The 121,896-nt window shown below is 40.7% G+C and overlaps 1 protein-coding gene across 4 annotated transcripts; it reads right to left on the reverse strand.

The window, feature by feature from the left end:
• Positions 1-61,228: 61,228 nt before the first annotated feature.
• Positions 61,229-118,658, reverse strand: LOC127416671 (suppressor of tumorigenicity 7 protein homolog). Of its 4 annotated transcripts, none has more exons than XM_051656149.1 (16): positions 118,514-118,658; positions 108,705-108,935; positions 105,857-105,939; positions 105,010-105,169; positions 102,712-102,766; positions 102,406-102,521; positions 102,220-102,295; positions 100,555-100,709; positions 82,850-82,947; positions 82,481-82,595; positions 68,551-68,623; positions 66,577-66,679; positions 66,329-66,479; positions 65,839-65,931; positions 63,005-63,147; positions 61,229-61,525 (listed from the first exon to the last, which is right to left on the reverse strand). In XM_051656149.1, the coding sequence occupies exons 2-16, from the start codon at positions 108,724-108,726 to the stop codon at positions 61,430-61,432; spliced, it is 1,539 nt and encodes a 512-aa protein (XP_051512109.1). In that variant the 5' UTR covers positions 108,727-108,935; positions 118,514-118,658; the 3' UTR covers positions 61,229-61,429. The 4 variants fall into 4 exon arrangements, with proteins under 4 accessions (XP_051512109.1, XP_051512110.1, XP_051512108.1 ...); XM_051656150.1 differs by having other exon boundaries at positions 63,005-63,144; positions 108,705-108,964; positions 118,514-118,608; XM_051656148.1 differs by having other exon boundaries at positions 108,705-108,964; positions 118,514-118,608.
• Positions 118,659-121,896: the final 3,238 nt, after the last annotated feature.

Here is a 121,896-nt window from a genome sequence, read left to right on the forward strand (position 1 = left end):
GGTTTTACAGCCCCTACTTCATTGTACCGAAAAAAGGCAGTGGGTTGCAGCCAATCTTGGACCTGCGAGTACTGAACAGGGCTTTACACAGACTCCCGTTTAAGATGCTGATGCAAAAATGCATTCTAGCAAGCGTCCGGCATCAAGATTGGTTCGCGGCGGTAGACCTGAAGGATGCGTACTTCCACGTCTCGATTCTACCTCGACACAGACCCTTCCTGCAGTTTGCATTCGAGGGTCAGGCGTATCAGTACAAGGTCCTCCCTTTCGGCCTGTCCTTGTCCCCTCACATCCTCACGAAGGTCGCAGAGGCAGCCCTTTCCCCAATAAGGGAAGTGGGAATTCAAATCCCAACTATCTCGACGATTGGCTAATCCTAGCTCACTCTCGGGATGTGTTGTGTGCACACAGGGATCTGATGCTCTTGCATCTCAGCCGACTAGGGCTTCGGGTCAACTAGGAAAAGAGCAAGCTCCTCCCGGTTCAGAGCATCTCTTTTCTTGGCTTGGAGTTGGACTCAGTCTCATTGACAGCACGCCTCACAAACGAGCACGCACAGTCGGTGCTGACCTGTTTGAAGGCATTCAGACAGAAGACAGCAGTTCCACTGAAACTGTTTCAGAGGCTCCTGGGGCATATGGCATCCTCAGCAGTGGCCACTCCACTCGGGTTGATGCATATGAGACCGCTTCAGCACTGGCTTCAGACTCGTGTCCCGAGATGGGCATGGCACCGCGGGACACATCGCGTGGCCATCATGCCGATCTGTCACCGCCTCTTCAGCCCTTGGACCAACCTCACATTTCTATGGGCAGGCATTCCCCTAGAGCAGGTCTCCAGGTGCGTCGTGGTTACAACAGACACCTCCAGAACAGGCTGGGGCGCTCTATGCAACAGGCACGCAGCTGCTGGCTCATGGACGGGCCCGCGGCTGCTTTGGCACATTAACTGCCTCGAGTTGCTGGCAATTCTACTCACCCTGCGGAGGTTTCAGATGTTGATCCAGGGCAAGCAGGTGTTAGTTCGGACAGACAACACGGCAACAGTAGCATATGTCAACCGTCAAGGCGGTTTGCGCTCCCTTTGTATGTCACAACCTGCCTGCCGTCTCTTCCTCTGGAGTCAGCAGCACCTCAGGTCGCTGCGAGCCACTCACATCCCGGGCGACCTCAACACTGCAGTGGACGCACTGTCACGGCAGGTTACCCTCAGGGGAGAGTGGAGACTTAGGTGGTCTAGCTGATTTGGAGTCGATTCGGGCAGGCACAGGTAGACCTGTTCGCCTCCCAAGAATCCTCCCACTGCCCGCTCTGGTATGCCCTGACCGAGGCACCTCTCAGTGTAGACGCGCTGGCACACAGTGGATGGTAAGTCCTTAGGGAAGCACGACCTGATCATCAGGTTCCTGAGAGGTGCCAGGAGGTTGAATCCCTTCAGACCGCACCTCGTTCCCTCATGGGACCTCTCTGTAGTTCTTCAGGGTCTACGGAGAGCCCCCTTTGAGCCCTTGCAATCAGCTGAGCTTAAGGCACTCTCTTTGAAGACTGTCCTCTTGACTGCGCTCACTTTCCATCAAGAAGGTAGGAGACCTGCAAGCGTTCTCTGTCAGCGAAATGTGCCTGGAGTTCGGTCCGGGCTACTCTCACATGATCCTGAGACCCCGACCGGGCTATGTGCCCAAGGTTCCCATGACCCTTTTTAGGGACCAGGTGGTGAACCTGCAAGTGCTGCTCCAGGAGGAAGCAGACCCAGCCCTGTCGTTGCTGTGTCCGGTGCGTGCTTTACGCATCTATTTGGATTGCATGCAGAGCTTTAGAATCTCTGAGCAGCTCTTTGTCTGCTTTGGTGGACAGTGGAAAGGAAGTGCTGTCTCCAAGCAGAGGATCGCCCACTGGCTCATTGACGCCATTACAATGGCATATCACGCCCAGGACGTGCCACCCCGGCAGGGCTACGAGCCCATTCTACCAGGGGTGTAGTGGCCTCCTGGGCCTTGACCAGTGGTGCCTCTCTAACAGACATTTGCAGAGCAGCGGGCTGGGCAACACCCAACACCTTTGCGAGGTTCTACAACCTCCGGTTGGAACCGGTTTCCTCCCGTGTAGTGGCACGCACAAGCAGGTAAGTCCGAGACAGCTGGCCAGGTGTATCGCTTGCGCATAGTGCCTTTCACCTCCCCTGAGCTGAGGACGTGCGCTGTTGACTCCCAGTAGTGTTAACAAACTGTGTTCCCTAGATGATTTCCTCCGAGCCCTGTGGCAGATGAGTTTGCAGAGAAATTCATTGCTGGCTCAGTACAGGTGCTAACTAAGCCCTATACTGGGGTAGGTGCTCTGCATGTAGTGGTTCCCCGTAGGTAACCCCATGCGACGTATATCTTCTGCTAATTCATTTCCCTGTTGGTAAACTGCATCTTCCTTGGGCAGAGGCCCCTCTGCCCCAGTCACCATGCTTGTAGAAACTCCTCCCCTGTAGGGTAGGACCTACCATGGGACTTCTCCACATGACATACTTCCGACAAAGCTCGGCAAGACCATGTGACGTATTACCACTCAAAATACCCACCCTCTGGGCGGGGTGTGGTCTCTGCGGTGTCTTCCCCTTGGGAGTGACACCCCCCCGACTAGACCTGGTGGCCCCAGTCGGTTAATTCCTTTTTTTGGGGGGGGGAGGAAAAAAAGATGATAAGTGTCCACGACTGGGCTAGCCTGTCTCTATCTTTTGGGCAGTCGACTTGTCCCCAAAGGGCCATTCGACACTCATAGCAGCATTGGGGGAGGTTATGTTCACGTAACACAGTTCAGCCAGTTGCGGCGTTTCATATAGGGACCCCTAGTGTAACTACATCGACACAACGTCAAGTGAGTGACAGATAGGGAACGTCCTGGTTACTTGCGTAACTTCCGTTCCCTGATGGAGGGAATGAGACGTTGTGTCCCTCCTGCCACAATGCTGAACTACCCGCTGAAATGGCCAGGACCTTATCTCGGCTCCTCAGCACAAAACCTGAATGAATGGTTGCATACCAGCTCCTTTTATACCCGTGTGCCCGGGGGAGTGGTATGCAAATACCACTTGCCAATTTTCATTGGCCTTTTATCAAAGACCAGAGGTGTCTCGGGCTCCCAAGAGTGACCCCTAGTGTCACTACATTGACACAACGTGTCGTTCCCTCCATCAGGGAACGGAGGTTACGCAAGTAACCAGGATGATTCCCAGGTCTCAATTCTTTAGGTATTTACAGCTGCGCCACCTGCTTTGTACTGCTTTGTACTTTGTGCTTTGTTTGGGAGTAGCATACACCCCCCTAAAGCGGCAGATATTCTGGGAGTGGTGATTACTGCTTTTAGAAATGGTCATGAGGCATCAGTGTATTACTCCTTGCTAGTTCAGAGTCTGGGGGACGGAGCTTCAACTTCTCTCAAGAGATTATGTGAGAAAGATTTAAACTTGGTATTGGAGAAAGGAGTGTGGGCTAGGATTCTAAAAAATATCAAGTCTACATTTAGAGATGCAAGGGTGCACCTTATGCAATTTAAGATTTTACATCAATTCTATTGGACCCCCTCTGTATAGGCTTGGTCTCAAAGACACACCCACCTGCTGGCGTTGCCAGTCAGAAGATGAGGACACAACCCATGTTTTTTGGTGGTGTGTTAAGATCCAATAATTTTGGTAGAAGTTTCAGAGTTTTATGTGTGAGGTATTGGGCACTCAAATTTCATTTAGCCCCAGACTCTGTATTTTAGGAGATGGGGCAGTCTTTATCCCTTATCAATTTAAGGGATAAGCACATCAAAAATTGGGTCCTAGTCAGTGTTTTTATATATATATATATATATATATATATATATATATATATATATATATACACACAGTATATATATTATTTATTTTTTTATCTGCATGTGTACTCGGGTTTGGTCACAGGAATATTTGTTGGGGATTGGGAGGGGGAAGGGAAATAATGAGGTTTAAGGGGGATAATGGTTGACTCTGTACATTAATGTTTTGTTGTGTTATGTGTCATGCTTGAGGAGCAACCAATAAAAGTGTTAATTTGAACAAAATTTAACTTTTCCCTTTTTCTTTGTTTAGATTATTTTTATTACCATTTTTATTCTTTCTTCTTAACCTACCTTGGATAATAATAGGTCTGAAGCAGTGTTAATTTATAGAAAACTTATTGCTGTCTATCATTCCTATTATTACCTACAACCCCTCACTTTCCAGTTTTATTTTATTCACTTATTGGTTTTTATTTTATTTATCTTTCTCCATTTTTGTGAGCATTGAGGTGATCTGTCTCCCACAATGGATACCCACTTGAGTAAAGTCAACTTACCTCCATGCTCCATAATATAAGACTTCATCCACTTCACCACTGTGGATTTTTAAAGTGATAAAATCTCTCCAATTAAAATTCCCAATATTGCTATAAGCATAAAATCAAAACAATATTTGGTGGATTTTGTTCATTTAGTCTTTATTTTCATTTGTATTTTATTAATTTTGTCCTTTGGATACACACACCAAACGGACATTTTGAACAATACACTTATACAAATACAAATCTACAGCAAAGACAGTTAAACTTTTGTACAGCGCTGCTCCTCTTGTAAACAATGACGCACTTCCTGCCTCCTCCTCCACATGACGCGTGACCTTACCAACAAGCATACGTCATTCCTCTCATGAGCACGCATCACAGAGATGTACAGAAGTGAACATTTGTAGTTAAAAAGTATATAAGTATTGTTTTGTTTCTAAAAATAATCAATCGTTTGGGTTCAGCAGAACTTATTTGTCGACTGGAGTCATGTGGAATATTTTGATGCACCCTAAATATGCATTTTGGACCGTCAAAAAATGGAGTACATTCACTTACATTGTTTAAAGGAGGAGGCCTGAAATGAAATCCTAAAAATCTTAAATTCTGTTTTGATGAAGAAAGAAACTCAGAAACATCTTGGATGGCCTGAAGGTGAGTAAATTATAAGTACATTTTCATTTTTGGGTGAACTATTCCTTTAATGTCAAATCATTTACCAAATTTTGTGTGTTCTCACAAGTCGACTCTCAAGCAACCACTTTCTCATTGTGTTTATTAACACAATCCAAATTCCGGTATCCAAACCAGCCATGTCCGGAAATAAATTGCAGAGTGAAGCGCCAGGTAACCGTCACCTCCCGCGATTGTGCCTCCAAGGCATCTGTGGTAAGCAGTTCAACTGTACAACATAAAACGGGTGTATGGTGTCAATCCTGCCAGACTGAAAAGAAAAGAAACTTAATTACACTTCATTAGTTGCCTAAATTCACTGAAAACAACACTTAGCTGTTACTACACTTCATTTGTGTCTCCACACACTGAACCAATACCTGTATCACTACTCCTTAACCCTGTGCAGATCTGTGTCGGCTCTCCCTTGTCCTCCACGACATTGTTCCAACATGTCTCTGAAGATTGACCCCACAGCCCACTGGAAAGACTTGTAGGCTGGAGTGTCATGCTGGCAAAAATCCCTGGCCACAACTTCATAGGCCAGGTGAAACTGAGCAACCAGAATGCCACTTATCTGACATAGGAAGTAAATGACTTAAAGCTGCAGTCATTAAAGACCAAAAAGGAGTTAACACATGCCATGTGCCACATAGACCAGCTAGAAGATGAAGCCCAAGATCGACGCAAGGTGTCTGAACAACTGAAACAAATTTCAACAAGAGAAACTGAACAGATCCAAGAAGCCCTGCAAGCTGCCAAGCAGCAGGCGAAAGCGAGCAGCAGGCGAAATGCCACCTCCCGAGAGGAGAGTGTTAGATAAAACTCAACATTTTTCCTATTTTTAAACAGCATTCCTTCACACTTGATTAGGAATCACAACCAAGTATCAAGGAGGAAGGAACCAAATTAACTGATTAAACCCAATCGATACGACTTTACAATCAATTCACTTCAATCGAATCTAAATTACCCTTTACCGGCCCCGAACCGTATGGGATAATTAAAGATTACTCAAAAAATAAAAAGACCAATCTCAGAAAAGTCAAACTAGTACCACAACGCATAAGGAACTTTCTTAAAGAGAACCATTCTGTGAACACAGAACTCGGTAACTCTCCCCCACTCTCATTCTCCAAATGCAGAATCTAGTTTTTATATCAAAAATGGACAAATTCATCTTATACAAATGATTAGAATTGATGTAATCACTTGTAATCAAGTCATGTATCACTGTTATAACAGACAAATTTGAACATTATCATTTTTAATCTTGTTTTATTCATGTTGTATCACTAGTAAGGTAATCATTTATTTTAAGCACACGTGGTTTATTATTGTTGGGTTTCATTTTGCATGTCTCGAATGCTAATGAAGGTTTTTTCTGATATACCTTTATGTTATAATGATATTAAAATGCATGATTAAACATTGCCCTTTTTCGTGCGGGAAACCAACACAAAGACCCATTAATCATCTTGAGAAGGAGGGAAAGAGGTGACCATGCAACATAGCAAAAGACACTTCTGATTGGCTGAAAACACCTTTGGGGTGCGGCCAACCTCAAATCAACAAAAACTCCCCACCTCAAACAAACAGTGTTCTTTTCTTCGGGAAAATTCCAAAGTCCTGTTTTTCTCTTCTGAAAAGTTCCAGCAAGACGAGTTCTCACTTTAGCAATTTACAAACCTCAGATCGTTTGCTGAAAGTGCTGGTGTTTTATAATTAATTTCTTACCCGTTTGCAAATCGAGGCATACTAAATGAAGGATTGAAAGCTTTTAAGACAAGGTCTATAGGCTCGATAAAATTAATTTTTCTGTTAAAGATCAGTCCCATTTATTCTGTAAAATTGTATTCATTAACCTGTGTTCATGTTTGTCTATGTGTGTTAGTTTAGTTTTATGTTTAATCAATATAGATTAGTCAATAAAGGTTTGTTGGTATTCGAAGAGAAGTTGACTGTGGTATATTTTGATAAATAATTGGTCCCTTGAATCTAAAAGATCAAACATTCCACCCTCAAACAATATTTCAACTAACATTTTTTGTGATATTATTTGCAGTGAGCATGAGAATAATATTACTCTCAAGAGTTAACAGAAACGTTGCATCAACTCATCATGGGCTGCAGGTTGACCAGACTTAAACATTAATTATTTCAATATTTCCCAAACTAATCATAATTCCCTTCTTGAGCTAAATTCCTTGCAAATAAATTATGAGCAGATACAATGAGCCTGTTGTATTACATATTTAATGGTGGAGAATATTTAGTCAGATTTCTAATCTGATCATTGGTCATTTATCCTACATATATTGGTGGAGAATACAGACAACTAATTATTTATAATCCCCTACAGGAGTCCTGCTGCTGGATTCACTGGAGTGTCATGGACTGCAGCTGTGGGGATGTCCTACAGCTGCTGGGCCTTTTCAGTGGGGACTTGAGAGTGACTGATCAGAGGCTCCTGAAGATCATTGTTCTATAGGGTGATGTTCAGTAGATAATGAGAAAGGGCTATATCTGCAGCCAGCAGCCATATCACCCTGCAGCTCTAGATTGGTTGCCCACTGAACTAAGCAGGGTTGAGCCTGGTCAGTACCTGGATGGAAGACCTCCTGGGTAAAACTAAGGTTGCTGCAGGAAGAGGTGTTAGTGAGGACTGCTGGAGGTGCTCACCCTGTGATCTGTGTGGGTCCCTAACACCCCAATAAAGTGATGGGAACACTATACTGTAAAAAGCACCATTCTTCGGGTGAGATGTTAAACCAGGTCCTGACTCTCTGTGATCATAAAAAATCCCAGGGCACTTCTCGTAAAAGAGCAGGGGTGTAACCCCAGTGTCCTGGCCAAATTCCTCCCATTGGCCCTTATCTATCATGGCTTCCTAATAATCCCTATTCATGAATTGGCTCTATCACCCACCAATAGCTGGTGTGTGGTGAGCGTACTGGTGCACTATAGCTGCCGTTACATCATTCAGGTGGATGCTGCACACTGGTGGTGGCTGAAGAAAACCCCTTGTACACTATGTAAAGCACTTGGAGTTTAGCGTCAGAATAGTGCTATATAAGTGTAATGTTCATTCATTCATCTCACTAAGTTTTTGAGCCAAATGTCCAAATACACAAATGTGTGTTTTCTCTAGAAGTGTTTTTGTATGTTGGTTTAAAAGAGTTCAAAATGTATAACTTTTTAAAAATTAGAAAAAGTTTTTTGTGTTCTTTCCTCTAAACTAAAATACCAAAATCATTTTATTTTTAGCTGTTGGGTAAACAAATTAACACAATTAATCCACACTAGCATACATTCAGCAATATGAAGGGGAGACTATGTCAGTGCTTTAACTACCCTACTGGCTAGCAGATATTGCCTTGTGTGTGTGTGTGTGTGTGTGAATAAGTGGCATGGCGTGATAGTATACATTTCCCATACCATCAGCTACTGACCCAGTGTGGAAGTGACCGACTTGAAAGGGGAAATTTCTGGTTACAGCTGTAACGAATAGGAAGGAAAAGAGAGAAACCTCAATAATCACTCATGGTTAGAAAGTAGAACAATGGCACAAGCCATAACATGTAGTGATACATTGTCCAAAAATCATATCTTCTTTGTAGTGGGGGAAAGACAGAAACAGAAGAGTCACTGACCAACAAATGCCACTAGCCAACGAGGTAGTTAGAAATTAAATACATTGTTCTTCACATTGGAAAGAGTTTAAAAAATGACATAGTCATGAGAGCAACAGTTATTTCACAATGACACTAGCCAGCAGGGTAGTGAACATTGAAAAATCAACCCTCCTTTGTAGAAGAAAGACATCCTGGCAAAGGTGTTAGGAGAAGGCCAGCCTGCAGCCAGACAAATGACCTCCAAGGACACGCCCTCCGCCCACGCCCAGGAGGAGGCCATGCTCCTGGTAGAATGAGCCTTACACTGTACACCTTGCGAATCGTAGGTGAGCACAATGGCGTCAACAGCCCAGTGAGAAAGCCTTTGCTTGGAGACGGCCAAACCCTTTGATCGGCCTCTTAAGCAGACAAAGAGGTTATCTGTCAGCCAGAATTGGCTCACATGGTCAATACACATGCGTATCGCCCTCACAGGGCAGAGCATGTGCAGTCTCTGTGCCTCACCTGACTCAAACTGAGGAGAGAATGCTTGTAGGTAACAACCTGAGCCCTGAAGGAAGTGGACCTAAAGCTTGGGCACGTAGGCTTGAGAATTGCTTTTGACAACCTTCATTGAATGATGAAAGCTTAGGCTGGATTTATGTAGCAAGTTTACTGGTAAATTAAGAACAGCATTGACAACTTGCTTCCCATCTACATCCGGACATTTCATAGCATCCTTACTATGGAGACTTGTAGGGTCAAAATGCAATTAGTAAATCACAAAGAACATCAACCCAATGTTCTACATCCCCTTTCTTTAGTTGTATCCCTTATTGTGTTAAAACTGCCAGTTCAGCATATTTTAGAAAACTTATATAAAATAACCTCAACAATCCTATGTGTTTATTAAGTACTGTGGCTAAAGTGATCAGGAATAAAGCCGACAGAACCAGATAATCCATCACAGCACAATAGTAATTTCATGAATTTCTTTACTGATAAAATTGAAAACATCAGAACTAAAATTGGAGTTATGCAATCATCTGTCACAGCACCTCAGAAAACAGTGTCTCATAATTTTCCTCATGAACAACTTCAATCCTTCGCTGTGATAGTTCATGAATTGCTAACAAAATTTATCGAAACATCAAAAGCAACATGTATGTTAGATCCAATACCAACTAAGCTCTTAAAAGAGGTATTTCCTGTAATCTCAGAACCTCTACTTAATATTATTAACTCCTCGCTATTCTTAGGACATCTCCCAATAAACTTTAAAATTGGCAGTTATCAAACCACTTATTAAGAAGCCACAGCATGATCCTGGAAATTTGGCTAGTTATAGACTGATTTCAAATCTCCCATTTATGTTGAAAATACTAGAAAAGCTAGTGTCCTCCCAACTATGTTCATTTCTACAGAGAAATTCTATATATGAACAATTTCAGTCAGGATTTAGGCCCCATCACAGTACAGAAACTGCTCTTATCAGTTACAAATGACTTGCTCTTATCATCTGATCGTGGCTGCATTCCTCTTCTAGTGCTTTTAGATCTTAGTGCTGCCTTTGACACCATAGATCACGACATTCTCTTGGATATGCTTGAGAATTATGTTGACATTTGTGGACTTGCATTAGCATGGTTTAGGTCCTATTGAGCAGACCACTACCACCTTTTCTGTGTAAACTAGGAATTGTCAAATCAAATAAAAGTTAAGTATGGAATGCCACAGGAATCAATTTTAGGGCCTCTGCTTTTCTCCTTATATATGTTTCCCCTGGGAGATATTATTAGGAATTGTGGAATAAGTTTCCACTTGTGGACGTGAGGGCATGGTCGAGTGTTCATCTGGGGAGAGAGGAAGCGGTAAGGGTTTTCACCTGAGATGAATTGCTAATAATTGCTGTTTCTATGTTCGCAGTGAGAGATGGGAGAAATAAAAAGGAGCCAGACTTCAGAGTAAGAGAACCCAGTTGACAAGCTACGTGTGTGTTGGCCGCTTCCATAAAAGTACCTACTGAGTGATTTATCTGAAGCTACACAGTTGCGCATTCAAGCAAACGTGTATTGTATTATTAATATATTTACATTTGAATTGGATTCACCATCTCCCGCTTCCTCATTCCTTGAACCTGTTACACCACTTTTATGCTGATGATATCCAATTTTATATTTCTTACCTGATGAAATTTCACAATACTCCAAATTAGCAGAGTGTATCAATACAATCAAAGATTGTAGAAATTTCTGTCTACTCAATTCCGACAAAACAGAGGTATTAATTATTGGACCAAAAACCTCTTAAAATAAGCCGCTAAATATAATTTGACTCTGGATGGAAATACAGTTACATCGTTTTCTACAGCGAAGAACTTAGGTGTTATATTTGATACATCTGTCCCTTTGAAAATCTATTTTCCATTGTTTGTAGGACAGCATTCTTCCACCTCAGAAATATTGCTAAGTTATGACACATGCTCTCCGCTGATGCCAAAAAACTAATTAATGCGTTCATGACCTCAGTACAAGTGTCACGGATCCTTCTGACCCACCTACCAATTTCACTCAACCCTCTCACTCTCCTGAGTACTGATCACCCACACCTGCCTCCAATCATTGCATCAATCAACCTCTCTATCACCCAGTACTGTCACGTCAACACTTACCTGCTTGTAATTGTGTGTCAATAAATACCTGCTTTGGTTCAAACATCATCCTCAAGTCTGAATATACATTACAGAAGACCAGACCGACAAGAATCATGAACCCAGTAGGTCCGGATCCCATCCAGGAGCTGGTTGACACACTACGGCGTGCACTCACTCAACCTGCTAATCCCTCTGCTTCACCCGCTCCCAGCACTTCTGCAATTTCTTCACCGGTCTACTCCGCCAGTCCCGTGGTCAATCCAGCGCCCTTCTCAGGATCGGAGAAGGACTGCGGTGGTTTCCTACTCCAATGTTCGCTTGCCCTTGAGATGCAGCCACATCGATTCCCCACTGAACAGTTGAAGGTGGCCTACATCACCTCCTTGCTGTCTGGAAGAGCACTTCAGTGGGCCAATTCACTCTGGGAACAGAAAAGTCCAGTAATACTGTCTCTTGATAGCTTCGTTCAGCACTTTAAGTAGGTGTTTGGAAGTTCTGAGGGTGACACATCAGCTGTTGAACAGCTTCTCAGACTTCGTCAATGTCAGTCCTCTATTAATGACTATGCTCTAAAGTTCTGTAATCTGGCAGCATCTAGTGGCTGGAATGAGTCCGCTCTACTGACCACTTATTGCCATGGACTCGATCCCAAGCTGCGGCTGCATATCTCATCATACAACAACACCATGGGGCTGGAGCGCTTCATTTAATTCTCCATCAGAGTAGCCAACCGGCAATTTCATCTCGGATGCACTCTGTTACCAACTCCAGCTTCAAAAATGACCCTGCGAACACAAGCTTCAAGTCCACTCCATAATTGGCAAGCCCTTAGGAAGAGGTTTTATTCGTCACTGCATGGGTCCTGTATAACTCCCAAGTGGGATGGCTGCATAATGAAGACATCACCCTACTGGTTCTTGAGAATTCCACCGCAGACATAGTATTAGGGTGTCCCTGGCTTATACAACATTCTCCAGTCATCTCCTGGGTTTCTGGTGACGTCCTGAAATGGGGGCCTCAGTGTTTCCCTGCCTGCTTCCCAAACTGACTCACTCACAGACCCTGCATGCCCATCAGAAACTCTCTCCTCTCAATGTCAACACCACCACCATTGAGAGCCTTGCCTGTACAACCCCTCTGGAGATCCTTTCCTGTTATTCACACTTCCAGGACGTCTTCTGCCCTTTACGTGCCTCACAACTACCACCTCATTGACCATGGGACTGTGCGATAGACCTCCTCCCTGGTGAGCCAGTGCCACTTGGCAAAGTCTTCCCACTTTCCATTCCTGAGCAGAAGGCCATGGAGGATTATATCAAGGAGGCTCTCAGCCAAGGTTACATCCGACCTTCCACTTCCCCTGCTGCTTCGAGTTTCTCCATCATGGCTAAGAATGACGGAGGCCTACGCCCTTGTATTGATTACCGCTCCCTCAACAGGTTTACGGTTAAGTTCCGGTATCCACTTCCACTCGTCCCAGCTGCCTTGGAACTGTTGAGAGGAGCCACTGTTTTCACCAAGCTGGACCTTTGCAGCGCTTACAACCTCATTCGAATACGGAGGGGAGATGAGTGGAAGACAGCCTTCGTGACCCCTACAGGCCACTACGAGTACCGGATGATACCGTATGGCCTGGTCAATGCCCCCTCCGTGTTCCAAGGCTTCATGAATGAGGTGTTCCGTGAGTATCTCCAACGATTCGTCCTTGTCTACGTTGATGACATACTGGTGTACTCTCGGAACATAACTGACCATCGTCATCATGTAGCACTCGTGTTGGAAAAGCTGAGGGAATACCACCTGTACCTCAAGGCTGAGAAGTGTTCTTTCCACCAGACATCCCTCCAGTTCCTTGGCTACATCATCAGCCTGGAAGGCATTCGGATGTACGAGGGGAAGGTAACAGAGGTGCAATGCTGGCCCACTCCAACCACCATCAAGGAGCTCCAGTGATTCCTAGGATTTGCCAACTTCTACCGCCGTTTCATCATGAACTACAGTACCCTCACATCCCCGCTGACCTCTCTACTCCGATCCAAACCCAAATCTCTCTCCTGGACCTCCGAAGCTTCACACGCCTTCCAACTCCTGAAGGATGCCTTCACCTCTGCTCCACTCCTTGTAAACCCTGATCCGAATAAACCATTTATCATTGAGGTAGACGCCTCCACCAGTGGCGTAGGAGCAGTCTTGTCTCAGCAGCAGGGGAAACCACCGCTACTTCATCCATGAGCCTTCTTCTCCAGGAAACTCTCCCCGACGGAGCAGAACTATGACATCGGGAACCAAGAGCTGTTGGCAATTAAACTGGCCTTGGAGGAGTGGAGGCATTGGCTGGAGGGAGCGCAACATCCATTCCTGGTGCTCACAGACCATAAGAACCTCAAGTATCTCAGAGAGGCTCGTCGCTTAAACCCCCGGCAGGCAAGATGGGCCCTCTTCTTCACTCGCTTTAACTTTACCATCTCCTATCGTCCAGGTGACAAGAACTCCAAGGCAGATGCCCTTTCCCACCTTTACGCTCCAGAGGAAGGCTCCGAGGAACTGCATACCATTTTACCCCCACATGTCATAGTAAGTCCCATTCAATGGTCCTTGGACGATAGCATCCATGAAGCCTCCGCCACTGAACCAGCTCCGTCAGGATGCCCTACCAACAAGACCTATGTACCCTCCTCTCAACGTCTCACACTCATCGACTCCGTACACTCCTCCTTGGGCACTGGCCACCCTGGGACCAATAGGACCCTCTCGCTTATCCAGGACCGGTTCTGGTGGCCCCACATGGTTCGAGATGTCAGAAGGTTCATCCAAGGATGCCCAGAATGTTCTATATCCGGAACACCATGACAAATACCGGCTGGCAAATTCCTTCCGTTGCCTGTTCCTCGCCGACCCTGGTCACATCTAGGGGTTGACTATATCACTGACCTTCCTCCCTCTGAGGGTTATACCTGCGTGCTGGTAGCTATAGACCGTTTCTCCAAAGCCTGCAAACTGATCCCCCTCAAGGGTCTGCCCACCACTCTGGAGACCGCAGAGTACCTCTTCAACCACGTGTTTCGGAACTATGGGATCCCTGAAGACATCGTTTCCGACCGTGGTCCCCAGTTCATCTCCAGAGTCTGGAGAGCCTTCTTCTCTCTCTTGGGAGTGTCCATCAGCCTCTCATCTGGTTACCAATCACCTCTCTTCCCCTGGTCTGGCGAACCATCTGAAATTCCAGCAGTCGACCATTGGTTCAGAGAAAGCGAGAGGGTCTGGGACTTAGCTCACCACCACCTGCAACGGGCGGTGCACTGCCAGAGATTCCACACCGATGCCCAAAGATCTTCTCCTCCCACCTACCAACCTGGGCAGAAGGTATGGCTCTCCACAAGGGACATCAGGCTGCATCTCCCCTGCAAAAATCTAAGTCCCCGTTACATTGGTCCCTTCACAATCACCAGACAGATCAACCCAGTCACTTACCAGCTCCAACTCCCTCCCCAATATCGCATAAATCCCACCTTCCATGTCTCACTGTTAAAACCTTACCACCCCTCTCTCTCCTCACTCCTCAGAACCTGATCCTGTTGATGACCCCCCCAGCCTCTTGTCTTGGAGGACGGACCGATCTATGCAGTCCGAGACATTCTGGACTCCCGACGCCACAGGGGTCGTCTCGAATACTTCATAGATTGGGAAGGTTACGGTCCAGAAGAGAGATCTTGGATTCCTCGAGACGACATCCTGGACCCGACCCTACTCTCCAACTTCAAATCCAATCCTGAGTACTGATCACCCACACTTGCCTCCAATCATTGCATCAATCAAGCACTTCCCCAGCGCTATTCTAGCAGGTGCTCAGCGGGAAATTGCTTAATACAAAAATCAGGAAAGGCCACCACCTGTAGTTTCCTCGGGTAAGTGCCTCCTCCCATCCTTATCGGGACCAGGGAGAAGCTTTACCTAACTTGCTGGAAGATCATGACATGGTCAAACGCTCACTGCGAGGCACACAGCAACCTGCCCATGTCCGCTCCTCCGTATCTCGTGACATGCTTCAGCGCCTGCGGCATTTCGTATAGGAACCCCTGGTGTAACTACATTGACACAACATCAAGTGAGTGACAGACAGGGAACGTCTTGGTTACTGATGTAACCTCTGTTCCCTCTGCAGTACTTAAGTGACTTTCTACAATGTTGTTTATGATTGCAAAATTCTGGCCTGTTAACAGTACCTAGAATATCAAAATCCACAAAAGGAGGTAGATCCTTTTCCTATTTGGCTCCTAAGCTATGGAATAGTCTTCCTAACACTGTTTGGGACTCAGACACACTCTCTCAGTTTAAGTCTAAACAAAAACTAATCTATTTAGCTAGGCATACACCTAATTTATCCATCAGCTCATAATTAGGCTGCTTTAGTTAGGTCTGCCGAAACCAGAAACACTTCTCGTAATCTATAACTCTGCAATAAACTGAATGGCATCTACGCTAATATTATTCTATTTGTTTCCCTGTCTCAATCTCAGGATTCCTATTCAGAGATTACCAGAGCCGGCCGGATCCGGCTCCTATCCCAAGGTTACAAGAGCCGGCCGGTTCCAGCTCCATTCCTGTTCGGTGTCGGACTTCACTGCTACGTGTTGCTGAGTGATGACGACTAACTGCAGCCGGTGCCAGCCATACATCACTTCTACGATGTGTACTACTACGATGGACTTCAGAGGATGAACTGATGCCAACACCAACAGTAAAACATGATACTTCATATACCACTGCCTGAACCTTCGATTTAGGATGGACCTCACCGAACCTCACCGAAATGACCTGCCGGTTGAACTACGATGCACCTCACTTATCTCTGCCTGCATCACCTTGGTCTATTGATGGACTACACTCTTGAAAGGAATACATAGACTATCAATTAATTGCCAACAAAAGCCTTGATCAGCCAACTAACAATGGACAATGCATTTATGTGAACTTCTGCAGTTAGTTCAAGATGGACTTCGAAGACATTAGTCATTAATCTAACAGTTCAAACTAAATCTTTGTTTAAACAATGGCCCTTAAAACTTACTTTGTTTACTATTTGTAAACCATGACTTGCACTACGCACAAAAAATAATACTGGCATTTATTCATGCTGTTTATCCAGAGGGGAACTGGCCCCCACAGTGGGCCTGGTTTCTCCCAAGGTTATTTTTCTCCATTAACCAACATCTTATTGAGTTTTGTGTTCCTTGCCACAGTCATCTTAGGCATGCTTACTGGGGTTCTAAATACAATTATTATTTACTTATTTACTTTTTACACACTTTACAATCATATTTTAATAAAACTACACAACGATGACTCTAAGACTTTATAGATATTACAGTTTCGTTTTCTGTTAATGCATGATTTACTGTAAAGCTGCTTTGAAATGATGTGTGTTGTGAAAAGCGCTATGCAAATAAAAATAACTTGACTTATGTCAATATAATCATTACTTCATTACCCAAATATACTAAATCCCTTATAACCAGATATGATGTCTAAAGCCTTTAACTGTTACATTTTAGTAATAACATGAAATGCAGAATGCATAACCTAGAACGAACTGATAATCACTTCCAGGATACTACTAAAGTGTCACACACTCTTTATAAGTATTCTGAAACAGTCTCTGAACAGTTCACTGCATATACTTTGGGTTTGGTTTTGGGATCCTGCCTGATCTTGTCACACAGAGTCATATCTGTACTCCAGGAGTTACCTGTACCAGGGCTCTACGCTTATATTATTTAGGAGCACAGTTGTTGTACAGTTTTTTAAGAGATGTTAACGTTAATGTTCCACAATACAACATGCACAAAAAGGCATGAGAAAACAGAGCTCATCAATTATGACAAAATTCAGGTTATGAGTTATGACAAAGGAGTTCAAATTCTTATAAAGCAAATTTAATATTTTCAGTTAATTTCCGATTAACATTTTTTATTGATTCGTACATGTAATAAAGAAAAGCAAAACATATATACACTGAATCAATATTTAACCCCACTATTACCCCTCTCCAATCACCAACCCCACCCTGACCCTCAGTGAACATCCCTGTGGTCACATATAAATGTAAACACACACACACACACACATACAAAACAAAACAAAAAAACAGCCGACTTCCATGCCCTTAAAGTAATCTGTCTGCCTATCATAATACTGGTCAGGACCCAATTTTGTATGTGTTTATCTCCTATATTGATGAGCGCGCCATCGGCTAAATTACAGAGTCTGGGGCAAAATTAAATTTGAGTGCCCAATACGTCACACATAAAACTCTGAACCTTCAACCAAAATTATTGGATCTTAACACACCACCAAAAAATTTGGGTTGTGTGACTTCATCTTCTGATTGGCATCACCAGCAGGTGGGTGTGTCTTTAAGACCAAGCCTATACAATCTAGACGGGGTCCAACAGAATCTATGTAAAATCTTGAATTGCATAAGGCGCACCCTTGCATCTCTAGATACAGACTTGTCATTTTCAGAATCCTAGCCCACACTCCCTCCTAAGCACTAATCTCTTGATAGAAGTTAAAGCTCTGTCCCCCAGACTCTGAATTAGCAGGGAGTAATACACTGATGCCTCATGACCTTTTCCAAAAGCAGTAATCTCCACTCCCAGAGTATCTGCTGCTTTAGGGGGGTGTATGCTACTCCCAAATATAGTACAGATTAGGTGGCACAGCTGTAAATACCTAAAAAACTGAGATCTGGGAATCCCAAAATGTTGAACCAAATTTTCAAACGATCTCAACACTCCGCTCTCATATAGGTCACCGAGTGTAGTAACCCCCCTCACAATCCACTCTGACCAGCAGAAAGGGGACTTATTAATACATAATTTTGGGTTCAGCCAAATGCTCGAGGCAACATTTAAATAAATGTCCAAATTAAACACTCTGGACACTTATGTCCATACCGAGTGCAAATGCGAGATAACAGGGTGTAACTTAACTTCTCCGATTAGTTTGATAGAAAGGCTTTGCAATGGCAGAATGGGGCAAGAACTTCCTGTTCAGTACAAAACCAGGGAGGGGCTCTCTCAGGTGGACTTTTATATTTTTAAACATGGTTAATAATTTGTATTTAATAGTAATAAATTTTTAATTAGAATAAATCTGTCCGAGGCCTTTTGATTTTTTATTTGAACTTTAACTACAGGTTGGTGCTCCAGGTTGATACATGAGATATCTGCTTCTGTGAGAGTGCAGATGTCAGCTTCTCCTTTCCTCACCACAGGTGATAAAGTGGCACAAACAGTGGGATTATTATTTTAAAAATCTATCAAGCATCTCATATATGCTGTTCCAACTGTTTGCTCTGTAAGTAGAAGTCTCATCTGTTTAACATTCACTAACGAGCCGTCAGGTGTGCGCACACTTCCTGATGAGCGAGACACCGGCAATGTGCAACAGAAAATGAAAGAGTGCAAGAGGAGTAAAGATATTGGGAAGAAGCAGACAAAAAATATTTAGAAAATAAAAATATCACCCACGTCTCCCGAACCGCTGTCTCATCATTATTATCTGATGTTTTTTTCCCTTGTTGTACAAATTAGTGCGATAACGGGCACAAGCTCGTATTTCATGTTCTTTGTTGACATGTAATCACGAAATCAACTCTCCCGCTGCCATGCGTGCGAGTTTGTGAATTCATTTCAGGATCGTAGTTTCATTTGGAGACAAATGGTGTGTGGTTGATACATCCAGTCTGCGATCAGTTTTGTAGGATACACTTGGCTTTAGGATATGCACATGTTTCTAACATCTGTCTCTAGCGTGCACTGCACTGCCGCGTTCTCAGAATCGATTAATCGGAGAATAGATTTTTTTCTCCCACCCCTACTTCAATCGGGTCACTCGGATCGGTGCGCCTAAATATTTTTTCACAGTTGCACACAGTAATTTTCAGTCGCACTGTAGAGCCCTGTGTACTCCAATGTGGTGTGATAGATGATTTCGGTCTTGTTTGTTTGGACCAGTTACCTGATGATCTGCAAGGCTGTACTCACTATGTTGTTGTGGTGGTTCAGGAACTGGTAAGATGTGTCTACTATTTCGTCTGTATTATTTCCCTTCTGATCCCACTATGTAGGATCTTGGTCCTTTGCAAACATCTTTAACTATTCCCATTTGGTTACACCCTTGAGGGATTTGCAGTCTAACCACCTTTCCACAGGGGGCAAAGAGGCTTACTGGATCTGTCATAGCACCATTTCTGAATGCACCATTTCTGGGTAAGTTGATTTGCGATTTTAGTATGATTTTTTTCAGAAAGGGCCAGCTACTTTGTACTGATTGGGTGTGTTGTATGTGTTTGTCTTAACATGGTCCTTTCTGCTGATGATCAAAAGATACCATCACAAGGCATGTTTCTCAAGGTAAGCAAGTTAAGGAATATGTCGGCCCCATCCCTTTTTGATTTGTTCATAAATTATTTTGCACTGCGGACCACGCGTTCCACCAGCCAACATTGCGGATATTCTGGGCTGCTGTTCACAGAATCCCAGGCTTTTGCAAAGTTCTTGAATTGTTGACAGGAAAACTGAGTTCCATTGTCTGAAATCACTTTATGTGGGCTTCCATGCACTGAGAAGTATCTTTTTAGCTTTTTGATCACAGTGGTTAATGTCAGGTTGCGAAGAAGATCTATATCAAACCAGCCTGTGTAGCAGTAAACTAAACACAGATAATGTTGACATTTGTGAATTAGCGTTTATATGTATTGTTGACTGTCATGTTGTGTCATATGACTATGTTACCATGTGACTTGTGTGACCTAAGATGGCTCCAATGTTTGGTATGGCAATCAAGCACTGAGGAAGGTCACCTGTGATCGAAACGTTTGCTTACCTTCAGTAAACTTACACTCACTGAGCACTTTATTAGGAACACTATACAGATGCTGGTCCTCCTTTTGCTACAAGTCTCAGTTCTTCGTGGCATGGATTCCACAAGATGTTGGAAATATTCCTTTGAGATTCTGGTCCATGTTGACATGATTGCGTCACACAATTTCTGAAGATTTGTCAGCTGAACATTCATGCTGTGAATCTACCATTCTACCACATCCCAAAGATGTTCTATTGGATTCAGATCCGGTGACTGGGAAGGCCACTGAAGAATAGTGAATTAATTGTCATGTTCATGAAATCAGCTTCAGACAGCTTTTGCTTTGTGACATTGTGAATTATCATGCTAGAAGTAGCAAATAGAAGATAGATTAGAAGTAAACTGTGGCCATGAAGGGATGCAAATGGCCAGCAACAATCTTCAAATAGGCTGTGGCATTCAAGTGATGATTGATTGGTATTAACAGGCCCAAAGAGTGCCAATAAAACATCTTGGTTACTGATGTAACCTCTGTTCCCTGATGGAGGGAACGAGAAGTTGTGTCGATCTAGTGACACTAGGGGTTCAATCTTGAGAGCCCCAATCACCTTTGCTTAAAATAGAAAAGGCCAATAAAAATTGGTGAGTGGAATTTGCATGCCACTCTCCGCCCCGGACATACGGATATAAAAGGAGATGGTGTGCATCACTTATTCAGATTTATGCTGAGGAGCCGATAGAGAGTCCCGGCCATGTCAGCGGCCGGTTCAGCACCACGGCAGGAGGGACACAACGTCTCATTCCCTCCATCAGGGAACAGAGGTTACATCAGTAACCAAGACGTTCCCTGTCTGTCACTCACTCGACGTTGTGTCGATGTAGTGACACTAGGGGTTCCTATAGGAAACGGCACAGGTGCTGAACCATGTCACAAGGCATGGAAGAGTGGACATGGGCAAGCTGCTGCGTGCCTCACAGTGAGCGCTAAACCATGTCGTGACCTTCCAGCGAGTTAGGTAAGGCATCTCCCTAGTACCGTTAAGGGGGGAGAGGGCACTTACCCAAGTAGGCTACCGGCGGTGCCTTTCTTAATTTGCTGTTAAGCAATCTCACACCGAGCACTTTCTAGAATAGTGCTGGGAAGTGCTCTTCCCTCTCCAGGAAGGAGAGCACTACGGAGACCACATCCTGCCAGAGGGAGGTTAACATGTAGAGCATACCTCACATGGACTTACCCACAGGGAAGTACACATATGGAGTGATACCACAGGAGGACCCTATCTACAGAGAGGGTACACAGCACAGTGGCCAAGACAGAGAAAGCTCTGACGAGGGGAAACCCAGGTTTCACCTAAGGGGGAAACCGAACAGTGGAAACTCATCATACAGGATTACCAAAGGGGAATCACCATGCATGGAGCACTGAGCCCAAGCACACGGTCTCACCTGAAAAGGGCAATACCATGAGTACTGGGCCTGGTGGCGTTACTCCTCTGCCGAGTTTGTCACCGAACAGTGCTAAAGAATTAAAGAGATGTCCAGAGTTCACCGGTATGGGGAACTGTTGTGGACAAAAAGCGCACATTATCACCTTTGAAAAAAAAGGGAAAGTTGCAATGCAAGCGGTACACCCAACCGGCCGCCCGGTCTACCTGCTGTTACCGCGTAACGCTCGGGTCAAAACCGGGTCTATACGTAGGTTATAAAACCTCGCAAAGGTATTGGGCATAGCCCTACCCGCTGCTCTGCATATGTCTGCTAGAGAGGCCCCCCTTGCCAGTGCCCAGGAGGATGCAATGACTCTAGTGTAGTGCGCCCGGACTCCCAAGGGGCACGGCAAGTCCTGAGACTGGTATGCGAGAGAAATGGCATCCACAATCCAATGGGCCAACCTCTGCTTGGAGACAGCTTTCCCCTTCTGCTGTCCTCCAAAACAGACAAAGAGCTGCTCCGAGCATCTAAAGCTCTGCGTGCAGATGCGCAGGGCGCGAACTGGACACAGCAATGACAAGGTCAGGTCTTCCTCCTCTGAAGGGAGCACTTGCAGGTTCACCACCTGGTCCCGAAAAGGAGTGGTGGGAACTTTGGGTGAGTAACTGGGCCGGGGTCTCAAGATCATGCGAGAGTATTCCGGCCTGAACTCCAGGCATTCGCTGGTAACAGAGAGTGCCTGCAGGTCCCCCATCCTCTTGATGGAAGTGAGCGCCACCAGGACTGCCGTCTTCAGAGACAAAGTGCTGAGCTCGGCCTGCTCCAGGGGCTCAAATGGGGCTCTCTGTAGGGCAGGTAGGACCACAGAGAGATCCCAAGAGGGGATCAGGCGCTGTCTAGGAGGATTCAATCTCCTCGTGCCTTTGAGGAGCCTGTTGATCAGGTTGCGCTGTCGTGAGGGATTGCCGTCCAGTGTATCATGGTGAGCTGCTATGGCAGCCACGTACACTTTCAGGGTAGAGGGAGACTTCCTGAAGAAAAGACAGCACAGACCCGACGGCACATCTCTGTGAGTCTTCCCCATGGGAAGAACACCATTTAGCGAAAAGATGCCACTTCAAGGCATACAGCCACCTCGTAGAGGGGGCCCTGGCCTGAGTGATCGTGTCTACCACCGCTGGTGGAAGACCTGCTAGGTCTTCCGTGTCCCATCCAGGAGCCAGACATGGAGATTCCAGAGGTCCGGCCGCATGTGCTGGAGCGTGCCTTGCCCCTGAGTGAGAAGGTCCTGCCTCAGGGGAATGCGCCAGGAGGTGCTACTGTCAGGAGCATCAGATCTGAGAACCAAGTCCGGTTGGGCCAGTACGGTGCAAAGAACAGGACTTGCTGCTTGTCCTCCCTGACTTTGCACAGAATCTGTGCAATGAGTCTCACAGGAGGAAACGCATACTTGCGTAGCCCCCGAGGCCAGCTGTGTGCCAAGGCATCCGTGCCGAGGGGGGCCTCGGACAGGAAGTACCACAGGGGGCAGTGAGAGGAGTCTTGGGAGGCAAACAGGTTTACCTGTGCCTCCCCGAATCTCTCCCAAATCAGCTGGACTACGTGGGGGTGGAGACTCCGTTACCTGCCGTGAGAGCACATCCGCTGCACGGTTGAGGGCGCCCGGAAGGTGAGTGGCTCACAGAGACTTCAAGGTCTGCTGACTCCAAAGGAGGAGGCGGCGGGCGAGTTGCGACATGCGACGCGAGCATACGCCACCTTGGCTGTTTATGTACACTACGGTCACCGTGTTGTCGGTTCGGACCAACAAACGGCCAGAGCCTCCTCAGGGCCAGCGATACTGCCAGCAACTCTAAGCAATTGATGTGCCATTGGAGTCGGGGCCCCGTCCAGAGCCCCGACACTGCCTGCCCATTGCACACGGCACCCCAGCCCGAGTACGAGGCGTCCGTCCTGACCACAATGCGCATTGAGACCTGCTCTAAGGGAACACCTGCCCATAGAAATGCCAGGTCCGACCAAGGGCTGAAAGTCTGACAGCACTGTGGCGTGATGGTCACACACCGGGTGCCGTGGCGCCATGCCCACCTCGGGACTCGAGTCTGTAGCCAGTGCTGAAGCGGTCTCATTTGCATCAACTTGAGGGGGAGAACCGCCGCCGAGGATGCCATATGCCCCAGGAGCCTTTGAAATAGTTTCACTGGTGCTGTTACCTTCTGCCTGAAGGCCCCTCACAGTGGCTCAGCAGAAGCCCACCCTCCGATGCTCATCCTTGTCGCGAATTGTGAACGACACATTAAACCCGCCCTGAGGCAGACCGCCTGCATCGCTCGACAGCTTGTCCAGACAGAACAAGCATGCTGGGGGATGGGAGGTCCGTGGGGGCTGAGCCGGCGGAAATGCTCCCATGTCCACATCCAGATTGCCTGCGGTGCTTGCCGACCCGGCTAGCTGAACGTCAGCCCAGGACGGACAGGGTTGGGGAGCAGCCGTGGTGGCTCCTTGCTTCATGAAGAAGGAAGTGAGCCGTGACCGCAACGTTCTCATGGGCATGGGCCACATCCAGTAGCGTAAACTCGGAAGGATATCTTTAAAAAGATGGCAAGCATTTGCGCAAGCTCTTATAGAAGGAAATATACTCTTTCCTGCAGACTCATGCTGCCAAAGCGCCCAGGGGAAAAACAGCACTCAACCGTGTGAGGGTGACTGCTGATATGCGGCGTAAGAATCCAGCAGCGTAGCAAAGGGTGAGAGGACGAACACACAAGCATTTGGCTCTGAAGAACAAATCTGAATGAGTGATGCACTCTCCTTTTATACCCGTATGTCCGGGGCGGAGAGTGACATGCAAATTCCACTCGCCAATTTTCATTGGCCTTTTCTATTTTAAGCAAAGGTGATTGGGGCTCTCAAGATCGAACCCCTAGTGTCACTACATCGACACAACGTCGAGTGAGTGACAGACAGGGAACATTGACAACACAATTACACCACTGCCACCGGCCTGGACTTTTGACACAAGGCAGGTTAGGTCCATGGATTCATGCTGTTGGCACCAAATTCCAACCCTATGATCTGTGTTCCTCAAAAGAAATCGCGATTCATCAGACCAGGCTACGTTTTTCCAGTCTTCAACTGTCCAGGGCTGCGTTTCCCAAAAGCATCATAAGCCTAAGTAGATTGTAGAGACCATTGACGCTAATGGTCTCTAAAAGTTTTAACTTAACTTTTCTTTTTTTTTTTTTATATAAATATTGAGAAGAGTATGCTATGGATTAAATTGTGTCAATCCTCATTACCAAATGAGCATGTATAACATCAGTGAGGACACCTAAATTTCCTCCAAGGTAAAGCTAAGTACTTAACATTAATTAATATATGTATTGATTCAGATCTTAGTTAAGGTGATAGTAAATGAAGAGTTCACAGCCTCAAAATGAGTGTGTTTTGAGACATTATAAGCAGTTCTTTTCACTTACAACAGTGCTATGAGGTTTCACTTGAAAGTACCAAGTGATGCTTTTCTCTTTTTATGCGAAGGTGATGATCGTTTGCATCAGTTCTAATTAACAGTCTGCACAGTGTTCAGTCAAATTACTGTGTATTTCAAAAACTTATTTGACAAAAAACATCAGACATAAATATGTCAATTTTCATTCCAGCCCATGTAAGAATATTGTACATTCCATTTATGAGAATATTTTTCCAAAAACCATGCCATTCATGGCAATCTCCCATTCATTCCTATGGGTAGTTCTGCAGATCATGTCAGAGTGAGTGACCATAACGAAGGGGGGGTGGAGCTTAGCAAAGGGTCAATTGTACAGAGTGGTTATCTGAGTTACCGTAGTCTTTCTGTCGAACCAGTCTGGCCATTCTCCGTTGACCTCTCTCATCAACAAGGCATTTCCATCCGCAGAAATGCTGCACACTGGATGTTTCTGGCGCCATTCTAAGTAAACTCCAGAGACTGTTGTGCGTGAAAATCCCAGGAGGTCAGCAGTTACAGAAATACTCAAACAAGCCCGTTTGGCACCAATAATCATACCACGGTGGAAATCACTGAGATCACATTTTTTCCCATTCTTATGGTTGATGTGAACATTAACTGAAGCTCCTGACCAGTATCTGCATGATTTTATGCACTCTACTGCTGTCACATGATTGGCTGATTATGTAATCGCATGAATAAGTAGGTGTACAGGTGTTGTGAAACATTATTATTTTTGTATAATATACTTTAAGCTAGAAAATGCTGTATGACAGCAGCCCTATATTGTGCTTATGAGTTGAAATGGATGACCATTATGAGCTGAAATGGATGACCATTCTGTTTTTTAAGCAAAGACAATAATTCCTTGTTGTAACGAACATACTGCTGAAGCCCAATCATGTGACAACTTGTTTGCTCAAGGCAATATACAATATATACAATACATCCCTAACAAACATTTTGCTGAGTTCATATCACATGAGAAATCTACTGAGGTCAAATCACATGTAACTTGTTAACAAACAAGGAACTATACATAAGTACTGTATAACCTATATAAGCCTGCCATAAGTGTAAGGGGAGTTAGAAGACAAGGGAGCTTCTCCCCCCGGCCGGGTGGTATGAATAAAGCTGAGGAAAGGACTGCGCTGTGTCCTGTGTGTGTGTTTGGAACACCCTCACTCATGTGAATTCCAGATGGAGAATTTCCATGACAATTTGGCGACAAGAATAGGATGCCAACTCAGGTTCGCCCTGATCTATAACAGTAGGTAAAGCTGTGCAGCCAGGGACTGGGTCCCTGAGTCCGAGTTATACCCCAGTGTAGTCGAAGGGGTTTGTGGAGGTGGACACTAGTAACGTGTAGATCCTGGGGTTCCTGATATGGCATCCAGAGGACAAAAGAATTCTGACATGGGTGAGGACACTGTCCAGCAATAGGGAAAACTCGCATGACCTGACGAGCTACCAATGATGGTCCAGGACACATTGGTCGAATGACTGTCTGGGACAGTATAAGGTAAAAGTTGACTGGCTGTTTGGAACAGCAAAACTCAAGTTGCGGTCCGGGACTAGCATAGATTGAAATAATAATTATATGACTGGCTGTTTGGAACTGTAACGTTGTTGGCTGGAACTGCTGACAATGATGACGATGACGAGGACATGAAGATGAAGAACCCAAGTGCAGTTTATTTACAGAACGTGAACTCCAATAACCCTGACTACAAAACAAAACATGGACTTGACTTGACTTGACAAACACATACCATCACATACAATACTCCACAAATAGACAATGCAAACATGAGGGCTTAAATACAAGACATGGGAGAACATAAACCAATGAACAAACAGAACTGATAACAAGATAATTAAACAATAAACCAATGAAAACGTGACACATGAACATGGAGGGAAAACAGAAATCACATGATTAGGGAAACAGGAACACATGACATGAAACAGGAACTAGAATTTCAAAATAAAAGACATGAATCAACAGAATACACCTGACATATCCCCCCCACTAAGGGGTGGCTCCTGACACCCCAACACATAAACAAAACACATAATACATGACATAATTCAAAGTTCTGTAGGGAGCGGGGGGGGGGTGTCTTGAGGCGTGGGGCGTGGCGTGGCGAGAAAGGGCGAGGTGCATGGGACCAGGGCAAAGTCCGTGGGAGGTGAAGGCTCGAGGGGCGGAGCCATGGAATGTGGAGCCGTGAGAGGCTCGAGGGGCAGAGCCTTGGAACGTGGTGCCCGGAGAGTAGCCAAAGACTCGAAGGGCCAGGGTGGAGCCGATGGCAGGGAGGACCAAGGCAATGCTAGAGGCTCGGAGAGCCAAAGTGGAGCCAGGTAACCGACAGACCAAGGAGGAGCCAGAGGGACGAGGGACCCCGGCACAGCCGACAGGCTGAAGGACCGTAGTGGAGCTGAGGGAACGCCGAGCTGAGGCAATGTCGAGGGACCGACAGGCCAAAGTGAAGTCCAGGGCTCAGAGGGTCCAGGCGGGATCGGAGGGCCTAAAGTTCCCCTTGCCTGCTCAGGAGAACTAAAGGTGGGTATAAGGCTGGGAACCATCTCCAGGTCCCACTGCTCAGGTGTGGCTGTGACATGGCATGGAGCAGGCTGAAGCGTCGCTGTGACGTGGCATGGAGCAGGCTGAAGCGTCGCTGTGACGGGGCATGGAGCAGGCTGAAGCGTCACTGTGACGGGGCATGGAGCAGGCTGAGGCGTCGCTGTGACGTGGCATGGAGCAGGCTGAGGCGTCGCTGTGACGTGGCATGGAGCAGGCTGAGGCGTCGCTGTGACGTGGCATGGAGCAGGCTGAGGCGTCGCTGTGACGTGGCATGGAGCAGGCTGAGGCGTCGCTGTGACGTGGCATGGAGCAGGCTGAGGCGTCGCTGTGACGTGGCATGGAGCAGGCTGAGGCGTCGCTGTGACGTGGCATGGAGCAGGCTGAGGCGTCGCTGTGACGTGGCATGGAGCAGGCTGAGGCGTCGCTGTGACGTGGCATGGAGCAGGCTGAGGCGTCGCTGTGACGTGGCATGGAGCAGGCTGAGGCGTCGCTGTGACGTGGCATGGAGCAGGCTGAGGCATCGCTCTGGCTCGGCGGCGGCCATGCCGTGGAACTCTGGCTCGGGATCCGCCTCCCCCACAGTGAACGGGGAACCGATGAATCGAAGGGCGAGGTCGATATATTGAGCCAGGCTGAGGGAACTGCGATCGCCAGGCATCAAAAAAGAAATGGACTCATTTAGTCCAAATCTAAAACAACCCTTGAGGGCAACCTCATTGAAGTCTACCTGGCTGGCTAGACCGCAGAAGTCCTCAACATAGTCCTCCAGAGGACGATTCCCCTGACGTAAGCGCAGAAGTGAAACTGCTGGGTTCATGGTTGGTGGAGTATTCTGTATCGTTGTTGGCTGGAACTGCTGACAATGATGACGATGACGACGACATGAAGATGAAGAACCCAAGTGCAGTTTATTTACAGAACGTGAACTCCAATAACCCTGACTACAAAACAAAACATGAACATGGACTTGACTTGACTTGACTTGACTTGACTTGACTTGACTTGACTTGACAAACACATACCATCACATACAATACTCCACAAATAGACAATGCAAACATGAGGGCTTAAATACAAGACATGGGAGAACATAAACCAATGAACAAACAGAACTGATAACAAGATAATTAAACAATAAACCAATGAAAACGTGACACATGAACATGGAGGGAAAACAGAAATCACATGACTAGGGAAACAGGAACACATGACATGAAACAGGAGCTAGAATTTCAAAATAAAAGACATGAATCAACAGAATACACCTGACAGGAACAGCAAATCTCGAGTTGCAGTCTGGGACTAATAATAATAATTATATATAACATGTTGTGTGGGGTATGTGATTACTGGTTTTTTAAACTGAAGCTAAAATTCCTGGCAAGGATGGGTAAAAACAATAGTAAAAGTAAAAGAAATGAGTATGGAGGATGTGCTGAGCATGGAGATTGGACATGTACACAATTACAATTATGGGAAGAAAATGGGTTTCCAGAAAATGGTAGTTTTAGCCTGAACCAAATAGCAAAGTTTAAGAAACGTTTACAGGATGGTCATCTGACTCGACAATGGACTCGCCGAAGGATAAAGCTGAAGGAAAAAGCTGTGCACAGTCGGGGTTAGATTCCCTGAGAAACCTGAACCTTCCCTACAAAAGAGGGTGAGAAACGGAAGCCTGAGTACGCGCCATCCAAAGAACAAAACAAAAGGGGAAAACCCACAGACTCGGACAAAGGTGACCTTTCTGGTAAGAAAATTCCACTGTGATTCTCAATAGATGATCATTTTTATACTTGTTATTTAGTTGAGGAAAGACCAGGGTCGGAATAGCCGGTCTGGGACCGCAACAGAAATTCAGCTGTGATTCTCAATTAGGGAAATTTAAATCTTTAATTAAAGAAAGACCAATGCTGGAATAAAAGGAATTCTAAATAACTGATCAAATGATTTTAACCAACAGGTTACTAGGGCAGGTTTGGAACCGCAAAATAATCACCTAACTGCAGTAAAAAGAGAAAATGGGTTCGAATTAGAGCAAAAATAATGACAGCAATTGAGATCTAGACCTCTGTCCAGATATAAACGCTCCAAATTGTAAATACATGTTAACTAATTATGGACCAAGCAGCTGCGCTCAATTAGAGATCTGGGTAGCTGAATATGGTTTTCCAAAGGTTGGAAGCTTTAGCACAAGACAAATGAAATGATTAAAAGAGAAACTGATAGAAAAAGAAAAGGCAAATCCGGAAAAACAGCATCAATGACTAAGAAAGAACAGAAAAAGCATGAGTTATTTAAGGGTGATTTGAAAGCATTTTCTGATTGGTTAACTGAAACAAACCTGAGGGACAGAAAAATGCACCAGGGAGGGACAGGGCCCTCTAACAAAATCGCTCAGTGTCTAAAATATGTAGGTGACTCAGACCTGGACTCAACCCCCTTGGGACGACATCGGGACCAGTACGAGGACAAACATGATGGTCAACAGGCTGCGGGTGGAGAACCAGCGCAAGACCCAGTTCAACCGACAGCACACCAAGCGCCACCCCCCGAGTATGAAAAGCCACAGCTGTCCCCCTCCACCACCAGACACCACACAGCATACCTGACATTCGTGAACACTGGCCACCTGCAAGACGTAGCTGAGAAACTGTTGAACGAGAAAACACAGAAGAAAGAGAAAGTATGGCATTTATGTAGTCTCAAAACCTGTGCACATAAAAACCAGGCGTGTGCACATGATACGAGCGCACAGAACATTATCCGCAAGCGGAAAATCATCCTCGTGAAGGAGCTTTTCTGCTCTGCGAGCGCACAGAACAATATCTGCGAGCGGAAAACCATCCTTGTGAGGGAGCATTTCTGCTCCGCCTGCACCAATGCGGTCTCGTGAGCACAGGGCTGTGACGAGTGCTCGCTCGACCCTCTCTAATCTACGCGCTTGCAATTGCTCAACAACGCTGAAAAATGTATAACAAAATAAATAAAAATATTTAAGATTACACACAATTTCTAGGTCAAGTGGACTCAAACCTGGGGAATGATTCCCTGTGATTTTTTTTTTTAAATAAGTATGTAACATCTAAAGGGTCACTGCTTAAATTCCCTCTGCTTCTCTATCTATCCGAGTTAGTAATGACATCTGAAAATAATGCATGTTAAATTTATCCTTAGATCAGGTAGAAGTGGATCATCAATATAACACGTTACCCATTTTTTTAGTGTAAGCTGTAAAACATTCTGGTAAATGTAATTATTTAATTATTATTATTGCTCTCTGTTGTTTTACTCCAATATTGGTTATTATATCTGCAAAAACTCTGAACTTTATGTACAGTATACTGTATAGAGTATACGTGTGTTTGTGTGTGTGTGTGTGTGTGTATATAGCCTATTCTTGGTCAGACGTTCCTGGTAATATGCTGAACTCTGTCCCCCTCACTTCTGAAATTATTGCTACGCCCCTGCTGAAAAATAATTTGCATTGCACGTCTAGATGCTCCTTGACCTATTGTGAAACACCTTACTCTCACACCGCTACAAAACCCTACAAATATTTCAGAGTTCCACTCCTGTATTTACACCAGAGACTATTTAGCCCAAGATGGAGCACTTGTATTAAAATGATTGGGAGAGATTGGTACACCCAATATGGTGGATGTAGAAAATGAAGTCCCGCCTTACAGGTAAAAGAGCCATTCACCTTTTAGATACAGACATCGCCTGTCAGTCAACTCGAGAATGTGCATTAGCTGGAGCAACCTGAAAAATAACAATTTTAAAATGTTTGTGATCTGAGCTAAGTAAGCACAATTTATGAAACCATTGCTGTCAGATTTAACTGCTGATTTGAAATATGTTCTTTGATTGTAATCTTGAATGACCGTTTTGGAGATTTCTGTCTTTCACCATTCAAGTAGATAGAAGCTGTTTTTTTATTCCGCTTGTATCCATTGAAAATAGCTGCCCGGGAGCATTCCAAAGAGTGGTGCCGAGTGGACTGACTTGCCTTGAAAGGGAATTTATTTATATCTTTAAAGCTGAGGACGGGTTTTCTCTTTTGTGTTTTACACGGATTATTGCATCAATCTCAAACCCACTGCTCAACAACCACCACAACAACAACAAACAATTGCGCTAAGTCATGGCATCAGCACACGTTATTGCTACCTGCACTTCTTGCCACATTTTTATGATCGCTTCATCCGTAAGCAGTGAGGGATTTACATGTGATAAATGTAAGGAATTAGTCAGGCTAGTCACGTGATGCTATGCGAGTGTAGCTGCTTGGTGGCGAGCTCCACTTTACTTTGCTACAATTATCCTTTTAATCAACATTAACCGGTGAGAACTGAAATAGTTTTGAGTGTTAAACTGTGCTGGGAGTGTAAGATGTCAAAAAATTTGAAACCATCAGCCTGTGGGGACATTAAAAGGCACTTCAGTTTGCATGTGTTTGACGCCTTGTAGGATCATGATGGTGGGGGTCTGGTTGATAATGTTAGCAAGCCTCATGACATAGGTCAAGATATTGCGAACATTTATGCAGCATTAACCAATATCTCGATCGACATGGAGGGCCTTGCAGAAATGCGTTGTGTGACCACATCTAAACTAAACTTTCCACCCTGATTACAAGAATAGACGATGTTGAAAAGCGAGTCGAATTTCTGGAGTGAGCCAGAAGGAGCTACAGGCTAACCCGCCTGCCATCAAGGATGATATGGACCAGGTGTGGGGAAAAATAGAGGATATGAAAAATCAGAGCAGAAGTAATAATGTTCGTTTCATTGGAATCTCTGAGGGAAAGGAAGGTCAAGATATGATCAAGTTTTTGGAGGGGCTCATTCCAAATTTGATCAACACAGCAGGCTGCCAGCTCAAAATAGAGCACGTGCACAGAGTGCTCGGTCAGCTTCCCAAAACAGGTGACAGACCCCGATCTATCCTGGCAAGATTCTTGCGGTTGTCAGACAGAGACTTTGTTCTACAAGCGGTGAGGAATAAAGGCAAGTTGTTCTGGGAGGGCTGCAACATTATGGTTTTTCAGGACTTCGCCAGTGCTACACTAGCGAAACGGGACAGATTCAAAGAGAGTAAGAAATTTCTGCACGAGCAAAAGGTGAGCTTCGCATTGTTTTACACTGCTAAGCTGAGAATTGATGCCAAGGATGGACGCAAGACTTTCACATGCCCACAATAAACTATGGCTTTCATTAAATAAATGGTGTGAGTGGGTAACTTTGCCTGCACTTAATCAATAATATAGACTACACATCATACATTTTGCTGATGCAGTCTGAGAGGGTCTGTTATTCTTTTCTGAAAATGGTCAATATAATTTTGCCTTGGGTACACAATTTATCTTTGCATAATCTGGTCCTTGATCATAGTGATGCAAAAGTGTGTAGACCCTTCAGAGCAATGTTGACACTACAAAGGATGTGTAAAAATCTTGGTCTTACAGGCATTTGGAGACTTCTGAATCCATGTGTGAGGGATTATACCTTTTTTCATCAATTCATAAGATTAACTTTAGAATAGATATTTTTTTCATATATTTAAGTCACTCATTACTTTTGCCACTGATTGCTCAATTTGGAACATTTTAGTTTCAGGTTATGCTTTGGTGTGTTTTGATATGTTGCCACATATAGAAAAGAAAATTATATAGATGGTGCTTTAACACATTCCTTCAACAAATCCCTGAATTTCAACAAATGTTAAAGACAGAAGTCAGTATTTATGTAGAAACTAATTAGTCTTCAGTGTCCTCCATGGCATGGGAGGCACTTAAGGCCGGGCGGATCATACAGCATGCCTCATTCATTAAAAACATAAAAGCACAGGAATTCATAGAATTGGAAAAGAGTATTAAAAGTGCTGAAACTGAGCTGAAGCATTGAATGTCATCCTACGGTCTTAGAGAGCTGACTATGTACAACACTATTTTGTCACAGAAGGTAGAGTTGTGGTTATTCAGGGAAAGACAGACATACTTTGAGTCGGGAGACAAGGCTGAAAAACTTCTTGCCAGATACATAAAACAGAGTTTTCATCCACCATTCCTTCAGTGAACTCTTCTGGAAGCAAGATATTTACTTCTGCCACAGATATTAATAAGGCCTTTAAAGATTTCTATTTCGATCTTTATAGATCCACGTCTTCATCTACCGATAAGGATATTAGCAATTTCTTAGAGCCATTAGAACTTCCTAAATTGACAAATGTTAAAAAAACTCACTGGACTCAGATATTACTTTGGAGGAGCTTGTTGAGGTAATTAAAGCCTTGCCAACAGGTAAGGCACCAGGGCCAGATGGTTTTGCCGCAGAATATTTTACAACTTATGTCACAGAACTGGCTCCACTTATGTTAGAAGACTACACAGAGTCATTAAAGAAAGGTGAATTGCCACCAACCATGATGCAAGCCCTGATCAGTCTCATTCTTAAAAAAGATAAAGACCCAAATTAACGTAAAAGTTACCTTCCAATTCTGCTGATTCAGTTAGATGTAAAAATATTGTCTAAAATTATGGCTAATCGATTAAACAGAGTTATTACATCTCTTATACATGTAGATAAAGTGGGGTTTGTTCATGGTCATAGTTCTTCTGATAATATTAGACGTTTTATAAACATTATGTGGTCAGTAGCGAATGAGCAGACCCCGATTGCTGCTGTCACACAGAGAAGCAGATATTTTATAAAATATCTAAGTCTTTTATTTGGAATGGTAAACGACCTCGGTTACATTTCAGTAAGTTACATAGACCAATTAACAAAGGAGGTTTAACCAAAATTTTGTTTTGTTACTGTGTGTGGTGATGGGGGTGTGGTCGTGTGTCTGTCTGCGGGAGAGAGAGAGCAGTAAGGCTCATCACCTGGGTTGTCATTATATCTAACACCTGTTTCTTGTTGTAGTGATGGCGGAGGGAGACATAAAAAGGCGCACAAGGCGTAAGAGTTACAGAGAGAGACCAGAGAGACAGACTGTACCTGTGTGTGCTTGACAGAAGCCTTTACTCGTTTGTGTGTGTGACTACTTGGCTACTGAGTGCCTTTTTGTTTATGTTTTATGAACAACGCTGAAGGCTAATAAAAATACACATGTTGACAGTTCGCTGCCTGCTGACTCCTTCATTGCCCAGACAACAAACCTTCTACAGTGGTGCCGAAACCCGGAGTTTCTTGGAGGACAACGTCGTCATGGAGTCTTCACCCTTCACGAAGTTATGAAGTCCCTCACCAGCATCAAGCAAACACAACACCAGGCCCTCATGGAGTTACGCCTGCAGCAGGAGCAGCGTTTCCAACTCCTGCTCCAAGCTCAAGCGGAGGACCGATGGACCGAGCGGGGGCTGCAGCTGCGACCCCGGAGCCCACATCGCCGGTGACCCTCATCAAAATGGGGCCAGGTGATGATCCTGAGTTCTTCCTCAACCTCTTTGAGAAGACCGCTGAAGTGTGGAAGTGGCCTCCCGACCAGTGGGCAGCCCGCTTGTTACCGCTACTCTCCGGGGAAGCACAGCTAGCAGCCCAGCAACTTCCTGCTGCCAGCCTCCTCGAATATAAAGACCTGAAGAGGGCCATCGTGCAACGGGTTGGCCGTATTCCCAAACAGAGCCGCCATCGTTTCAGGTCCCTGAGGTGCAGGAAACATTCGCTTTTGCACAACAGCTCCAGGATGCCTGCTGGAAATGGTTGCTGGCTGAGGGAGCCCATGGCGCAGTGGAGATCATCGATCTGGTGATACTGGAGCAGTTAATCTCCCAGCTTCCACGAGGGATGGCAGAGTGGGTCCAGTGCCACCGCCCAGCATCACTGGAGGAGGCAGTCCAGCTGGCCGAGGACTACATGGCAGCATTTCCGGGATGCAGCGAACCAGATGCTCTTTCTTTGCCCCAATCTCACCATTTTTTCTTTTCTCTGTTCATTTGGTGATTGTTATATTTATTTTTTTCTCAAAAACAATTTTGTTTATATTGTATGTGTGTAACTCAGGCTCGACCATGACGATATTTGTTGAGGGTTTGAGATTGGGAGGGGGCTGTTGAATTAATGGGGGTTAAAAGGGGATAATAATCGATTCTGTTCATTTAAGTTGTGCTTTATTTTGTATTTGTATGTTGGGAATCAATAAAAAAAATTGTTAATCATAAAAAAGAAATCGGACATTAAAAGCAACAGCAATTACGTCCTGGGGTTGCTACTATTGATAAAGGCTATACTGGAAGATTCAATATCCAAAAAATGCCCAACAGAGCGGACTGGAACTAGCCTGAACCTTGTGTGAAAAAGGTCTATTAGGATGGTTTCTCATATATTCTGTGAGCGAAACCTGAGCAGCGCATTTTTGTTACAGCACCAGATCATGTGAGCGGAGCATGAGCGAACCGTTGTGCGGAGCGGTGATAATTCCACCTGAGCGAAGAGTGCCTTTTTTTTCACTCCGCTTGCTCAGACCGCTCAGCGCCACTCGCTCAACTCAGAATGTGCTTCGTGATATGCTGGTTTGGGAACCTGCAATATAAGCAATAGGACTGAGGGAGTTCAAACATTGTTTTAGTGAATCTGCAAACATTATAGCCTAAATAAATGCAAAGAATATATCAAAGTTAAGAACAAGGTAATCGAAATGGAGTGTGGAGAGACTGTGAGAGTTAATAAAGATTCCTTAATCTTATGCATTGCCAGAAAGCACAAGGATGTGCTACGTGAACTGCCAGTAGGCTACACTACCATTTGATTATAAATTAATAGATAAGTGGATTGCAAGGATTTGTTTTGCAATCATGTCAGTGCAGCTGCCAGCTAGATGCTGGCCCGGTTCTGCAGGGTTGCGAACATTAGAGCACCCTCAACTGAATATGTAAGCTTATTAATACTGTATATTGGCAAAGCATATTTCCTTGAATCCCGGCGAACGCACAAAAAAATTCCTGCATCAAAACCAATAAACATGAAGTGTCTTGCAGATCAGTGTGTCCTAATTTGCAAGCGCAGCATTCTGCTTTCATGCCTTCATTACAATTAAGCATTTGATTGGTAAAGATTTTCGCCCTCGCATAGAGAATTTCATAGTGGAATTATCTCACTAATCAACCGCCTGTTGCTTTCGATTTCTGCTTCGGGATAAAGTGGCACATAATGTCATGGTTACTGGTGTAACCTATGTTCCCTGATGGAGGGAACGAGATGTTGGTCTCGATGTAGTAACACTAGGGGTCACACTTGGGAGTCCAAGACACCTCTGGTCTTTGATAAAAGGCCAATGAAAATTGGCGAGTGGTATTTGCATGTCACTCCCCTGGACATACGGGTATAAAAGGAGCTGGTATGCAACCACTCATTCAGGTTTTATGCTGAGGAGCCGATATAAGGTCTGGCCATTTCAGCGGGTAGTTCAGCATTGTGGCAGGAGGGACACAACGTCTCGTTCCCTCCATCAGGGAACGGAGGTTACACCAGTAACCATGACGTTCCCTATCTGTCACTCACTCGACGTTGGTGTCGATGTAGTGACAATAGGGGTCCCTATACAAAACGCCACAAGGCTGAACTGTGTTACGTGAACTGGCGGTGTGTGGTGGGCAGGCTTGCTGTGTGCCTCATAGCACACCAGGTCGACACGTAACCTCCCCCAACACAGTTATGAGTGTCGAACGGCCCTTTTTGGGGACAAGTCGACTACCCAAAGATAGAGACAGTCTTAACCCAGTCGTGGCCTCTTTTCTCCTTCTCTTTTTCCACTCCCTAAAAAAGAAGGGGGATTATCCAACTGGGCCGCCAGGTCTAGTCGGGGGGTGTCCCTCCCAAGGGGAAGACTCCGCGGAGACCACACCTCGCCCAAAGAGAGGGGGGGATATTATACTTCACATGGTCTTTCCAACCATGTGGAGAGCCTTCAAGGTAGATCCTGCCTAATGGGGGAGGAGTTACTACAAACATGGAGACTGGGGCAGAGGGGCTCTGCCCAAGGAAGACGCAGTTTGCCAGCAGGGAAACAAACTAGCGGAAGATATATATCGCATGGGGTTAGCCTTACAGGGAATCACCACATGCGGAGCACCTACCCCAGAACAGGGCTCTTAGCACATGTACTGGGCCGGCAGCGAGTCTCTCCGAAAAATCGACTGCCACAGGGCTCGGAGGAAGTCAACCAGGGAACAAAGTCTGTGAACACTACTGGGAATTAATGGCGCACGTCTTCAGCTCCAAGAGAGGTGGAAGGCCCTATGTGCAAGCGATACACACATCTGGGCGGGCCAGTAGGGTGCTACCAGGACGACCTGCTCCTCGTCCTCCCTGACCTTGCTCACTGGGGGAAACGCATATTTGCAAATGCCAGGGGCCAGCTGTGTGCCAGCGCGTCTATGCCGAGGGGGGCCTCGGTGAGGGTGTACCAGAGCGGGCAGTGGGGAGGATTCTTGGGAGGCGAACAGGTGCACCCGTGCCTGTCGAATCGACTCCAAATCAGCTGGACCACCTGAAGGTGGAGTCTCCACTCTCCCCTGAGGGTAACCTGTTGTGACAGCGCGTCCGCTGTAGTGTTGAGGTTGCCCGGGATGTGAGTGGCTTGCAGCAACTTGAAGTGCTGCTGACTCCAGAGGAGGAGACGGTGGGCGAGTTGTGACATACGAGAGCGCAAACCACCTTGGCGGTTGACATATGCTACCGTTGTCGTGTTGTCTGTCTGAACTAACACGTACTTGCCCTGGATCAACGGCCGAAACCTCCGCAGGGTGAGCAGAATTGCCAACAACTCGAGGCAGTTGATGTGCCAATGCAGTCACGGACCCGTCCAGAGGCCGGCAGCTGCGTGCCCATTGCAAACAGCACCCCAGCCCATTTTGGAGGCATCTGTCGTGACCACGACATGCCTGGGGACCAGTTCTAGAGGAACACCTGCCCGTAGGAACAAGAGGTCGGTCCAAGGGCTGAAAAGACGGTGACAAACCAACGTAATGGCCCCGCGGTGTGTCCCATGGCACCATGGCCATCTCGGGACTCGAGTCTGGAGCCAGTGCTGAAGCAGCCTCATATGCATCAACCCGAGCAGGGTGGCCGCCGCCGAGGATGCCATATGCCCCAGGAGCCTCTGAAAATGTTTCAGTGGAACTGCTGTTCCCTTTTTGAACGCCTTCAAACAGGCCAGCACCGACTGGGCGTGCTCGTTCGTAAGGCACACCGTCAAAGAGACTGAGTCCAACTCCAAACCGAGAAAAGAGATGCTCTGAACCGGGAGGAGCTTGCTATTTTCCCAGTTGACCCGAAGCCCTAGTCGGCTGAGGTGTGAGAGCACCAGGTCCCTGTGTGCGCACAACACGTCTCGAGAGTGAGCTAGGATTAGCCAGTCATCCAGATAGTCGAGAACGCGAATGCCCACCTCCCTTAACGGCCTCTGCGGCCTTCGTAAAGATGCGAGGAGACAGGGACAGGCCGAAAGGGAGGACTTTGTACTGATACGCCTGACCCTCGGACGCGAACCGCAGGAAGGGTCTGTGTCGAGGAAGGATCGAGGCATGGAAGTACACATCCTTCAGGTCTACCGCCGCGAACCAATCTTGATGCCGGACGCTCGCCAGAATGTGTTTTTGCGTCAGCATCTTGAACGGGAGTCTGTGTAAAGCCTAATTCAGAACTCACAGGTCCAAGATTGGCCTCAACCCACCACCTTTTTTTCGGTACGATGAAGTAGGGGCTGAAAAACCCCTTCTTCATCTCGGCTGGAGGGACAGGTTCTATCGCGCCCTCCTGTAGGAGGGTAGCGATCTCCGCGCAAGGTAGCAGCGTTTTCGTCTTTCACCAAGGTGAAGTGGACACCACTGAACCTGGGCGGATGCCCGGCGAAGTGAATCGTGCAGCCGAGTCGGACGGTCCGGACCAACCCTCGCGACGGATTGGAAAGCGCAAGCCATGCGTCCAAGTTCCGCACAAGGGGGACCAAAGGGACAACGTCATCGGACGTACGAGCAGGTGGGGCCTCGCGGCGGGGCAGAGCTCGAGGTGCCACACCACGTCGTGGCCGTGCTGAGTCTAAGGACATCGAAGCACTTACCTGGCTCCTTGTGAGCGCCCCCAGAACAGCCTGGGACAGGGGAGGAAGAGGCCTGTCCTCGTGACCCATGGAGACTGTCACATCGGGGGTGGATTTGTGCCACAGCTGGACGCTCAGGGCGGGAGACCGTCGCTGGAGCGCCAAACCTGCCAAATAGAGTGGTGGACGGTGGTCGTGATGACGGCCGTACACACCGGATATGTAACCAATGAACAAGGAAACTGAGCTCTTAAGTACTGCAGCCACTTGGGCATGCAGCGCAATTAAATGCAAAAGGTAACAAAAAGATGGAGATCTGCTTACCAGCTCCAGAGCAGCGGGTTTTATTGTCCCTGGGTCGCCCGTCTCAAGGGCGCTTTGAAGCTTTCCACGGGTTCTGGGCGGCCGCGAGACAGGTGGCGTCTGCTTCCTGCGGTAGGCTCCACGCCGGGGCCGGGCCGAAGGGGCGGGCTGCGGCGGAGCCGGTGCAGTCACCGCAGGGGGACGCCCTTGGCGATGAGAAGACGGGGTGCGGGATCATGAACAGCGCCGGGACAGGATATGCCGGCTAGCATCCATCTACTGCTCTACCATCGAAAACTGCTGGGCAAAGTCCTCGACGGTGTCACCGAATAGGCCCGCCTGGGAAATGGGGGCAGCAAGGAATCATGTCTTGTCGGCCTCACCCATCTCGACCAGGTTGAGCCAAAGGTGGCGCTCCTGGACCACTAGTGTGGCCATCGTCCGCCCGAGAGACCGCGCCGTGACCTCCGTTGCTCAGAGAGCGAGGTCAGTCGCCGAGCGCAGTTCCTGCATCAATCCCGGGGTGGAACTACCCTCGTGCAGTTCCTTTAGCACCTTGGCAGACTTGTAGGAGAGCCATGGCGTGCAGGGCGGAGGCGGCTTGTCCAGCGGCACCGTAGGCCTTGGCCGTCAGAGACTACGTAAACCTACAGGCCTTGGACGGGGGCTTTGGGTACCTGCACCAGATGGCGGCACTCTGCGGGCATAGGTGCACCACGAGCGCCTTTATCCACCGGGGAATTGCCGAATAGCCCTTGGCCACCCCACCATCGAGGGCAGTGAGGGCGGGGAAACTGAAAAGATCAGGACCGGGCAGTAGAAAGTGCCTCCCGCGACCTTGTCAGCTCTTCATGCACTTCCGGGAAGAAAGGAACGGGGGCGGGGCGTGGCTTTGAGCGGCGCCGCGAGCCCAGGAACCAATCACCAAGCCACGAGGGTTCAGGGAAGATCAATGAGTTCCACTCTAGCCGACACTCGTGGCTGCCTGGGAAAGCATGTCGTCATCTCCACGTCAGCCTGTGACTGGGCAATCGTCCCCGAAGGGAGGAGCCCAGCTGAGGCTTCCGACTGGACGAGCCCGCTCTCCGATGCTGCGCTCGAGAGCTCATAACTTTCGCGGGCTCCGAATAAGAGGTCGAACTCGCTGTGAGACGATCCGGCGGACTCACCCGGAAGCCCGATCGTGGCAGACGAGCGTGCTGTGGAATGGGAGGTCCGCGGGGGGATACCCGGCAGAGGCGGTCCCATTGGGGTCCCCAAATCGCCCCCAGTGCTAGCTGCGCTGGCCTTATACCCGTGGGTAAAAGGACCGAGGCGGGAGCCTCTGGGGTGGCTCACTTTCTTACGAAGGCGAGCCGCGACCGCAACGTTACCATGGACCTATTCTCGCAATGAGAACATGACCATCCACGAATGCTGTCTCCGCGTGAGCAGTGCCCAGACAAAAAAGACAGTGATCGTGACCGTCAGAAGGTGAGAGATAACGAGCGCAACCAGGAATAACACACAATCGGAAAAGCATCTTTAAAAAGACACGTCTTTAAAAAGACGTTCCGTGTGTGCGCTCTTTTAGAGAAATATATACTCTTTTAGAGGGGAAAAATGCTCTTTCAGAAAATATACTCTCTAGTTTTTCTGCCGAAGCGCCCAGGGGCATTCTCTGCAGTGCACCAGTGCAGAGGAGGGAGAAGCCGCTGAAATGCGCCGTCAGATCCAGCAGAGGTGAATGAACAGTAGTATTCAGCTCAATGAGCATGACCATTCGGCTCCGAAGAGAAAATCTGAATGAGTGATTGCATACCAGCTCCTTTTATACCTGTATGTTCGGGGGAGTGGCATGCAAATACCACTCGCCAATTTTCATTGGCCTTTTATCAAAGACCAGAGGTGTCTTGGGCTCCCAAGAGTGACCCCTAGTGTCACTACATCGACACCAACGTCGAGTGAGTGACAGGGAACTGCTGGTCAGTTTCCCAAAGCCAAATCCACACCTTGATGATAAGTGAAACCATTCTAGATTAGTGGTTGTGGATAACATCTTCCAACATTGCTTGCTGCATTCATGCACAGAGAAAAAAGCAATAAATGATTGTACATTAGAAGAAAATAGTTATTAAATGATTTTTGGGATCATTAAACATGATTTCATGTAATATATACAGTATATTGGACAAAATCCCACTTTATGCAGGATATTTTTTATTTGTTAAATCCATGGTTAAACCCTGCTGTACATATAAAGAGCGCATGCACAACACATGATCTTTTGACACATATAAAGTCCAGATTCACTTTATGCTGCTTTAAAAATATAAAAGAAAAACAAAGGGGGCACATGGTGTCTATTAATATAATAAATATTATATAATTAACCACAGTCTTTTAGATTGCATCCAATTTGTACATATAACATTGTAGGGAATATTAATCAAGCTACAATATTGAAAAAGAGAAAAACATTCACTGCTCTTTTCTGGATAGCTTAATACGCCCATTAAAACTGCTTACAAAATTAGGATGAAAAACTGCTCATTTTAATTTACAGACCTAAAGTCTGATAGCATTAAATCAGTAACCTGTTAATGTATCAAATCTACAGTAGCCTAATAATCATTCCATGGAGACATCTGAAGAACAATTATGAATTTCACTTTTACTTGTATTTCCTGGTACCAGTCCATGTTTTCATTATTGCTACAACATGTCTGAGAGGTGAGCAGGTTGAGAATCCATTTGCAGAGGTTTATTGAAAGAGTAATCCAAGCAGACAGATTGATATGTAAGAAAATGATCAAAATCAATGTACGTAGCATAATCACTTAAACCGTGAGAGCAGTCTGATATGCAAACAAGTCCAAACATGTTGCAAGATACCGAGTTAGAATCCAGGCATTGGTCTAATAAAACGTGAAGGCAGTCAAACAGGCAAACAAATCCAAAACACAAATCCAATTACATGGGTCGAAAGAAACAGACTAGGAAATCCAAAAACCAAACAAGACCAACCGTAAGATGAACGCTCGTTAAGGCAGTGAAATAACTGGCAATACTTTGCAACTTGATGTTACAAACACACCCTTTATACAGAAAAGACAGGAAGTAAGGCAAGTTCAATATTCTGGTGACAGCACCCTCTGGTGGTTGGATGAGTGATCCATAGACTGAGATGTGACAGAATCCCCCCCTCTAGGAAAACCTCAAGGTATTCCTCTTCTAGGTGGACGATCGGGATGGTCATGGTGGTAGTCCCTGATGAAAGAGAGATCGAGAATATCTATGGCTGCAACACAAGATCAAGATAAAACATCTGACTGCATCATCTCCTTGAGTCTAGAATCTCCTTGACCAGGTAGGCTGGGGATCCAAGTTTTGAAACACTTGACCAAAATGCTTCTCATGATCTTAAAAATCTTTTGATCTTAAGGTGTATGCTTAAATGTTTGAAATTAGTTTTGTAGACAAAACTATAATTGTGCCACCATATTAATTTATTTCATTATAAATCTAAAATTTAATTTAAAAAAAAGTTTTTGAAATTGATGACTTGGACCAAATAATAAAGAAAAGCAGCCAATAAGTGCCCAGCATATAAATGGGAACTCCTTCAATACTGTTTAAAAAGCATCCCAGGGTGATACCTCAAGAAGTTGGTTGAGAAAATGTCAAGAGTACATTTCTGAAAATTCTAGGCAAAGGGTGACTACTTTGAAGATGCTAAAATATAACACAGTTTTGATTTATTTTGGATTTTGTTTAGTCACAACATAATTCCCATAGTTCCATTTATGTTATTCCATAGTTTTAATGACTTCATTATTATTCTAAAATGTGAAAACAAATTATAATAAAGAATAAGTGTTTCAAAACTTTTGACAGGTAACGTAGGTCTCTCGTCAATAACCAGACCATCTGACCAGGTTGGTAGTCAGGTTGTGGACGTCTCCTTCAGTTGGCTTGTAGCCTCTGTTTTCTGACAGCTTGTTGCAGCCTTACATGAGCACTCTTCCATACCCTCTTGCTTCTGACCCAATCATCCACAACTGGCACCTCAGAAGGTTCCCCTGACCATGGAAACAATGGTGGTTGATATCCCAGGACACATTGGTACGGGGTTATTCCTGTAGATGAGTGTATGAGGGAATTCTTTGCATACTTAACCATGGAAGGAATTGACTCCATAAATGATGTTCTCTGCTGCTGTAAGAACGCTGAAAGTGACTAACCTCTTGGTTCACTCTTTCTACCTGACCATTAGCCTGAGGGTGATATCCAGAAGTGAGGCTGACACTGATATTGAGTTGTGTGCAAAAGGCTCGCCAGACTCTGGAAATGAACTGGGGTCCTCTGTCAGAGACTATGTCATCTGGCAATCCATATATCCTGAATACCTGGTTAAAAAGGGCTTCAGCTGTCTCCATGGCAGTGGGTAACCTCTTCATAGGGATTAATATGCAGGATTTGGAAAAGCAATCAACAGTAACCAATACAGCAGTGTAACCATTAGAGATTGGAAGATCAGTGATGAAGTCAACTGAGATATGTGACCATGGCCTCTGTGGAATTGGAAGAGGTTCGAGGAGTCCTGCAGGAAGTTGCCTGGGGCTTTTAGACTGAGCACAGACATGGCAACTATTTACATAGCTAGTTATGTCCTCCACAAAAATGAGTTTCTCACTAAAGCACTTGTTCTTTGAATTCCTGGATGTCCTGAAATTAATGATGTGTGTACCCAGTGGAACATACTGTTTACCGGTTGGGCAATTTGGTGGTGAAGTCTCATGTTGCTGGGCATGCTGAATCTCATCCATAATTTCCTAACATACTGGGGCTATGATAATCGATGATGAAAGGATAAGTTCTGGCTTTGGGATACATGGTGAATTATCACAATCTATAGAATTCTATCTACCTGGACTGTAAGTGATGGTGAAGTTGAATCTTGTGAAGAACAAGGCCCAACATGCTTGTCTAGGGTTTAATCGCTTGGCCTCCCTAATGTACTCAAGGTTTTTATGGTCTGTGATTACTTGGAAAGGATGAAGTGCTCCCTCAAGCCAATGTCTCCACTCCTCCAATGTTGCCTTCATGGATAGAGGTTCCTTGTTGCCTACATGGTAATTACTCTCGGCCAAAGTAAGGATGCAATTTAGCAGGTGACCCATAACACTGGGAGAGTACAGCTCCAATTCCACAATCTGAGGCATCAACTTCAACAATAAATGGAGTGTTAAGATCTGGGTGTTTAAGAATGGGTGCTGAAGTAAAGCTCATCTTGAGTTTCACAAATGCCTGTAGTACCAACTCTGACCATGCCAGTTTTTCGGGCTTAATATTTTAATATTTTTCCCCTTAATAAGGAAGTGAGTGGGGCTGCATTGATATGAAAGCCTCGAAAGAAGCACTGATGAAAGTTGGGGAAGCCCAAGAAACGCTGTAGTTCCTTGATTGAAGTAGGCACTGGCCAATCCTTGACTGCCTGGAACTTCGTTTTATCCATCTCCACACCCTGCTCACTAATTAGATACCCTAGGAAAGAGGTGGTGTTTGTGTGAAATTCACATTTTTCTGCTTTGAATTACAGCTTGTGTTCCAGTAGAGGAAGTAGAACATTCCTTATGTGTTCAACATGTTCTTTCTCAGACTTGGAGTAAATCAAGATATCATCATTGTAGACTATGACATACTGATTGAACATGTCTTTGAAAACCTCATTAATAAAGGACTGGAAGACCCAGGGGGCATTAGCTAATCTGTAGGGCATAAACAGATACTCATAGTGCCCCCTAGTGGTGAGGAATGTAATCTTCCACTCATCTCCTTCTTTAATCCTGTCTAAATTGTATGCACTGTGTAGGTCACATTTTGTGAAAACCTTGGTTTCCCGTAATTGCTCTAGAGCAGATGGTACCAATGGAAGTGGGTAACGATATTTCACAGTCACAGCATTAAGACCTCTATAGTCAATGCATGGTCTTAAACCTCCATTTTCTTTTCAACAAAAAAGAACCCTGCTGCCGCTGGAGATGTGGATGGTCTAATAAAGCCCAAAGATAGTGCTTCTTCAATATATTCTTCCATAGCCTTGGTTTCAGGAATTGAGAGTGGGTAAACCTTGCTCTTGGGAGGAGAAGTATTAGGCAGCAGATCGATCGAACATTCCCAAGATCTGTGAGGTGACAATTGGGTAGCTTTGATTTTACTAAATACATCAGAAAGGTCTGAATAAACATCAGGAATCATTAATTCAGACAAAGTTGGTGGACTTTCAATTCTAGTTGCCCTACATGGAAATTTAGGGGTAGATGAAAGGCATTGTCCATGACAGTAATTAGACCAATGTGTAAGCTCACCTTCTTTCCATGAAATTTTAGGGTCATGTAGAGCCAACCATGGGTAACCCAGAATTACTGGATTGTGTGGAGACGATATCACATACAATGAGAGCTCTTCTGTATGGAAAAGACTCACTCTGTTCTTCATTGGCATAGTTTGCTCAGTAATGTGGCCATCACCAATGGGTCCATTGTCAACAGCAGTGACTTGTAGCAGAGGAGAACAAGGAACTGTGGGAATTTGCAATTCATTGACAAGATTACGGTGTATAAGCAGCTCCAGAATCAACTAGCACTGTAACATAAAAATCTTGATTATAATAGATCAGAGTCATATGTAGCGTAAAACTTCTGTTGGTCAGGCAAGAATGATTAACACTCACCCTAGGTCCTTGTTGCTCCATAGAATTTGGCTTCTTGGGTCATGTAATGCAGCAATATCCCCTATGACCATAGTAGAAACATAGTCCTTCTTGAAGTCGACAACTTCTTTCTACACTTGAAAGTTTGCCGTAGTCAATTTGCATAGGTTCACCTTTGTCAATGTGAACAGTGAAATGTGAATTTACAGCATCATGATCAAGAGATGATGATTTGTAATGTGGGCTGTTGCAGAGAAGACTGTCAGTACAAATGGCCAGAGTAATGAACTTAGACAACTCAAAAGAATCATCCTTGCAGGCTAATTCTTTAAAGCAACGTCATTTCAGCCGCTCTTGCAGAAACAACACACTACAGCATGCCCCATCATAAACCAGCAACTTCTAAGACATCTTGCAGAAACAACACATTATTAAACATAGGCAACACACAGTCACATTATCACATACCTAGACATTCCATTTGCACAACACATAAAAAAAATGCATAAGTAGATAAATAAAGGACACAAAACAACCACCCCACCCAAGTGTTGCATAGACAATGAACATAACACCACAGTGTTGCACAGCCCTTTCTCAGACAGAGTATATAAGTGTATGACAACACACATGGTCAGTGGGCACATTTGAGCAGTAGGCAGTAAATGTGTGTGGCTTAAGATACCTTATGTGTGAGGGCATAGGCGGAGTGTGTGTAAGGCTAGGGGAGGCTACTGGCCATGGGTATGATGTGTAGGCTATCAATGAATATAGGTATTGAAAGAGATTTCCCTATGTCACTCAGGGATAATGCCGGGCGTATCTGCTGGTCTAGGATCAGTTTCCCCACCCCAGTTAAAAAATGTATTACTATTGAGAATGGAAAAGCTGACTTTAGATCAATGGCTGCAGCTGAATTCATCTTATATCTTGAGTGGCTACGGCTGAACGATGATACGGCATGTGCAAGGACAATGTCTTCCTTTCTGAAATAATTTTATATTTTTAAAGCATAGGGCTACAGTGTTGGGGAAGCTACTTTGAAACTGTAGTTTGACAAGCACAAGCTACTCATAATTTAAAGTAGTTAAGCTACAGTCAAGCTACCCTCTTGAAAAGTAGTTAGCTACACTACTTTGAAGTTACTATCAAAAAGTAGCTACCCAGATAGCAAGGAGATGTGGATTCAACATCTACATTTAGTTGTAAATGTCGGGATCAGTCATTGATCAATTTTCAATTTTCAGTGTTGAATCAATATTCACTATTTTTTCGGTACATCAGAATGTTGTTAGGTCAAAAATAGAACATATATTCAACATCGAAACCTATTTGAACTTTGGACATAACGTTTGTTCTATGTTGAAAATTGGTTAGAGAAATCAGAGTTTTGCCCATGCGCATTTTTGAATCTACAAGAGGCCAGCCGTCTGTGGATGCATCACTAGAAAAAGGTAAGAATAAATGTATTTTTATACATAATTTAACACAATGGTTTGTCAGTCTATCATTGAATATCACTTTAGATTTTAATTGTTTTATCTTTCCATGAAAAACATTCCCGCTTGGTAATTTTGCAATTAAATGCCCTGTTTGCGCACTGCCCAATCTTCCGTGAGGCAGCCGGTAACTGTGGTAAATTTAGATAATTCACTATGTTGGACTAATTTCAGTTGTTGTAGTTTGTCAACTTCAACATGATCAATTTCACTCATATTTTCTAAACTTTATTTCAATAATTTATCTGTCTTCCACTCGCAAATGTATTCGACGCACGTGCAAGCCTCCAGTGGTGCCACGCGCGTCATACTGAGTCATTTAACAAGGTGAATAGATGTTACTGTCATTACTTTCTCAAAGACTGTGTTTTAATTTTAGGCACAGACCTTGTGGCATTTTCTGCACTAATGTTCACCACAGAAGTCCAAATGAACATGGCAAAAGTATAAGTCTCAAGTTATCTTTATAATATTACGATTGTATGTCTCACAACAACAATATAACATACAGTTAAATACATTGTCATCTGCTGTACCTATAAATTGTGCTAGGAAGCAGTTGGTGTCTTTAGTGTCTTATCTAAAGGATTAAATATGATGAATTTATGATGATGATTTGTTGTAGGACTGTTAATAATACTGCTTAATAATGTCACTTGTACATATTTCTCTATTTCAGAAAGACGTCCAGTGCCTTACTCCTGATTCATTTGCTTCATAATTCAGAAGGTAATAGTTTTTAGACAATAATATTTGTTGCATTGTTACTTTTCAGCTGCATTTAAGTTTTTTTTTTTTTTTTTTGAGGGATTGCCTTTGCAGTAAACCCATCCCAAAGAGGCTCAAATACAGAAGACAGTGGTATACTTGAGTATTGTATTGTAGTGCCAAACATCTCAAGATAATGTTTGATATACTGTAGGGTGGAGTTAAAATAGAATAACCTGTTCTTTTTTATATATATAATTCTAGAATTTACATTCGTAAGACTTGATTCTATTATGGCCCACTGTTGAATGCTGTTTCACTGTGATTGATGTCTTTTCTTTTACCTTTAGGGAGGAACTCCTCAACAGAGCCACACCACAGCACATCACTGAATTGTAAAGGCTTTCTCATCATTGATTAAAATGTTCCACCTTTGCAAGCTTTTGTGTCTTACCAGAGGAGGGTTTGCAAATGCATGGATGAAGCATACATGGTGCAGACCAAAAAACAAATGTCAGTGGAAATAAATATTGCCTGTATACTTGCTGATGTACATGAATTATTAAAAAAGGTATAAAATATTTTATAAAACAATTGCATTGTTTTTTTTTATTTATTGCAGGTCTTCTGTTTTTCTATTAGCCCCAGTTGAAGACAGAGAACTTACAGATGTTGGCCTCAACCTGTGTCAACATGGACAGACGTCTATATTCCAGTCCTAACTACACCACACAAGACTTTTTGCTTTAATATGGATGGCTGTCTGCTTGCAAGTACTCTTCAAAATTAGATGCATGCAAACAGGGGTGGACTGGCCATCTGGAGAACCAGGACTTTTCCGGAAGGGCTGGCTGCGAAATGGGGGTAAACATTTAGATATAACTGTAAGCATATCAGAATCAGAATCAGCTTTATTGCTAAGTATGCTTACACATACAAGGAATTTGTCTTGGTAACAGGAGCTTCCAGTGTTCAAAACAATACAAAAACAATACAAAAACAGCAGCAAGACATAGATAATAATAAAAAATAAAAAATAGTTATACACATATGTACACACAGACACATAAGTAGTGCAATCTAATACAAATCTATTATCTGTTATGTACAGTGCAATTACAAATCTGTTATGTACAGTGCAAATGTTTAGTTTTTTTTCCAGAGGAATGAAATGGCAGAAGAGGTTGGATGTGTTGGATAAATATAAAAAAAAAAGACTAAACTGTGTATTGCACATAGTTATTGCTCAATGGGGCAATTTAACTGTTCATGAGATGGATAGCCTGAGGGAAAAAACTGTTCCTGTGCCTGACGGTTCTGGTGCTCAGAGCTCTGAAGCGTCGGCCAGAAGGCAACAGTTCAGAAAGGTAGTGGGCAGGGTGAGTGGGTTCCAGAGTGATTTTTCCAGCCTTTTTCCTCACTCTGGAAGTGTATAGTTCTTGAAAGGGGGGCAGGGGGCTACCAATAATCCTCTCAGCAGTCCGAATTGACCTTTGTAGTCTTCTGATGTCTGATTTGTAGCTGAAACAAACCAGACAGTTATTGAAGTGCAGAGGACAGACTCAATGACCGCTGAGTAGAACTGCATCAGCAGCGCCTGTGGCAGGTTGAATTTCCTCAGCTGGCGAAGGAAGTACAACCTCTGCTGGGCCTTTTTCACAATGGAGTCAATGTGTGTTTCCCACTTCAGGTCCTGTGAGATGGTAGTGCCCAGGAACCTGAATGACTCCACTGCTGCCACAGTGCTGTTTAGAATTGTGAGGGGGGTCAGTGTTGGATGTTCCTCATAAAGTCCACAATCATCTCACCGTTTTGAGCGTGTTCAGCTCATGGTTGTTTTGACTGCACCAGACAGCCAGCTGTTCAACCTCCCTTCTGTATGCAGACTCATCGTCATCTCGGATGAGGCCGATGACAGTGGTGTCGTCTGCAAACTTCAGGAGCTTGACAGAGGGGTCCTTGGAGATGCAGTCATTGGTGTAGAGGGAAAAGGGTAGTGGGGAGAGCACACATCCCTGGGGGGCACCAGTGCTGATTGTACAGGTGCTGGAAGTGAGTTTCCCATCTCACAAGCTGCTGCCTGTCCGTCAGAATGCTGGTAATCCACTGACAGATAGAAATGGGAACAGAGAGTTGGCGTAATTTATTCTGGAGTATAGCTGGGATGATGGTGTTGAAAGCTGAACTGAAGTCCACAAAAAGGATCCTTGCATATGTCCCTGGTCTGTCCAGATGTTGCAGGATGTGATGCAATCCCATGTTGACTGCATCATCCACAGACCTGTTTGCTCAATAAGCAAATTGAAGGGGATCTAGAAAGGGTCCAGTGATGTTCTTCAGGTGGGCCAACACCAGTCTCTCAAATGATTTCATGACCACAGACGTCAGGGCGACAGGTTTGTAGTCATTAAGTCCTGTGATTTTGGTTTCTTTGGGACAGGAATAATGATTGAGCATTTGAAGCAGCATGGGACTTTACACTGCTCCAGTGATCTATTGAAGATCTGTGTGAAGATGGGGGCCAGCTGGTTAGCACAGGATCGAAGACACGCTGGTGAGACTCCATCTGGGCCTGAAGATTTCCTCGTCTTTTGTTTCTGAAAGACGTGGCTCACATCATCTTCACAGATCTTAAATGCAGGTTGAGTAGCAGGAGGGGGGAGGAGGGGGGTTGCAGGAGGTGTTGGTGTTTGTGTGAAGTAAAGGTCAGAGTGGGTGTGGGGTGTGAGATTGGACCTTTCAAATCTGCAGTAGAACACATTTAGGTCATCAGCCAGTTGTTGGTCCACCACAGGGTTGGGGGTAGGAGTCCTGTAATTTGTGAGTTGTTTCATGCCACTCCACACTGATGCAGGGTTGTTAGCTGAAAACTTGTTTTTCAGCTTCTCAGAGTATCTTCTTTTAGCCACTCTGATATCCTTGTTCAGTGTGTTCCTGGCCTGATTGTACAAGACTTTATCCCCACCCCTGTAAGCATCCTCTTTGGCCTGACGAAGCTGCCTGAGCTCTGCTGTAAACCACGGTTTGTCGTTGTTGAACTTTAAATAAGTCCTAGTAGGAATGCACATATCCTCACAGAAACTGATGTATGATCCATGTATGATGTAACAGTATCTGTGAGCTTGTCCAGGTCTGTGGCTGCAGCCTCAAAAACACTCCAATCTGTGCAATCAAAGCAGGCTTGTAGTTCCCGCTCTGCTTCATTGGTCCATCTCTTTACAGTCCTTACTACTTGCTTGGTTGATTTTAATTTCTGCCTGTAGGTTGGAAGAAGATGAACCAGACAGTGATCAGAGAGTCCCAAACTGCTCTAGGGACAGAGCGATATGCATCCTTTATTGTTGTGTAGTAATGATCCAGTATGTTCCTGTCTCTAGGGGCATGTAATGTGCTGTTTGTATTTGGGCAGTTCACGTGTGAGATTTGCTTTGTTAAAATCCCCAAGAATAATAATAACTGAGTCCGGGTATTGTTGTTCCGTGTCTGTGATTTGATCAGCCAGCCGTTGAAGTGGCACATTCAAACACGCGTTTGGCGCGATATACACACTCACCAGAATAATCGAGGAAAACTCCCACGGCGAGTATAAAGGCTTACAGTTAATAAAGAGCGCTTCCAAATTAGGACAGCACATCCTCTTTAACGTCGTTATATCTGTACACCAACTTTCATTGATGTAAAAGCATGTTCCACCGCCTCTCGTTTTCCCCGTTACCTCCACGATGCGATGCGATCCGCTCTGAACAGCTGGAAGCCCGGCAGATGTAACACGCTGTCCGGAATGGCTTCACTCAGCCAGGTTTCTGTGAAGCACAAGGCAGCAGAGGTTGAAAAGTCCTTGTTTGTGTGGGTGAGGAGATGTAGTTCATCCGTTTTGTTAGGAAGCGAGCAGAGATTCGCAAGATGAATGCTTGGCAGCATTGTTCGAAATCCGCGCCGACGGAGTTTGACCAGCGCACCGGCTCGTCTTCCTCGCCTGCATCTCCTGAACAACAAAGCCGTGCCTCAAATGTCTAGCAAAACGTCTGAATATTCAAAAACTGGGAAAAGACTGTCTGGTATAAGCTGTCGAATGTTCAGCAGTTCAGGTAAAACTGACTGGAAAAAGATTACTAAACACAGGACAAACAAACAAAAACAACAAAACAATATGAGCGCTCCACACCGAGGCTGCCTTCCGTGGCGCCATCATGAAACCTATCACTTATTGTCACTAAGGGTTTGCTTAACGTAAAGAGATATTTCACCTAATAATGAAAATTATGTCATTATTTAATCACCCTCATGATATCCCAGGTGTGTATGACTTTCTTTTTTCAGCAGAACTCATTTGAAGAAAAATGGAAAAATATCTCAGCTCAGTAGGTCCTTAAAATGTAAGTGGATGGTGATCCGACTTTTGAAGCTCCAAAAATCACAGACAGTCATCAAAAACATCATCTATAAGACACCAGCAGTTAAATTAATGTCTTCTAAAGCAACATGATCACTTTTGGTGCAAAAAAGGTCTATATTTAAGTACTTTTTGACCATAAACCATCACTTCCGTGCAGCAGCAATATATAAGCATTCACGATAGCACTGCATACACGTCTCTCATGTGACGAATTTGCGTTGGTATTTTACGGTCGTAATCTCACATTTGACTCTCAGTTTAGACATCCATGATAAGCACACAAATACACCATTGTGAGTAAACAAGCAGATACAAATACAGATCTATACCAAAACCAATGAAGCTTCTGTACAGCATTCCTCCTACTCAGCTGTAAACAGCGCTGCTCTTGTGGGTGTGTCACACATGCGTCAATTCTTGTGTAACCATGCCAACGTGAAAACGTCACGTGCATACTGCTGCTGACTTGAAGTGATGCTTTATAGTTAAAAAGTATTTAAATGTTGATCTTTTTCGCACCAAAAGCGATCGTGTTGCTTTAGAAAGACATTAATTTAACTGCTGGTGTCGTATAGATGATGTTTATGCTGACTGTCTGTCATATTTGAAGCTTAAAGTCTGATCACCATCCACTTGCATTTTAAGGACCTACTGAGCTGAGATATTTTACTTTTTTTTTTTTTTTTTTTTAAATGTGTTCTGCAGAAGAAAGAAAGTCAAACACATCTGGGATGGCATGCATAAATGATGATAGAATTTTCATTTTTGGGTAAACTAACCTTTTATTATTGCTCCCTCGCAATAAATTAACCATGGATTAACTTAAGTAAAATTCCTCCCTCTCTGTCCTCTTACGGGGCTCCATATGTTCCAAACCTGTATGTTATTATTTTGTGAAACACAAAAGATATTGCAATATTGAATTTTAGTCATCCACTCACTTTTATAGAAAAGAATTATGCAATGAAAGAAAATGGTGACTGAGAATGTCAGTCCCTTATGTTCTGCCTAATACTGTATCTCCTTTTGTGTTCCACAGAATAAAATGTCTAAGGTTCAGAACATCATGACGGTGTGTATATGATGATAGCATTTAAATTGTATGGATGAGTTATCTCTGAATATCTGTAAAATTGAGACTACCTTTAAATGAACCTGTAATTTGTTATTATACATCCATTTGTTAATGCAGCAGTGTGAAGGCATTTTTCAATAATTGGCTGTTAAGTATTAAGATTTATATACTGTAGAAAAAGTTAACTCCAAAGAATTATGTTTTTGTATCTATTTTGTATAACTAAAATAATGAGTAACTGAATGTGCTGTGTGTTTAATGAAAAGTACATATATATAGGCTGATTTATTCATTTTTAAGTATTTTGTGATTTTAAAAACAAAAGTAGAAAATAAATTGATTGCATAACGTCGTTTCACTCAACTGAAATCAACGTTGTTTCAACGTCAGTAAGCAAGCCAAGTAGACTGATTTTATGTTAGTTTTCAGTGGCGTGAACAATGTAGATTTCGATGAGCAAAAATATGTGAATCAACGTCGTTTCAATGCCACGAGAGACATCGATTCTACGTTGATTCTATGTCAGTTTGCTATCTGGGTACCTACATTGAAGCTACTTACTGGGGCCATATTTTTTTTCAATGTTACTATCAAACCAATAATAATAACAAAATGTACGCTAATAAAGTGTATTAAAACATTTAATGAATAGTTACATTAATACAGTTAATAATGTTTTTTTTTTTTTTTTTTTTTTACATAAAATACAACATAAAATAAAAACAGAAAAGATCAGACACCATTCAAATAAAAATGGTGTTCTTTTATCAATTTCACATTTACCCACCCTTCTACCTCTTGTAAAAGTAAACAAACTGTGGTTGGTCACTTTACATAACCATCAGACAGAGGCCGAGTTCGGAATGGCATACTACTCTTACTATTTCTGCCATAGACATATATAGTAGGAGTAGTAAGAGTAGTATGGGTAGTATGCCATTCCAAACTCAGCTAAACTCTTCTTATTGTGAGCCATGATAAGCTGCCAGTAGATGGTGATAATGCACTATTTTAGCATGTGATCTGCCATTACAAAAGAAGAAGACGCTACCTGATTCTGGGTCGCCTGTTGTACAAAGATACATCAGTTTGTTCCTGGGAGCCAGCAGATGTCCTAACCCCACCCCCGATATAATCCTAACCATATCATGCATGTAAGATTGAGGAGTCTGCCAGGAACAACATATGGCACCTCTCTCCGATCACAGATTCTGAGCAGCAGCCAGAATCTGCTTCAAGTTTGTCAGACATTTTGCCGGTAGAAGTCTGGCTTCTACGCAATAAAGAAGGCTATTAGTTATAATCTGACCAAAACATGATGCGGCGTTTGGTCGCGCTACACTGCTGGAAACAGTAGTTGGCTACACTGTTTTAAAAGCAGCTGAGCTACTGACAAGCTTCTGAAAAATGTAGTTAAGTTAGTAGCATCACTACTTGAAGCTACTCCCCAACACTGGGCCTATATTAAATTAAGTAGTGCAATTCTTGGATTAAAACCTATTTATTAGAATATGTTTACAATCTAACTTGTTGAAAACTAGTTCATCTAAGTTTGTTACATTCTTTTTTATTAGCCTACATCATTTTAAGCAGTGTCCGAATCAAACTCAGAATGTGCTAGCACTGAGATGACTTAACTGAAATAAAATCATCAGACACATTACTTGATCTTGTGAAGAAGACTCCCTGACCTCACCCCTAGATTTTTTCTAAACTTCAAAAACATTTCAAGTCATTGCTTGATGATGAATTAATGTCAGTGCAGCACCGCTTATTATAGACCTTATTCACACTAGTGCCATCTTTGGAATGACAACAAGGCTTCAATGGGCTGTACTGCAGTTTACAGTGTTTTTGGATCATTTGGACAAAACATTGAAAAAAATATCTGTCCAAGAACATTCAGTTTACAAAGAAATCCAGACAACATGAGTTGTGGAAAATCAGATGTGATCTAGGAGCTTTATACAGCTTTATACCGTTTGTGTCATTGAAGAGATGGTGATTCAATCCCTCACAGCCTTGTTGTCATTCCCATTAAAAATCAAAGATGGCGCTAGAGTGAATAAGGTTTATTATGGTGTATGCAGGTCCAAGCTGTTCCATTTCAATTTCATTTTACTGTGGTAAGAAAGACAGAGATTATTTCTTATTATCCAAGTTTGTAGTTTCATAGATGAAATAAACTAAATCAGGAATATATGCTTTCTCTAGCTTTCCTTTAAATCAGGGGTCGGGAACCTTTTTTCACTGAGGAGCCAATTTTTTAATTTTTAGTTGATGCATTTTTTTCGAAAGAGCCATAGCACAAACGAATAATTTACTATTTTCAAAAACAAAGTTTTTTAATAAAATAAAATGTTTATTATGCCCATAGACTACTCAAAAACAAACAAATATGCAACAATTAATAGGTAAAATGTTTTAATATGGAAATGAGTACACGTGTTTGTGCGGGTCTCCATAAAATGACTTCATTTTTACAATTGTTTATGAAAAATGTATCTTCCCTTTTGGGCTGGGCAATATATAAAAAATATTTTAAAGATCTGATTATATGGTCAACCCCCCTGCCAAGGGTCAGTGAATATTTTTGCTTTATTGATTTTGCTTTAAAAATTAAATTAATTTATTGAAACACAAAAAACTTAAACAAAAGACATTTCTAAATTCAAATTGCAATTTAAACTAAAGGGGGGGGAAAAAGCAATTAAAATAACAAAGTGATTAAAAAATCTTATATATAACCACCTCCCCAAATCCAAACATTTACCATCTCCAACGGCCCCATTTGCAATCACATAAGCATCTGTCAATGACACCAGGTGAAATATTACTAATAGCCTACAGATTAAGAACTAAAGACAATTATAAATGTAAAGATAATAATAATCATAATAATAAAGTCTAATAAATTCCCTTGTGTTCCCAAAATAATGCTGCCAAATGTGTGTTCTTATCGAATTTGTGTTTGTATCGCGTTTTGGGAATACAGATAATGCTGCCAATAGAAAATAAAATAAAACAAAATTGTTACTTTATGATTTAATCACTTTCGTATTTTTTTCTTTAATACAAAGATACTTGTATATATTACTGAACCTGCAGAGTTGTGTTCACAATGCATGTTAACCACGAACTGGTCCATGGAAATAAAGCGAACTAAACTCATCACCTCGGAGATCATTTGCAGCATTCTCATAGACGACATTATTCTTGCAAACAGTTTTCAAACTAATGAAACAGAGAAAAGGAGTGATAACTCTTTACATGAGCTTGTTCCATGAGACAGGCTCGTGCTGCACGCCTCTGAACAAACAGGAATCGGACACAAGCATTGACGGCTTTTCTTTTGTCTGTTCTTAAAATTATAATAAAGTGTGTTTCTTCAAGTGCATGTCTTTGTGACTAACAGCATTTCTTGTCATGTGTCACTCCGAGACGTCTTACAGGTCACCCGCCTGTTGCGGGTAGATGAGCAAAGTTACCCACGTATGAAATACCTGATTTTGAACGAGGAGCTCGTAAACTGGATTGAGCCTTGTCGCATTTGGCTGGTGACGGGTGCTATTTCACACCTTGGGCGCACATAAAAAATAACTAATGTTCATAAAATCGCTCGTAGAAAATGCTCTTAACTGCCAAGATCAATAGTTATTGGGAAACGAGTCCCAGAACTCTATGAATGTGCATGTCTTGGAGAAGCGCTTTCATTGCACTCACATATCAAATCAGACGTGCATCGGTGGTTTTTCTTTCATCTATTCTTCAAAATATAATCACACGTTTCGTCAAACGCGCATCTTTGTGTCTAATTTCTTGTAATATATCACTCCGAGAAGTCTTACAGGTCACCTTCCACAGTGGCTGGTACATCAGCAAAATACTCTGTATGAAAAATCCGCATTTGGCGGGTGTTCATTTCAAACCTTGTTCACCAGGAGAAGGCTGTACGACAAATTCGGGAGAAAGGAAATCAAAACAGTGTCATTGAAGCTTTGCAATCGCACCCACACTTTCTGCAGGAAAATTAGCTCTAGAAAGTTTTAAACGATCATGTGTTGATGAATGATGAGACACACGGGGAGCCACTTGATTTTTAACAAAGAGCAACTTGTGGCTCGCGAGCCATACGTTCCCGACCCCTGCTATAAATAATGATCCATATGAGTACTGTTTGTGTAAATAATAATTAAATAATAAAATAAATTTTTTGTATGGGGTGTGTGAACATAGGTTTTACCCGCAATTTGAAAAATCTTGTGCATTTAATGTATGGCTCCAGATTGCACACAAAATGTATTTAAAATGTTTTAATTATTATTATTATTATTATTATTATTTATCTCAGGGGGAGGGGGTTAACCCTGCAGTTACTTTAACCTCCGCTTATATATGAGGGTATTCCATGCACGCTATCCTAGGTCACGGTTATATACATTAAGTCATTTTCGGTAGATTTGAAGTAGGCTGGGATTTTTTTCTTACCTTGCCACCCCTGAAAACAGTTCTGGCTACGCCCCTGAGGTCAAGTATCGTGTCATGATGTGATATGTATCCTTTGTAAGCATTCCAGCCATTCAACATATGTTACAAAGATTTAGTAACCTGTTCTTCGGTGTAATGCAAACAATGAGGGACATGAATAGTGCGAAACCAGATAGAAAGATTGAGTCTAGTAGGAAGGACCTGCAGTCTGGTTATAACTGTGAATATGACAATGTTCTCATTGAGTGCAGTGTTCTTATGAAATGAGAAACATGCCAGCTTTCCCTGAAGTTTAAGTCCAGTCCGATGTTGCTGTTGATGGTGTTGGTATAAATCCATAAGAGTTCTCCCGGCACCCTTGGGTGTCAGCAGGTGACTGTGTCCATCACAGACGACTGTTGCCCTCACAAAAATGCAAGGGTTAGTTCTAATGTCCTCAGAGACTCTGGTAAAAACCACTTTACCTGTGCTGAACTTTAGTTTGTAAATCTAACATTTTGGAATGTTTGGTATTCTCACTTTGTGGTCATCCATTTTTGTTGATAAATATGATATAATTTGTGAATGTTCTTGAAGACAGGTTCCTAATTAGACAAGGAATAACAGCTTGGTGGTATGGCTCTGGATTTGTAGGTTTTTAGCCTATGTGTTAAAAGAGTTTGATTACAAATTAGAATAGCAGTGAGCAGTATTATAAAGGAGGATTGTGGATGATTGTCTATAGTGGTGGAATAAAGCAGTTGGTAGATCTGAAAAGTTTTCAATCCAACTAATTTTATCCTCAGGCATAAATGTTATGTTTTGTATTCTTAAACAGTATCGTTAGATTTACTTCATTTAAAAATGGACTCTTTGCTGATGTAACTTTTAAACATATTTTAAAGTGTATTCCGTGTACAATGATGCATACATTGATGTCTCTGGGCTGAGCCAAGGGTGTCCACTGACCCTAGAGCCACCCCTGGGCACAGGGAAGCAGAAAAGCACAGCAAACAGTTGGAACACACAAATTAAGTAAAAGTAAGGTTCCCATATTCTCTCTCTTAGCAGGAAACAAGAGGTACTTGAAAAAGGTTTCAGATACACATTGGAGAGCCTAATCTGTCATTTGGGAAGACATAAACACTACAACACCAAGCACATACCATATTTGGCCACCACAGGTAGCCAACATCCATAGGGAAACATAAAGACAACAAATAACTGGAATGTAAAAACAGGCCTTTTCAACCTAGTTTTATCAATCTCAATCAAACTCAGGCTCAAGGGTTGAAATTTTGGGCATTTGTTTTTGCTTCTCTGACTACTATTCTTCCTTTTCGTTGGAGTCTGTGGAAGCCCTAAATAGTTGAAACTTGGCACACTTCAAGGATAAGATATGAAAGGTCATGAGACCAGTTTTTGGGCATGCATCTCAGAATTTAAAGCTGTTGTTGGAGTGACTTTAATTACTGAATTATTATTTTTGAACCCTTGGGTCATGCTGAGTCCAATGAACCTAGGGGTTTGCATTTTATTTTTAATTTTTAGTCTTTATGGGCACATTTCAATGTGTTTTCTTAAAGTCTTTAATGTTGCCATGATTAGTGAACTCCATGTCTCCATCAGCGAGTGTTTTGCCTTGAGTGCTTGTTGCCACAAAAAAAAAAAAAAAAAAAAAAAAAAAAAAAAATTCTTCGTATGTGCTCTATCTTTATTATTAATATGAGGAGATGCATTATTATTATTTTGAATATTATAATGATGCACATAATTCGGATGAGGGATGACCTTTGAATATTATGATTATGCATATTATTAATGTGAAGGATGCACATTTACCCATATTGTCCACCCCAAACTTCAGAACTGAAATAAAACCAGTTTACATATTTCTCTTAATGCTATTATTATAATTTTTATATATTCTGGAGTCTATGGGCAGCCCCTAGATCCATATGGTAAAATACTTGGCACACTGATTAGGAAGGGTCTGAAAAGTGCCTCTAACTGCTCAAATTCAACAAGGTTTCCAACTTTTGAAGCCTTTGACCTAGGACTATCATTCCTTTACCTTGGTCTGATGATCTTCAGAGCAAGCTGATGTGGGTCTTTATCTTGGCAGTGCTTTGGCATATTAAAGTTGTCATTGTCACCATACCCTGAGGAAACCTATGCAATTTGGTGACAGTGCCACCAACTCAAATCACAAAAATGCTTAAATATGCCTATAGATTAATTAGGCCAAAAGTAATGCACCTCTCCTTACATTTCTTCAGTCGGTTTACTACATTTTTATGCCACTGGTGCGTGTGTGGGACATACAGCTCAGAAGAGACACACAGTTACAAAGTAAAAGAGAAATGCTTTTTATGGACATTTAAAAATGAAGACAAGTGTTTTGCAGCAGTACAGAAAATGTTTTATTTTTTCTTTTATATACTGATGGCCTTTTAAACAGAAAGGTTTACATGAGATTGGCAGGAAAAATAAATCCCCTTCATTCTGATGTATTTATTGTTCTGTAACTGTTGTTTGCTGGCTATGGGCACTTCAGAAGAACTTGGCACCTCAGTCAATATCAGATGATATCCACACGATCAGATCCGGGTGAGTTGGTGCCATAGACTCGAGGGCAGAATACTCTCAACCTTCTCCATGATGAAGTTCAGGGGTGCAAACAGTGTGCTCAAGAACTGCAGTGAAGACAAAACAAAGTGAGATTGTGTTCAGAGATTTCTTCAAATAAGTTTAGTGAATGTGGGGGCCAGACTGCTAGGCAACTAAATGATGCAAAAATCCTTTGAATTAATGACGAGAGAAGCTTGTTCATGCTTCCTCACGCTTGACGCATGCACAGTTGCATGTTTACGCAAGAACTTCTGGTTGTTTTGCGCATGCGTCCGTTTTTGCATGAACATGCAAATGCATGCATGTGAATCGCAAGAATGCATGAATAAGCATCAGTCATGATCGCTCATAGGACTGCTGGGTGGAAGTGAAGAGTTTAGTCAATACGGAGTGAATTTTTGGTCTGTTTCACACCAAAAGCTATCGACTCACTTCAGAAGACATTGATTAAACCACTTCAGTTGTTTGGATTACCTTTATGCTGCATTCATGTCCTTTCTGGAGCTTGAAATTTTGGATCCCATTGACTCACATTGTATGGACAAAAGCACCTCAAAAAATACTTCCTTCAAAGAAAATCTTAGTTTGTGTTCCACAGAAGACAGTCATATATGAGTTTGGGCAGCAATAGGGTGAGTAAATGATGACAGCATTTTTACTTTTTGGGTTAACTATTCCTTTAACATCACATTTGAGGATGCTGTTGTAGTCTAAATGACTGGGTTGAGTGAAAATATTGGATAATTAAAATAGGAAAACTTAAACTTAAAATGTAAAAAGTTAGGGTTTTACCAGTAGTTAAAATCTGAATTTAAAAAATTTTTAACAAAAATTATGAGACCACAGACACAAAGTTTGTCTATTTGTAGCTTGTATTGGTATGAGAGACACATGAGCAGTATGTAGATGTTTATTTTATAACCAGTATCATGCAGAATCATTTTTAAACCACTTCCATTATGTCTGTGAGGCAGCTGAAAACAAAGGGTGTTCAAATCAGAAAAAAAAGAAAGAAAAAAAAAATTCTAAAAGGGCTTTGATGCCTGAGGGGGGAAAATATATATAAAAACACTCTTCCCTGCAGAATGTTCATTTTAAGATTGCTTGTCAAATTAGAATTTTATACATATATATATATATATATATATATATTACCAGCAATATATTTTATCTGTGATCAGATTTTCAAAAGCTATGATCAACCAAAAATTATACAGCGATCAGCAGAAGGAACAGCCTCTAGGGAAACACGAGTACAGACATCCGACAAAGTCACTGGCAGTGTGAACGAGTTTTAAGACCTCTATATGTAAATGACATTTGTTATGATTGGTTGACCTTTGTGTAGCTCACACTGTCGTTCAGGATCGGTCAATTTGCTGAATACTAATTAAGTGTTGATATGTGAATGCAAGTGGTCATTTGTTAATGAGCTCAAGAATCTGAACTTAACTATTATTTCAAAAGAACAAAAAAATAAACAAAAATAAAAAAGTCTTCATGTGTTGTTTGTCTGTGCTGTACTTGTGATGAATGAAACTCACAGCTTTAGCAAAAACTCCCATGAGCTCCGGGAACTGATGTGTGAGGAGCGCCAACATCGCAGTAAAGGAGCAGAGACCAGCGGTGAAGAGGATGAAGAATGGCAGCTCTTTCTTAGGATACACTGACACCTCGTGGAACACTGCTTACACACACACACACCACAGTGAGGGTTAACTGCTTCTGCTAAGAGGGTGAGAACAGAGATGCTAAACCATAAAACAGTCCAACAGAACTCAATCTTTAAATTGCTTTTTCTGGGAACAGGAGTCTGATTTCAAAAACAGATTTAATATACATGTGGGCTTTTTGTAGAAACCAGGAGAAAATCACATTTTTCACTGTGTTGCCATGATGAATGAGTTATAGTATTCTTGTGCTGATTCATTGGCCATCCTGATTGGTTTGGCATTCCACCCAGGAATGAATGTACCTACCATATTCATGTGCTGTACCAAGTGTCTATTACAGATGTATATTAAAAATAAGCATAATTAACTGACTTTATAAAATGAATAGTTCAAGTCCTGGATACTGATCATTGGTCAACAGTCATGTTTATTCATGATAAAGCACAGCTATGACCTCTTCACAGAGCTTCTATTTGTATCACTGCGGAGCACCCCACAGCTGACATTTATTCTTGTTGCATAGCAACATTCTCTTTACTGTTTACTGTCAGGAGGTGTGTGCCAATCGACCGATAGTGTCCTGCGAAGTGGACCTCACACGGTATAGAGTGCAACAGTCTGGTTCCGGAAGTAATGTGATAACTTATGAACCATTAAAGACAGACCTACCGTGAGCTATGAGGTTGTTCATCGATGTTATATACTTCCATTGAAGCCATCCATCCGTGTTATTTCAATTTCATTGTTTAAAAATCATGTTTGATAGCGGAATTCATGGTAAACAACTACATTACATGGTACAGCAGAGAAAGATCCACCAATCAGAGAACAGCGACCAACAAAACCTGCGAAACATGCCCACTCCCATGACGCACCATGAATGACGTAATCAAGTCGGTGTCTCTTCACCCTTAAACTACTTATCTATTTGTACATATTTTGCAATAAACGTAAAATAAATGTTTTCTATACATATAATCAACAAACTAAAAGCAATAGTTTTATATATTCCCATCATTTTTTATTAAATTACATATTTCACAATGCTTCATGGGATTGTAGTCCATGCTTTCATTAAAGACGGTAAGTACACAGATTTGTGCCTTTGTCTTTTTGTCAGATTTTCAAATACTTATTTGCCTCAAAACAAAGTTTGTGATGTTGTGATTTACCTCAGAGCTGTATGGATTGGTCCATGCCTTACAACTCTTTTATGAAGGATTTTACGAAAAGCCTATGGAAGAAATGAATGGGGAAAATACTTCCGGAACCCAGACACTGAATTAGTGGGTGGGGCACTGTTGCGCTCTATTCAGCAATCCGAAAGGGAGTGTATCAGTTGAAAGGGAACTCCAAATGCATAGAAATTTGGGTACATCAATACATCACTTCACAGGGAGTGGAGATGGTGATTGCGAACAAACAGAGTACTACATGAAGTTTGGCTTAAATAAATGCTAAAACAAAATAAACAAAATGTGTTTTATTAAAGGGATAGTTCATACAAAAATGAAAATTGTCTCATTTACTCATGGTGATCAGACCCTTGTAGCTCCAAAAATCACATAAAGGAAGCATAAAAGTAATCCATAAGACTCCAGTGGTTAAATCCATATCTTCAGAATTTATATAATAGGAGTGGGTGTGAAACAGAACAATATTTATGAGCTTTTTTACTGTAAATCTCCACTTTCACTTTTACATCTGAAAGTCACATGTGGTGCCAGATTATTTTCACATCTGAAAATGAAAGTTAAAGTAGAGATTTCAAGTAAAAAAGTACTTAAATATTGTTTTGTTCTTCACCCACACCTGTTATGAAGATATGGATTTAAACAAGTTTTATGGATTACTTTTATGTTTCCTTTATGTGATTTTTGGAGCTACAAGGGTCTGATCACCATTCAGTTGCATTGTATGGACCTACAGAGCTGAAATATTCTTTTCTTGTAAGTCAAACACATCTGGGATGGCATGAGGGTGAGTAAATGATGAGCGAATCCCTTTAAACTATCCCTTTAAGCTGAATTCACCTCGGGTGTGCTTTCTATGCAGTTGTGCGCAAGTGTAAAGTGCCCAAGATGCAACCGTTACATTAATTACCTTGCAATGGTCATTTAACAGAAGACACACATATTATAAAATAACCAAATAACATTTATTTTTATATTAAACAGCAACAGTCTAATTACGAGTCCAGAGAAATATATTAATTTAAATATCTAAAAATATATTTTATAAAAAATACATGTGGATGTATTATATAATTTATACAGAGAGAATTTATATTACATTTATAGGCATTTACACAAGTACATTGTCATGTCATCTTATTTGAAACTCGTAATCTGTGTGACTCAGCCACGTCTGTGTTTGATGACATTGTAAATAAACGTATTTTGTCAAGTGAACTTCAACATATCCTGTGCTTACTGCGTAGGGACCCTGCGAATCGGAACACAGCTAGGGACTTCTAGCAGAAGTATGACACTTTATGATCTTACTTAAGAAAAATACAATTTTAATGAACATTTGTGTCCTTAATATGACTGTAAATATGAGAACCTTCAGCCATGACTACATTCAAAATAAAGCACAGCCAATCATATCTTGTTGCAGTAGCAGTTTGTTCCCTTCAGTATGGTGTATCTGTACTGTTTAACTAAAGCAGTGTCTATAGGTGACTAAAGAGGAAAATCTCTTACTTGGTAGAAGTTCTCTGTCGGCAGTCTCTGTACAGACGGGATATGGATAAAACAGGTGTCCTTTCTCCAGAGGATATGGAATCATTCTAAAGGCTGCAAGACCAAACCATGAATGTCAATTAACTATACAGGCAGTAGATGAATGACTGCTCATTCAGTATTTATTAGCCTGTTTCTATTGAAATACAGTGTAGATGATTGTCAGAGTAAGTGTTTTGTTTCCCTTATCTGTTTGAGCACCGTTGAGCACATACATTTCAAAATAAGAGTCCCCGGTGTATCTTGGCCTTGTTTATAGTTCAAGTACTGTGTTATGCACTAAATCTTCATTTTTTTCTGGTTATTATTGAGATTTTGGTTACACAATATACTGCATCTGAAATGTTATTCATTTTGGACTAATGCTGCCTCTAAGTGTGTGCCTGTCAGAGAGAGGAAAGGATTTTTTTATGTTCCACGAATCGATTTTCAACCACATTACGTTACTCACTTCCCTCCCAGGTGCAGTGGAGAAGGTTGAGCGCGCCCTCCACCCTCTTCCAGTGCTGCAGGTGGAAGAATGCATATGCTATGGCTTCACTGTCTCCTCGCTTGAGAATGTGCTCTGGAGGCAATATCAAACTCTTCATCTCTAAGAGGTACTGCAAAAAAACACAATCAACACTTCAGGAAGTGAGGGTTATATGTTAGATATCAACATATGATGGCATCTGGTGTTTGAGGGCATTCATGGCTCACTTTGGGAACGTGTGGGTTAAACTCCACTGCTCTGTGTATGGCTTCAACTGCATTCATTTCTGCTGTGCTCAAACCTCGCCGAGACGCCGCCTCTGGTGAAAACCTGCAGATGGATGAAACTTATATCAGAATGTGTGTGATAGGTTTGCATTTCTAGAGTATATACTAGAATAATTATAGCAATAAATGACCTATCACAATATTTAAGAAATTCAAGACTACAAATAATATGAAAAATTCAAGACTACAAATATCAGTATGTAAACTATGATTTCTTTCACTTTCCGGATAAATAGAAAAGCAAGGAAAGAAAGTTCCAAAGTTTTCTTTCTAGCTTTAATATTCTTTTCTTTATGCAATATTCAGCCTTGTAAGAAAAGCCAAACAAATACACATTCACACACATTCACATGGTTAAAGTTACTCTATGAATTGCATCCTAATGCAGTCTATTACAATTGTTTGTATTCACACTGTACTCTTGTTCTTATATTGGCAAGTTTTACATTGATTTGCAATCCGTAACATGGAATTGGAAAGAACTGTTAAACCTTCATTTAATCAGACAGGAGAAAAAGATTTCGGCAAAAACAGTCAATAGGTGAGACACCAGCCAAAATCAAGTTGTATAGAGTTGACTTGTGGGCTGCTGGCTTAGGCAAAATCGAGTGGTCACAACCTCAATGATATCATCAGAAGACTTGGAATGTGATTCACGAGTTTCATGGACTACTTTTACAGGGTTACTGCAGAGTTTTTAAAATCAAATTTAAGACTTTTTAAGACCTTTTTTAAGACCTGAACAAATGAAATTAATACCATATCCCCATACCAAAACAAACCCACACAATCTCAAAATAAATCCTGTATCACAGACTCTTACTTAAACAGGCAGGGGACACATTCAACATGGCCTTAACAATGCTTATCAGTAAAACAGGGTAGGATATATGCAATAATAAAATACTCAAGACAAGTTTTCTACATATACATCACATTAAAATTGGTTTATTTCCCATTATATATAAATACAAATTAGAGGTCAACCAATTTTGGATTTCGCTGATGTGATAATGTGTTGAAAGTAAGGCAATTAATATGTCAATAGTTTTTAAAATTGGTAGCCTACATTAAATGTTCTTAGTCTTTCCTTCCTGTGATGGGGAGGAAGAAAAAGATTTGATTCATAGTGCGGAAATTTTAATTTTAAAGGCTGAAATACACCGGGGGCTTTTATTGTGAAATGTATGCGCAATTGTTCATGCAACAATTGTTGCACGAACATCAACAATTGTAATAGAGTGATTTAGGATGCAATTCATGGTGTAACTTTACCTTGTGAATGTTTGTGATTGTGTATTTATCCCCTCGAGGCTTGCCATAGAACGCTAAGTCCATATGCAGCTTTCTGTGAGTAAAGGATTTATGTTCAACAAAAACATACTGCTTTCTGATTTTATTAGTCAACCCCAGAAAAACATTTGGTGACAATATCACTATGGATCACATTCAGCGTTTGTGATAATGTGCAGCTGGGAGTGTGATTGCTGAAGAAAAAGTTCAGATCAGCATGATGTCTTGGCAGTTCTTCAGTACAAAAAAAAAAAAAAAAAAAAAAAAAAAAAAGCACAATGAAAAGAAAATTCATTGGTCATTTTTTGAGACGGCCCAGCAACAGAACGAGTTTTTGACAAGTTTGATCTGCTTTTCCAGTTCTCAGATTAATGACCTCCCGCTGGCAGATGCTAATCCACACTCTGTCTCTCACCTACTCGCCAGCAATTATGTAAATAAAGGTTACACCTGAAAATCGTTGGAAAAATCAGCTCGTGTGATGCCCGCTTAAGTAAGGCAAGAGGTGTAGCACTCCATTTATTCATGTATTATTGTTTTATCCTGCAATTAAAATAACTCTTAAAAACCAACAAATAATTTCACAAATTTGGACAAATGCAACATTATTCAGTAACTCACTTATCAGACACTGCTCTGGCTTTGAGAAGTGCTGCGGTGTAGCAGATGGTTGCAGACTTTGGCAAACTGATGTCTGAGGAAGAGAACAAATACTGTTAACAAACAACATCAACATCAAAACTCAGTAACGTGCCTGTTAAGGTAATCATATCTTGACATATAAACAACAGCTCCACCACTCAATTAGTCAATATTATCAGCTGATATCAGGATACATTTTTCAATTGACATTTAATCAAACAATATGCAGGAGATTACAAATAAATACATCATGCATAAGAGATTAAAAATACAAAGAATATAGTGTTGACAAAGGTGAAAATGATTTAGGATGTTCAAAAAGCCATTAGCTGCTGCATATTGACAGCTCTGTTAATATCAGGTCAACTAGCCTTATTCTCAGAGGTTACACTGGGATCGTCCACAATCCAAACACTCGCTGTCGAGGTGTTAATAAAGTACTGGTTTAATACAACAAGTGCCTTGAAACAAGACAACCCAAACAAGACCAAAACTGACTGATACACAGAGCGCAAGATTTTACCTGTACAGTTCAGAAATGATGTAACAGGTGTGTTATGAGGATGATATGAAATAGACTGTTTTAAATGTCTTCCTCGAGCTGAACAGCTCTGATTATAATAATAGCCATATTGATTTTGCTTCTTTTCATATCAGACGCCAATAATGAATGATTACGTTTTGAAACATTACCTAGTTGTTAAATGTTCTTAAATTTGAGATGAGCAGCTCAGATTTCCAGTCATGTATATAACCAGGTTTAGCAAAGATTTTTACATTTCATCAATGCTTCATCTCTAAAGGCAAAAAAATTAGAAAAATAAATAAAATAAAATAATATATATATATATATATTTTTTTTTTTTTTTGTTTGTTTTTTTTTTTGTTTTTTTGTTTTACTGTTGGAACAAGCGCTCTGTCCCTTTACAAGTGCTCATGCATGTAAAACAGCATTTACGCTGAGAGATGTGAGAGAGATGCATGGAGAGACAGATTTACAGACAATAGAAAGAAACTTTTGATTTCTTGTGTTCCTATGTGTGGATTATTAATTTTCACCAATAACCAATATGTTAAGATGAAAGAATGTGGGAATTTCCCACACTGTTACCATGGAATGTGCGGGGACACTTAGTGTTGCGTAAGACGTGCAGTCCGGCTCCAAAATTCATGAAGTGGGTTATTTCCTGCAATTTTTTCAGCCAAACACATTGGTAATAGATCGAGGACAGTTCTACAAGAGCATGCTTGGTGTCTGCACTTTCTTTTGCATTCACGTGACTGTGTCTAGGTGCATCCAGTATATTATGAGCTCGCTCATATCTGCATGCTCAATAACGCATGCACTCGCTCGTCTCCAAGAGCTCGTTTGCTCCATGTCATTTTTGTGCTCTCTCACTTGTTGTCTGCTTGTACTAAAGTAATAAGTGCAGCACTGGCCCTATCGGGCAAGTGACAATTCTCACACTAGCCCTGGGCCATTGGGCAGTCCTTATAGTTGAACCCTGTTATGTCTAACAAAGTCTGTACTTATTTTTTTGTACAGTACTGTACAGACTTTCAACACATTTCCCACCATTTGTTTTCTGTACCATTATTTAAATTAATATTTTCCACACTGGCCTTATGGCACAATATATCTCAGATAACCCCTCCCCCAAAACAACATGGAATAACAACAACAACTGTGATTGATTACTTTACATGTGAATCACACCTGCATACATAAGAGGTTCTAGGCCAGTGAGCTGCAGACCTTTTGCCATTTAGTCAAAGGTCTGGCTACGCAAGATTCATTTTTGTGTCTCATTTTAAGGTGCTTTAGACCCATTCAAAAAAACAAAAACAAAAAAACAAACAAAAAAAGAATTAGAACGATCCAAACGTATTTCCGGATCCTTTCAACAAAGTCTCTTTAAGTCAGTCCACGCGATGGCCATTTTTGGAACGCTCTTGGGCAGTTTGGGCAGTTATTTTTCTGTGTAAACAAGCGTCATGACAGTGCATTTCCTATCTACTTGAATTGGGAAAATCTCCAAAACTGTTGGTTAAGGTTACAATAAAAGAACATTTCAAATAAGCAGTTCCAATCCCCGGCGTCGCATCTAACTCGCACCAGACCCTCACCGCTCCGTTCCTGGACCCATGAAGACACCAGCAGGTAGAGACCGGTCTTCTGAGGAGAGGCGCGCTCGGGGGTTACAGGCAGCGATGATGAGGCTGTATGTTTTTCGCTGATTGTTGGCTGCCGTTGGGCGTTCCCATTTCTTCCATTCATTTTAATAGAAGTGGCCCATTTCTGCTAAATAATCTCTGTTTTAACAAGCAGGAAACGTTCACGGAACAGTGACGTCACTTGACGTCACCAACGAACAGTCCTTGAAATGGTCTATAGTACATACATAACAGGGGTGCTCATTGCATAAGACAACCACTGGTCAATCTTGTTAACATGTCAAACAGTAAAGGGAGTAGAGAGAGAAACTACTAAAATAACAAAATTCTTAAAAATAACTATTTATTTCCTCCCATGCGGGTGGATTTCCAAAACGTAGGAAGGCAGAAGAAGACAGAGATTCTTTTAATTACTGAGATAATAAAAACCTCCTCTATCATAGGAGAAGCGTAATGGTCAACAAAATGTTACAACAGTAAGTCACCGTTTGCAGATACCATACAAATGAATGGGGAGAGCCGTAAACTGACAACTACCTGTCGCAAAATTGTCCGTATCTTCTCTTATAAAACATACATTTTATCATAGTAAACTCCACACAAAGTTCATTCCAAAAGGATTGTTTAGTGTAAAACATGTTGAAGACTAGCGGACAAGTGGTCAATTCATTAAATGATGAGCTGTTTACTCACAAAGACCCTGTTTACACCTGGTATTAAGATGCATCTCGGGTGATCCAATCACATGTGGTCAGGCGAGACATATCGCTGTTTACACCTGGTCGCTTAAATGCATCTCCTGTGACCACTTGTGATCGAATTTGGAGGGGAGGGACTCTGCTTCATGATGACATACATCAATCACTATGTCAGTGTGTTACTGCATGACATTAAAGCTCAACAAAGTCAGAAAAGATAAAGTATGAAAAAACTTCTCCCAAATGCAGCTGAAATTTAATAAGCACAAACGCAACATTCCGAGCAGAATTGTCCGTTATTTTAGTGGATTACATGTATTACCCTGAGCTGCAGATGTTCGTGGTTCTCATAAGTGTCCCTGCATGTTGATATCAGACGCACTGAAGAAGATCCGTGAATTTCTCATGCTTGTGTGTATCAGCTTTTTAAAATTTTCCGAGCATTTTTTTCCTTTTCCTTTTGTTTCTTTGCTTTTAAAGCCACTACTAACCGGCAAAGTTTAAACTCTTGTTTATCGCAGGGGTTGATTGACAGGTGAGGGGAGGCGCTTCACTGCTGCAAATCAAATGTGATGCAGTCACATGCGTTTTTGACCACATTTGTTATGTGTTTTTTGTGATCGGGTCACAAAACTTTTTAGACCCCGTTTAGACCTGTATTTAGCACTGACCACATTAGATCCGATCACCAAAAATGTATCTTAATACCATGTGTAAACAGGGTCAAAGGCAGTTTATTCAACACACTGAAGCATCTCCTCCACAGACATCCATTTTAAAAAACAGCCTCGTCTCCTCGCCAGTGAACCGCTTATCGAATGACTATGGGACCGCCACATTATGCAGTTTTTATACTAGCTAGTAGGCTCCCCTTATAAGATGGTTTCTGGAGAAGACTCATATTTATGAGGAAAGCTCTACCTGATTGGTTACGGTTATGATTAGGGGTAGGGCTATAGTTTCTATGACCAATCAGGTATTGCTTTCCTCGTGAGTATTAATGACTCTTCCTCTGCCAGCTACGTTTTGGAAACTCGCCACTGTCTGACAGATGGCTTCTTTTTGTGTGCGTGTGTGTTGTGAGAGCGTTTACGGTTATGTGGATACACGGCTGTGTGATGGTCAAATGCATTTAAAAATATCTGTCTTGTTGAGGTATTGATAGAAAAATAGTCAGATATGTCTGAAGTAAGCATAAACACAGGGACAAAAAAAGCTAATTTGTACCAAAATATCAGATCAGTGTATTAGGACTTGAAGTGCAAATGCAGCCTGATAGACCTGCCTCTGTCTATTTCATTAATAACAAGAAAACCATCCATTGCTCTTGGCTGGATAACTTTAGTAGCTCTAAAATAAAATATGAATGTATTATAATCATACAGTCATGACCTGTAATCCTTGAGAATGTAAGAATGTTTACTTGAATTCTTGATTCCGCTGATAAATTGTTATTTGTCAAATAAAAAAATTTGTCAGTATTCGTTTTTTAAAAGTTCAAGTAAAAGTTAAGTATGGAGTGCCACAGGGATCAGTTTTAGGGCCTCTGCTTTTCTCCTTATACATGCTTCCCCTGGGAGATATCATCAGGAATCATGGAATACGTTTCCACTGTTATGCAGACGATATCAAACTTTATTTTTCTTCTAAACCCAATGAAAATTCATAATTCTCCAAATTGAGTGTATCAGTGAAATAAAAGATTGGATGGCCAGAAATTTTCATTCTACTCAATTCCGACAAAACAGAGGTACTAATTATTGGACCAAAAATAAGCCGCTAAAATATAATTTGACTCTCAATGGATGTACTGTTATGTCATCTTCTACAGCACAGAACTTGGGTGTTATATTTGATACCAATCTGTCCTTTGAAAATCAAAACACCAATGTTTGTAGAACAGCATTCTTCCACCTCAGAAATATTGCTAAGTTACGACACATACTAATTCATGCATTCATGACCTCAAGACTTGATTATTGTAATGCATTACTGGGAGGATGTCCAGCAAGTTCAATAAATAAACTTCAGTTGGTTCAAAATGCAGCTGCCAGAGTGCTGACTAGAACCAAGAAATATGATCATATTAGCCCCATTTTATCGTTGTTACATTGGCTACCTGTTAAATTTCGTATTAATTTAAAATTCTGTTAACTACATACAAAGCTTTGCATGGTCTAGCTCCACAGTACTTAAGTGACCTTCTGACATGCTATATTCCATCACGTTCATTATGATCACAAAATTCTGGCTTGTTAATAGTACCTAGAATATCAAAATCCATGAAAGGAGGTAGATCCTTTTCCTATTTGGCTTCTCAACTATGGAATATTCTTCTCTAACACTGTTCGGGACGCAGACACACTCACTCAGTTTAAGTCTAGACTAAAGACTCATCTATTTAGCCAGACATACACCTAATTTATCCATCAACTCACAATTAGGCTGCTTTAGTTAGGTCTGCCGGAACCAGAAACATCTATCATGATCTATAACTCTGCATAAAATTTAATGACATCTATGCTAATATTATTCTATTTGTTTCCATGTCTCAACCTCGGGATTCATATCCCGAGGTTACCAGAGCCGGCCAGATCCAGCTCCGTTCCCCCTTGGTTTCGGACTCCACTGCTATTTGTATTATTTGAACTGCGATGCACCTCATTGATTTCTACCTGCATCACCTTTGTCTATTGATGGACTACACTCTTGAAATGGAATACATAGACCATCGTTTAATTGCCAACAAAAGCCTTCATCAGCCAACTAACAAAGGACAATGCATCTATGCAAAGGGTGATGCGAACTGCCAGACACATCATCGGAGGTGAGCTTCCCTCCCTCCAGGAAATATATACAAGGCGGTGTGTGAAAAAAGCTCGGAGGATCATCAGAGACTCCAGCCACCCGAGCCATGGGCTGTTCTCACTGCTACCATCAGGCAGGCGGTATCGCAGCATCAGGACCTGCACCAGCCGACTCCATGACAGCTTCTTCCCCCAAGCAATCAGACTTCTGAACTCTTGATCTCCCACGATCAAATACATCAGCACTGAACTTTATTACCCTTACTCTTATATCTCACACCGGACTGTCATAAATTATATTATTATTATATTATATTCTCTCTTAACGACTGACTATCAACTGACAGCCTGAATGTCAATACAGTACAATACTGTACATTCTATATATACTATATATACTTTTTTATATATTTTATTTTTTATTTTTATTGAATAATGTGTATCTATATAGTGCGTATTGTATACTGTACAGTGTATGTTATTATTTGTATGTTGTTGAGTGTAATTATGTGTATAACAGATGTTTAAATTGTGTTGTGTTAATTTGATGTTATTGTAAATTGGTACTGTCTCATCACTGTCACGACTGCTATGTTGATCGGAACTGCACCCAAGAATTTCACACACCATTGCACTTGTGTATATGGCTGTGTGACAATAAAGTGATTTGATTTGATTTGATGTGAACTTCTGCAGTTAATCCAGGATGGACTTCAAAGACATTAGTCATTAATTTTTTAAACACTGGACCTTAACACTTAGTTTACTAATCTTAAACCATGACCTGCACTGCACACAAATAACTAATATTGGCATTATATTCATACTGGTTAGCCAGAGGGGAACTGGCCCCCACAGTGAGCCTGGTTTCTCTCAGGGTTATTTTTCTCCATTAATCAACATCTTATGGAGTTTTGTGTTCCTTGCCACAGTCGCCTTCAGCTTGCTCACCCCTGTTCTAAATACAATTATTATAATAATTATTACATTTTATACACACTTTACAATCACATTTAATCAAACTACACAATGATCACTCTAAGACTTTATAGATATTACAGTTTCATTTTTTGTTAATGCATGATTTTCTGCAAATCTGCTTTGAAACGATGTGTGTTGTGAAAAGCGCTACACAAATACAAATAACTTGACTTCTTGCAATTTCACTGGTATTGGTAAACCTGAAATGCTGAAATGTTGGTATTGTGACAACACTACCTACAATACATGCATGGTAGATCTTACTGTAATAGCATTATGAAAAAGTAGGTCTGATGCCATTAAAGTGTGAATGAATTACTTTTTAAAGCTGAAGTGTGTCATTTCTGTGCCACTAGTGCCACCGAATGGAACTGCAAATAAACACTGTTTTCAAAAGGGATAATAAATCATTAATCAAAATTATATCAGGGTTCGACAATAAGGACCGCCCAATGGCCCAGGGCCAGTGTGAGAGAGATTCGGGCCATTGACAGTTCTTGCAACTCGGGCCAGTGCTGCTTTTATAACATTAGTGCAAGCAGACAAAACGAAAGAGAACAAAAATTACATGGAGCGAACACAGTCTTCTAACCAAGCACTCAGAGATGAGCAAGCATGATTATATTTAGCTCGCAAGCATGCGCAAGCACATAAGATATTGGGCGCATCAAGGAACAGTCATGTGAGTGCACAAAAGAGTGCAGACATAGAGCGTGCTCTCCTAGAACTCTCCTCGCTCTTTTCCAAGTATCTTAGCAGCATCAATTACCAATGTGTAGAAAATTGTAGTGTAAAAAAAACCCACGTCAGGAATTTCAGAGTGGGATTGCATATCTTATGCAACTGTTTAAGTGTCCCCACACATTCCACAGTTCACAGTGCACGAATTTCCCAATTTTTTTGTTTTAACATGTTGTTGAAATTAGCAGTCCACACATTGGAACACATGAAATCAACAGTTTATTTCTATAAGACTATAAATCCATCTCTGTCCCTGCATTTCTCCATGCAGCGTAGACACTGATTAACGTGCACGCGCACTCGTAAAGGGACAGTAATGTTCCAACAGTGAAAAAAAAAGTGCAGTTTCTCTCATTATTTCACATTTAGAGATGAAGCACTGAATCAAACCTAATCAACTTTGTTAAACCCAGATTATTCATGTGGCTGGAAATCTGAGCTGCTCAGTATCCAAAATGCAAGTAAGCCTATACATTTAGGTAATGTTTTTCAAATTGTAAACATTAATTTGACATGCTAATGGCGTTTGATAATTCAGGGTGAAGATGACTATTTAAAATAGTCTACTTCATATCTTTCTCATAACACCCGTTACATTTCTTGTTTCTGGACAGTACAGATTTTTTCTTTCTGTGCTTTGTGTATCAATCAGTGTTGGTCTTGTTTGGGTTGTCCAATTTCAAGTTTATATCCACACTCTTAATTTACAGATTAGGCCTAATATCTACCTAATGCATATTACACATCACAACCGATTTAGTAGCATGGTTTCCTCTCTCAGAGAATCATCTGTTTTTAACATTCAGCCAATAATCAAATCCTTAACTCAGTGACTAAATCTTCAGTCCTGTTTGTGAAAACTACACAGAGCTTAAAAGCTGACAGTATAACTAAACAGGTGAAAGAAAACCCATATTTGCTCCACAGAAATCTTCGCTTAAAAACATGTGTAAATGGCAGGACGGCTGAGGTTAATATGATTCATTTATAAATTTATATCTGATGTGGAGTTACATAAGACCTAAATCATATCTTGCAAATTATAAATGTGATACAATTTAGGGGAAATTGTCTAAAAACATATATAAAAAAAAAAAAAAAAATTCTTCGCTTCACATTTTTTAAAGCCATGATGGTAAAAACAGCTATTTTTCATTTTTGTGTTGGGGCCAATAAAAATTTTGGCAGGGCAAGTAAAAACCCAAACCACTAGCCCGTCTGGGCCAGTACAAAAAATCCTCAGCGTTGAGCCCTCTATTTGAATGAAAAATGTAATAATCATAACAGCCCAAGATACCTGACTGTTTCCAGGCACTAGTGGTGATGACCAGCGATTCCTCAATCCTACAGCATATGCAGCCTTACAGAGAGATGTTAATCTTTGTGAGCGGGTGCAAATGCATACAACAACTAAGCCCGTTTCTTCACCACTTACCAGAACTAAATTCACCTGAATCTGACTTCCTCTCTGATAGTAGTAATAGGCGCACTAACAGAACCCCTCTACCAAGGGGGGACAGACAAGGTTAGCAAAACAAAGCATACCGCAGCAGTACACTGGCGAGAAGACAAGAGGCTGTACTTTTTAAATTAATGTCTATGAAGGAGATGCTTCAGTATGCTGAATAAACTGCTTTTGTGAGGACACAGCTCATCACTTAATGAATTGACTGGCTATCTACAATTCGTCAACATGTTTTACACTAAACAATCGTTTTGGAGTGAACTATGTGTGCAGATTACTACGATAAAATTGCTGTTTTAAGAAAAGTCACAGACAATTTTGCGACGGGTAGGTGGCAGTTTACGGCTCAACCTAATCATTTGTATGGTACCCACAAACAGTGATTTACTGTTGTAAACAGGATTCATTGACTTTAGGGCCATTCTATGATTGGGTTAGACCCCTATCATGGTAAAGCATTGAAGGTTGATATTCCAGTATATAAGAATCTCTGGCTCCAACCACAAATAATTCTTAGTGTTCTTACTAAATGCTAGTTTGTGTTGTTCTTGGTTTGGATTATGATGTGCTCTGACTGTTGTTTCTTCAATAGTAACCATGTTTACATTCACTTAAGAGAATGGTTTATTCCAGGGTTTTTGCAGAAAGTGAAGTTCTGAAACATCACGTAAACAAGAATGCGGTTTCTCTTACGCCGTGAGGAAGGGATCAAGACAAAGCAGTTTAACACATCCAGTTTTCTCACGGCTTATGTGGCCATGAAAATGCATTAGCGGTGTTCTTACAGGTTTTGAAGAGCGTGCATGTGCGTGGAACAGACAGAATAACTAACGTCATAGGATGGAGCCCTACATCATATCGACAAGTCAATACAGCGGGAAAGAATTCAGCATTTTGGGGAGTATTGTGGGAAAAGTAAAAGGCACATATACTAATGTATATCCATAATACACAACAAATTAAAATATCGACTAATGTCCCTCACATCAGCGTATATGCACTCAACTACATTGGGAGAATCCTGCAGTTTGACATAAGAGGGAAACCCCACTATTGCAGTACAATTCTGCTGATGGTTGCAATGGAAAATTAAGGAAACAAACACAGCAATAACTATGGAATATCTGTAAATAAAGTGAAGCAACTTCATGGGGAAATGACATGGCTATGGAGAAAGCTGCTTACTGAACAAGCCTCATGTATATCATAGTATATGTTGACTCGTGTTAAACAACTAAATTCTGATGAACTGCATGTTATATGATCCAAAAGGTCCATTTCAATCGAATGTGAAGTTACAATTTGCAGTTCAACAAGTCCACAAGCACTTCTTTTTAGACAAATATGTATTTCTATAATAAACATATGTGGCCCTCTGAACTGCTGTGTTTAAACTCTAATGTGCAATGTTTTTATAGAACTGAAACTACAACCATGTAAACACTTTAACAAATATATTATCAGCTCAACTGGGTACACAGCTTTTGTGTTTTTGTACATTATTAACATATATGAAACTGCTTACTGGTGTGCATAAAACACCAAATACATATTCTAAGAAACATGAAATGTGTTAAACTGAATAAAATAACATGTTTGTTGGGTGAAGACTAGATCTGGGTAGTCAGGGGCTTGACAGGGGTAATAGAATTCTTTATTAAAATTTGAATACATGAACTAAGATAATCCAGTAGAAAATGTAGGCACCATAAACTGAATTTAAGAATCAGCAAGAATCATCAAGAATTTAGCATCATAAGCATTGCTATATGGAAAGAAATTTACATATGGATATAATTAGTGCATATAGCTCCCTTCTAGGTGTTATCTCACAATATTGCAAATGTTGGAAGATACTTAAAAACAAAAAAAGGCAACATCAGATTAAGGAGAACATAATAAAATGGTTATTGTTGCAGAATGCTTACATGTTATGTTGGCCTGCAAAAAAGATTTTACTCATATAATAACATTTGTACAAATAATAATACAGTAATACCACAGTGCAACAATAGTACACAGACCAAAAAATCATAATATAACAGACAATGTGCTAGAAAGAGTACAGTAAACTAGGATTAGCCTACTCCTCAGAGCTCAGTGCAGCAATAATAAAGCAAGTGACTGCCGCTGCTTATGAGCTGGTGTGAGGTTACATGAGAATTTGCTCTTTTCATGAACACTTATATGCTTGTTCTTAGGTGCATATGTGTTTACTTTATTATTCCTATCAAAACAATAAATGTCTTTATAGAAATATAATATTTTATTTATTTTATTAAAACAAACAAATAATATTGTCTCCATTTTAATTCGACAACAATATATTTGATCATGTCTGGCAACTTAAATATGTTTTCAATATTTTTAGGATATATAATAATTAAGGGGACACTTGATTATCTACAAGCATTTTGGAGATGACAGATTTCTTTGCAAACTAATTATATAAAATTCAGAAGACATTTTCAGTGTACCATAGTTCAAATACATTTCTATGCATTTATGTAATACATAAATCCAAGTTATTCAGCCATCTAAAATGACTTCTTATCCTGTAGTATTACAGCCATCATCTGACAGTTGAAATGCCTCTTAAAATTTGCTGTTAGCCCCCCTTTCATTAGAAATTCATGACATTTTCCTCAATGTAAAATGTATTTTAACTATAACTAGAGGTTGCTGGTCCATGATATATCTGCTTCTAAGAGAGTGCATATATCAGTTTCTCTTATTTTCACCACGGGTGATGGAAAAGCGGCACAAACAGCGAGATTATCATTTGAAAAAGATCTATCAAGCATCTCGTTTGCGCTGGTCCATCTGTTTACTCTGCTAGTATATGTATCACCTGCATGAAATTTGTCTGACGAGACGTCAGGTGTGCACACTCATGCCAACAAGTGAGAGATTAGCAATTAACAATAGCCAATGAAATAGAGAGTGCAAGAGGAGTGAAAGACATTTGGCAGCAGCACACAAAAAATAATTCGAAAAAACATCACCCACGTCTCCCGAACTGCTGTTGAACTGGAGTCACTCAGCACACCCTGGATTCGAACTAGCGACTTCAGGGGTGGTAGTCAGCATCAATACTCGTCAATAGCTCTGGTAATTATTAAATTCCCCCACATCCACATATAAAACTAATCATGTCTGAATAGAGTTTAAATCTATCCCTCAGCCTTTGTTTTCATTTCCAAAAACAAAAAAAAACAAAAAATAAATAAATAAAAAAAATAAAGATCATCTATGGCTTTTGTATGCTTATTACCTTTCTTCATTAAGCAGACACTTTTATCCAAAGCGACTGACAAATAAGAACACCAGAAGTTATTCTTCCAAAGGAAAAATTAATAAGAAAAAAGCTGCTAATTTAATAATTTATTTATCTGATTTACAAGGAGTGGCTGAATGGCAAAATATAACTGTTAGTATTCTTTGAAGACATTTGTTGTTGTGTGGCTCCTTCAGATGGAAAAAAGTACAACAACCTATGTATGTACAGCATGAATTACAGCATCAATTACAGTACAGTTTATTACAATTTGTAAAATTTTTTTAGTTGTAGCGCCCCCTAAGTGCGGAATTGTACTAAACTTTTCTGACATCTTCTAAACGTCCTGTTGACTATGTATATTGGTTATGTTTGGAGTTTACGTTGAGTAGATATTGATCAATTACTCAAATTGCTTTAAACAAAAAATTGTATCAAAAATCGTTAATATCTAATATCTTGATAACTTTTTGTCAGGGGGGTCTGTAGATGATGTATACCAAATTTCGTGCTGATCGGACTAACAGTCTAGGAGTTCAAAAAGTAGGTTTTTCAAAAAATTCAAAATGCCGAATTAAATTATAGACGGAAATGAAATCGGAGATACACTTTTTGTAGGGCTTGACTCAAGGATTCAGAAGAAATTTCAATTATTTTGATTCTAGCCCTTACGGTTGCAGAGTTATGGCCCAGAATGCGTTTGCCTTTGTTATAGTGCCGACTATTGGCCAATCGGGGTAAGAATAAGTGTATGTCTAAGTTGAGTGACTAGTACCATTCCCCAAAGTTTCATGTCTCTAGGCCTTACGGTTTGGTCTGCACGATTAGTTTAAGTGGATAATAATAATAATAATAATAATAAATATAGCTGCAAGCAGCAATTCCAGGGCCAAGCAGACCAATGGCAGAAAATGTGACTGCCGAAAATCAATGCTTGAATGCTATATTGAAAGTGGTTTAAAATCCATGGCGGCCATGTTCGTATATATACGTGACTGTCCTCATGGTCAATGATGGCAACTTGCACAAAGACACTGCATGCACATTTTGAAGTCAATCGGACCAACGGTTCCGTAGTTACTGCCATTTTCACACTGTTTCCTGTTATAGCACCACCAAGTGGCCAAGCCCCGCAACTTTTTCTGTGTTCTCAGATTGAGCTCTTATATAAGTGTCAAATTTGGTGAAAATATCTTCAGTCCTTCGGGCTTAAACCCCTAATAAAAATTCTGACAAATACAATAGGGTTTCAGCCCTTCGGGTTTGAACCCCTAATACAAATCCTGACAAAAACAATAGGGTTTCTAGCCCTGCGGGTTGATGAAAGAACTGTTTGCATAAACTTCACATGCATTTATCTGATCCGCAGTTTCTAGTGTGGCCCTCTGTTCTGTTAAGATTTGGTTCCGTGCAGTCACGTGTTGCGCCACAATATTTTTTTCATTTAAGTTCTACATGTACCATTGCAGCCCTACTTTGTGCACCATTTATTTGTGTAAATTAGATCTGTTTGGGAGTGCTTTTGAAAGTTACTCCTTTAGAGCAGCACTTCGGAAAACCTTCATTTTTCAAATCCCTTTATAGCAAAAACTGAAGGTACGGGCAGTACCATATCATAACTGGACCCAAATATCCAATCAGTCAAGTTCTATTGTAGAACACTAAAACAGCAACACAACAACGGTGCGTCAGACATTACTGAAGTGCATGAGAGACAGACAGAGGCATGCAGAATGGATCTGTGCTCAGAGACTCAAGCACCTACCGTCATACTTGGCGAGCACTGCCTGCACATCAGCATAGTTCTGTAGCTCCAGAAGAGACTCCAGCAGATTCTCATGAATGTTGAACATGCTGAGCAGTGGAAACTCCTTCATTAACTGCAGGAAACACAACAACATCTCACAATTACCAAGTACATGAAACGGAGTACAAATAAATACATTTATATGGGAATTCTGAGAGCAATCTTGAGTCTACACTAAAAATGCCTAAAGAAATGGTTGATAATTCAAACTATAACAATCTTTAATAATTAATATGAAGAGTTGTATTTTGACAGGTATTGTTTTGCTACTTTTTCATGAAGTGTGTATTTTATGAAAGTGTGTACTGATGGTCAAAGGTTACTCACGTCTCTCATCATCTTAACAGCTTCTCGTGTTCTGCCAAGTTTTCTAGAACACATGGCAAGTCTTCTCTTGATGTAAACTAATACATTTGTGTCCCTTCCTACAGAAAACACACACACACACGTTGAAGGGTTTTATTCAGTTTAACTTTCATTATTTTTGGTCTATTTTAACACTATTTATTTACACCTTAACTGGCATATGCCACAAAATTCTACTTTAAATGATAAGTTAATCTGAGAATTAGGTTTGGGAGACGGTATAGAAAATACCATTCCCTTTCAAAAAGGTAACTTCGACTTTGCGTCAGAAGTTGAAGCTATGGGAGCACCTCCCAGGGGAGGTGACCTCGAAACCCTCTAGCATCACACCAATTTGATTGGCTGGTGACCCTTGGCCCTCTGCCTATGCTGACGCCATCGTGGACATATAAGCCGGAGCCCAGTGCCAAACCGTCAGAATTTTCCTATTTCAGGGAAGTGTAAAAATGTCTTGTGCTCTGGAACCCTAAACCAAAGCTTCACTGTTTGTTTTGTCCTGGTCGGTGAGAATGAGATCTATTTTTCTCCCTTATTGCTCCAGCAAAGAAGAACAGTTTCGAAAGCACTTCCATGTTTCCAGTGTGTTTCATTGTACTCCAAAAAGAACATGAAGCAACCTTAACCCTCTGGGGTCGACGGATGCGCCGGCGCATCCTGCTGGATTTTTTCTTCATAACAGCAGAAACAACTTAAAATACTCCGTCATTTTTGGGCATACAGATAAGTGTAAGATATCATTAGAAACTATAAAGGGTCTACTTTTATTTGTATACAATTTTAAACAATAAATGTTGTTCATCCTCTTTAATGCTGTGTGTCACAGATTGCAGTAGAAATTCAAACGGAGCAGGGCAGAATGCTCTTGCTCTCCAACGTCGAGTTATATGATCTAATAGGTCCGTTTCAAATGAATGTGAATTTACAATCTGCAGTTCAAAACATTGTAAGTCCACAAGCACTTCTTTTTAGACAAATATGTATTTCTATAATAAACATATGTGGCCCTCTGAACTGCTGTGTTTAAATGTGCAATGTGCAATGTTTTTATAGATCTGAAACTACAACCATGTAAACACTTTAACAAATATATTATCAGCTCAACTGGGTACACAGCTTTTGTGTTTTTGTACATTATTAACATATATGAAACTGCTTACTGGTGTGCATAAAACACCAAATAGATAGTCGAAGAGACATGCTAAATTGAATACAATTAACAGATAATCCAGTAGAAAATGTAGGCACCATAAATTGAATTTAAGAATCAGCAAAAATTTAGCAAGAATCATCAAGAATTTAGCATCATAAGCATTGCTATATGGAAAGAAATTTACATATGGATATAATTAGTGCATATAGCTCCCTTCTAGGTGTTATCTCACAATATTGCAAATGTTGGAAGATACTTAAAAACAAAAAAAGGCAACATCAGATTAAGGAGAACATAATAAAATGGTTATTGTTGCAGAATGCTTACATGTTATGTTGGCCTGCAAAAAAGATTTTACTCATATAATAACATTTGTACAAATAATAATACAGTAATACCACAGTGCAACAATAGTACACAGACCAAAAAATCATAATATAACAGACAATGTGCTAGAAAGAGTACAGTAAACTAGGATTAGCCTACTCCTCAGAGCTCAGTGCAGCAATAATAAAGCAAGTGACTGCCGCTGCTTATGAGCTGGTGTGAGGTTACATGAGAATTTGCTCTTTTCATGAACACTTATATGCTTGTTCTTAGGTGCATATGTGTTTACTTTATTATTCCTATCAAAACAATAAATGTCTTTATAGAAATATAATATTTTATTTATTTTATTAAAACAAACAAATAATATTGTCTCCATTTTAATTCGACAACAATATATTTGATCATGTCTGGCAACTTAAATATGTTTTCAATATTTTTAGGATATATAATAATTAAGGGGACACTTGATTATCTACAAGCATTTTGGAGATGACAGATTTCTTTGCAAACTAATTATATAAAATTCAGAAGACATTTTCAGTGTACCATAGTTCAAATACATTTCTATGCATTTATGTAATACATAAATCCAAGTTATTCAGCCATCTAAAATGACTTCTTATCCTGTAGTATTACAGCCATCATCTGACAGTTGAAATGCCTCATCATTTCAAATTTGGTGTTAGGCCCCCTTTCATCAGAAATTCATAACATTTAGCATGTTTCCTCAGAATGTAAAATGTATTTTAACTATAATTAGAGGTTGCTGGTCCATGAGATATCTGCTTCCGTGAGAGTGCAGATGACAGTTTCTCTTATCTTCACCACGGGTGATGGAAAAGCGGCACAAATAGCGGGATTATTATTTCAAAAAGATCTATCAAGCATCTATATGCACTGGTCCATCTGTTTACTCTGCTAGTGTGAGTATCACCTGCTTGAAATTTGTCTGACGAGACGTCAGGTGTGCACACTCATGCCAACAAGCGAGAGATCGGCAATAAAATAGCCAATGAAATAGAGAGTGCAAGACTGAAAGACATAGGGAAGCAGCAGAAAAAAAATAATTAGAAAATAAAAGCATCACCCACGTCTCCCGAACCGCTGTCTCATTATTATTTTCAGCTGATTTTTCCCTGTTGTGTAAAATAGTGCAATTACGGGCGCGAGCTCATCTTTCATGCTGTTTGTTGTTTCATATTACAAATAAACACTGAGTTTGTGAATGAATTAGTTTCATTAGAAGCCAAATGGCGTGTGGTTGATACACAGTCTACAATCGCAATATTAACATATTAAATTGTATTTGGGGAAGAAGCAACAACTATTAACTTACTTTGGTCATATGGATGCAAACAGTTTTTGACCTTGATGGTAAGTTGGACAAAAGACACTGCATGCAAAATTTCAAGTTGATCAGACTAGCGGTTCCATAGTTAGGACCATTTTTAGATTTTTAATCATTATAGTGCCACAGCATGGTCTGAATAACATGTTTCTTTTTTAAACACAGCGGTATATTCAACAATTTACATGCATGTAAAACGCGAAAACGCCTCCCGGTGGCCAATTTTTGTCAATTTTTGCATAGACCTCTTGAGCCAAGGGACAAATTTTGTTCCGATCATATTTTCAAAATCAATGCCAAAATTTCACAATTTCTGCCAGGGTATGCAAACTTTTGCGTCATTGTTTACAAAAGAAACTTGTGCCATTTACAAACCAAAACAGTCCAAAACAATTTCAAAACAATATAAAATAAAAATAAAAAACATTTCCAAATAATAATAATAATAAAAAACAAAAAACATTGTAAACAATGACGCGCTTCCTGACTCCTCCACGTGACGCGTGACCTTACCAATGAGCTTACGTCATCCCTCTTATGAGCGCACGTCACAGAGATGTACGGAAGCGAACATTTGTAGTTAAAAAGTATTGTTTTGTTTCTAAAAATAATCAACCGTTTGCATTCAGAAGAACTTTATTGGTCGACTGGAGTCATGTGGATTATTTTGATGCACCCTAAATATGCATTTTGGACCCTCAAAAAATGGAGGACATTCACTTGCATTGTTTAAAGGAGGAGACCTGAAATGAAATCCTAAAAGTCTTAAATTCTGTTTTGATGAAGAAAGAAACTCAGATACATCTTGGATGGCCTGATGGGGAGTAAATTATCAGCAAATTTTCATTTTTGGGTGAACTATTCCTTTAAGGGCTCTTGTCAGATCTGAATGAATTTGTCAATAAGAAGAGAGGTTTGGAAACCTTTCTAGTAATTATTAGTGAAAACGTGAACAATGTCCCACTGGGAAGTATAAACCAAAGCAAGATCATGTTTTATTAATGCCTACTTTCGCTGTTTCATAGCTTATAGTTGTTAGTTCAGTGTAGTTACAGTTTTCAGTGTCGAAAGAATTTAGATCATTAGTTCTGTACACAGTACCGCCGCTCCCTAAACGCAGAGTACGCAGCCTGTGAAATGCTGTCTGTTCGCACCCCAGTTGTCAATAACGCGATCGGCAGAGCAAAAGACATTTAGACTTAACTTAGATTTTTACATGGATTTATACAGTTAATCCGCCCGAAGTAGCTGCAATAGTTTCAAGTATCCCCGCAAGGGCGTGGGGTAAATGCGTAAATACTGCTTATGACATTCGGGATGCAGGACAAAGCACACTGATATATTACTGCAGATTTAAAAATGTACACTTAAAACTGATGTCACAAGAGCCCATATTTACAGAATCACCCTGAAAATGACCATCACCATGTCACAGAAAAGCCCGCGTTATCATTAGAGCCAAAACTTACCTCAACGTGCTGCCTAAAGTTGGAGCCGCAAATTTAATCTTGAAATATCTGCTTAATATAGTGCTAAATGAAGGCATTGCATGACGAAACTATTCTTTTTTTTTTTACTGTGCAGAGCGAAGAAAGTGTTTCACTTAGTTAGAAGAGCATGATGCTGCAGTGATGGACTCGGCTTTAGTGACAATCTGTGACAGCGAGCGCAGCTGTGTGAACTTCCGCTGTCGTAAAAGTCCCATTCAATAATCTCTCAATAAATTACACATTAATTAAAATTAAACCCAGTAATGTAACGGAAGGAAAGCCGTCCACTGTAACGAAGTAAAAGTACAAAAATATCATTAGAAATTTACTTGAGTGAGAGTAAAAAGTACCCACTTTTAAACCTACTCTAAAAAGTAAAAAAAAAAAATCCCAAAAAGTTACTCAAGTAAATGTAACTGAGTAAATGTAGCGTGTTACTATTCACCTCTGACCATTACGCTCTGAGCTCTCTTCCGTTTCTGATGACCGATCGGAGACGAAATCTAACATTTTAGCTGCTTCTTTCAATCTATGCAAAAACAGTACAATATAGCTAGATTTGAGTACTTTGGAATAAGTTCCATGAAGTCTTGAGGAGTAATAAACGGCAAACCGGCAGGAGCACATATTCTGTGGACTCATAGCAGCTATTAGGGATGGGCATGAGTGCTCAGGTACTTGGATGTGGCAGCAATGATCAATCATGAAAACGATGATCGATGGTGATCACGCATGATGTGACTTTTAATTTGAAATTCAGTGACAATTACCTGACAACTTATTGTTCTTCTAGGCGTTTATTATTATTAGGGCCCGAGCACCGATGGTGCGAGGACCCTGTTGTTAATCTAAGCGTTTATTATTATTATTATAATTTTTTTCCCCAAATGAATCGCATTTTTGAGGGCCTAAACATACTCAAAAACACATGAAACTTTGCACACGCATCAGAAGTGGCGAACATTTACATCTGATATGGGTTTCAGAATGAGATGTGGCAAAATGGCTCGATAGCGCCACTTACAAACTTTCAACGATGTGTGCTTTACGGTACGTTTCACCTACACATACAAAAATCGGTACACATGTGTAACATGCCATTACCTACAAAACAGTGTCTTGGACCCATGCCCTAAACTCAACAGGAAGTCAGCCATTTCGATTTATCTCTTCAATTTTTGCTCAGTTTTTGCCATTTCCAGGCCTCATACTTTAACGAACTCCTCCTAGAGATTTCATCAGATCTACTTCATATTTGGTTATTCTAATCTAAAGGCCTTTGCGATGCTAAATTGTGAAGCTTTTGAGGTTTCACTGCACGGCGTGCCCGTGACGGTCTGACAAAGTTCGATGTTTCGCCATGAAAGAGGAAGTTGTTATAACTCAAACATACAATGTCCAATCTGCCCCAAACTTCACATGTTTGATAATAGTCCCGGCCTGAATACATCTACATGCCAATATTCAGTTATAGTCATAGCGCCGCCTACTGGCAACAGGAAGTTACATGTTTTACACTGTGATACACTCTTAACAACATTTAAGTGCTTAAAAAAAAAAAAAAAAAAAAAAAAAATTGGAGTGACATTCTCCTGGCACAGCAGCCCCAACGTGCACCAGGGTACGAGGGCCCATTCATTCAGCTTTAATTAATTTTGAGATTACATTGTGGTTTTGAGGGGTACATTGATTGTCAGAGACGTCTCATAGCAACCAAACTGATATACGATGCTATCATTATGATAATCAAAACAAAGAGAGTGTAATTAACCGTGTTTTGAACACCTGTCTCTACAAAACATTTGCTAAACACATTTTATTATCATTTAATGTAAGAACTTTGACTCGTTAATGGATATTATTCAATAAAAGTGAATGTTTGTCACTGACTGTAAACCTCCATGCCCTAAGTGACATAACACATACCTGCATCTCGTCAAAATGTTTAAGGTTTCCTCACCAGTTTCCAAGTTAGAAGTCCGACATAAAATGTCATTCCGTTGCACTTTTCCCAGTTGAAAGGGGAAATTCAGACTCTCCGAGTTGAATGGAACGCTTCATGAATCATTACAGCAACAACAATATGGAGCATTGCGGCTTTCCCACAGGAGCGAACACTTGGACACACACACACAAACACACACACCCACCAGGCGCGTGTGGCAATGGACTCAATGCATATAGAGTAGGCAAGTGTTTCAAACAGCTAGACAGAGCGCAGCTAAATGGAACAGAATGCAGCATCTTCAAAACTGAAAGCGATCTGAAAATAGACGGTTCAGACAGTCACTAAAACAACTGGCGCGCGCTTACTAAGATTACTATGGTAACCTGAAGGAAGAACAGACAGATGCTGTTGTGCCCATTCTGTCATTGAGTTGGGCAGCGAACCTTCACATAAATGACAAAATATGATGCATTATATTATGATTATGCAATATTTTGTACGTTTTGTAACAGATTATTTTATAACAGCCTATAAAAATGAATAGACAATACACTGGAACAACAAGACACAATTCAGCAGCCAAAGACGTTTGTCAGATATGTTGTTATATATACAGTTATGTACATGTTATTGCTCCTCAAGTACTTGAGTAGACAAAATGACCAACAATTCCCATCACTAGCAGCTATAGGGCTAAAGCTAAATGCACAGGTGCTGATCAGTGTGAATGAATGGGCTCTTTGGATCATTTATTATTTTATTTAGTAATGTAAACAAACTATTATAATATACAGTATGTTAGAAAAATATGATGTTTGTTAGAAATGTGAATAATTACTGGCTTCCACTGCTAACAATACTTACACTGTAACCATGCATTATAAATATAATTATAATAATTATAATCTGTAATGAATTTTATATAATGTTTTGCAATAAAATAGTGTGTCCTCATATGTGGTTTGAGTGGTGTTTCTGAAATTAGTTTTTCTCTTGCACCAATGGAGTTCTGATTTCATCCTGTGGCCACTTTAATAAAATAAAAGTTAAAGTGCATTGCATTTTCATTTCAATAAACTTAAACTTCTAAACATTTTTTTAAATTAACAACTGATTTCACCTGCAATAATCTCCCAAGTGTCTTTAAAAAAAAGAGTCCATAAATAGGTCTGTAGGCCCACGCATTTATGTACGTCACTCTTGGAACAAAGGTGCTTTGATGTCATCTTGTGACCACATTTGGTACTGCGTCTACAATAATTTTAAGACATTTGGCATTTTATGTTATTTTACTTTACCAAAATTAGGTCTCGAGTCCCAAACATTCAATAGCAAAGTTGAAAATGTAATTTTCTGGTAAATGCTAAAAAAAAAAAAGGGGAGTGCCAGTTAAGGGGATACTATACCAAACATTTGTTAATTTTGAAGTCAGAGATGACTGAGAGTAAAGAAATGCAGTGCAGTGAGTCAGATGTTCATTTATTAACTGTTCTGGGCTGTTTCCCAAAAACATCATTAGTGTAAGTTGATCGTAGGTACCACAGGCACCAGTGGTCTTTATGAGCAACTTGGGCTAACAATGCTTTTGGTTAACACAGCCCTGAGTGATTCAGTTCATTCAGTTGAACGATTTATCAGACTGAATCAACATGCAAGTTTGTGAGTAAGAGTGAATTATGGCGATGCTATAGAGTAATTTTTTTAATTTGAGTAAATTTAGTGGAATGAGTGAAAATGACAAGAAAGAAGTGTTTTTTGGTATTATTTGGTGGTTCATGTTTGTTTGGTGTCGTTACATTCAGTTTAGACTGCAAGCTCACAAAAACTTTTGATTAGCAAATTCTTTTAACAACTTTTTGTCCTTGACTGTCTCCAGATGACGCATGTCAATTTTCTTGCAAATCGGATATACAACCTAGGACGAGTTCGAAAAAGTAGGTTTTTATGAAAATTCAAAATGGCGGAAAATCTAGTTGGGCAGAAATTGAAACCATGGTATGCTTTCGACTCAGCATGAGCTCAGGAATCAGAGGAAAAAATAATTTTGTCCTTGAACTGTTGGTGGCGTTACAGAGTTTGAGATAAAGACTCCAAATTTGCTATAGTAGCACTTCAGACTGTCCTCTACCTGTGTGCAAAATTTCATAACTTTCCCGCGAACGGTTCTATGGGCTGCCATAGAAACCATATACAGAATAATAATAATAATAATAATAAAAAGAACACTAACAAACACAATAGGTGCCTACGCACCTTCGGTGCTTGGCCCCTAATAAGAAGAAAATTCTACAAAAACAAAAGGGTTCCAGCACTTCGTGCTAGGACCCCTAATAATACATATAATATCATAAATATAGCTGCAAGCAGCAATTAACGGGATTCAAGCCTTTAAGGTCATTTAAGTTCACATGCAAAAGATATGAAATATTAATTAGATAGACTGAAAACAACTTAAGCAATGTTAAAGTGCCTTAATTTTCTGAAACATCAGGTATCGCACAGATATGGTATTTTTTACATTCCTGACTGTTATAGCACCACCAAGAGGCAATATGCCATTTTTCATGTGTCCTCCAAATGACCCCATACATAAGTGTCTCAAATTTTGTGAAAATATCTCATTCCATTCAAGAGTTATAACTGTTTAAGTAAAAGTGGCAATGCCCACAGCTTATGTTTTGGTGTAGCTTTGCGACATTGAATTGAAGGTTAAAACTTTTTTTTATAATAATTATTAATGGGACTCCAAAGATTCTTTCTGCAATTGTTTGGTTCTGATTGGGTGAGTGTACTAGGACTAATTCAAATAGTGGCTGAAAGATGTTTTTGTTGATGGCGGCCATGTTTTTCAAGTTAAGCGACTGTACTCATATACAGACCTTAGACAGACACTGCATGCAATACAACTGTTCCATAGTTAGAGCCATTTTTAAATTTTTTACTATTATAGTGCCACCAAGAGGTGAAGATGCACAATTGTTTTTGGGTGTCCTTAGAATGACTCCATACATTTGTGTACCAAATTTGGTGACAATATCTGATTCTATTAAAGAGTTATAACCTTTTTAGTAAAAGTGGCCACACCCATTACGAACAATTTGGCATACCGTTTGACGATAAATTAAAATTTTAAAATTCCTTTGACTACTTTTCATTTTGGGACTCCAGAGAATCTTTCTGCACTGGTTTGGTTCCAATCGGGCATACGGCCTAGGACTAGTTCGAAAAAGTAATCTTTTAAAATAATCTCAAGTATTTATTGAACATTTTGTTTCAAACCAATGGTACTTAAGTCAAAGTTGTTCAGAATGAGGTGGTTTACAATATGGTTTGAATAACGTGTTTCTTTTTGAAACACAGCGGTATATACAATGATTTTGAATGCATGTAAAATGCAATAGTGTCTCCTGGTGGCCAATTTTTTCAAATTTTGCACCGACCTCTTGGGCCATGAGACAAATAGGCCTACCAAGTTTAGTTCCGATAGGCCTTATTTAACCCTATATAAAGGCTGCTGAAAACAGATTGGTCGATGGTGGCCATGATTTTAAAGATATGTGACTGTCCTCAAAGACCTTCATATCACCTTGGACAAAGACACTGCATGCAAAATTTCAAGTCGATCGGACCAACAGTTCCATAGTTAGAGCCATTTTACATTTTTTAATTATTATAGTGCCACCAAGAGGCAAAGGTGTGCAATATTTTTTGTGTGTCCTCAGAATGAGTCCATACATACATGTACCAAATTTGGTGATAATATCTCAATTGAGCTTTTAATCTTTAATATCTGCCTTTTTTCAGCGCGCATCAGGTTTTCCCCCGCATTATTCTCTTATCGCGATTCAACTGCGTGCATTTTTCCACGTGCATCCGCATTCTGTTTTTATTGCGAGTGAACTGCATGCATTTTACAGCTTGTGTGCATTTTACCGTGCACACCAGTTTTCTCCTCTGTCTTAAATGGATTACTGCATCGATCTCAAAGCACCGCTTATCAAGAACAACCATAACAACAAACAATTGCGTGAGGGATTCACATCAATCTCAAACCCTCGCTGCTCAGTAACAACCAACAACAACAAACAATTGCGGTAAGTCATGGCATCCGCTCATTGCTTCCTGCATTACATGCCACATGTTTACTATAGCTTCCATCAGCAGTGAGGGATTCACATGTGATAAATATAAGGAATTAGTCAGGCTGACGGAGAAGTTTAATGTGTTAGAGACACGCATCTGAACGCTAGTGGAGAAAGAGAAGCCTGTAGATACTGTTTCGGATGTGGGTAGTACAGTGAGCAACACAAACTTTGGTTCTGGCTCTAGAGCCCCAGGGCGAATGGGTGAAGTATCAGCAGCATACTCGCTCAGCAAAACGACACCACACTCCCATTCCTGTTAGGGTTTCCAATTGATTCTCCCCACTCAGTGATGCACCCACTGAGAATCATGTTGAAAGAGCCTTGGTCATAGATGATTCTGTTTTAAGGAATGTGATAATAGAGATTCCAGCCACCATCGTTAAATGCATTTCGGGTACCAGAGCATCTGACATCAGATCAAATTTACAAGTGCTGGCTAACGCTAAACGTAGATTTTCTAAAATTGTTATTCATGTCAGCACTAACAATGTCCGGCTTCGCCAGTCGGAGATCAATAGAGATAATGTTAAAGAGGTGTGTGAACTTGCAAAAACGATGTCAGACACTGTAATATGCTCTGGCCCCCTCCCTGCTCGTCGTGGTGACGAGGTTTATAGTAGATTAGTGTCACTGAATGGCTGGATGTCTGAGTGGTGTCCGGAAAATAGCATAGGATTTATAGACAACTGATAGAATTTTTGGGGTAGACCTGACCTGTTAAAGAGAGATGGACTCCATCCCTCCAGGGAAGGTTCCGCTCTCCTCTCTAATAATTTGGCTCATAGTCTGAATAATGATAGTATCTGACTAACTGGGGCCCAGGTCAGGAAGCAGACAAACTGGCTAATCCGAACATCTGCTAGCCTTGAGACGTCACACAGGTCACATAAACTACAACACATAGAGACTGTATCACCTAGATATCATATAGAGACTGTGTCTGTTCCCCGAACTACCAAACACAAACCCCTCACAAAATCATTTAGAAAAAAATGTGATTAAGGTCAAACTTGGAAAAAATACTGAAGATAAGCATCATATAAAGATAGGGCTACTAAACACTAGATCTCTTTTAACCAAAGCACTAACTGTAAATTAAATTATTACAGATCATAGTTTGGATGTGCTCTGTTTGACTGAAACTTGGCTTAAACCGGATTAATATATTAGTTTAAATTAATCTACTCCCCTAGGTTACTGTTATAAAAATGAGCCTCGTCTGTAGGGTAGAGGTGGTGGTGTTGCTACAATTTACAGTGACGTTTTTGGTGTTACTCAGGACAGGATATAAGTTTAAGTCTTTTGAACTAATAATGCTTAGTGTAACACGATCAGATATAAATAAAATATCTCTGTCGTCTTTTGCCCTTGCTACAGTATATAGATCACCCGGGCCTTATTCTGATTTCCTTGGTGAATTTGCTAATTTTCTATTAGATCTAGTAGTTACTCTAGATTGAGCTTTAATTGTTGGTGACTTCAGCATTCACACAGATAATGAATATTACACATTGGGATTAGCATTTATCGATATTCTCAACTCGCTTGGAGTCAGACAAAATGTGACAGGACCAACTTATTGACATAATCATACGCTAGATTTAATTCTGTCATATGGAGCTGATGTTGATGCTATAGAAATTCTACCGCAGAGCGATGACATCTCAGATCATTACCTCGTCTCTTGTATGCTGCGATCAGCTAATGTACTCAATCTACACCACGCTATCATTCAGGTAGAACAAAAGATAGCTTCACTAATAATCTTCCAGATCCATCTCATACACTCAGTAAGCCCCAAGGTCTAGAGGAACTTGATGAAATTACAGAAAATATAGTCTTCTCTAACACTCTTGATAGTGTCACCCCCTTCGATTAAAAAAAATTAAAGAAAAAAGCCCAGCACCATGGTACAATCATCACACTCATGCAAGTGGAGGAATACAAAATTAGAGGTATTTCGCGGTGCATGGAAGGATAGTGTCTGTAGCTACAGACAGGCACTAAAAACTGCCAGGTCAGCATATTTTAGCAAACTCATAGAAAATAACCACAATAATCCTAGGTGTTAGGTTAGGGATAAAGCCTCAACTGAACCAGATATTCATAATAGTATAATAGTAATGACATGAATTTCTTTTCTGATAAAATTGAAATAGTCAGAAATAAAATTGAAATATGCAATCATCTGTCACAGTACCTCAGAAAACAGTGTCTCATAATTTTCCACACGTGAATCTTCAATCCTTCGCTGTCATAGGTCATGGAGCTAACAAAACTTATCGAAACATCAAAAGCCACAACATGCATGTTAGATCCAATATGAACTAAGCTCTTAAAAGAGGTATTCCCTGTAATCTCAGAACCTCTTCTTAATATTAACTCCTCGCTATCCTTAGGACATGTCCCAAGAAACTTTAAAATGGCAGTTATCAAACCGCTTATTAAGAAGCCACAACTTGATCCTGGAGAATTGGCTAGTTATAGACCGATTTCAAATCTCCCGTTTATGTCGAAAATACTAGAAAAGGTTGTATCCTCCAAATTATGTTCATTTCTACAGAGAAATAGTATATATGAACAATTTCAGTCAGGATTTAGGCCACACCACAGTACAGAGACTTTACATATCAGAGGTACTAGTTATTGAACCAAAAACCTCTCAAAATAAGCTGCTAAAATTACCACAGTACATAAGTGACCTTCTGACACACTATATTCCATCACGTTCATTACGATCACAAAACTCTGGCCTGTTAATATTTCCTAGAATATCAAAATCCACAAAAGGAGGTAGATCCTTTTCTTATTTGGCTCCTAAACTATGGAATAGTCTCCCTAACACTGTTCCGGACACAGACACACTCAGTTTAAGTCTAGACTATAGACTCATCTATTTAGCCAGGCATACACCTAATTTATTCTTCACCACACCACGCTGCTTTAGTTAGGTCTGCCAGAACCTGAAACACTGATCATGATCTATATCTCTGCAAAGATTTTATAGCATCTATGATACTATTATTCTATTTGTTTCCATGTCTCTACCTCAGGGCTCCTATCCGGAGGTCACCAGAACCGGCCGGATCCAGCTCAATTCCTGCTTGGTATCGGACTCCACTGCTATGTGTCTCTTAAATGCAGCCGGTGCCAGCCAGACATCACTTCAGTCTATTATGATGGACTTCAGTGGATGAACTGATGCCAACTCCAGCCATATGCCATTGCCTGAACCTTGGACTTAGGATAGACTTCACCGAAATGACCAGCCAGTTTAACTGTGAAGCACCTCACTGATCTTGGCCAGCATCGCCTTGGTCTAATGATGGGCTACACTCTTAAAATGGAATACATAGACTCTCAACAAATTGCCAACAAAAGCCTTTATCAGCCAATTAACAAAGGACAATGCATCTATGTGAACTTCTGCAGTTAATACAGGATGAACTTCAAAAGACATTAGTCATTAATCTTACATTTCTTACAAAATCTTTGTTTAAACCCTGGCCCTTAACACTTAGTTAGTTTAATAATTTTAAACCATGACTTGCACTGCACATAAATAAGTAATATTGGCATTATATTCATGTTGTTAGCCAGAGGGGAACTGGCCCCCACAGTGAGCCTGGTTTCTCCCAATGTTATTTTTCTCCATTAACCAACATCTTATGGAGTTTTGTGTTCCTTTCCACAGTTGCCTTCGGCTTGCTCACTGGGGTTCTAAATACAATTAATAATTACTTATTTTTATACACACTTCATAATCGTATTTAATCAAACTACACAATGATATTAGGGGTTCATTCTCTGTTAATGCATTATTTTCTGTAAAGCTGCTTTGAAACGATGTGTATTGTGAAAAGTGCTACACAAATAAAAATGACTTGACTCAATCCGTTCAAAAGTTATAACCATTTTAGTAAAATTGACAAGCCCACTATGAATGTTTAGCGCCACCAAGAGGCAGAGGCGTGCAATTATTTTTGATAACTTTTCAAATTGGGACTCTGCTGAATCTTTTTGCACTTGTTTGGTTCTGATCGGGCAAAAGGCCTAGGATATTTTTTTTTTTTTTTCAAACAATCCAAAATAGCGGGAAAACAAAGGGGCGGAGAAAATTTGACAGGGGGCAAAACTCTTCGGCATGACGCAATATGTTGTTTCTAGCCCTTACTGTACAAGAGTTATGGGCCAAAATATAAACCTTTATACTATTAGTTAAAATTTACATTTGGTGTCACCATTGCCCTGTTCTGGACTGATTTTTAGTCCCACTTTACACTATTATGGGAGGAAAGATACGCTTCCCTTCTCTTCAGTCAGAAAATCCTGACGGTGTGGTGCTGGGCTCCATCTTATACGCCCATGATGACGTCAGCATAGGCGGAGCACCAAGTGTCACCAGCCAATCAAATTGGCGTGATGATTTAGGGTTTTTAGGTTGCCACCCCTGGGAGGTGCTCCCATAGCATCAGTTTCTGAAAAAACATCTTGTTTACTCCTATCATGGGAGCCAAGGTTAGGAGTAGGGCTGCACGATTTGAACAAAAACAAATATTAAATGACTGCGAAAATTTTACGATTGCGATTTGAACTGCGATTATGATAGACACATTTTTTTTATGTTTTTCACATGTTCCAACTGCCAAAAGACTACTGGGGTTTTCACACTTGAGTCCTCTTAAAAAGAACCAAACTGAGACATTTTGTTCACCCATAAATAAATATAAACAGTGAAAAAAAGAAATAAACATTCTCTTCTTCCTATTAAAATTGTACCCATCCACTGTGTGCCTGATTTTGTCCATTTTGTGACAGGTTCTCAGCCCACTTCTCAGATTTTATCATCCGACACCGATCTCCAATTTAGTCCTAAAGATAGTCCTAAAGAACTAGGCTTAATGTCAAAATGAAGTTGAACTGATAACTTATTGGTGTAATTAAACTTAAAGTGAAAGTTTTGGTTTGTTTGTTACAGTTTAATTATTTTTATTTCTTATTATATTTCATTTAACAATGCATTATATTTTAGTTTCAAAATATTTTATATAGATTTATTATATGTATGTTCCTACCTTTTCATTTTGTTGGATGTTGGTAATATTAGTTCCGCTTCCACTTGCCGCTGGGAGTGAAATAAGGCAACACTCTCTCGTGAGGTAAACAAATGACAGGAGAGTGGAGGAAGAGCGGAATCAGCGCATGTTTCTGTGCCTGGTTGCATAAAACCCCTTAAGGTTTTCCCTTAAGTATAACACTTAAAGTGTGATTTTCCCTTACCTAAGGAAATGACACGAGGGCATTGCATATAATCCCTTAGACCAGTGGTTCCCAACCCTGTTCCTGGAGGGCCCCCAACACTACACAATCAAACACCTGATTCAACTCATCAGCTCATTAGTGGAGACTCCAAGACCTGAATTGGGTGTGTCAGAAAAGGGAGATATACAAAATGTGCAGTGTTGGGGGGCCTCCAGGAACAGGGTTGGGAACCACTGCGGCTTAGACAGTTCTCTTAGCTAAGAGAAACCATTAAGGAATTGACTACAGTGAGCCAGATTTTACTGTAATAAAATTAGACTGTTACCATGGATATAACATTTCCCTACCTACTTTGAGAAGATCGGAAATGTCACGACCAACATTTGGGCAATTTCACCACATATAATATACTTTAACTTTATACTATGTTTTTATTTTCATTTAAATGAGTATTACACTTTCTCAGTATCATTGTTAATTAAATTATTGTCCGACCTTTTCTGAAGCGGTGAATAAATGCACGAGGGGAGCGTTGTCACGTGGCAACTGTTCCTTTTCTCAGCACTTTTCAGGCTGCACCAATCAGAGTCATTTGTGATTACTGCGTAAAGACCTACTGTACTCTTCAATTGGTTCTATAAACTAAGCCACCTTCAAGTTTTCCCAACCTCAAGGTTTACTTAGAAAAATGGCACTTAAGAGGCTTTATGCAACACTTAACGTATTTTAAGGGCATTCTTAAGTAAAAAAATTAATACTTTAGGGAAACCGAAAGGGATTATGATGTTTTACTTTTAAAACCCCTTAAGTAACACTTAACGATTATTTTCTGCAACTCCTTTAAATTTAAGGGAAACTTTAGGGTGTTCTTAAGGGAAAATAACACTTAAGGTGCTTTATCAACCAAGCACTGGACTGCTACTGTTAATGCTGTTTGCTCAGTAATCATTTAATAAAGATGTCTGAACTATGCCCCATCTTGTGTTTCATGTTATTTTTATGACACCTGTGATAATAAAAACCGCTGCACGCAGGACGCGCCGGTTAAGTGTTAATAAAGTGCTTGGGGCACTTGAAGCCGCGCTCTCACTACACGGCTTTTGGTCGCATTTTGCTGTTGCAGACAGATTTTCAAGGTCTCTCAGATTTCAAATCAGTGCTAGCTACGTCAGGGATGCTCGTAAAGTATGAGCAGTTCAGATATTTTCACGCCATGGTTGATATTAGTTCCAGATGATCTTGTTGTATGAGCGCTGCAACGACAAGGGCGAACTGCTCCAGCCAATCACATCTTATCATACATCTTTACGTACAAGAAAGGAAAGCCACAATTTGATCATAATTATGTTTTATTGTAAAATGCCCATGTCTTTCCAAACATTGTTGCTGCCATATTTTATTTTATTCGTTTCCATTCATTTCTGGTAAAATCTCATATTCACTCTCATTTCTCATGTAATTTATCAGAGCAAATGTTTTTCCCTCTGTTGGCCAGAGATGCATCTTGGCCAAAGAACTTGTAGTTTGTGCACATTGTCTGCATTATGTTGTGTAGTTTGAGCACTGCCAACACAAGACGACGATAGATGACAAGAAACCTTGTTGTGTAATGCGAGCAGTACAGCGTTTCGGATAGTCTGACAGTCATGTAGTGAGAGCGCGGCTTAAGCAAATGGAACCAAACTCTGAGCACTTCTGTTACTCTAAGCATGAGATGAAGTTGTAGCACAGAACCACTCTGAAAACACTGTAATAATGCTCTAACTTAATATAGACTGGACAGCAAATAATCTTTGAAGCAAGCAGACTATTTATTTATTTAAATGAATCTATTTACATTTATTTAATAATTCGATTTTATTTCGAATAATTGTGCAGCCCTAGTTAGGAGATTAACCAAGACATTAATTTTGTATAAAAAACATTGTATCTATGAGATCTTCTTACTAAAACAACTATATTAGTGTGTGTGTGTCTATGTGTGTGTACTCACTGTGTTGAGCTTCATACTGTGCTCCGTGGTGTTGAAGTTGTTGACTGCGTCGGTAGCAGCTCTCGCCAACCTTCAGTGCCTGTTTGAAGAGTTTTTCTGCCTCCACTATAGTTGTGGCTTCTTCTTCAGCTAGAAGAATATATGCAGTCGCACAACTACAACACACACAAATACATTTATTTAAAAACATTCCTGACCTAGGGGGCCTGGGTAGCTCAGCAAATAAAGACGCTGACTACCACACCTAGAGTCACAAGTTTGAATCCAGGGCGTGCTGAGTGACTCCAGTCAGGCTTCCTAAGCAACCAATTGGCCTGGTTGCTAGGGTGGGTAGTCACGTTGGGTTAACCCCCTCGTGGTCGCTATAATGTGGTTCTCATCTCGGTGGGGCGCATGGCGAGTTGTGCGTGGATGCCGCGGAGAATAGCGTGAGCCTCCACCTGCGCTAGGTCTCCGCGGTAACACGCTTAACAAGCCATGTAAAAAGATGCGCGGATTGACCGTCTCAGACGCGGAGGCAACTGAGATTCGTCCTCTGCCACCCGGATTGAGGCAAATCACTACACCTCCATGAGGACTTAGAGTGCATTGGGAATTGGGCATTCCAAACTTGGGGAGAAAAGGGGAGAAAATCCCCCCCCAAAAAACATTCCTGACCTAAGCATCTGGGTCATTATCAAAATATGGTTAAAAACATGACCTGTGACTTTTCCTAAAAGGCATCATTCTATAATCAAATCTTCTATAAATGAATATGAAATGGTTTGACTCTAAATTGTTTTACACATTTTTTAGTAAATATATTTGAATTTGTTAAATGCCTGAAAAACCCCTTCATCTGGCACACTACTTCTACAACATTTACAGTTAATTATATGTTTATTTTTTACTCATTTTGCTTTCTCAGGTCAAGCATTAGTGCAAGGCCTAACAAGTGAGCAAAACAAAACAAACAAAGGCAAAAAGCAAAACAAAGTAATTAATAATTTAATTATAAAATGGAAATGAATATATAATATAAATATAAATTAAATTAATAAATATTGATACAATTAAAAAATGATGTTTTCCCCTTGATTCCATGTCATGGGTGTAATCAAGGTAAAAATTACATATACAGAAAGTTGTAAAAACTTTTACAGTCAAAGTTCAGAGGAAGAGAAGGCTGCTCTAATGTGCATATAGTGATTTTCCCATCACGCTGAGAAAGTTATTAATTTACATATTAACTGTAATTGTTTCACTTAAATATGTAATTGGTGTTACATTGTTTAATGTTCATGTGAAAGATTTTTATTGTATGATTTATTGATTTTAGTCTGATCAGTTTTGTGATGCTACTGATACCATCTTACAACATCAATCTTTTAAAAGAATGTCACTAGTGTTTTCGTCTGGTGTTACAACCCTTGCTTCATTCGTGAAACTAAGTCAAGTTGTCCTTTATTAATAAAAATTATTTCAATATGTAAAACATGTTTACCATCAGACTTCGAGCAAAAAATTAACTGAACTGAAAATGTCAATATTTTGCATGTCGGAAAGTCAACATTTTCTGAGAATGACCCATCCATCTATCTGTCTGTGTGAATTTTAATGTGAATTGTAGCTCATGTGTCTGCTGAAGTTAACAGTCTCCATCAGTCATGTGTGAGTGTCACTCACTCTTCCAGATCTAGAGCTTCATGGGCGGCTGTGATTCGAGCCTGTGGATTGCGCTCTCTCCAGGCCTTCTGCATTACTGAAACATAGCAATAATACACATTTAACGTTATGTGAACGATCAAATCTTGTGTACTGAGTGTAAATGGTAAGTGTACAGTCTGCGTGTGATGTCTTGTACTCTCTTACTGGCATCTGCAGGCCTCAGATGATCAGAATCACATGTGAAGAATGTCTGATGATCTTGTGCTGACAGATTCATGTCATAGTATGTGAGCGGCTCTCGACCTGTGACCCATGTGTACCTGAACGAACACATTCACATCAGTGATTTTTTTCATCACTTCATCTACACAACAGCGTTATCACTGTTCACTGCCATACAACACAAAACAAAAACACACACAAACACACACTTTTTATTGGTCTATCAATACGACAACTGAAAGACTTCAACTTGAGCACAAAAAACAAGAAGAACCGTTTGACACTCACCGATTATATTCAGCTCCTCTGAACAGATTGAGTGGATTTCTCCAAACCTTACACTCTACACAGACACAGAGAAAGAGAGACATCAAACGTTGTCAAAACAATTATGTGCTTCAAAATGTTATATAATTAAGATAAACAGTAACGATATACACCTAAACTCTACAAATCACAAAGACAATCACTACTAATAACTGATTAATTAACAGATAATCATTGCTAGCTAAGATTATTAGAGTTCTTCAAAAGCCTAGTGCAAACTATATGACTCAAGCTAATCTTCTTTGATATTTTGAGTCGGTGACTGGTCTATGACTAGAAGTCTAAGATCACACCATCAACGGTTGTCTATTGTGCACTGTGCGCACTCCTGCCACTCGCTCGACAAGTCACAGATGCTACTGCGGATCTCAAACTTGCCTGAAATCTGTCTGACGGGTCGTCAGATGTGCGCACTGTCCCGACAAGCGAGAGACCGGCAATGAGCGTCACCCAATGAAATATCGAGAGAGCACACAAGGAGAGCATGGTATTGGGAAGCAGGAGACAAACAGTAATGAGGAAAAAAAAAAAAAATCAGCCACATCTCTCTACCCACTGTCTTTATTATTTTCAACCGTTTTTCTTTTTTTTCTTTCTGAGCAATTAAGCGCAAAATAATGGGCGCGGGCCATTCTTTTGTGTTTGTTGACATGTTATCGCAAATAAACTGTGCGCGTGTTTGTGAAAGAATTTTGTTAGCGTAATTTCAAGATGCGTTTTGGGCAATACGTTTGAAACGGGACAACACTAAAAACATTTTGAGATTTGTCCACCAAAACACATTTAGAGATGGTCAAAATTAAACTTTGCCAGTTACCAGGTGTGTAAATCGCCAGTTTCATCCCGATACAATCTTGTATTGATTCTCTTAGCCAGTGATCCAATGTTTGCCGGTACCTCAAAGTCGATTCAGCGGCCTGCGATCAATATTACGATATTATGTGCCTGTTTTACACAATCAATTGCATTTCTTATCTCACAAATGCAACCAAATTGTAACTGAATATTTTATTGAGCTCTCTGAAAAGTGCAAATCCAGTATCCACATTGGGACATCCACAGAAAATATAATACAGAAAAATAAATAATATGAAAAATAAAGTCACATACATGTGATGATCTGTCGCTTGATGACAACTCATTGCCTTGTGGAATGAGGGAAACACTACAGTGACAATTTGTCATCTCTACAACAGACAAGCAAGTATTTCAAACCAAAATATTTAAATACCCACGACAGCAGGCTATGTGCTACCCGTGTTTTTTCTTGGCTACAACTTCAACCGTAGAATTGAAAAAATCCGTTACAGTTTACTGTGATAAATGTTAGTAAGGGTGTTTTCTCTTTCCCTCATTAGCGCTGTTCAGAATATCTCAGCTGTTTAGCCGTTTGACATGGTTGAATTGCTCCATAGCACTTTAAAATAGGAAATTCTCATGTAGAATTCAAATGCGCCACAATATCGAGGGAAGCCCGATTTAATCACGCATGTGATCGGCTCTGCTAGAGCAGAGTGCAACTTCAGGCTTCAATCACCCCGCGCACATCCGTGTCCCACGTGAGAAGCATTTTCAGTGCTTATAAAATGAGATAAATATCACATGGTTGGTGCATCGGTGCAACAGAAATGCATATGGACGTTGCTGGCAAGAGAGTGTCAAAATAAAAGTGCATCTTAAAAAAAATAGAAATCGATGTTTACGCATTGAATCGATGACATTGCATCATTGGTGATTAGATCAATACATTCATCCAGATCGATGGTTCATCACACCCCTACCAGTTACGGGTAGATTTAAAAGGGAAATAACTGTCCGATCGGATAATATAAAAAACGGAATACATGAACATGCACAAGAACTTCACAAAATTCTTCAGTGTGTCCAACATAAACATGCAGAGACACAGATGTGGGAAGCGCACACATTAGAAGCTCAGTTAATATATGCACTCCACTAAAATAACTCTTCAATTACTTTGAATCAATTTTAGCATAATTAAGAGAAACTGTGCACCAGTTTTTAGCATTTTTTTTCTTCCTTTTTTGCACCTTATTATCATAACAAAAGAGATGACTAGGTCTACCGGCGATGTGTCTCGCTTGTACACTTGTGATCGGATCACCCAAAACGCATCTTAATACAAGGTGTACACAGGACCTCAGTCGGCTGCGATCAGTCGTGTAGTGTGCCTTTCTAAGAAAGCTTTGGTTTTTTTTATAGTTAATATAATGTGTAAGTAGAGAGCAGCATTCTGACCTGAAACACTCTGTCTGTTGGAGTCTGTGTCTCCATTACTGGTATTGGAGTTGTTTGGAGAACTGTTATCAACTCCACCTAAGAGAGGACGGAGGTGACTGACAGACACCTGCTCAATGAATGATGTCCCATACTTCCTGAAATACCACCACTCAAAGATCTAGAACAAAAAAACAAACAAAAAACACCACCACCTAAAGATTTACAACAACATAAAAAAACAATTCTCAAAGATATAAAAAACACAACAAACAACACTCAAAGATCTACATCTAAAACACACCAAAACTCTACAGCAAACAACACCACTTAAAGATATAACAACATAAACATTAAAAATATACAACAAAAAAGCAACACCACTCAATCATGTATGACAACAAAAAACAACAAAAACACTACCACTCAAATATCTAGGGCTACAACACAACAACAAAAAATACCACTCAAATATCAACAAAAACACAAATATCTGTGTGACTAGTGTGACAAGCTTATACAAGGTACATCTAGAGCTATATTATGTAAGTGATAATCTACAGTCCACTAAATAAATGAGCATATTACCCCTGCAACCCTTCGATTTAAATATAAATATTAACAGTCATTACAGTCATAACTTGATGAATACAACTTGGTAAAACACACAGACATGTTTATGAAGAATCAATGCTGTTTAAAGTCTAAGTAAACAATGTAAATATGCTAATAGTAGGACATTAGAAACAATTATCTGACATTCTACTGAGTCACACAACTGTTAAGAAAAACCTGCAGGCTCATACAAATATTTTGTTAAATCCATTGATTACTCTTAATTCTAAAGTTATTTGTTCATGTAACTCACCAGTATGAGTCCTGAAATGAGGGATGAGGTGCCCGTCAATGCCACATAAAATTTGGGGGTCAAAGTGTTGAGGAACATGCTCACTGCAAACACAACACACACACACACAAAAACAATTAGGTGAAAATATTAGACAATCGGCACACTAAGGGATTAGTATAAATGGAAGGAAGCACATGGGTGCAGTGAAATATTTGATTATTCCCTTGTTACACTCAAATGGTATACTGATACACCAACTATCAAAATCATTAATTCTCATTGTTTATCTGAATGCATCGAGTGTATCAAAAGTTCATCTGACAGCATATGGAACACTCTGCGGTGTGATATCATCCAGATCTCCACAGCTCTCAGGCCAGAGAACATTCAATGAATATCAACTATAATGACAGTGTACTGCACTATACAGCCCCAAAAATACACATGAAAATCCTACTAATGATGAGTGAGTTTGGTAAATGGCTACAACATTTTTACCTGTTGATCTCTCAGTATTTGTGACTTAACTTGACTATTTCTGGACACAATAACAGCCATAAATTAAACAGATCTGCATGATGTGTGGAGATTGTAATCAATAAAGAAATACCAAAAGAGGCTGCTGACTGTGACATTAATTTCCACGATATTTACATGTTTATTTATTTTTATTTTTTCAGTGGTTCAGATTACTGGATAAGGATTTATACTAATTCATTTCACTTTAACACTTATATTTGTCTCTGCACAGGTAGTTGAATATGTTAACAGAAAAAGTAACACACATATGACGTGAGTTTACAGCGGGACTACCTGTTTGTTCGACGTTAAATACAGACACACCTGTGATTATTATTGATGATTCAGTTGTGATCACATTTATAGTTTGATTTCACATAATTAGCAGTTGATCAGTCTAACCCTTCCCACTCTTCATTATGGTGTGTAAGTGTCTGTAGCTGGTCATGAATGGACCTCCTGTGTGTGTGTGTGTGTGTGTGTGTGTGTGTGTGTGTGTGTGGAGTGGGTCTCTTGAGCTGAATGAATGGACACAGCTGCTTTCAGTCGCTCACAGTGAGTTTCACTGTGTTAATCAGACCGCCTGAACACAATCAACACACTCTCAGACATTATCACACTTCACATCAGTTAGATTTATGTTGTCATTTTACAGGTCAATTGGATCTATCTGCTACTCTTTCTAATATAAACTCAAACATGTCTCATGCTACACCATCACATCTCATGCTAACATTACTCAGTGCAAACCATCTTTAAAACAGAGGAAAGACAGTTAGTCTTTTCCTATTTGTCTCTTGAATGCCTGCGTCTCATAAGTGTTAGCTGTTTTTGAGGGCTTGTGGTGTTGTAGTGAGTATGTAAAGGGGCGGTGGAGACATTTTTGAAGTTTGTTATCTGCTTTAATATACAATATTTCATGGGCAGGAAACTGCTCAGTTTGGGTGGCGCTTCAGTTGATCGGCCACGGTTGCAACGCTCTTTATTTCTGTTCGTTTATTATGCTTTTTTAGACTCAGACTCAGCCAATAGCGTGAGTTGGGGCAGGACTGTCTCTTTGTTCGATCAACAGCAGGCGGGACAGCTATTTGAAACAAAGTTTATTTTTGCCATTTCATTCAGTGGCACAGAAATTACACACTTTCAATTCAAGCCTTAAATTCAACAGAATGACTGATAAACTTCACAATCTAACCCACTCAAATGTGTTTTTTGACCGACATAAACAACAGGAAAGTCCAAGAAATGAATATCCTAACTCTAGCCATTAACCTAATTATAACCATAATAACCATTAACTTCCTCTGAAAACACAGGTCAATGATGAATGACATGAATGTTGTTGAAGCCCTTAGCCCTAAACTAAATCTGATTGGCCGGCAGAATGTTTATCCTGGATCAATAATCATGTTGATGCAAAATCAGGTCCTACTTGTGTAAATCGTGTTAAGCCATCAGACGGGTGTAAGCCTCAAAAGCTGCAAATGTAAATAAATTCCACAAATGTTAAGCAGATCATTAAAATACCTTTCAGCCTTTAATATATTGAAAGGTATGATGTGTAATAAAAAATAATAACAATAAAAATAAACTCTTATTGAACTCTAATCTCTGTCTTGACTAGTACTTTTCTGATGCAGTTGAAACTTTGTAATGCAGCACTTTTCATGTTACGGTCTCCTTAAGATGAATCGCTTTTGTTGTATCCTTCCTCATTTTGTAAGTCGCTTTGGATAAAAGCATCTGCTAAATGAATAAATGTGTAAATGATGAATAATACACAAACAATTCAAAGGAATTTCGCATTTGCAATAAGTTCCAATGTTTAACAAGTCTGAGAAGCATTTAGCTTTAACATATTTTTACAAATGTTTAATAAAGTAGATTGTAAATGCAGCAAAATATATTATAGACGTTACGAGACATTTCTAACACAGCCACACACGAGTCGTTGCTCTCTGTATTTATGCGTTTAGCTGATGGGTTTGAGGTCTATACCATATTTCAGCATCACTGAGACAATATTTAACATAATATTTAAACCACTTTGGACAAATGAGATGAATATTGCACACAAAATATAAATATATAACATAACTAAATGTAATGTAAAGGAAAACCCACAAATGTAAGAAATGCCTCTGTGCACTGCTTGTTTGTTTTATGAGAGTGAATGGTATCTGCCAAACTCTGGCCTTCAAATCTACAAGAACACACTGAGAAACACAGAGATAAAACAGGAATAAAGGATGGAATAAAAGAGGAGATGATGCAGAAACATGCAACGCACAATGTACGCAGGATAAATAGGCAGACGGGCAGCTGCGGCGGAGGATGGGCTACTTACATGAGGATTCGGTGCCAAACATGGCTGATGCAGGAGCTGTGATGGAGAGAGAGAGAAAGAGGAGAGGGGGGAGGGGGAGGCAGCTACACAGCGGGGGTCATCAACGCACAATGCAACCAACTCGCTGGTCGACGTGTCATGCCTGATGCTGCGCTGCTGTAGTCACTCGCAGTCCTGCTGCATTAGAGCTGCGGCCGTCAACATCCACTGACGTCTGTGTGTTCCAGAGCGCTGCACACACACACACACACACACACGTCCTGCATGAGAGCAGAGAGTGTGATTGTTCAGATAAGACAAAAGCAAAAAACACCCGATGACGTTACACACGACTGACAGACTGACCAATCACAACACATCTCATAACACACGCACATCATGTGGAGCTCATATGAGCAGACCATCAAAAACAGCAAAAAAGAGAAATAATAAACACTGATTTCAAATCACAGAAATGAACATGAGTGGTATTTCATCTGACGTTCAGCTGATGAAGCTGCTGCCCTACTAAAAACAATGTTTTTTTTTTAATCAATCCATACCGAAGCAAATAAAAATCACAATCACATTATTAGCAGCAGTCCAATGCAAATACTGATAACTAGAAAGCTGACTGCACAATGGCTGACATAATGTACTCTAAATATTTACATAACGCAATGAAATGACAGCAAAAGAGATGAGCTTATCTCAAACTGCTGAAAAACTAAACTAATATTTTACACAGTATTCCCTCAAAATTCACTATACAAAACTGAAACTGGATACTACTTATCTATTGTCTCTCAAAGTGGCCAAATACTGACTGATTAATTTGCCTGTCCAATATAATGAACCCTTTTCGCAGACTGTGATGACTCATATCCATGTTAAATAGAAGCATACATATAGCAAACTTTTCATATTTTCATTTTTGTTTTAATTAAGTGTAAAATCACACAGGGCTCTACAACCATCCTGTGCTACGTCTTATGCAATTTTTGTGAGAACACTTATTCTAAGTGCAATTTTCGTGCCAGGGCAAAGCACAAGTCGGCTTGGGTGGGAGTGTTTGCACTGTCTGAGTATGTGCGCAAACTGTGGGTGTACTGTATGTTAATGAAGTGCGCAAAGCGCAAATTGCTATTTTCCTAAGAAACAAGTAATTTCACTAAGACGTTTCAAAACCACGTCTGTTTTCAGCGAAAAGACGAAATTCAATTCCTGCATTTGCAGTTTGGAGATTCCACCTGCAAGTGGTAATAAAGTTCATGTCCAAACTCTAAAAATATATTAGAACATCAAATTACATCCCTGACAATCACTGTTAACCATTTAATGAAACAAAAATTGATGAGATGAGTTAAACTACACAATTGTAAATATAAATATAATAATTATAACTGAAAATTCATGGTTTATTTTTCAATTATAATTATGATGTTTATATTTAAAATTGTATTCATGATCTAATTTGTATTAGTAATTTTCCAGTTATATCACAAATTTTTATTTAACTTAAAACGCTGAAGTACCCGTATACATAGGTCAGGCATATGAGGTATCATTTGAAAGCTTAGAATCTGGAATTATCAGAAAATACCATCACTTATGCATTTATGTTCCACAAAATAAGGCTTGAAATTATTTGCGTCGCAAATTAGCGCCCCCTTTCATTTTTATTTAAAAGTCTTTCACATGGCACTTAAATGGACAAGTCATTTATCAAATGAAAGCTCTCATTCTCCGGAATGTGACTGTATAGTTTATTTTGTTGCCTGAGGGACAGTGGAGAGAGAAGTTTAGTTTTAAATGTGTGATTATTATATTTTTGTTATGGTTTGTGTGTGTGTGTGTGTGTGTGTGTGTCTATAATCATGTGTGACCACAGGGATGTTGTTGAGGGTCAGGGTGGGGTTGGGGACTGGGAGGGGGAGGGGAGGGGTAATAATGGGGGTTAAACGTTGATTCTGTGTATATATGTTTTGCTTTTCTTTGTTATCTATATGAATCAATAAAAAAATGTTAATCAGAATAATAATTGTATTTAGAATCAGAATGAGCTTTATTGCCAAATGTGCTCACATACACAAGACATTTTTTTTTGGTGATAGGAGAAACAAGCAAGTGCACACAAAACATTACAGTGAGAAACAGAATATAAAACAAGGTAAGAGTATAAATAGACATACAAAAAAATAGGATATATAACATAGAATGGCGTATCTACATGTGCAAGTGGTAATATATGTGCAAGGTAGGGGTATGTACAGTAGCTGAATTAAATATGAGTGAATTTACATATGTACATGACATATTCAGGGCTCCAGACTAAAAAAAATTTACTAAGGAGCCATTGGCTCCTAAACTGAAACATTAAGGAGCCAAATGGCTGTTTTTAGTCACCAACTCACAGAATTACTCAATTTAGATTGCTGTGTAGAAACAAGATAAAAACCAAAGAAAAGGAAGACAGCTGATATCACATTAATCTGAGGTTTAATAAACAGTATACAATATATAGTTGAGAAGATAAGTTTACATTCCCTTTGTCTCAAATGTTCACACCCCTTTCATAATTTATACAAATATAAGAGATAAAATATTTTTTATTTAATACTGCTCTTCACAATCTACATTACAGATAATTATATATAGTATGCATATAGTCTGTTGTCTTTTTGAGCATCAATGAATGTTTGCAGCTTGTGTAATAGTTGTGAACAAGTCCCTCAGTTGTCCTAAGTGTCAAAAGCTTGATTATTTAAGGATAGTGATCATATGAAGCCATTTATTATCACATAGTTGTTTGGCTCCTTTTTAAATCAAAATGGTAACAGAAATCACCCAAACAGCCCTGATCAAAAGTTTACATACCCTTGAACGTTTGGCCTTGTTACAGACACACAAGGTGACACACACAGGTTTAAATGGCAATTAAAGGTTAATTTCCCACACCTGTGGCTTTTTAAATTGCAATTGGTGTCTGTGTATAAATAGTCAATGCGTTTGTTAGCTCTCACGTGGATGCACTGAGCAGGCTAGATACTGAGCCATGGGGAGCAGAAAAGAACTGTCAAAAGACCTGCGTAACAAGGTAATGGAACTTTATAAAGATGGAAAAGGATATAAAAAGATATCCAAAGCCTTGAAAATGCCAGTCAGTACCATTCAATCACTTATTAAGAAGTGGAAAATTCGGGGATCTCTTGATACCAAGCCACGGTCAGGTAGACCAAGAAAGATTTCAGCCACAACTGCCAGAAGAATTGTTCAGGATACAAAGAAAAACCCACAGGTAACCTCAGGAGAAATACAGGCTGCTCTGGAAAAAGACGGTGTGGTTGTTTCAAGGAGCACAATACAACGATACTTGAACAAAAATGAGCTGCATGGTCGAGTTGCCAGAAAGAAGCCAATGCCACAAAAAAGCCTGTTTACAATATGCCCGACAACACCTTGACACACCTCACAGCTTCTGGCACACTATAATTTGGAGTGACGAGACCAAAATAGAGCTTTATGGTCACAACCATAAGTGCTATGTTTGGAGAGGGGTCAACAAGTATTGTGCTCCTTGAAACAACCACACCTTCGTCTTTTTCCAGAGCAGCCTGTATTTCTCCTAAGGTTACCTGTGGGTTATTCTTTGTATCCTGAACAATTCTTCTGGCAGTTGTGGCTGAAATCTTTCTTGGTCTACCTGACCGTGGCTTGGTATCAAGAGATCCCCGAATTTTCCACTTCTTAATAAGTGATTGAATGGTACTGACTGGCATTTTCAAGGCTTTGGATATCTTTTTATATCCTTTTCCATCTTTATTAAATTCCATTACCTTGTTACGCAGGTCTTTTGACAGTTCTTTTCTGCTCCCCATGGCTCAGTATCTAGCCTGCTCAGTGCATCCACGTGAGAGCTAACAAACGCATTGACTATTTATACACAGACACCAATTGCAATTTAAAAAGCCACAGGTGTGGGAAATTAACCTTTAATTGCCATTTAAACCTGTGTGTGTCACCTTGTGTGTCTGTAACAAGGCCAAACATTCAAGGGTATGTAAACTTTTGATCAGGGCCATTTGGATGATTTCTGTTACCATTATGATTTAAAAAGGAGCCAAACAACTATGTGATAATAAATGGCTTCATATGATCACTATCTTTAAATAAAAGACAGTTTTATTTGCATGTTCAGTCATATTTTCAAAATCAATGCCAAAATTCAAAAAATTTTGCCAGGGTATGCAAACTTTTGAGCAAAACTGTATATACATAGACAGTATATATATTGTTTTACAATATTGCCTTAGTCTTTTGCTGTTACCAGATGGCCCAGACACAAAGACTACAAGAGTGCAAATTGAATGAAATCCCAGATGCAATTTATTGTCCTACTCCAATCCCAATCAATAAAGAAAAAAGTGGTACACAACACAGGACTTTTAATTATAAAGAAGCCTGAAATAAGCATGGGACTCTTATTTTGAAATGTCTGCACTCCTATATTTTTTTTTCCAGTTGTGAGTTCACTGATGGCTGATTCGCTGAGAAAGTGAATCCGATTCAAACTGCTAACCTAAGCTCCTGAGTTTAAACCCTCATTTATTTTCTGGTGATTAATTAAAAAGATCCGGTTCAAAAGAATAATTTGTTCACGACTCTCTCGTGCTAGGTTTGTTGTTGTGTGCAGTGCACAAGCTTGTCAGAAACAGAACGGGTGAAAAGTGGCACGAGACACACTGGTGCGTGCTCTAAAGATGTATTCAATAACTCACAAGATGATATCTGATGAAACCGCATATGAATGCACACAACCCGATTGTGGCCAGTGCCGACCAGATTTTAAATTAAAGTCGCAATAAATTATTTTTGGTCGCATTTGCGGCCATTTTAGTCGCAGTCTGGAGCCCTGCATATTTATACATTATTGCACTATGGGAGTCCAGAAGGCAGTTTAATTGTTTGTGTGGTAAATGGCCTGAAGGTAAAAACTGTTCTTGTGCCTGGTTGTCCTGGCGCTGAGTGGTCTGTAGCGCCAGCCAGAGGGCAACAATTCCAAAAGGGAGTGGGCAGGGTGTGTGGGATCCAGAGTGATTCTACCAGCATGTTTCCTCACTCTGGAGATGTACAGGTCTTGAAGGGTGGGCAGGGGGGCAACAATAATCCTCTCAGCAGTCCTGACTGTCCGTTGCAGTTTCCTTCTGTCTGATTTGCTGGCTGAACCAAACCAGACAGTTATAGATGTACACATGACAGACTCAATGAGTCAGCAGCTCCAGTGGCAGGTTGAACTTCCTCAGCTGGCGAAGGAAGTACAACCTCTGCTGAGCCATCTTCACAATGGAGTCTATGTGGGTGTCCCACTTCAGGTCCTGAGAGGTGGTAGAGCCCAGGAACCTGAATGACTCCACTGCTGCCACAGTGCTGTTCAGGATGGTGAGGGGGGAGTGCAGGGGGATTTCTCCTGAAGTCCACTATTATCTCCATTGTTTTGAGCGTGTTCAGCTCAAGGTTGTTGTGACTGCACCAGACAGCCAGCTGTTCAACCTCACGCCTGTTTGCAGACTTGTCACCGTCGTGGATGAGGCCAATGGCCATGGTGTCATCTGCAAACTTCAGGAGCTTGACAGAGGGGTCCTTTGCAGTGCATTCATTCGTGTACAGGGAGAAGAGCAGTGGAGAGAAAACACATCCCTGAAGAGCACCAGTGGTAATATTGAGGGTCCTGGATGCGATTTTCCCCAGTCTTACTAGCTGCTGCCTATCTGTAAAGAAAGCTGTTGATACATCGACAGATTGTGGTTGGCACGGAGAGCTGGGTCAGTTTGGTTGAGAGAAGATCAGGCATGATGGTATTGAAGGCTGAACCGAAGTCCACAAATAGGATCCTTGCATAAGTCCCAGGTCCGTCGAGGTGTTGCAGGATATAATGCAGTCCCATGTTGACAGCATCATCCACAGACCTGTTTGCTTGGTAAGCAAACTGAAGGGGTTCTAGCAGGGGTCCAGAGATGTCCTTCATGTAGGCCAAAACCAGTCTCTCAAATGACTTCATGACAACAGACTTGAGAGCGACAGATCTGTGGTCATTAAGTCCTGTGTTTTTTTTTTTTTAGGAACCAGAATGATGGTGGAGCGTTTGAAGCAGCAGGGAACTTCACACTGCTCCGGTGATCTATTGAAGATCTGTGTGAAGATGAGGGCCAGTTGGTCAGCGCAGACTTTCAGACAGGCAGGTGAGACACCGTCTGGGCCTGAAGCTTTCCTAGTCTTTTGTTTCCGGAAGACCCGGCATACATCCTCCTCACAGACCATAAGTGCAGGTTGAGTAGCAGGAGGGTTCCAACTGGTGTTGGTGTGTCTGTGAAGTGAAGATCAGAACGGGGAAGGGGTGTGAGACTGGGCTTTTCAAACCTGCAGTAAAACACATTCAGTACATTGGCCATTTGTTGATTCTCTATAGAGCAAGGGGGAGGTGTCTTATATTTGGTAATGCTTTTCAGGCCTTTCCACACAGATGCAGGATTGTTGGCTAAAAACAGTTTTTTTTCAGCTTTTCAGAGTAGCTTCTTTAACCCACTCTGATTCCTTGGTCAGAGTGATTTTATCCCCACTTCTATAAGCATCCTCTTTGGCATGATGAAGCTGTCTGAGTTTTCCAGTAGACCATGGTTAATCGTTATTGAATGATAAAAATGTCCTAGTAGGAATGCACATATTCTCACAGAAACTGACATATGATGTCACAGTATTTGTGAGCTCATCCAGGTCTGTTGCTGCAGCTTCAAAAACACCCCAATCAGTGCATTCAAAGCAGGCTTGTAGTTCCAGCTCTGCTTCATTAGTCCATCTCTTTACAGTCCTTACTACAGGCTTAGCTGATTTTAGTTTCTGCTTGTAGGTCGGGAGAAGATGAACCAGACAGTGATCAAAGAGTCCTAAAACTTCATGTGGGACAGAGCGATATGCATCCTTTACAGTGGTGTAGCAGTGGTCCAGTATATTTCTTTCTCTGGTGGGGCATACGATGGGTTTTTTGTATTTTGGCAGTTCACAGGTGAGGTTAGCTTTATTAAAATCTCCCAGAATAATAAAAGAGTCCAGGTGTTGTTGCAGCACTGCGTTCACGCATGCTTGTGGCGGATGTACACACTCACCAGAATAAACAAGGAAAACTCCCGCGGTGAGTAGAAAGGCTTACAGTTGATGAAGAGCACATCTAAATTAGGATAGCACATCTTCTTCAACGCTGTTACATTTGTACACCAACGTTTATTGTTGTAAAAGCATGTTCCACCTCCTCTCGTTTTCTCCGATGATTCCGCAACGCGATCCACCCTGAACAGCTGGAAGCCCGGCAGATGTAGTACGCTGTCCGGGATGGCTTCATTCAGCCAGGTTTCTGTGAAACACAGAGCAGCGGAATTAGAAAAGTCCTTATTTGTTTGAGTGAGCAGAAGCAGTTCATCCGTTTTGTTGCCGAGGGAGCGGACATCCGCCAGATGAATCCTTGTCAGCAGAGTCCTAAAGCCGCGTTGACAAAGCTTCACAAGCGCGCTGGCGCGTTTCCCTCGCTTGCGTCTCTTGGAGCACTTGTAGAACACAGCTGCACCTCCAACTATGTCTAGTAAAACGTCCAAATAATCAAACACCGCAAAAAATTATCAGGTATGCTCTGCCGAATATGCAGTAGGTGAAACTGATCGGGAAAGAGTGACAAAAAACATGACAAACAAACAAAAGTAACAAAAACACTAGAGAGCTCCACACCGAAGCAGCCATCCGCTGTGCCATCTTGTATATCTCTAACTCCATCATCAAAGACATACGTCTTTTATGCATCAATTATTGCTGCTGTAAGCCTCAAATAGCTAAAGACTTTATATCTGCTTTTACCTTAGGCAGTTGTCTAAAAAGTGAGCTATTTTTTACTTGTCTCGGAGCTTGCTTGGCTGAAAAAAACAATGTTATATCTTAGATGTCCAGAACAAAATATGCCATCCAGCAGGAAAAGCATGCTTAACAAATCATCATAAAAAACTTTTGACTATTGATGATAAAATTATATGTCCTCGCAAAGATGAGGATCTCAGCTTTCTAATGATGCCTAGATTGAGCTTCTAGTCCACTGAGAGGCCGAGATATTCAATGAAACGATAAGGGTGGTGCATAAACTGAAAATTAGACTGAATGTCTATGGACGAGTAAATCTGTGAGGGCTAAAATGCGGTAGATCTGTATATTGTTATGGAATGTGATAGAGAAAAAAATATTTTTTCTAGTACTTGCTTCCATCTAGTGGAACAAAATAAGGTTTTTCAAAGTGAGATATTTCATTTCTGAAAATTTAGTCCACAGTGTGTGTGTGAATGGTGAGCTTTTAAATTTGAGTGTAAAAAAAAATGCAGGCTGCAGCCCAAAAATGTATCAGAGTTTAACAAGTTAAAATAGGGCCCGCAATTATACTGTTTATTGTAACGTTATGTTACGCTGGATTTCATTTAAAAAAGTTACCACAGCTGCGATGGGGTTTGCAATACAGCTGCTGAGGGAGTGACAGTAAATTTGACATCTTTTTTTGTTTTTTTTTTCTTACTGCTGTAATCGACACTTTCTAATTTTTCCCTCTATGGAAAGTCAAGAAAACATAATAGTCATTACAAAAATAATATTTGTCATGGTCTCCCATTCATCCCTATAGAAGTTTAGTCTGCTAAATTTTACATCAGTTTTCTAAACCAGGAAATGTGAAGTGTCCATGGTCAGAAATTATTATTATAGACTATGCAATACTTAATATTTCATGTTTTATCTAACTTTACATTCATTAGAAAATATAAGCCTGAAATTAAGTAATCATTGTTTCAACTCTGTACACATACATAAACACTGTGACATGTCTGATCTGAGAGAAAGTTCTAATGATATACAGACAAATAGACACTATCTGTGATGATTCACAAACACACGTTAATGTTTATGATGTGACTGAACTCAATGAACCTACAGCACAAACACTTCAATATGAGGACCACTGATCCACTGTCTTATCAACACATCATCATCATCATCATCATCATCATTTTAGCTACCTGTCACTCATCTCACGTTTTATTTTTAACACGTCAATCATGCAGCTATCATACACAAACCCTCTAGAGTCACTACATATTCATCATTTCACACATCTCTACTGTCTGCCCTTACTGTAGTCGTACCATGGCAAGTTGTTAGTGATGTTAGTTTGTCAGAAGAACGCTATAATTTCTCTTCTGTATACTTTGTTTAGATCATATTGAGTGACCTAAAAGACTGACTGAAAATAATCTAGTAATGGAAGGTTTACTCTCATTTCTGCTGAAATATGGTGTCATGAGTCACTGAATACACGACAGCTCAAATAACAATGATATTAATGTCTTAAATGTAAAGAGACTACTTACTGTGTGAACCTTGTGATCATGTCCAACTAAAATAATATGTTATTCTGTACCTTTAAAGACACGTGTCGTGTTTTTCAGTGTTTGAGGAACTGAGAATAGGTTGATCACTTACGATACATTTAACGAAGTTAACTAACTCTTTGTAATAATAACACAGAGAGAGAGAGATTAAATATGAACACAGTAATGCTGATAAAACTCTTCATGCATCAAAGATATTCATGTTAATGAGTTTCTCAGCACAGTTAGCATTGCTAACACACATAAACAAAGTTCATGAAGTTTAAACGTGTGCATATAATCAGATGGAATATGAGTCAGTGTTGATTTAAAAAAAAAAAAAAAAAGATTTCTATTAACATGTTCATGGTGTTTGAGACTCACCTGCGGACTGATGATAGCGCGATCAACGTGGCACAAAGAAAAACAGCAGCAGAAGAAAGAAAGACAGCAGACATGACACACAATGAGACCCCGCCTATTCAGAAACAAAACACGCCCCATCAACACTAGGTCACGCCCCACTCGCGAAAGACTCCTCCCCAGAAGTGACGAACACGTCTCAGCACCCAGAAAAACGGTTGCTATAAACAGGATTTCTGTTAAATGTTAAACACGTTAAAGAGAAAGGCATTGCTTTTGTTTTGCAAAGAGAAAGGAAGCAGATTTCTGATGTATTCAAGATTTTTGGTTCTGACATTTTGGTTATCTTCTGGTGCTTCAAGAAAAACAGCAGGTGTCGCTATTTTAAGGGATGCGTTTTCTGGTCAGATATTAGGTAAATAAATAAATAAAATAAAAAAACAGACAAATTATGTTAAATTCATCCTCATATGTACATATGCCACCAACAATAACAGAACCAATTGGCTAAAATTTCAAGACATCGAGGATAATATCAATCAATTACATTCTACATTTCCCTCTGCTATATTAATTTGGGGCAGTGATTTCAGCACACTTTTTAATGAAAAATGGGATAGATGGCCCTCTTAATCTGACAGTGGTGTAAGTAAACTAAGCAATGTATGTTTAAGATTGGACTTCGCATTTGGAGATATAAAAACCCACAATTATATATGTATACATGGAGTAATGGGAACAAATCTTTGCAATCACTTATTGATTTCTGGCTTATTTTGGAAGATATGAAACATAGAATTATTATTGAACCATCAATTTTAACTGACCACATAATGATTAAGATTAATAATTCAAGTAGTCAATCGAGTAGGTTCAACAGAGGTTACTGGAAATTTAATAGCAGTTTATTGAATTATGAATTTACAAAAAAAAAAAAATTAAGAGCTTAATTAATAAATATTGGCAACAGGCATCTATTATGCAGACTTACAGGAATTACAAGGAAATTGGCTATGTACTGTGGAAAACACATTTAAAAAAAGAAAAAAGAGAATGAAAACAAGATAATTAGGGAAATAATTTCCATCACATGCAAAAGTTATCAAAATATTTCAAACAATGATTTACTAAAGTTAACAACTTTATAAAAAACAAAAAAATTAAATTTATGAAGAGAAAGCTAGAGGCACCTTTGTTGGGACAAGAAAAAAAAAGGTTGAAGCAGGTGAAAAAAAATATATATACACTATATTGCCAAAAGTATTCGCTCACCCATCCAAATAATTGAATTCAGGTGTTCCAATCACTTCCATGGCCACAGGTGTATAAAATGAAGCACCTAGGCATGCAGACTGTTTCTACAAACATTTGTGAAAGAATGGGCCGCTCTCAGGAGCTCAGTGAATTCCAGCGTGGTACTGTGATAGGATGCCACCTGTGCAACAAGTCCAGTCGTGAAATTTCCTCGCTACTAAATATTCCACAGTCAACTGTCTGTGGTATTATAACAAAGTGGAAGCGATTGGGAATGACAGCAACTCAGCCACGAAGTGGTAGGCCACGTAAAATGACAGAGCGGGGTCAGCGGATGCTGAGGTGCATAGTGCGCAGAGGTCGCCAACTTTCTGCAGAGTCAATCGCTACAGACCTCCAAAGTTCATGTGGCCTTCAGATTAGCTCAAGAACAGTGCGTAGAGAGCTTCATGGAATGGGTTTCCATGGCCGAGCAGCTGCATCCAAGCCATACATCACCAAGTGCAATGCAAAGCGTCGGATGCAGTGGTGTAAAGCACGCCGCCACTGGACTCTAGAGTAGTGGATACGCGTTCTCTGGAGTGACGAATCACGCTTCTCCATCTGGCAATCTGATGGACGAGTCTGGGTTTGGCGGTTGCCAGGAGAACGGTACTTGTCTGACTGCATTGTGCCAACTGTGAAATTTGGTGGAGGGGGGATTATGGTGTGGGGTTGTTTTTCAGGAGCTGGGCTTGGCCCCTTAGTTCCAGTGAAAGGAAATCTGAATGCTTCAGCATACCAAGAGATTTTGGACAATTCCATGCTCCCAAATTTGTGGGAACAGTTTGGGGATGGCCCCTTCCTGTTCCAACATGACTGCGCGCCAGTGCACAAAGCAAGGTCCATAAAGACATGGATGAGCGAGTTTGGTGTGGAAGAACTTGACTGGCCTGCACAGAGTCCTGACCTCAACCTGATAGAGCACCTTTGGGATGAATTAGAGTGAAGACTGCGAGCCAGGCCTTCTCGTCCAACATCAGTGTCTGACCTCACAAATGCGCTTCTGGAAGAATGGTCAAAAATTCCCATAAACACACTCCTAAACCTTGTGGAAAGCCTTCCCAGAAGAGTTGAAGCTGTTATAGCTGCAAAGGGTGGCCTGTCATCATATTAAACCCTATGGATTAAGAATGGGATGTCACTTAAGTTCATATGCGTCTAAAGGCAGATGAGCGAATACTTTTGACAATATAGTGTATATATATATATATATATATATATATATATATATATATATATATATATATATATATATATATATATTTTTTTTTTTTTTTTTTTTTTCACCTGCTTCAACATTTTTTTTCAAAATTAATTTGTTTACAGAGGCTATTTCCCTATTTCTTTTTTTCTAAGTTGAAAAAAAAAAAAAAAAATATATATATATATATATATATATATATATATATATATATATATATATATATATATATATATATTTTTTTTTTTTTCAAAAAAAACTGACTGACCGTATATGATGTCGATCCGATGAAATCGGAATGTTAAAGTACGAAGCCTGGAAATAGCAAAAACTGAGAAAAATAAAAATAAAAATGGCTGACTTCCTTTTGAGTTTAGGGCATGGGTCCAAGATGTAGGTATTGACATGTTACACATGTGTACCGATTTTCGTAAGTGTAGGTGAAACGTAGTGTAAAGCGCACATCATTGAAAGTTTGTAGGTGGCGCTATCTAGCCATTTTGCCACACCTCATTCTGAAACCCATATCAGATGTAAATGTTCGCCACTTCTGACGCTTGTCCAAAGTTTTGTGAGTTTTCAAGTATGTTTAGGCCCTCAAAAATGTGATTCACTTTGGAAAAGAATACGGAATAATAATAAACGGAGCAGATACAATAGGGTCCTAGCACCTCGGTGCTCTGGCCCTAAAAATAAACCGGATTTGAGTAATCCGGTAGCAATAGTGTTGCGGAAAATATCGTGAGTGTGCATGGACCATTGAATTTCCAGGGGATGGCTGCCAATTGGGACTGTTGTGTGTAGGGTTGAAGCGCTTTTCTTCTGTTCTGTGGGTTGTTCAGGATTTGATTGTTACATCAGTGTTGGAAAGTGGTCTATATAATTTTACTTTGGGTACACAATTTAT

The sequence above is a fragment of the Myxocyprinus asiaticus genome, chromosome 26 (genome assembly GCF_019703515.2).
Source record: "Myxocyprinus asiaticus isolate MX2 ecotype Aquarium Trade chromosome 26, UBuf_Myxa_2, whole genome shotgun sequence".
NCBI classification, from domain to species: Eukaryota; Metazoa; Chordata; class Actinopteri; order Cypriniformes; family Catostomidae; genus Myxocyprinus; species Myxocyprinus asiaticus.

Bases quoted from the DNA above. Each gene is read 5' to 3' on its own strand.
- LOC127416671 (XM_051656149.1), bottom strand. From the start codon at position 108,726: ATGTTTGGCACCGAATCCTCAT. The intron at 102,767-105,009 runs GTCAGAATGCTG...GTGTCTGTGTAG, and splicing joins CAACAGACAGAGTGTTTCAG to AGTGTAAGGTTTGGAGAAAT. The intron at 65,932-66,328 runs GTGAGTAACGTA...TTGGTCTTGCAG, and splicing joins CCACTGCACCTGGGAGGGAA to CCTTTAGAATGATTCCATAT.